Genomic DNA, 107,599 nt, shown 5'->3' on the forward strand with positions numbered 1-107,599 from the left:
TTTATCTAATGCAAGTGAAATTGAGCATTTCTTCACATATCTGTTGGCCATTTGTATGTCTTCTTGGGAGAAGTTCAGGTCCTCCACCCATTTTTTAATTGTTTGTTTTTTTTTGTTGTTGAGTTGTATGAGTTCATTATATATTTCGGATATTAGCCCCTTATCAGAGGCATTATTTGCAAATATCCTCTCCCATTTTGTTGGCTGCCTCTTTGTTTTGTTGATGGTTTCTTTTGCTGTGCAGAAGCTTTTTAGTTTGATATAGTCCCTTTCATTTATTTTAGCTTTTACTTCCCTTGCCTTTGAGGTCAAATTCATAAAATCCTCTTTGAACACAAGGTCCATAAGTTTAGTACCTATGATTTATTCTATGCGGTTTATTGTTTCAGGTCTTATGTTTATGTCTTTGAATATAAAATTGGTGAGAATGAGACAGGTTAAAGTGAGACTTGATTTTACTAATTTTTCTTAATATCTTCTGCCTTCTCCACACATCCCTAACTGTCCTCAATGCATTGGTTCTTTCTATAGTTAACAATATTCATGATGAGGTACCAACATATGCTTGCAGGGGAGACAAAGGGGTTAATATTTTTTCATGTCCACAATAAACACTGAAGTCTCTATCTTGAAGTTCCCTCAGTATTTTCTATGCCTGGACCACCTTACTTATAATGTGACTTTTCTTTAGAAACAGCATTTCTCCCACTAAATCAATCTCAATTTTTTTCTATTGCTTAATTTTTTTTTTCTTAAGATTTTTATTGGGGAATAGGGGGGATGGGAACAGTGCTGGGGAATTGGGGGAAGGGGAACAGACAAGTTGCTGTTGTTTTGTTCTTCAGTCTAGTTGTGGAGGATGNGTTCAAAGAGGGAGTTAATATGATCACCTGTTAAACTGATTCTGAGTTGATATCCAAATATTTATTGAGGGGATTAGGAAACGTAAATCAAGATAATTGAGAGGGTAGCCCAGGTGACAGGCTGATTCTGGAAATACAGCTTTAATATGATCCTTGCTGTTCCCTCTGCCTGAAATCCCTGTCCCAGATTTCCCCAATTTCCTTTTGGTGGTATTATGGTCTTACTGTCTTATCCCTCTCCCACTTAGTCTTCCTTAGTCCAATCTAAGTTTTCCATCCCTACCTTCCCCATCACTCTAGCATATCAATGTGTTTTATGTTCTTTATAGCACTTATTATTATCTGAATAACCTTAGTCATTATTTACTTACTTGTTTGTTTTCTCTTCCCACTAATAGATCATCTCCAGGTGACCAGGGACTTTTGCCTGTCTTGTTTACCAGTGTATCTTCAGAGCCTAGAAATATTATTTGCAGATAGTAGGCACACAATAAATTTTTTATAGAAAAAAAAGTAAAAGAAAGATGGAATGAATGTGGATTATTCAACTAAAATGTATGGGGGCCTCTGAGTTAAAGACTGAGGATTCATTATTTAATGAAGCATATCACTTGCCATTCAGGAGCGAAACCATGACAATAAAGAAGTTTTCAGAAGGAAGGTGTTTAGGCATAAGAACAAAATGAAGGACCAATGTCTGGAGAGCAGCCAAAGATATGATGCATGGGGACAAAACTGATGTAATGAAAAAGAAATATAAAAACATGTAGTAAAAATATAATATATCATGGAAACCAAGTGAGAAAGTGCTTTCTGGTGAACATTTGTGGTATAAGATAAAACAATTTAAATTGTAGTTTGTTGATTAATTTCAGAGATAATAAAAATATGTAAAGCCTATTTGGATGCTAACTTATTAAGTCTACTTTGTATTTTAGTCCTATTCAAAAATAAGTAATAAGTTAAAAACTTACAGTATTTTGCCTTTGTCCCCAAACATTCCTGAAATGTTTCTATGGTGATGTTTTCAATACAAATTTGCATGTGCTTTTTATATCCTATTTATATAGTATAATAAGTATATAATAACAATAGAAAAAAGTATAATAATATGTGCTACATATGAACAGTTAAGTGAAATTATCTTTCTCTAACATCAGAATACAATATTTGACCTGTTATATCTTATCATTTTCTTCTGAAATTGTGATCCTATTTCGAGGTAAGTGTAACATTAGTGGTAGTTCAATAGCTGGAAAAGATTAGCAAGAATGAAAACAATATTTCTCTTGGCAGAAAATTTAAATTACATTTTAATTATTACCATTTAAATTTTACTTTAGTGAAACTTATACTCAATCTGTAACTCATGGGGTAATTATGTCCTTAATAGTTAGTTTAGTCTCCAAATTTGTTTGAGTTTTGACTATGTTACCTTGAATGTCTTTGTTGTTATGATATAATCAATGGGAGGTAAAAAAGTTGGCTTCTCTTTGTTTTTATTTCAAGAATTGAAGTAAAATAAATAATTTATAAAACAATTCTATTTTTTTCAGAAGTCATTTTCCTTTCTATCATTAACAATAATCCATTTAAATTATAGATCCATTTGCAAGATTCATATCCTTTATTTACAGGACTAGATCCTATGTACATTTTCAACCACAGTAGCAAAGAATTAGGTCAATAATGGACACAGTTAATGTACCACATTAGTAAGCCCTTGGGTAATTTGTGTGTTATTGGAAAAGAAATATTTTTCATTCCTAAATCAAGTATATTGAGTAATTAAGTTTTAAAATGGATTTGTCTTTAAAAAAATGTTACAGTACCAGAAATCCTTAATGAATGCTTATCAAAATCTTTATAAATAAAAGCCAACACAGTTTGGGGGAGATGACCCTTTTAAGAATGACATGAAAGTATAAATTATTTTAAGGCATGTTTGTGAATTTTCTACTTGTAATTTCTCTGCACATACTTTGAATACGTGAATGTGTATATATATATATGTATATATATATATAAGTGCACATTAATATTCATTAATATTTTCTTATTTCTTAAGGGAACTGAAGAATGATGATTTAAATGCATTTTATTTCTGTAACTATCATAAGATTTTTTATCCATTGTTTCATTGTTTATTTTGAAATAGCCACAGTCTAATGTTCTATGCCTAAAGTCAGCTAAGCTCCAACACGATACAGGAGTGATGTACCAAGTACTATATAAATTCAAAATACAGGTGAAAACAAATTCAAGACATCAGTGTATACAACAGCATCATCAAGTGAATATGCTTATTTTTATCTTCCTCCCTCATTTTTATGACACAGATTTACCTCAATAAAATTTTGATTATATATTCCAGAATAAACAGAACTAGGGCTGCAGTAAATCTGTTTTAGAACTTTGTTTCCAAAAAAGAAAAAAACAAATGGTAAGTATATGATAGATAAATACTAAAGAAACTCATTATTTCACCAGTTAACGGCAACCTGCTTTGCTTGACTCTCAAGAGGGTATTTTTCTTACTCATTTTAAACTTTATCTGAAATATGATTTTTTTCCCCTGCAGGCATTCTGCCAAACCTTAATAAATTTAGAAAGGTCTGACAAGTCTGTTTATATTTTTGTGAACTATGAAGATCAGGGGTTTCTGGAGTAGATGTGAAAAGAGTGTTAGGTGTCATTTAGTTAATTTAAAACACATTATTGGACAGTTATTCTTGATACTAATGGCATGATAATTAAATTTTATTCCAGTTGAAAATCAGGTCTCTGTTTTTAAGTGTGGGTAAATATTTCAAAGGCTTTTCTTTGCGATTTATGGAAACTTTTTGTATAGTTGTTTTTATTTTTATGCTCCAAAAAGGTTTTTCTTAAGGATATGTATTTTTTTTTTCCTACTTATGGTGAAATTCAATTTTGAAAAAAAAAAGGATAAAAATTCTGTGACCAAATGTTTATCTGTAAATATTACATAATCAAATCACATGTTAATATATGAGCTGACATAACCTTAAAGAATGGATTACATGGGAAAATAACACTTTAAAATTGCTGCATTTATGAGGATTTATTATGTGGGAATAGTTTTACTACATCGTTTTAATACTGCTATAAAATACATTTATGTACATTTTATATTTTATTGTTTCTAAATATCTACAAAGTATGTAAGAGAAGTTTCACAAGGCTGCTTGAAGAAGTGATGCTGAGTGGGCACTGAGAGACCACAGGGAACAAAACGTGGAGAAAGAAAATTTGCATCTGGATAGAAATATTGTCGTATGTTTCGCTCCCCAGCATTACCCATCTCAGGGGGTTGTCATGAGGATTAAATAGTATGATATTATATACAATTATTTCCCAGTCTTGGGCTATAATAGCCTGTCAATAGATGGCAGATTCTGCCTTACAATAATTGAATCTAATTGACATCCCTTTAGTTTTTAGTTCATTAATAAAGAGTTCCACTATGTGTGGATTGTACTATGTTTATGGTGCCCCATTCTCCTCTGGACTTGGTGATTTAAGAGGGCATTTGCACATAACAGCTAAAAATGAGGTTAGAAGGGTTGAAATGAGATGCATCACTTGAAGAAGCAGAACATATCTTTGTGTTTTGGAAAGAGAGTCATCTTATTTTCTTTTTCTCTGAGAGGCAGAATCAGAACCAAATACATGACAGTTGTAAAGTGGCAGATTTGTGATCAATAGGAAGGAGGATTTCCTAATAGTACAATTGCTCAACGTTAGAAAGAATTACCTAAACTGATGGTAGATTCCTTATCTTTGAAGAAATGAGAGGACGGATGGCTACTAGTTGAAGGTGTCGTTTATAGCAATGAGCACTAAGATTTTAGAATCAATGTTTTGTTTCAATATCTAAGGAATCACTAATAGGAGTCAGAAAAAATGCAAAGTTATATAAGTGCATACAGTGGATGGGGTCATCCTGAGTAAGGATAAAGAGAAATTACTAATCCACACTGCTGAGATGGAGGAATCAGTTACATTATTAACAGACAGATTTCTCCCATTTTTCCATGTTTAATTTAAATTCCAATTAGAGGAAAACCTCTACCCCGTTTTTAGACTGCTGTGAAGTATTTCAGTGTTTTTTTCAGTTTTTTCTTTCTTTCTTTTTTTTTGCTAGAGGTTATAACATAGTCTCCAGAAGCAGAATGCTTGGGCTCCAATCTTAGATTTGCCATGCACTAGCTGTACATAGTAAAACTCAGTATCTGTGAAGTGGAGATAATAATAGGACTCATCCATATGTTTGTTGTGAGGGTTTAAGTATAAAATGTGGAAAGTGCTTAGAACAGTGCTCCAATAAATGTCCATTATTAGGTATGATCTGGAGTTAATCCATTTACATTATTCACAGCAAAATCAATAAGGGAGATGACCTGGTGATTCCCCATGCACGTTTCTTAAATTAATGAAAATGGTATTTCTATTTACTTTTAAATTAGAAGACATAGTGAAAATCATAAGGTTGTAGGGATTGAAAATAGATGACTATTACTGACTAGCCATCATAATGACCAAAATTAGGATAACTAAAGATGAAAGCTTTAGATAGAAGTTAGAAAATGTAGGAGCAGGAAAAGGGGTGGGTCCATGGTGCCTACAGAAAAAGCTCATAACTAGCTTTGATTAACTGTCTCCAGCCACATACAGGCTGGATGTTTACAACAGATGGCAAGAGGTGGTCTGGAACAAGGATCTGAGTCAACAGACCTCCACCCATCTTAGGAGGTCACACCCTCCCATGACAGAGCATACACCACCTTTCCCACCAAATCAATATGTAACTTCCTCACCCCATCCAGCAAACTACAAGTCCTCGGGACCAGGGGACCAGGGCCTATGCCTCTTGCCCCCACCTCGGCTAGGCTCATTCTCTTCCATGAGAACGTATCACTAATAAATCCTGCTTCCATGCTAATCAGCCTGCAGACCTTTGATTCTTCACTTTGTCAGCAAGAAGAACCGAGACTCCCGTAACAAAAGGAAGAGAATAAACCCAGTTCTGCTTACTTATCTAACAGTCTAAAAATCATGAGAAAAATAATACAAAGAATGGAAACACAAAATTAAATGTAAAAATACATGAAATAACTTTATATATCTCTAGTAGCTGTCTCCGGTTATCTTGTTAGGCATACTGGTAGAAAGTAATTTCTCCTTTGGATGGGGACCATGGCTCCTATTTCTTTGTATGACCTAATATTTATTAATACATCGGGCACTCAAAAATTATTAATGTCATTTTCCAGCAGGTGCAAGAATTGGAGTCGGTTTTACCATATGATTTATGTTTGTAATAAGATGTGCAAATACAACAGTCATCCAAGGAATAGTAAATGGGCCAATAAGGTGAAATGGGGGATAAAAATACTTTCAATTATCCACTTTACACCCACAGGTCCTAGAGGATGTGGCCAGAATTTTTAGCAAAACCCATCTGTGTTTGACAGACTTTGTGTAATTCCTATAACTATTTTTCTGCTTTTTAAATAAATTATTTGGCCATTTTTTTTTGCACTGCTACATCATTTTTTTCAGTTACATTTTGCACAAGAACTTTGGATTTACATCCCCGAGGAGGCTCTGGGAAGCGTTAGGGTATCAGATAAACTTGGACTGGAGGAATGCCAGACATAGAAAAGAGCCTCCAACAAGGATAATACTAGTTGTAAAATCCTCCTTCCTTAGAAATCTGAACAGATAAAGGAAAAGACAGTTTTGCAACTTCCCCTTTCAAAGATACAGATCTCTGTCTTTCAAAACAGCACTATTGTTTGCTAATCTTCCTGCAATGTCAAGTGTAATTTTTGCTTTCTCCTGATTACTTGAATAAACAACACATTGCAAAATGTTTCTTTCAGAGAGCAGTTAATGCATCATTGCTCAGAGCAAGGCAGAAACCACTATGAGGTTAAGATTGCCATCGCAACCTAATGAGTACAAATATTGTTTTAAACTTCCTTATTATATCATTCGATCAAGATTTCTTGACCACTTAATAAGTGAAAAGAATAAAAATAATTAATTTGAAAAGATATAAGGAAATGTAAGACTGAACTCTTAACTTTAAAAGAGTTTATAAACTACTCAGGGCGCTAAGACACGTACATATGTATTGGTTTTCACTGCTGTTGTAACCAATTCCTACAAGCTGGGTGGTGTAAAACAATGTGTATTACCTTTTTAGTGTAGGTCAGACATCTGACATTTGTCTCACTAGGATAAAATCAACATGGTGGCAAGACAGTATTCCTTCTGGAGGTTCTAGGAGAGAATCTGTTTGCTTGCCTTTTTCAGCTTCAAGACGCGGCCCCCAAATCCTAGCTTGTGGTCCCCTTCCTTCATCAGCAATTTGCATTTCTCTGACCATTCTTCAGTCATCATGGCACTCTCTCTGAACACAGCTCATAAAAGTTCTCTGATTTAAAAAACTCATGTGATGAGATAGGCTCCATCTTGATAATCCAGGATAATCTCCCATTTCAAGGTCCTTAACCTTAATCACATATGCAAAGTCCTTTTTGCCTTGTAAAGTTGGGTAGAGGGATTAAGATATGGACAGTTTGGGGAGCCATTCTTCTTCCTACCACAACATATAAAGTCACTGTGCTATCTTTAGCACTTAGCAGAGTGCTCCATAAATGTTTTGAATCAATGAATGAATAGAAAAATGTATAAAGCAATATATTAAAGATATAAGGAAAGTGTATTTAGGTTTTTGGAAATAGGCATTGCTTGTACAAAAATGCACAGGACTTGGCTAGGGCTGCAGAAATATCTAATTGTTTGAAATAAAAGATTTCGAGTCAAATGATTTAAATATATCAATTTAGAATTTATTATGAGTATATGCTTATAAACATAGTATTTAATGTTTTTATAATTATTGAAAATAAATTCTAATGTCAATGCATAATAATAGTGTTTAAGTCTTTCTTTACATATCACATACTATTAAGAAGGTATTTATTAGAGTTAAAATTAATGTCAATAATAGAGTGTCAATGCATGTGGTTCTTAGAGTTTGTCTTAAATCAATGTCTGAAGATAGGTATCTGAAAATAGGGGATCTTTGAAATTTCCAGAAAAGTAGGACTTAGCTTTCAATTTCAATTTCTTCTTTTGTAAATTGACGGATTTTGGGTCATTTAAAAATTTAAGTCTACTAAATGGCAACCTGGCTTTCCTTAGAGTAGTTTGTGATGGATTGACCAACAGATTTTATTTACGTATTCATATGTGTATATGTGTATATGTGTGTCTATGTGCACAAAATTAAATGAATTTATTTCTATCTTATCATGCTGTTTGAAGACAATATCAAACATCTTGGATATATTAGGCAAAAATTAATAAAGTCTATTCAGAGTCTAAGTAATTATTGAAGTTGCTAAGATATTCCAGATGCTGTTATCGACTCTAGTGGACAATATCTATTCAGTCATATATTCTATACACTTGAATGTAAAATGAGTGGCTAGGTTGAATTATTTGGAAATAGGAAAAAAAATTTAACATTTTAGCACTGTGAAATCAATTCAGTAAGAATCTTTTGGATAAAGAATGTTGGTGTTTAATCTCATTTTTACTGATTTAATGAAACAAAATGCAAATACTGTTAGTTTCTGGATGCTGTATTTCCCTTCAGTAAAATCAAGAAAATTATTTTAATGACATTTATCCAGGCAAGATGCCAATGCAAAGTTGAGCATGCCCAAAGCACTTTACATATTAAAATATCAATTTATTTTATTTACATATAATTTTTTACTAGTAATATTTTATAACACTGAATTTTGTAGCTTTTTCTGCTTCCCTAAATTAGTTGATAAGTTGATGTATATGGAAAACAAATTCATATATAGTGTCACTTAAAATTTATTGTAAAATATTAACAGACACTTCAGATTAAATACCTGTTAAACACTAGGGGGTTTCCTAATGTCATTATGTCAAGAGAATGTCTCCACTTTGCATTTGAATTCAGGTATTTTCTGTTTGAGATATTAAATGACCAAAAGAGAGTCTTAAATGTTTTGGTATCAACAAAAATAACTGAAATTGTATTATGTTCCTAATTTTTTCCCGTGTGCTTTAAATGACTATTCTCCATTGTTACTATAAATAATGATCAAATATATATAATTATAAACAACAGCTGCAACCCTTATTATATAACTCTTACTATCATTTTACAGATGAGTAAAGTGAGTTAATTTGTCCAGGTTTTCTCAGTTAGTAAGTGGTCCAATTTAGGACTTGAAGTAGTTGGTCTTGACTTTGCACTATCTCTTTGTATGCATTAAGAAAGAATTAAATACAGGCCAGCTGAGTGGCTCAGTTGGTTAAGAGCTCAAGCTCTGAGCAACAGGCCACCAGTTCGATTCCCACATGGGCCAGTGAGCTGCACCCAAGTTGAGCTGCTGCTGAGCTGCCAATAGGGGGCAGGATGGCTCTGCTGGTGAGAGCATGTGCTCCTCACAACAAGGTTGCTGGTTTGACTACCACAATGGGAGGGTGACTAAACTTGGAACTGAGCTAGCTGTGCCCTCCACTACTAAGATTGAAGGACAACAACTTGGCCGTTCCCCTTCCCCAATTCCCCAACACTGTTACCTTCCTCAATTCCCCAATAAAATCTTTTAAAAAAAATTAAGTCCATAATAAGAAATGTTAAATCATAGGGCATTAAAGTTATATATTGAACAGAAATCCTGAATTAAATATTAAGCAAGACATGATGTTTTCTTCTAAGTAACTCTTAGGATGATGCTCAACAACTATAATGTGTTATTAGCATTTTGGAGAATAGGGAAGTTGTTTTTAAAGAAAAAGACAGGAAAAAAACTGGAAAAAATATTAGCACATCTTTAAACATAAGAAATGCTACAATAAATATATTATTTTGGGGATAGTTAAAGAAAAGATTTTATAATTTTAAAAGAGAAGTCGGTAACCTCTTTTATTCATAAAAGTTAACAATAAAAAGTAACCCAACCATGGAAAGGAGATTCAGAAAACTCTGAACATTCTTCTTTTATCAGGGAAAAAAACAAGAGTTTAAGATAGCTATAGTCTGGTGTTCTCCATGTGGGTGTTCTGCTAAATGTCATCACCTATTCAATATATGAGGTATAATCCTGTTTTAGAGTTGCAGAGTGAGAACATTTGGTTCATTCTAGAGTTATTTTTCTTCATTCAGGATTAGATTAAAACATTGAGTAACATACTTCATCTGTCTTTTAAGATCAGCAATTTCCATAATTCTGAGATTTCCCCTCTAACATTAGTGTGAAATATAAAAACATATAAATATAGCACAATTAAATAATTAAGTAATATAGACAATTTCAGGAACCATGAATTTGCCTCCTCGTATTCAGTGCTACATGGCTTGAGAAAAGAGATGTTTTGGATTGATTTGTTAGTCCCATAGTTCTAAAAAGTTTCCAGGAGCCCAATGAGTGCAAAAATTCCCAAACATAAGAGAGTTAAGAAGTCTGCCAAGGACCCTACCATTTAGAAGCAGGAGTCTCAGGCTCATAGATTAGAAATTTAAGTATAAGCTTCTTTAAAAACCTAAACCATACTGCCTTATTATGAACAAACTAGATATAAATTCAATCATTAAAAAAAATTTCCACGGTTATGATGTTATATGGGACCATGGTATCATAAGGATTAGTTAAATAGCTGTTTAAGTAATTCATAAGTAGGGCAGATGAACCAGCTGAGCTGTGTGCAGCATGGTGTATTATAAAGAAACAACCCTACCTCTTCCCACCCCTCTGGCCTCCCCTCACCCCCCACACACATACACATTCACACAAAAGCTGTGCTCCACCAGGTGAAGCCTTTTCTCTCAAGTTTGAAATGTAATTCCTGGTATTGAGTGCCATCTGGTAAACGGAGTTGCCCTCAGATATCCCCAAGACCACAATAAACATGCAGCATGTACATATAATAAAAGGGAAACCTCAGTTTTATGATGTGGCTTTTAAGATACAAAATAAATGGGTTAAACAGTTGCTTTGAAAAGCACCTTGTTGTGATATTTCAGTTTTCTTACACTAATGATTTTATCATCATTGGATTCTAAACTCAGCAAAAAGAAATTGATTCCCCCAATTTATACATTTTACTAATACCCCCGCGTCTGACATACCAGGTGTGGAATGTTTAGGCTTTATAAGTTTGGGGGCACTCCAGATTTAACAAAGCAGCCAACACCTGGAAAGACATAAAAGCCAGCCTCCAAACGCAAGGTGATGAGTGTTACTTAACTAGGCCCCCTGGATTCAGAAAATGGCCCCTCGCGGCTCAGAAAAGAAAACTGAAAATTCAGCATCACAGAGTTTAGTTTTAGCTCAGATTTCCTGGTTTTCTCAACATCTATCTTCCCTTTACTCCCAAAAGGCAAGCACAGCTCCAGGCATGGCTGTCCTTTTGGTTTTGAAAGAAGTCCTTTTAATACTCCCCACGTGACTGCTGCATCAACATTAGTGAACCGCACGAAGGAAAATGATGATTTCCACTTAAGTATATATGACATGTTTCCAGAGGGGGAAAAAAAAAAACAACCTGCTTTTTTACACACTAGACAATTTCTACCTTGTGATGATGTACTTCAACTGTAACTGTCATTTTCCTGGATGTTGCCTGTGGTCTCACCACAAGTTCTGCAAGAGATTTCCTGGGAGTATGGCAAAAGTCACGGGCCAGTGGCTGAGTCTATGATCTGATTGCGTAAACACTGGAGTCTTTTTAGTGGTTAATTAATGTCAAATGAATTTTGAAAGCCTTTACATTACGTCTATAATGTGTCCTAAACTGCTGTCAGTCGTTTCCAATTAGGTCATCTTTTAATGTAATAGACAGATTTGCCACATTCCCAGAGAACCTATATGTACTTGAATGCATGGATTTCATCACATTCCTTAGTCGACAGGTGTTAAAAATACCTATCTTAAAAAATGTTTTGCTCATGACCAGTTTCTCTGTGCTCGTGTCTGTAATGTATGCCTGACATATCCTTCAAACAATGAGCTGTCTGCTGTCATTTTTACTTTATATTCAAAAGACAAAGCGATCGAAGTCCTATTATCCTTGTTTAAACTATGCAAAATGCTAACACAAGAAAATGGAGGGATTCAAAGTAAATGTCATCAACATACAGATTGTTTTTCAGTATCTCTTTTTATTACATCTTTTACAGTCATTGTCTTGCTCTGCCGTTCTGGTTGAGCCCATCATCACAGTTGGAACATTTATACCAACCATCTTAGACTAAATCAACCTTATCTAACAGAACATTTGGCAGTGATGGAAACATTCTATACTGCCCACTATGGGAGCCCTAGCCATTCACATTTGACTATTAAGTACTTGAAATATGGCTAGTGAAACTTTGAAAATTTAGTTTTAATTTTACTTAAGTTTGAATTTACATTGTCACACATGTCTTGTGGCTACCATACTGACAGCACAGAGACCTAGTTTTTTTGTGGCCATTGTACCCACACTTGAAAGACAAATTCAAATAAATATGCCATCATGCCTGCTTGTCTCACATTGTTTTCTCATTGTGCGTCACGTATTTAAACATGCAATCACTCTCATTCAAAGTTTAAGTTGCACCACACTTCTCAGAGTTAGACATTAGACACACTTTTAAATTCTGTTTTCTGAAAATCAATTACCCAGAATCATTTTCCCTCCCTAGAACATACATTCCTTCTTCTTAGGAGTTCCTGTTAAAGGATACTTGTGTCTTAGTCCACTTAGGCTACAAAAAAATCCCGTAGAGTAGATGGCTTAGAAACAACAGGAATTTATTCCTCATAATTTTGAAAACTGGAAGTTCAAGATCAGGACACCAGCAAATGTGATGTCTAGTGAGGGCCCGCTTTTTGGTTCATATATGGTGCCTCTTGCTGTGTCTTCATATGATGGAAAGGCCCAGGGAGCTTTCAAAGCACCTTTTATAAAGGCACTAATTCTATTCATGCGGGATCCACCCCCATAACTTAAGCACTTCCCAAAACCCCCACTTCCTAATACCACTATCTTTGGGAATTAGGATTTCAATATTTTAATTTTGCGGGGTCACAAACATTCAGATGATAGCACCTTTGACATAAGTCAAGGCAGATTAATGTGTTGGCCAGCATTCTGTGCACATGCTCTAAAATGAGCTGTATTACCTAAGGAAAATTAATCCAAAATGTAATGAATTTTTGCAATACTTCTTACATTAAAAGTAGTCAACAAAAATTATTCAGTGGTGAGGCCTATAGATGAAAAATTGCCATTTTGAGAGTGGAACCAATAAGAGGGAAAGAATAAAACATAGTTGCACGGGAAAGATAAGCAATATCAAAGATTACACAGATGTTTCTTTCTTAGATGTGGAATACAAGGATTATATAAAAATATGGCGGCCACTAAGAAATCAGACAAAATAGAATCATCGAATTTTAAAGCTGGGAAGAATGTTGAAAATCTCACAATCTGGATCTCTTTCAACGGGGCATAGTTGATAACAGCGACTTGATAACTGGACAGCTGTGGCTTAGAATGACACTTTATTAGCATTTTAACCTAAAAGGAGTTACTTATCATCTCTAAATCTCAGCTTCCTTGTCTATAAATCAGTGACAATATTAATGGATACCTCTTAGATAGACGTATCTCTTTTATTGGGGGTGGGTGAGTAAGCTAGATAATACATTTGAAATGTATAGCAAAGTACTTGGCACATTAGCATCCTATTTTTGTGGGAGGGGAACTGAGGTACAGGGGAATTAATGAATTTTCTCAATTAGTAACACATTTAGTAAGTGAGACAGCTGGGGATTGAGACCAGGTATAGTAGCAGCAAACAGAATGGCACCATACAAGCGCCAGTCATTTAATAAATGAAATGACTGGCCCAAGAGCACAGAACTCATTGGTGGTCTGCAGAGCACAAAGTCACATCAGCTTCTTCCTGATGTGTGTAGATGCAAACATTACTTGTGCTTGAGAAACATGGGGCTTTTGAACACAAATATTTTTTTTTTGAACCAGTGCAACCTTTTGAAAAAGTATGATAATGTACATTTTCCCACTCAGTCCATCTAGTTTACATGGGATAATAGAGACCTTGATTTTATAACAGATTTAAAACATTACCCTGTATTTAAGTAATTACACAAATTCTAACATTTAAAGTGTTCTTCTTACAAGATTTTCTGTTTTACCAAAAACTTTCAGACAGATTTTTTTTTTGAGATTTAGATACAGTTTAATACCTAAGGAGTATAAAGGAGATAGGAAAGCATCATTATTATAATTTAGAAAGAACAAATAGAATGTGTTACCAAGACAAAGTAAAATACTAACATAATTTATTTCATTGGTACATATTTCATTATAGCTTTGGGAGATTTTAAATTATTTATATATTGGTTTATTTTGCAAAATGGTTACTGAGCATCTCCTATATGTTCAGTCTTAGGCTCATTTTGATGATTATAATTTTGAACAAAAGACACGTGGTTCTTCTCATGGGGTTTACAGAAATTTATCCATCTTATGGGGTGTGATCAACTCTGTTCAAATCTAATACCTGGATTTTTATTCCTTTGGGATCTTGGACAAGTCATTTAAGAATAGAAATAATTTACTTAAGCTTCCTCAACTATACAATGGGAATTATAATATTTTCCTTAATATAAGTTAATTATAAGGATTAAATAACACAATCTTTTTAAAGAGTACTTGGCACAATGTTTAGCATGCCCTAAATGCCTCATATGAGCTATCATTTCAATATAGAGAAACAAAGTAACCTGTCTAAAGAGAAACATAAACACGTAATTCTAAATAGTATTAAGCATTTATTGTATTTAATGACAATAAAAACTGTGAAAATGTATGACCTCTTAAATAATCTCTTATCCAGGATAGACTTTGTCCCCAACCTACAATGATAATTGTAATTATGCTCACAGTGAATTTACTTACAGGAAAATCTAACTTCTTTAAAAGGAGTTTGAATCCCTAATAAAGCACAAGATATGCTGAGGGGAAATTCAGGATCATGGTCAGGGAATACACTGAAGCTGAGATTTTCCAAAAAGTATAATAGAAAGTAAAAAGGAAAGTAAAATGGATATTTGGGGCACCAGAAAGAGGCTGACAAATGATTTTTAAGTTTGCTTGGTTTTGTGTAAATAAGAAGAAAATCATCAAAGAGAAAGATTAACAATAAGAAAAGGTAATATAAAGTGGATTCATCGAAAGTAGTTCTCTTAATCTGCAGCTTCTCTAGCTATCCCACAACCTTAGGTTTCTTTTCTGGAGGTGAGGGTGGCTGGAGCTGGAGAGGAGGAATCAGAGCTGACAAGGGGGACGGCTGCCATGTGGATGGCTTTAATTTTGCCCTCTACTACTTCTGTACAGCTGTACACTGCTCCAGGGTCATTCCCACATCATGCCCACTTTTCCTTCCTCTGTCGACAAGGATGCTGGTTCCTGCTTGTACTCATCTCAGAGACACATGGGGCAACTATCCCCCAAAATCCATTAAAAATAAAGCCAGTGCTTGCCTAAAATAATCCAGGCATCACCTGTAGAGCTGCAAAGACAAATCCTCTCAATAAAATGGGAGGTCTGGGCAAGGATCTCACAAAGATTCTACAGATGTGAGTAATCACCCCCCGCCCCCCCACACACATCTATCCCTCCCACTCCCCAAGCTCTTCATCCCTCCACTTAGACTTTGAGGCTGGAGGGTGAATGCAGGGGGATGGAGTTGGAGAAGAGAGGTCCATTCATTACTCATGAATTGAAAAAGCTTGAGAGATTTCCAGTGAAAGTCTTAGAAGGTAGTCACATCACATAGACATAGATCATATAGACATATATGTGTGCATGTTTATGTGTGTGCAAATAATATAAGAAAGAGACATGAGGACTATTTTTACAAAAGAAGAAACTAGGAGGTTGGATTCCAAGCCTGCTACCTACATCCTGCCAGACACAGAACTTGGGCAGATAGTAATCAATCAAAGAGAACAGACCAACTGAAGCCTACTGAGCAAAGAGGTTCCATTGTAATGGCCATTCCTGTAATTAAACCTATTACAAACTAGCCACAGGTAAAAAAGTTACAAGTAAATCTTCCCCTATTCTTGTATTTTGCAGAAGTTCCCCATACCAAGAAATTTTCCATAGAAACAAGAAACACACGTAAACCCTAGCCCAAAGGGTGGAGGGGATCTCCCTTCCACTGGCAATTAGAGACAGCCACGCCGTCGGTGGGATGGCCTTTTTCTTACTTACTCTCTGCTACATAAACTTACTTCTACTTTAAACTCTACATTGGCTCACATTTGAATTCTTTTCTATGTGAAGCCAAGAACCTTCTTGGCCCAGGGCTTGAGTCTCCATCCTGGGGGATTCGCCACGCTGGCATCATCTTTGTTGGTTACAAAGAGACTCCTCATCTTCTCTGTAGAAGAAGGTTGATCGGGACCTCAGGACTGTCACCCAGATCCCAAAGTAAGACTGTGTGCAGCACCCTTCCGTCATAAGGACAGGTGACTGAGCCTCCGGGATCACTCAGTCCCCGCCCTCCCTCCCACCTTTATTTCTACTCCCCTGTCCTTTCCTATATTCTAGCGACCAGCAAAGGGGCTCAGGACTTCCTCTTCATCCCAATGAGACACTGCTCGTAGGATCCCTTTCTTCCTTTCATTTTCCCAATTGGTTCTGGAACACCAGAACAATCTATGAGGACAGCCATTTCCCTTGGACTTTGGCTTGGCCACCCCTGAGTGCTTTGGGTTTCTCGGCCTGATGTCCGCCACAGGGTGGGACAATTAAGATAGCTCTTCCCTTAACAGCTAGCCTTCTTTTCTGTCCCTTTCTCTCTCTCCCTCCCAGAGGAAAACTGCCACCTTCTGTAGGCATGGGTTGAGCATTTAAAAGCCAGTAGGGCACTCGCCACTGAAACACTCTTGTGAAACAATAAGCCTGTCACAGAAGAGAGTAGATTGGCAGTAGGTCCCCCTGCTGAATGCAAGCAAATGTCTGTGCAACAAGGAACGCTGTGAAAGCACACACCTGCCCCTCCCCACGGCACAGTACCTAATAGGTTATGGACCCTCTTGGGGAGCACTTTTCTTCTATCTAGCTTTCCTATTGTCTTCTTGATCCCCATGCAACCTGCACCCCATCAGGGCTTGCACCTTGGCTTTCTGGCTTGATTATCTTGCCACGTTCCTTCCTTTCTATCCTCCTGTCTGCTTTGCTTGCAGACTACTTATTGTTTTTGTATGGGGCCCTTCTACCCCTCTGTCCACTCTGATTTCCAAACCCTAGGGTCCCTCTTACAACACTGTTTAAGCGGCCGTTTCCCTCAGTTCTCAGTTGACCAACATCTCCTTTCCCTTTTTTACTACCACTCTGTTCATACCTGGTGCACCCAACTTCTTTCTATCCAAAACTCTTCCCTTAGTCCCAGACATAGGCGGCAGGCCCAGCATTCCTAAAGCCCACCCCACTGGGCCGCCTCTTGGCCCATTGGAACACCCTCAAGCTTGATAACTTAAAGAGAAAGAAATTAATCTTCTTTTGCAATACTGCCTGGCTTTAATATGAGCTTGGTGATCAAGAGGTCTGGCCAAAAAATGGCTCAATAAGCTACAATGCTATTTTGCAGTTAGGTCTCCTTTGCAAAAGATGGGGAAAATAGGAAGATATCCCCAATGTTCAGGCTTTCGTGCACCTTTACCAAGACCCTGATCTCCGGAATAGTTGTAAAATGTGTCTCGCTCATATTAAGACCACTAAAGGGCACACCCGGACCCAGATTTTTACTAGATGACCCAGTTACGGGAGGCCTCTCCCCAAAGATGCCAAAACAACCCAGGGCCATTAGGTGGGTTTCTCCCCCACCTATCCCTTCATATTCTGAGGGGGGACCTAGCAAGATGGTCACTCCACCTTCCTCCTCCCTACCTTCTGAGAGTCCTCCCCCTTACCCCACTAGCCTGAACTCTCCTCTGTACCCACAACTTCTTGAGGAAATTAGCCCCACTAGCACCACCCGAAGCGGGGCCTCACACCACCCTCTATACCATAATAAGATATGCCCTTAGTTACAAACACTGATGGGGAAACAATAAGAATACGTGTTCCATTTTCTATGTCAGACTTAGCCTTATGCAAAGAGTTATCCGGCAGATTCTCAGAGGACCCTAGCAAATTTACTGATGAATTTGAAAAGCTTACTATGACTTTTGGTTTAACTTGGCCAAGACTTGCAAATTCTACTATCTACGTGCTATACTGTAGAAGAAAAACAAAGAATTACGGGCACGACATTGCAGCCTGCAATGAAGACCACGACATTCCCTGAAGAGAGGAAATGCAATCCCAGGCCAGGACCCCAATGGAGCTCCAGAGGGGAGCTCAGGATCTAGAGCGTAAAAATCATATAACTATCCCTGTCCCCTGTGGAAACAGGAAGGACACTGGTGATGAGACCGCCCCACTCCTCCAAAGAGAGATGGGGACTCCCAAGCCAATCTTGGCCAAAAGGGAAAGAGGCTGACTGGGCCCGAGGCCCCCACCAGCTCCTTCGGAGAAACTCTCCATCACCACTAAAGAGCCTCAGGTAACTTTTGATGTGGCAGATAGGAATGTTGAGTTCTTCCTTGATACTGGAGCGGCTTACTCTGTTGTAACCCAGTTTACCAAGCCTATGTTCCCCTGAACTTGTCCTATTACTGGGGTTGATAGCAAGCCTGAGACAAAGTGGTTCAAGACCCCCATTAATTGCATTTTAGGAAATCATGTGTTCACCCGTCAATTTTTGCTCATGCCAGAATACCTAATCCCACTATTAGGATGAGATTTATTACAGTATTTACAAGCTGCTATCCACCTTGACACTCCAATCCTTGCCTGCATTTCTGGATCTCCATTACCCTTATAAAATCAATATCACCCAAAATCAGCTCATAGGTCAATCCTAAGGTTTGGGTCACAGAAGTCCTTGGAAAAGCTATTAATGCCATTGTTATTAAAATACAATTAAAACATGATAGTAATTATCCCCATAGAAAACAGCACTCACTTAAAATCAAGGCACAATAGGGTATGCAAGCATTATTAAAAAAAATTAAATATGGTCTACTAAAACCTTGCCAGTCACCTTGTAATATCTCTACTTTACCAGTAAAAATGCCAAACAGAAAGCACAGGTTTGTCCAAGGTTTGAGGGCAATAAATGAAACTGTAGCCCCAATTCATCCAATCATACCTAACCCTACACCCTTCTGACTCAAATTTCAGAAAATGCTCAATGGTTTACAGTCCTAGATCTCAAAGAAGTCTTTTTCTGCATCCCTCTAAAACCTGATAGCCAATTTTGTTGTATTAGAATGGATTGATCCCAGCTCTTCATAAGATCACCCAGTACACTTGGACAGTCTTAAGCCTTCCAGGACAGCCCTTGTTTATTTGGAAATGCCCTGGACAAAAGACAGAAATTTGAAGTTACCGTATTTCCCCATTTATAAGATGTATCCTTTTTCGAAAAATTTGGGGTCTAAAAACTAGGTGCGTCTTATACAGTGGTTGTAGTTTTTTTACTTGCATTTCCTGCTTTTTCATGCTTGTTGTCTTTGCGCTCATTGTTTCGCACTTGTTACCAGTATATTACAGTAGGTTACGTTTTGCCACGTTCTGCCCAGAAATGGCTCAGAAAAGATTTTCGTACAGTGCTGAATTTAGGTTAAAAGTGATCCAGCTTGCCAAAGTGAATGGAAATCGTGCTGCTGAATGTAAGTTTGGTCCTCTTCCAACTGAGAAAACAATCTGAGACTGGCTAGGGAAGAAGAAACCCTACTGAAAATGCCATGGCCATAAGCCATGAGAGGCAAGTCAGCGAAATGGCCAGATTTAGAGAGGGAATTGAAGATATAGATTGAAGAGCAAAGGGCAATTGGGTAATTCGTCATCAGATACAGATGAGGACAAGCTAATGGTTGGGAGTTTTGACAGTGATGAGGAGTTGTGTGAATTTTATGATGAATAAAACTTGAGTTCAATAACTTTATGTAATACATTTTTTTTTCAAATTTCAGGCCTCAAAATTAAGGTGCATCTTATACATGGGAGGGTCTTATACATGGGGAAATACGGTAATAAATGGTTCTCTTATCCAATGTGGAGATGACTTACTAATTAACTCAACAAAAGAGAGTTGTAGCTCTAATACTATCAAAGTTTTAAATGTTTTAGGAGGATGGGGAGATCAAGTGTCCTCACAAAAAGCACATTTTTTTCTCCAAAAGGTTAGATACTTGGGCTACATTCTAACACTGGGATCCCAGGCTTTAGATCCTGAATGAAAAGAAGCTGTATTAGCAATTGGATCCCCCAGACAAAGAAGGAATTAAGGCCTTTTTTTAGGTATAGCTCGGTTTTACAGAATACGGATACCCAATTTTGGAATAATAACTTAAGCCTTTATACAAAGCCATGAAAAGAGCTGAACCCCATCTTGGAACAGATCATGCGAAACTGCTTTCAATACCCTAAAGGAAAAGTTAGGAATGGCTCCTGCTTTAGGTCTTCTGAATCTAGAGAAGCCATTTACCTTTTATATAGCTGAAAAATTGAGAGTAGCTTTAAGACTATCAGGGGGCATTCCAAGGCCAATTGCCTATTCTCAAAATAATTAGATCACGTAACTTTGGTAAAAGAAGCTTCCAAATTTACTTTAGGAGAGCACCTTGAGATACTGATCACCCCCCACCCCCCCACCCCCCATCACCAGTACAAAATTTGTTAGAAACAAAGGGACATCAATGGTTAATGTGAGGATGCTTATTAAAGTATTAGGCCCTCTTGCTAGATGCTCCTAATATTAATCTCAAGGTCTGTTAATCCCTGCCACCTTAATGCCTATACCTGATCTAGAAACTCCCCTCCGCCATTTTGTGTTGAGATCATAGAACAAGTCTATTCAAATAGGCTTGATGTGAAGGATGAGCCCTTGCTCAGTCCTGATGCTGAATGGTTCACAGATGGCAGCCATTTTATGGGTAAGGGATTCAGGAAGGCTGGATATCTATTGTGAGCTTATCAGATACCATTGAGTCTAGTGCTTTACCAGCTAATACGTCTGCTCAAGAAGTAGAACTTATTGCCCTCATTAGGGCACTACAGCTGGGCAAAGGACTTAACTAGATATTTATGCTGATTCAAAATATGGGTTTATGGTGCTTCATGTACATGCTGCCATCTGGAAAGAAAGAGGTCTTCTTATTGCAAAGGACTCCTCAATCCAACATAAGGCTGGAATTTTACAGCTCTTAGAAGCTGTAAATGAACCTCAAGAGATAGCAGTCATTCATTGCCCGGGGACATCAAAGGGGAGACTCAGATATAGTCGAGGGAAACATTCTAACAGATAAAGCAGCCAAAATTGCAGCAAAAGCTATCCCCCTCATCCAGGCAACCCTCATACCTGATGTTCCACTTCCCAATTACACACCCAGCTACACCTAAGAAGAAACTACCCGGACAAAACTAAGAGACCTCACTCTTGACCCATCGGGATGGTTCACTGATAAAGAACGATTGTTCCTCTGAAGGGCTGAATAATGGAAAGTTATTAAACATTTACATGACCCTTCCATTTCGGTTGAGATTCATTATATAAGTTGATCTCCAGTATCTTCATAGGGATTATCTTAAACCACTAAGAAGTAACCAGAGCCTGTGAAGTTTGTGCTCTCAATGACCCAGAGAGCCACCCGATCCCCCCTCCATTGTTAAAGCCAGTACAACACAGGGGATCATTCCCTGGGGAAGACTGGCAAATAAATTTCACCCAAATGCCATCATGCAAAGGATTTATGTACTTATTAGTATTTATCGGTATTTCTACTGGGTGAATAGAAGCCTTCCCCACCAGGACTGAAAAGCCCTTAGAAGTTTCTAAGTTTTTACTTAAGGAAATTTTACCTAGATTTGAATTGACAAGGAACTTACTGAGTGACAACGAGCTAAAGTAAACCAACAAGTAGTCTCTGCTTTAGGAATTAAGTATCATCTTCACTCTTTCTGGAGGCCCCAATCCTAGGAGAAGGTAGAGAAAGCTAACCAAGTCCTCGCTAAACCCTGTCAAGAAAGTTCTGAGACATGGGTAACTCTTTTAAGTATCACACTGTTAAGAGTCCAGGTAGCCCCTAGGTATACCTTGAAGCTAAGCCCTTTTGAAATGACTTATGGAAGGCCCTTCATAACTTCAGATTTATATTTGAATAAAGATATTCAACAGATACTGTCTTATTTCATTACTCTAGGCCAAGTCCAAAAGGCACTCCAAGAGTACGGAAATAACATTCTATTTAGTCTTTCTAAAACTCAATTAGACCCTCCAATACAACCAGGAGACCATGTCTTATTAAAAAATTAGAAGGAAGGGTCCCCAGAGAATCAACTTCAACCCAAATGGAAGGGGCCCTACCAAGTTCTGTTAGGTATCCCAACTGCTGTCAAACTATAAGGAATCAAAATTGGGTCCATCTGTCTCAAATTACACCTGTTTCCTATGAGTCCCTGCAGGTCCCTCCAGAAAGCAGAAAAAAAGTATGACCTACTCTTGTGAACCCATAGAACACCTCAGTCTTCTGTTTGGAAGGAAAACAGACAAATTAGACACATCGAGAGGCCTTCCCAGGTAGTCTATCCACTGCCATCATAAAATTTTACTTAAGGGCTGGTCAAGTGGCTCAGTTGGTTAAGAGTTGACTTAAGAGCATGAGCTCTGAGCAACAGGCCTGCCAGTTCGATTCCCACATGGGCCAGTGATGCTGCACCCAAGCTGAGCTGTCACTGAGCTGCCAACAGGTGGCAGGATGGCTCAATTGGTGTAACAACAAGATTGCCTGTTAGATGGTGTCTACGCCCACCCACAACTAAGGCTGAACTCGGCACCTTGAGCTGAGCTGCTGCCCGGATGGCTCAGTGGATAGAACACACGCTCTTAACAACAAGGCTGCTGGTTCTATTCCCGCATGGGATGGTGGCTATGCCCACCCACAACTAAAATTGAACACGGCACCTTGAGCTTAGAGGCCACAAGCTGTCGATGGGCAGCCAGATGGCGACTGGCACCCTGCACAATGAAGATTGAAGAACAACAACTTGGCTGGTCCCCTTCCCCAATTCCCAAACACTGTTACTTTCCTCCAATTCCCCAATAAAATCTTTAAAAAAAAATTACTTAACATTATACCCTTCTATTCTATATTAACAGACTGCCTAAGTCTACAATGGAAAAAATCATTTCATTATCAATTCTTCTTGGGTTATTACTAAGGGAGAAAATGTCTGACTGCTGGGTCTGTTATTGGAGACCTGAAAGTCTGGGAAATGCACAAACTAACTCAAGAGTGTATCTTATAAGTAATGGCACAATAACCCAGGCTCTAAATACCGCTTTAAATATTATAAGGTCAAAAACCAGTCTTATAAGACAATGGGCTCCACCTCCCCCTCTTTGTTTTCACATAACCAACCTCACGACTCACAAGTTTATTTATACTACCACCTCTTTAAGTTGTAAAATGAATGTGGGATACATACCCTGTTACAATGATACCCATACCAGTGACATAGACCCCTATAAAATTTTAGCTAATTTAAGTCAGGGGTAACCCTCCCCCTAGAAGGATCTATATTTAAACCTTGTAACATAGCCCAATTTTAAGTGGATTGTGTCCCCAATAATACCCATTCATGTATTGATTTAGCTCATGCTTCCAGGTCTGATGGGGCTGTTTGTACTTCCTAGAAATTAGGCTACACTCTTCAGAGAATATTATCCTCTTTAACAGGCCTCCAGCAGCAAGAGATCCTTGAATCCTTCTTCTCTCAGGCCTTTAAGCAATTGCCTAAATCCACTCACAACATTCCTGTATGGATTTAATCAACTAAATCAAACGTCCATTGGGACTTGACCAGCTTAGCGATACTCCTTAACAATTTTTTTAAAGGAGCTGGAGAGCCCCTTGAGGCAGAGAGTCTACTCTCACTTAGACAATTCCCAACATGGAGGGGATTGCACTCTGGGAACCATCGCTCTGGAAAGCATTACCATTCTTAACATAACCAAGAGACACCCAAGAACCCAGTGAGCTTTGGGCCTAATCCTTGCAGGGGTGATTGGAGCCATCTTGGCCTTGGCCTCATGGGGAGGATTTACTTATCTTGAAATCACTCTTAGAGAAACAATTACAGAAGTAGAAGAAGCCATTAGAGACACTGCAGACTCATCCGGGGCATTACAAACCTCTCTAAATTCACTAGCAAATGTAGTTTATGACAACCGATGAGTAGCCTTAGACTATATTCTAGCTGAACAAGGGGCGTACGTGCTGTTCATAAAACCTGTTGCACTTATGTCAACAGTTCTGGAATCATAGAAACCAACATCAAAAAAATGTAAGACCAAGCTGAATGGTTACATCAGTATAACAAAGAAAACAAAGATTTACAGGACACATTTAAGGGATGATTTCCTGGCTTTACCTGTATTGCCGGGTTTTTTTTTAGGACCCCTAGTCACCTTAGTTTTACTGTTAATCTTTGGCTCTTGTCTTTTTAACCTTATCAAGCTTGTTTCTTTCAGGCTACAACAATTTCACGTGAAGATGATCTGACAGGACTTCCAACCTGTTTTGGTTCCAGTCTCAAACCAAAACCCACGTCCTCAGCCCCTGAGGCCCCTAGAACAAGATTCCAGAGATATGTACTCCCAACAAGCAGCGACTACTGCCCTTTCTCATCCTCAAAGAATTTACTGAGGACGGACCTTCATCCTTCAACAACCCCTTAAGATTACAGGAATAAAATCTCTGAGGGGGGCGAGGGGGAGGGATAACACAGGGAAGGGGCCTGAGGACTATTTTTACAAAAGAAGGAACTAGGATGTTGGATTCCAATCCTGCTACTTACGTGCTGCCAGACACAGAACTTGGGCAGATGTTAACCAATCACACAGAACAGAGAAACTGAAGCCAATAAGCAGAGATTCCACTGCCATGGCCATTCCCGTAATTAAACCTGTTACAAACTAGCCACAGGTAAAAAAGTTAAAGGCAAATCTGCCCCTTTTCCTGTATCCTACAGAAATTCCCCATACTAAGAAATTTTCCATAGAAACAAGAAACATAAACCCTAGCCCAAAGGGCCGAGGGGGTGTCCCTTCCACGGGGATTAGAGACCGCCACTCCATCTGCGAGATGGTCTTTTCTTACTCTCTGCTACATAAACTTACTTTCACTTTAAACTCTATATTGGCTCACATTTGAATTCTTTCCTGTGTGAAGCCAAGAACCTTCTTGGCCCAGGGTTTGAGTCCCCACTCAGGGATTCGCTACCCTGGCATCAGAAAGGCACGTAGTCCCTGCTGCATTTCTCTGTCGGGGACAGTGGATAATCCCAACCTCTTAGACATTTTAAGCGCATGATCACAAACCCCAGATCAGACGAGTTTCTTCTATGCACTTTGGGTACATGGGTGGTGACCGGGGGAGCTTAGCACATCTTCTGAAAAAAGCTGCCTGCTTGGGGCCCATTGGGCAGGGGCCGTCTTCCCACCTGACACTGTGGGTGCTTTTCTGCTTGTGTATTTTTACCGCACAATACCACACCCTTTTCTGACCTAACCTCTGTCTACCTGGGCCGGACCTGCCTGTGCGCTCTGCCCCGCGCCTGCCTCCCCCTCCCATCCTGTCTCCAACTCTCTAGGGAACCCGTGTCGGTGTTTTGAATCCCTAGGTTGCTCTGGCTGTGAAACTAGACAGATCAGGAGCTCAGGCGCATTTGACTGAAAGGCAGCTCTTTGCTTTCTTCTCATGCTGCTTCCCCTTCCTCTTTTCCCAAATAGATATGTAAACACATGTATTTTTCTGTTTAAATTTAGCGAATTGGTCCTCTGCCTGTGCCTGGATTTAGCTATTGGGTTGAGCCTTGCTCCTCCCTTCCCTACTCGGATAGGAGCCACTGCGATCTGGAGCTCGGACTTCCAAATTGAAGCTGGCCTCAGGCCAGGTGACCTTTTCTTTGTAAGTTTCTTTCCTAAGCAGAGTTGGGGGTTGGGGGGGGGCGGGGAGCTGAGATCTGTTTGGTGTAGTTGGAGGGGGGTAGTGAGGAAAAGAGGGGGGTGGAAGAGAGTCAAGGGCTGTTGTTAAACAGTTTCTTACCGTAAGAGGGAGTTCAGACCTAGATCTTTCCAGTTAATCACACAACAAACTTAGCTCATCGCAATAAAAAGCAGCTCAGAGCCGCCTGGCTCTTGGAGGCATTGAGTCGCAACAGGATTCTTTCACCCAGGCATCTTCTCCAGTGGGATCCGCAGCGCGTCCAGCACCATGTGGGTGACCAAACTTCTGCCAGTGCTGCTGCTGCAGCAGGTCCTCCTACACCTTCTTCTGCTTCCCATCGCCATCCCCTATGCAGGTTAGTTTTCCCTTCTTCATTCTCCTTCTCCTTCTTTTACCTCTCTCTTGCTAACCTTTGCTTTCCTCTTGACTCTCCCTTAACCCAATTCCCAGCACCCTTTCTCAGCTCAGTATGTGGTATGTTTTTTTTTTTAACCACTCATTGTCCTTTCTTTTGATATTCTAGTTCTATCAAAGCATTTACATGATAATTAACATCCCCTCGGTGTGTCTCCCCCACCCCTCCCCCTGCTGAGCCAGCCCCTTCTCAATGAGCTGAATATTGTAGTTGTGGACTGTGGGACAGGAGTGAAGTGCTAACACTGGCTGGAACTTGGCTGGTTTGGACAAGTTTAAAGCTGAACAGAGGTCTGGTCTGAACTGGAGGAGAGTGATGGTCAGGACAGCAGGGACTCCTTTTTGTCCAGAGGATAATTTTCCATGACAGTCCACTACCCCACATCCCTCAGTCACCATTCAGAGCCAAAATTATGGCTTTATACACAGGTTTTCATTTGGAGAAGGCAGATTGAACTCTGAGTAAATGCATCTTATAAAACTGAAAGAGAAAGCCTCTCTTCTAAGATCTCATTCTTTCTGGGTATGGATGCCTGCCTGCCTGCCCTTTCGAAACTGCACTGCAAGGAAGGCAAATATTGTGTGACTTTGATGAAAGCTGCAGAATTTCTCCTTTCCATGTCCCATGTTCTCCCCTGAATTTACAGGTTGGGAAGGAGTCGCTTGGGGGTTCATGCTGCCGGAAAGTTTAGAGATTTCATTTGCTGCTTTGGGAAGGTTTCTGTTGTTACAAGGGCAGGAGGAAACATCTGCATTTGGTTGTATTATCATTGGAGTGGCTGGGATGCCAACGGGACAAGGTGGTGAGCATCATGGGTGGGCACAGGGGAATAAAAGAATGAAACAAATGCCCAGATGGCAGACATGGCCATTTTATAATCTAAAACAGAGAGCTGGCTTTATCTTTTGAGATAAGTTAAATGTGAAATTCATCAGACCTCTGATCTAGTTTCTGATGTAATACAAGGGTTGAAAGCATCAAGAATTTGCTATATGTCAAGAAATTGTTCAATCCACCTGGCTTTCTTCTATTTTGCAAAGTGGCCCTTTTGGAAAATAACACTGTCTGGGATGGTCAGTTTGAAAACAGTTAGGTAAGATTTCTGAAGGTAAAAAAGAAATTAGTTTAATCAAGCAGGGTATCATGCATGAGATAAGTCATTTTAAAATAGACTTATAAGACATCGCTGGTTTAGGGGAGTTTGAGCATAAATTGAAATCATGGCTAATATTTTGAGGGCTTTCGTTGTTAAAGGTTAAAATGCTGTTAGTCTGAAGTAGAAGACGTTACCTGAAATCATTTGTGCTAATGCAAGGGGAACACTGTGGAAAACCCAAACAGTAGATCAACCATAGACAATGTCTATTTGTTTTTGGCATGCATTACGAAGTTTTGGCAGGAGATATACATTCGTAATTATATTTCATTTTGGCTAATGTTGAAATGACTGCGTTTCCTGAGTATAGGGAAAATGCAGCCCAAGAGCGTGCTGGCAGGCAAGGGAGGCCAATTGGGAATTACAGATATGCTGTGAATAATTCCTGAAGTGGATAAGGCTAAAATTGTCATCAAAAGAGGGTCTGCCTTTGTTTGGGTGGCAAGTTTATTTTGATAGTTTTTTTTTTTAATAACATTCTTCAGGATGGAAAACACAGATAGCCCTCTTAGAACATACAAAAAAAGTTTGTTCTTTTTTATGTCGTCTAACATTGAATATTTAGAAGTTTTTGGTTGTTACTTGCTTCGGTTATGCTTTTTGATTTGTCCTGTGAGTCTATATTTGTACATATTGTAAAATAGCACAATGTTAGAAAGAACTGGATACTATAATGAGTTGACAACCAGTTATGAGTAGAATATATTATGGAAATAATTTATAGAAAAAAGTTTCTTAAGGAATGTTCAATATAGTGAACCCAAGCCATTCTTGTAGAAGTTGGTCTATATATAATTAGCCTCTATCAGCTCCCACCTACAGTGGAAACAAACATCCAACTCTCTGTAACAAAGGAAGCATTAATTGAGCACCTAATGTTGAGGAGCCTGTAGATGGGGGGTGGGGGGTGTATAAGGAACAAATGAGGAAGAAACCTACATAACTGAGCAGCTGTTATGGACCAAGTTCTAAAAACAAAGCTTATTTAATTTTAATAAGATTGGCATTATTGGACTTCTCTAACATGAGTAGACCAAGGTTAATTTATCTTAATGCTCTTATTATCTTTGTTAAGGGATGGAGCTGATATTCCTATTCAAATCTATGTGAATAACATATGTGTTTTTTTAAAAAAAATATTTATACTGAAGCCAACAGCAGTGAAACCAGCTGAAACTGCCTTTTAAAAATCCATTTTACTAAGAAACATAAGAAAAACTCTGTTTTAGAAATCCTATTATACTGTGGTTGAGATTTCCTTTCTAGGTTAAAAGATCAAACCAGGTTTAGAAAGTATATGGTACCTAAGTTGAGTATGAAAAGATGGGTAGTCACACAGTTGGTAGTGCCTAAGCCAGGGGACGTGACCAAAGCTGGGGACGTGACCACAGCTGTAGACGTGAGAGAGCATAAGAAAGGACAGGTAACCATGCAGGCTGGTGTACCTGAGGGTAGAGTAGTTGACCTGTGATTAGAGAAGTAAGATAGGAGAACGTGCGTGTGCAAAAGCGATGAGTGTCATGCCAAACTACTCAATTCATGGGCAGCTGCTAAAAGTTTTTGAGTTGACAAGATACCTGACAGAATTTGTTCTTCAGGGTGGCTGTTTTGGTTGCTATGTGGATGGAGAGTGGTAGGCAGAAACAGATAGTGAAGGCAGAGAGCAGAGGGAGGCTTTCTATACCAATGACATACTGGACAAGGAAGTGGAATGAAAGAGAAGGGTGGAGATTTCTAGGGAGGCCCCTAATCTCACAGTGAATATCACTTCATTTTGTAAATCTCTTTGGAGGAGATTATTAAGCTGGTTCTCTAATACCAACATTTGATTTAAACCTGACACGATCCCTTTCTTCTTGACATCTTTATTTGTGATACTGTCGCCTTCTCTAAAAAAAGGAGAGAATTATGAAATCCAAATCCTAGATAATAGCAATGAAAATCTGGGTTAGGTTTTAGGATTCTTGTCTTTGAGAAGTTTAAAATCTCCAGTCACAACCATTCCCTTCCATTAATTATTTGTGCACTTTCATCTTAACATTTTGCCACTTCAAGCTGTTAATCACCAATCATGTGGGTAAGTTTCTCAGAGTATGAGGAGCCAGATTCCTGCTTCTTTCCACACCCTGCAAATCCTTTCCTTGCATGATTTTCCTTTGAAGTCAATGGTTAGTCCATACAGAGAAGAAAATATATGAGGTACTGAGAGAAATGAGTGTGAGGCCCAGGGACCAGAGGGAGAAATGTGTCTTTTTTCAAGCACCTTGATACATTTGACCCCACTCTCTGTTTATAGGTTTTCACTGAGATCCTTATGATTTCAGTTCTAAAATAGGGGCTTCAGGTTCTTCAGGAAATATAGCTTCCAGAATGTTTTCCCATACTGAGAGAAGAGGGAAAAGGAGTTGCAATTTAAAGTACAGGAAAACAAGACAAAGTTGGAGTGATCTCTCACCCTTTGATTTCATTTCAATATTTTGTTTATAAACTTCAACTAACAGTCATGCATAAAAAATAGTAGGGGAAAATCTGATCCAAAGATATTTTTGAGTTTCGTCCCAAATTAAGCTTGTTTTTTAACTGTTTTCAGTAAAACAAGCATTGATTGTTAATACTCATGAAAGAAAAAGTTGAAATTAGTTTCAGCAAAGGAATTTTATTTTCAGATGCTATTTTTGAAGGACTTCTGTTTTGAATTTTTCTTTTATTGAAGAAGAAATTAATTTTATCATTGTGTGGATTACATGATGTACAACTAGCTTGAACTTCACATTTTTCATTAATTAGTTACTGACCTAGTAGAAGTGACTGAATTATAAGGGAACGTTTCTAAGTCATGAGAAATACATGGTGAAAAGGGAATCTGGAATCTGGTTCCGTTTGCCTCTGATTATTGTAGCCCCAGACAACCTTTTCACTCCTATTTACTATCTACTAAAGGGAAATCACAGATTTATTTGCTTTTCAGAATGCTTTTTGATCTTTAGATGAAAGGTAGCGATGGAAAAATTTATCAACAAGCAAGAGTAGACTATGTTTATGAGGTACAGCTACACATTAACACATTTCAATAGGACAACTGAGGAGCTACAGAGCTACACACAACCAACCATCCCACAGAGGTCCTCTTTCCCTACAGTAGTCCTCAATGCTCTCTTTCATGTTGCATGGTGTTGAGAAAAGAAACCGGAAAATTGACGAGGGGTTCTACTTTACTTGATAATTAGTAAAATACATACCTGAGTTTAATGTTTGTCTTAGACTTTTTAAATTTAGCTTTTATATTCTTCTCTCTCACTTAGGTATGTATCATAAATACATTATAAATGAGGCCAATTTTAATTCTATAGTTAACAGAACTTGAGATATATATATATATATATATATATATATATATATATATATATATATATATGCTTCTTCCATTTTGGTGGACAGTTTTTTAAAAAATAGAGGATGTGCATCCATTAACTACTATTTGTTTCTAAGAATTATTACTATTTATACAGAAAATCAGATGATTATTATGCTGTGAAACATTTCAAAACACCTAAGAAATAGTTCACTAAGGTCAAAAGAAGGAGAATCTCTTAATGGAGAAACATAAACACCTCCCATTAACGTGCTTCTGTGGTAGAACCCAAAATTTGAAAAGAAATATACCACTTTTTTTGCCTGGGAGAATAAGTTTCACACATATGACAGAAATTAAAGAATGCAATTTCAAAACTAAAACTAAAACAACATTGCATATTAATAACATTATCCAAATTGATTTCCAAATATTTACTTCATGAGTGTAATTTAAATAGCTCATTTTAGTTCAAATATAATGTAACTTGCATGTTTTAGATTGAGTAATTGGGATATTAGCATTTCAGGTAATTAAACAAAGTCATTTGGAAAGTCAATAGGAATGCCAGAATTATCATCTGTCTGCCAACGTCATGCAAAGCATTTGGTCCACACTCAATAAATAACATGTTGATGGATTCTTTGGTTGATTGAATTTCTATGTTAAAATGCCTTTTAAATTATACCTGTGTACCATAGCTATCCCATGTTTTAGGGCAAAGAAAAGTTAAAAACGAAAGCATCATTACAGAAATTAATACCAGTCTTTTGGTGCTTGTGATCAGGAGTTTTGTAGAGAATCAGAAATTTGGAGGACTTCTCGTTCTCTCTTTCTTATTGTGGACTTCAGATTAGGATAGACATTAATGAGTAGCGTCTGTCTGTTTAATCAACCAACTGGAGACAGTGGTTGCTGGCACATTTAAGAATATAATGCCATTCTTGGTACCTCACTCCGCTAGCCCTATTTCCAAATTTTCTGAACAGAAATTTTCACCCTCTTTTCTTGACACATTTCACCACATATATAAGCTTAGGAGAGCATTTCCAGTTCTACTGTCTACACTCCTTCCTTACTGATATCTCTAAACCAAATCTTCAGAAAATGTTTGCAAGCCATATTTCCACGTACTTTCTTAGCAATTCTTAGAGAAAGAAGGCATCCTTTCTCTAGAAAGGCATAAGTGTTTAAGAATGCGGATTCTTAAGGTAGGCAGCTGGGTTTTGAATCAGATCTTCTGAGTGGTCAGTTTTTCCTGTGTCTTGGTTTCTGCATCTTAAAAATGAATAGATTACTACTGCCTTTGTTTAAAGGTGTTCAAAAGCATTGACAGGCAGAGGAGGGGCACAATCAGGTCTATCCTTATTATACAATAGCTGCAACCTCTTAGATGTTTTGATCTTTATGGTAAGATGATGATCAACATTAGAAAGCAGGTAACTTTAGGCAAATTGAGAGTAAAGAAATTCTTGTTACTCTAAAATTATTCATAAGAGTAAGTCTTCTAGGAGGTTTCAGTTTTGTTTGTAGGTTTTTAATAGGAGGCTTCATGCTAACTAGGAGCCTTGTGGAGTACTTCATGAAGAAAAATGATATTGCTACGTTACAGGATGAAGTTTTACGTACATCTGATTTTCAGCGTTTGGCTTGATTTCAAGACAAACAGTTCAGTGATACTAAGAAATAGTGCCTCAAAGCACAGAAAACACTTATGTAGAAAATGAGGACTAAAATATGAATAGTATGAAATACTTTAAAGAGCAAGTCAGAAGAATTTATCCACTGCACCATTTTTAGTGAGAAGTTTCTCACCTGCCATTAAATTGGCTTATCTAATTAATACCATAACTTACATAAAGACTAATTATAGAAGGAAATGATGAATTTAATGATATAGCCTGATACGATATGTCCTGGCACTTTCTTGCATACTGTTTGGAGAATATCATGTTATTTGTTTCTTGAGAGTGAACTGTGTCTTAATTTTTAAAAACATCCTTTATTTAAAAAAATGTAGATGAGTGACTCTACATGACAAGTTATTTATTCTTCACTGATTACAATATTTCTCCCGTGCTCTTAACTCTCTAAGAGTATCATTCCCTACCTCATTCCATTTCCAACCCCTGGAAGTCTCATATGTTGTCAGATAAAATCATTATCTTGTAGATGATCCTTAAGGACATTTTTTCTACATGAGCCTTAAAAGTTTTTCCTCATTTTTAAAAAAAAATTGTTATTGTTAATAGAAGGACAGAAGAAAAGAAGAAACACGCTTCATGAATTCAAAAAGTCAGCAAAGACTACTCTATTTAAAGAAGACCCATTACTGAAGATAAAAACCAAAAAAATGAACTCAGCAGACCAGTGTGCCAATAGATGTATTAGGAATAAAGGACTTCCATTCACTTGCAAGTAAGTTGCTTCATTTTGTTCTTAGGAAAAAATTTCCAAATATAACATATAACATGCACTTATTATCATCATGGGTTTTTTTGGTTTGGTTTTTTCTTGTTTGTTTGTTTGTTTTTGTAGTCAATGTAATTTGTCCTTAAAATTATAAGCTTGACTTTAGTTTTAAATCATCACAACAGAAGACTTAGCTCTCAGTTGATGAAAATATGAGTCAGGGAATGCATATAAACTGATATCTTTTAGAATTCACAATGGCTTTGGTTATGGAATTTATGTTTGCTCATCTTTTAAACAGTTGAACTTTAGGAACTAAAATTCAATTAGATTGACTTTTATCTCTCTAACATTGAAAATATGCTATTCAGAGTAGACATTGTCTTTATTTATTTATTTTTCTTGCAAAGGCAGTGAAGGAATTTTCAGAATATAAATTGGGCAACAGCCAAAATTTACTGCAACATATGTCATTGTCTTTAGGGATTTAAATAAAAGGTGTTGAGAGAATTAGATTAAAAACTGGAGGGATTGGTGTCAGCAGCAGAGGCTGTTTAAAAGAGGTTAGGGGTAGTGATGATGAAGTTTTAGGTGAAAACTGATGGAGGTAATTCACAGAGGCATGAACAGACTCAAAGGGTGAGTTTTCTTATCTTTTGAAAGTCCCTGTGTAACCTCACAGGGAAGAATTACTGACTACTTTACCAGTGATCCCAGAGGATAAAACTTGAAGTTTGGGGCCATGAAGGTGACAATTTCACCTGAATAGTCTTCTGAACTGCCAGGATAAAATGCGTTTGCTAGTTCTTCTTCATAAAGATTTCTTCTCCTCACTTTTCACCCTTTCATTTCCTATGTCATCCCATTTTTCATAGGATCGAACATGACATCCTGTGAATTTTAAATTCTACTTTTATATTTGGGTCACGACACATAATGTGAACACAGATTTAGTAACGTCATGGCAAGTGGTCCTCAATTGATCTTGTCTTTCTCAGAGAGATGAGTATCCCGGGCCTGAGGGTGAAGGACACTGTCCGAGAAGGGCTTCCTCAGAGTTAGGGAGAGGAGAGACTATCTCCTTTCTATTCACTTAACAGCGCCTCTGAAAATGTTTTCATATCCAAACTGCCACTTTCAGGGAGATATTTCATGGCAAGGGGAGTGGGGGGTTGACTTGGCAAGTGTGTCCTTATGATAGATAATTCTGTTTCTTTCCCTGTTTTTCCTAGAAAAGCCTTTTTCTAAATTTTAAAAAATAAATTAGAGACAGCTACTCTCAATCAACATTTCAGCTGTGTAGATTTATGGATATGTTATTCTGGCAGCTGAGGAAGTTGGATTTATTGTATTTTCCCCTTTTGGGGTTGAAAGGGCTGGGCAGAGGGAATGAGAGAACCACATCTCATTGTTGGCTTTTAACTTTGAATCTGAACGTATACTCTCCTGCCTGTATCCACACATAACAAAAATAAGGAAATTGCTAGTATCTTTCGATTTTCACATTAGTCAGCCTTATGCCTATTAAAATACAAAATAAAACAAACCAAAAAAGCTTTCCCTTTGTTTTATTTAGGAGGCACTAAAATGAGTTTGCTGCATTGGAGAACACATGTGACCCAATTAACAAATCTTTGCATATTGCATGTCTATGAGGTTTCATATTTTCCTACCCTATTCTTGTTGAGTTAAATTTAGCCTCCAAATTTATGGCAACTTATGCAGAAAACCATATGTAATAATACCTGTGGACAGCCAGAGTTCTTGTGCCCAGAAATTGTGTCATCTTTCTCACCCATTATCCTAATATGTGTATATTAACATATGTATTTGGAATCACTAAATAGTTATTCAGATTAAATGGACATACTATGATAGTCTGAAACTAGGATCTTAATGAATTAAAGGATCTCTTTGCCGACTTGCCATGGACTAGAATCACTGGAAAACAATAGCAAATATAGGACAATGTTTGGAAAATACCAACAAAGCTGTGTGAAAGTATTTGTGATTGAGTAGGCATGGGGTGGAAAATTTTCAAACTCTGTTTTCTCTTGAGAAAGAATGAACAATATTGATTTTATAGAGATTGAAATTCTTTGCTGGGTTGGAAAGATGAGCAGATGCCTGATTCTAAGCTCTTCAGAAAATTGCTATTCATTAATTGGCTCAAGAGAAGGAACTAGGAGACTCTCCTCTTCTAGCCATGACTGACTAGTCCTGGAGTTGCCCCCATGCCATGAACAACTAGAAAACTAGATAAAATAAATTCTTGACACGAAGATGGTAATTAAAATAAGCCTAAGATAAAGACTCTTAAAGTCTTTGCACCTTAAAAGAAGATGCAACTCATGGAATTTGACAGCTTGGATCCAGTCTGTATGGAGGTGTAAAATGATATATTAGGAAATGCTTTTCTGAGAGAATATGGCATTGTAATGGAAGGAGAGAAAAGGGTGAATGAAATCAGCAAACTGGAAACCCTGTCCCCCACTTTCCAGATGGAATCACATTTGTAGTCATAGAGGCAAATCTGGAATGCTCCTGATGGGGCTCATGAGTCACCTGCAAAGGTGACCTCAGGCCAAAGTAGTTTATATGTGTATATATGTGGTACATTTTTTGTTTTAGTGTGAAGTTAATGTGAGGCTATTGACTCTATAACTTTAAAACTTCTTTTTAGATATTTATTTTTATTTTTATAGGTGTTCTTTATCTAATTAGTATGTTTTCAAAGTCATTTACCACTCTCCTCCCCACACAACCTACAATAGGGGAATAGCGAACTTCACATGTATTGCATAGGCTTACAGTCTACCAGATCAAAATTCAAGTCTATTATTATCCAATTCTCTCTTATCAAGCCATTCTGCCACAGCTGCAAAAATATACTTTTATGATTTGCTCTTAACTACTATTTTAGCAGTAAAATGTTCTTGTAGGTTGGTTTTTCAAAATATCTATATGTAAATCAAAGCACAACATTTATGAGTATATTTTTTGAAGTTTTAGGTATACAATAAAATGTCAATAAAATATAAGATAGTAGGTAAAATATTTTAAAACATTGTCTGCCTTTTTATATTTGTTTTATAAAAGTTATTGCCCCTTATTTAAAGTTACTTAAAAGTTGTCAAAATTCTAAGATATAAATGACTAATTTGAAATATCTAAAGTTACAAGATTATTTGTTCTCAAAAATATATGGACTAGAAGTAAAAAAATCCTTATTCTTAGAAAATCTGTGTATGTCTTTTAATTAGACACATGTACATTGTGATATTGTAATTAGCATGAACACAGAAAGGAGTTTTAATACCACTTTTAACAGAAGGAAAACAGTTCAGAATTCCAGCATCATTTCCTGTATTGTAAGAAATGGTAACATTTAATACGTTGAAAAATTTATCAAGTACTTTACTATTCTCGGATCAGAGATTTTTGCATTTATCGTTTTGGTTTAAAACATGTCTATATTGCCCTCTTTGGTTAATCTATGTGCCCGTTCTTTAAAAACTGTATAAATAGTAGTATCCCTTCTTTCATTCAGATCTTTTTTCCCTCCAGGGCCTTTGTTTTTGATAAAGCAAGAAAACGATGCCTCTGGCTCCCTTTCAATAGCATGTCAAGTGGAGTGAAAAAAGAATTTGGCCATGAATTCGACCTCTATGAAAACAAAGGTAACTGGCTTCTCCCTAAATATTTGATAATGAAATAAAGTATAAAATATATGTAATTTCCTGCCACAGTGCTCTTTCCCACTACTTTTCCTACTATATACTGGATCTGTTATGTAGTCAATTCATCCATTAAGACAGATGACACAAGCACCTTGATCATATTCAGTATGGTAATTTTGATTAAAGAGCATTTCCCAAACTTCTTATAATTAAATGATCACTTCCCTCTGTTTATTTCTAGGAAACTCTCCTAGAACTGGTATTCTCCATGTCATTTTAGAAAGTAACATCTTAAGTTTTACTGTAAGACATGTTATAGTCAATTTTGAGCTTACTATAGAATTTTAAATTTTAACAATTTTGAATAATTAATCTAAATTATAGAGATGATTAATGATAATTAAAAAATGTAGAGATTGTGAAAAAATTAGTTGTATCCATTAGTTGGATCTATTTCTAAGTATATTCTTTAAAATCTATAAAAGAAAAATTGATACCATATTATTTGTTAATTTGTCTATTTTGGTAGCCTGATATATTCAGAAGGTATTTACTTTGTTCAAAAGCATAATGATATCAATAAAATAATTGAAGAATGATAAATAAATATGAATTTAACAAAATAAATCTCTCATCACAAAAATAATAATCGTGGACTATATTTATGATAATTTGCACAAATAGTATTTATTTCAATTTTAATGTTTTCTTCAATCATATTGTGTCATATTAAATTTAGGTATTTGGTAATATACACAGATATTTTCTTATTAATCATTAGGTTTTAAATTAAATGAAAATTAATTTATGGTAGAAAATAAGATGATCTATAACCCTCCAATAATTCTACAACTCTTAAACAAAATTCATAATCTAGTATAAGCCATCTTTAATCTTATAGGTTATAAACAACAATATTGTTCCTATCAAATACCATTTTTGGTAGGAATATACAGCTTGTTTCATTTTGATTGCTCTATAATTTAGCAGCTGAAATGTTAGAAAAAATATGGAAAAAAGAAACATAATGTAATTATCTCTCTCACACACGTACAAACATACACACACACACACACACACACACACACAAAACCCAACAATTTTTCTAAGATAAAGACAAATTAGTTATTTTTATATGGGTTTTACAAATCACTTAATTTTTTTTAATATTTTTAAAAAATGGGCTGAATATTTGAGCAAATCATTCTGCCAAATTAAATTTGTCTGGCTGAATGTAGAGACTAAGCAACCTTAAATATTAGATTACGCTCTGCAGTTATCCAGGTATATGCTCACAAAATGAAAACTTTTCAATAGTCTTTTTTTGTCTGTTTTGGATTATTCTGATATGTATTATTTTGAAACTAGTAGTGGAAGCTTTAGGCAAGACATTTTAATATGATTTGAGATAGTTTACAAGTGTTAATTATTTAAAGATTTGAATGGAGTTTTCTTTTTCATATATCCAGCATGTATTACACATAGTTATAACTTTTTTTTTTTTTTTGCTTCGTCCAATAGACTACATTAGAAACTGCATCATTGGTAAAGGAGGTAGCTACAAGGGAACGGTATCTATCACTAAGAGTGGCATCAAATGCCAGCCCTGGGATTCCATGATACCACATGAACACAGGTAAGAACAGCATAAAGAAGAGAGGATAGAGCCTCTCTTTTTCTATATGTGTGTTAGCAATCTCACGTCAGTCCTTCAGAATAATCCTACAAGTCCATAATAACTTAGCCAACTTTCCCGAATTGTATTAGGCCAAAGATTATGTGAATTCATGACTGATATTTAGTCAATGATTAATAAATTTATCATTAAGATGTGGCCTAACCTTATTCTACCTCAAAATTTCAATTTCTAGATTTTGGTGTTTGTGAAGCAGTAATGAAAATATAATTTTTTTTCTTTCTTACTGAGTCATCCTGCCACCTGTTGGCAGCTCAGTAGCAGCTCAGCGTGGGCCAGGACTTGAACTGCTGTTGCTCAGAGCTCAAACTCTTGAGCGAGCTCTTAACCAACTGAGCCACTCAGCCAGCCCTGAAAGTGTAATTTTTAAATGAGATATTCCCCCCCTCTTTGTCTTTGAGGAGGTACCTCTGCAGCTGTGGAGAGGTTGACTGAGAAATTAGAGATGGATCCCATTCTGATCTTACCCAGGGGCCGGATGTTTGCTCACCATGGTGGTTCTCAACCTTGGCCACACATTAAAATCACCTGCTATGACCCTTCAACGAATCCCACCACCAAGGTGCCAACACAGACCAATTAGATCAGAACTCTTGGGGGGGGAAACCCAGGCACCAGTATTTTGTTAAAGCTCCCCAGATGATTCAAAATTGAGAACTGCTAAAAACTCATACCTCAAGTTGACTAGCTTTCTCATTTCACCTATTGTCTAAAGAGTGGAGAAAACTTCTTATTCTGGGGGAATTAATGTCTACACTTACGAATTGTGTTCATTATAACAGATGCATGCTATTTAAAGATGAGTAAACAATATCCATGGGCTCATTAGTCTGAGAGCTTTGATCATCATGGAGGAGAAACATAGATATTGACTACCCACTAGAGAACTAAATATAGCCACAGTTCTCAAGACTTATTTCACAAATAATTTAAACAGGAACTAAACTAGTTGAAAATAGCTCTCCCTAGATATTAAATGCAGTAGAAGATTTAGTTTTACAATGTGCAGGGTACTTTGCTGAGCAGTATACCGAGTATATCTCATTGATCCTCCCAAGAACTGCATAGTGAGTGGTTTTATTAATTCTATTTTATATATGGTAAATCTGAAGCACAAAGAGCCATAGTAACTTTCCAAGGTCATGCACAAGTAGTCAGTGGTATGGCCAGAATCTGAGTCTGTTCGTGTCACTCTATAACCTTTGTTTTTAACAACCCTAAGGCATGAGTCACTTAGCTGATCAGTAGGACACATGCTGTGACTTGTTTTGGGAATAGTGGGGTTGACTTTGTGTGGATGAATTTACTTTTGATTCTATTTTGTGCATTTTTGGAGAACACAATTATGCAAGATAACTTTACATCATTAAACAGAGACCAGTTAATTGGCCCACATATAAAGAAAAAGAGTTAGTTTCTCCACATTAGGATCAAACCTGGGATCGGAGCCTAATTAACACCAGCTAGTCCGTGTCCAAACTGATCAGCTTTACAGAGTTTCAATAACAAAAAACAACTATTTTTTTTCCAAAATGTTTACTTCTAATTATACAGGAATACCTCTGAAACACAATATTGTCCTTATATTACAAAAACAAACACTATAATTGGTTTTGTCCTCTCACAAGTATTTGCGTAGTGTCACTCCCTGCATAGTGAAGAAAACACTTTATTTAAATAGATCTATGTTTTTCATGAACAAAGGAATAGCATTGGAAATCAATCCTACCCTAGTCCAGGAGACTGCACTGGACTGACCCAGTAGAGGTCTTATTTCAACCCAAATTCTCTATGATTGTGATTTTCTGCTAGAGGAGTGAATGTGAAATAGATCTCCCTGGGAACAGGCTTCCCAGTCCAATCAGCTCTTTTACCAGCAAACATGTCCTTGTGATATAGAGGTTTAGGTCTGAGAGGATCTTGTGCATTAATTAAAAAAAAACCCAAAAATTAATTCAAAGGGGATTAGCAGCTTATTGGAATATCTGCATGATAGCTTTAACACTTAGCTTTAACACTTTCAGTATTAACTAAAGATTCACTTTATGGGAAATGGAAAAAGAAATACATATATGTCTCTGTCTAGAGGAGTGATTTATTGTTGACTCCCTAAATTGAAATATTTTACAAGTGGCTTAATAGGAAGATGATGATAGATGATGAAATTAGTATAGAAGCTTAACCGGAAAATCAGGTGACCTGATATCTACATCTTTATCCTTCATTGGCCACCCAGCATTCATTAATGAAGCAGATGATGGACTAGATCAAGTTTCCTACAACACAGTTTATATTAAAAGAAAAGGAAAGGTGGCTAGCACCCAGATCTAATTTATATTCCAAGGTACATTTGGATATAACTCAGTTTTAAATATTTCTTCCCTTATCTCTTAAAGCCTTGCTAACAAGAACAAAGAACCAAAAATAGTATGTATGTGAATAAAAGTTGATTACAGAGCCTATTGCCTGGCACATGGCTTGGGTGTAACAGGTTCTCATAAACATTTGTTGAGTGAACACAAATAAGTGAAAAGAGTGGGTCTATACTGCATCCCTTGGTCAAATATGGGATGCTAAATTCTATCAGAAAAATTAGTACTTTATTTTAAATTTACTATGAAAAGTTGGAGAACTGACAAAAATGAAAAAAAAATTCAAACAATAGCATAAAAAAAAGGTGTCCTAAATTATTCTGGAAGAAGAGGTCTAAAACTCAGACAAAAGATGACTCGTTTTTCCTTTGAAAATGAAAACTGTTAGGAACTATGAAATCATAATGAGTTCTAAGTGCAGTATAATTTTTGCCAGTCACATGGCCTAATGTCTAATTTTTATTTTCCCATATTTAGATTACTAATGAAGTAAGGCTATAAATTTTTAATCTAAAGATATTTTGGAGTTTATTAATGTTTATAATACTTAATAGATGCCTTGTAAATGCATCTATTTACATTTACAACGTTTGTATTTATATTTACATAACGTTTGGTTAGTAATAAGTCTCTTAGAATAGTCTCTTTCTTGTGACCAATAATTTATGGTTTCTAAGGACTTAAGTCTGGTATATTTCGTGTCCAAATGAAATAATTTCATTGCAAAATGTTGCTTGGTACCCAATGGATGTCCATATTCATCTTGTTGCACGGCATAACAACAAAATATTAAGATTTATTAATTAGAAATTTCAATGGGTAGGGAACACTTTTGAGTAATATTTACTGGGAGACTAAAATCATTGGATTTTAATTTAAGTATTATTTAGAACTCAGAGATCAGCGAAAGTAGACATAAAGCTTTATAGCAAAAATTGACCTTAATATTGAAAATGTAATTAGATTTTCACGACAGTGTTTACTATCATTACCTGCAGATGTGTATTCTTTATTTAATTTTTGTGTGCCATCCACTACACAAATGCAGCATCACTGAGGCCAGCGCCACGAGCAGTACAAAAGAGTAAAAAAGACTTTGAATTTCTCTGACATTGTGTTGAAATACTCTATGCTGGTAACAAAAGTATAACTAGGGAATTAAAGGTTTTAACTAAAGGTGGTGTCTCTGCATCCAGTGGCCAACTATAATGAACTACACCTGGAGGCACCAAGTCCCAGTCCCAGTGAAAATTACTAAAAGTTTTTAACAGAATAGCAATTCTGTTTTTTACTATGACAAAGTAGACTACTAAGTAGAGTGTGCTTAATAATAGGTAGCGTTTATTGTCAATTACTCTGTCATCCATTAAAACTTCTCAAAACAACCGTATATGTTGTGAGATGTTATAAGTTATGGTTATACTCAGTGTACAGGTGAGCTAACAGGCTCAGAGGCTAAAGTACCTGCTCGGTCTCTAGTTAGTGAGCAAGAGAGCTGAAATTTGAGTCCAGGTTTGATTTGATTCTAGACCCTTTGTTCATGATACTTCATCAATCTCAATTGTGCAGAAAATAGGGGGGCTATCCTTCATAATAAAAGCAATAAACAAACAAGTAATTATGTTGGATAAGCAGTATAATAATGAGATTTCAAGGTTGATTGCAGGCCACTCTTAAGTGGCTTCACTCAGTCACTTGCTGTTTTTGCATGGAGCTTTGAAATTGTGGTTCAAACAGTGTCAATTATGGCCTTAAATGATTGGCTCTTCACAAATCCAGAGATGAATCACCACCACTCTTAACCGATGCTGAATATTGGGAATTCAGTTAGGTAAACGTTTATAAAATTTAAGTATTTTAAGAATGGATGGAAATGAAAATTCAGGTTACTATATATGGAGTCTGAGTTAGAATAAAGGATATCTCTACTTTTGGGGAAAACATACCCACTAATTAGTAAAATTAGTAGACCAAAACTAAAGCTGCATGTGCTTATACTGTAATGATTATCATTTTAAAACTAGCTTTTTGCCTTCGAGCTATCGGGGTAAAGACCTACAGGAAAACTACTGTCGAAATCCTCGAGGGGAAGAAGGGGGACCTTGGTGTTTCACAAGCAATCCAGAGGTACGCTACGAAGTCTGTGACATTCCTCAGTGTTCAGAAGGTAAATGAGCCTGAATGCCGTGGGGGGCACTCTGCTCCCCCTTTCTATAGAACTGCAACTTGCATTAAAGGTTAACAGAAACGAATCAAGTCACAATAAATATGTTGTTCATTCAAATGCAACTCTAGATAATTATTTGAGTATTTTCCTCAAAGTTTTAAAACCTGATGATTTCAAAATAATGGAGCAAGTTATCAGTTTGAGTTTCAACAGAGCCTAAGGCATCCTTCTGGGAAAAATAAAAGTTTGGGCTTCTTCATTTACTGCCTCGAGCTCACAATCTGTTCCCACACATCACCTGAAAGGAGCCGAATGAAACTTAGCCCTTGCTGAGTAAAGCTAATTCTCTATTCATCCAACTCCTGCTTCCACAGAAATTTTGTCAAACCTCCTCTGAAGTGCTGTGGCAAGGGTTTCTAGACCCAGAAGAGAATATGGGAGGAAGTCACTGGAATTTGATACCCTTGTGTGTCTTTGGGTGAAAATGTGACTAGAACCAAATCTCATACATAGACTGGAACTCCACTGAGAATAGGATCTGAAGAGCTCAAAGCAGGAGATCCCAAGCTGCCTTGAAGGCAGACACCCTAAATCCGTTCTCTGTTTTTACCTCCTCTGACAGCATAAGAGGGCACTGTCCTTACTTTTGCAGTGGAAAACCGAATGACCCACCAGAAGGAAGAGTAACCATTTCAGCCTTGTGTGTGGTTTCATGTTTCTTAGTTACCTGCCTACCTAGCTGTCTTTTTTAGTTTTGTCAGAAACTAAAATTCTAAAAATTCAAATGAAACATGGATTAAATTCTGACAGAAATTTAGTAAGATTTGAAGTCCTTGGGGGGTGGGGGTCTGCTGAAGTGCTGTCCAGTTTTTCTAGTAAAATATCTTACCTGTTTATTATGAACTGGTTTGGGGGGAAATATTCCTTCCATTAATGTCCTTTTAATATCAGGTCGCTATTTATCACATAAAAAGACGACTGTTAGTTAATTGTCACAGAGAAGGTGAATTTATTTTCTGTTGTTAGTTAATTTAAAATTCTTGACTTCATGTGCTAGATCCAGTTTCGTCTCTGTTTGTAAATTCTTACTTTCCATTCCATATCATATTCTGTTCACTATTTCTTCATTGTTTTCTTTTCTTTTAAAAATAATAAACTGATCTGTAATAACGTTATGAACAAGTCTGTTTTGTATGAATAAGTCTGTCATTCATGTTTGTCTTAAATTTACACATGGAAGAAAATAACCTACTTTTCGGGAACTGTCCATTATCACAGTGTTCTGAGGTTGAAAGTCATTGCAACTTCTGTTACTGGTTTTGTTTGACCTAGGAAAGTGTTTTCAAGGGACAGTAACATGGTGAAATTTTAAACAGCTTAGCATTTATGTGACCTGCCTATTCTGTGTGAGAATGTAATTTTTCAACCCCTGGTTTATAAGTACCTTCATCAAAATGCATTGGCATAGGTCTGGACTGATTGGCAATGTAGAATAAATGTGCTAGAAGTAATTGTAAAAGTCCTATTTCCAGTTATCCTCATCTCATTCAATTATACATCTCTAATATCTTTTAGTCATTCGAGGTCATTGCATCCCCCTTGGAAAAGTCCATTGCTCATTAGGTTACTGTTACATGATGCTATTGGTTACTGTGGCACTAAAGTTTGCAGTTATGCTTTTTCTGGAAACAATTAGACATCTGACATTAGTAGAATAACCCTCCTGTGAGAGAAGTGAACTAGCACCTGCCCTACAGGCTAAACATATTTCAGTGAGTGTGAATTGAACTGTGATATTTAAATTCACATTATAAAGAACAATGTTTTAGCAGGGTTTTAATAAAGAGGATAAAAAATAAGAAGCATTGTCAATGCATTAATAAAGAAAAACAGCTATTTATAAAATAAACAATACAAAAATATACAAAATACTGTACATATGGTGTAAATTTCTATTAAAATACAAATGTGAGTGAAAAACCTCAAAATCCAGAATGATTAAATAGTATAATGGGTGAACCATTTCTTTTTTAATCTATGGATATTAATTTATCAAATCACAAGTTCAAAGGTTACATCATTATGGATGCCAGGTAGTAATGATCAAATAATTTTGCATATTTAAAATTAAGCAAGAAAAATAATTGGAGTCAAATTTTGAACTGTTGTTTTGAAAAAGACATATAGAACAGTATATATTTTTTGAAATATTTGTAACTATTAAACTCGGCTAAATAATTATCTGAAATTTGTTTAAAAATTTGGTTCATAAAAGATATACACATATCTGATGTTCAATGAATAATATTATTTTCTTATAATTCAAAACTTTGAAACATATTAAGCATTCCAAAAGAAAATGAGTACTTTTATCTCCTTTCAAACCTTATATAATTATATAAAGAAAAGAGGACTATTAATGTTTGATTCAAAGATTATAGAAAACTGAGGTACATGAAATCCAATTTCTTGTTTTAACATTTGCTTAAGATTAAACATAAGGCCATCACTAGTCATTGGAACAGATGTCTTTTTAATGATTGTCAAATATTCATGCAAATACATTTTATTAAGCCATAATCATTATTTTATTTTATTTTATATTTTTTTTTTTAGCTGAGCCATCTTGCCACTTGTTGGCAGCTCAGCAGCAGCTCAGCTCAGGCCAGGAATCGAACCAGTGACCTTGTTGCTCAGAGCTCACACTCTTGAGTGAGCTCTTAACCAACTGAGCCACTCAGCTGGCCCAATACTGCCAACATTTTAAGTGTGTAATTCCATACTCTGTGTGGAGAAAGACTTTTTAAAACAAAGATAAATATAACTATTATTTATAAATGTGGATTTGTGGGACTTTCCATGTTTTAAACATTCATTTTTTCTTAAGTAATCACCAGCATGGATTTTTCTGAGAGATACTTTCAGAATATCTGTTTTAGCCTATAAACTCAGATCACTTGTGGTTTTATGACTGAGCAAATGGAACACAAGTTTTTGAGGTAGTTGGTTAGTATGATGAGAAAGATGTTAAGTAAATCCTACTTATGTTACAATTTATGTGTAGTTTTATAGTTTTCTACTGTTTAGGTCAGAACTATATTTAGAAAAAATACTGTACTTATGAATAGAAATATTTAGTTTCTGTATATGTAATCTGGGACAGCATTTTACTTTTTTATTTTGTTGTTTTAAAGGGAAGAACTTGCTAGAGGGGTTAAATAATACACTGGCTACAATACAGAGAGCTAAAAGGAAACAGAGCAGTGGGGGTAATCCTTACTTCTTACACTGTTGTATAGATCATGCTCTCACCTGGTTCCCTGAGTCAGGTGGACTTGTTTTCCACCTGTACTGCTTAGCTTGGAGCTGGGAAAACTTAGAAGGTTCTTAGAATTCTGGAAGTTCGAAAAGTGACCATGAGTTTAAAATTTCACTTTCTGGAGGTCATTTTTATAACAAACCTGGTGGTTTGATGCAATGGTGAAACAACAAACTTTTAAGCCTTGATTAAGACAGCCAATCCATCTGCTTTCCTACGGCTCCTTTTCCACACCCTTCAACAGGTGGAACGCCAATAGGAGGGCAACTTATTGTTGCAAACAAGAAAGCAAAGAGTCATTGGGACAATGTTGAAAAAGTCAGGTGATTGGCTCTCTAAAATTATTGCTATCAGTCTATATTTGAGGACGACCAGTTAGAATATATAGGCAACATGCTAAAGCATGTAAGACAAAAAGGCAATTAGAGAAAATGGAAAGATCACTGGACTGCAGGTCAGAAGACCTGTGTTCCAGACACGGGTTTGACATTTTCTGTTTTAGGTAAGTCCCTTAAAACTTGTGTGAGCATTTTTTCCCCTACCGTAAAGATCAAATCTCTTCTAATACGTTAAAAGTTCTGAATAATAAAAGAATATGCAACTAGAATATATTTAGCATCTTAGTTCTGTCACAAAATACATTTAATTCCCACCCCAACAGCAACTTTTATTGCCTACCAAAATCGAACATTATTCTCATTAGCTCTTATTATTTTAAAAAATCTCACTAGGTCTAGAAACTGTCTCCATAATTATCTCTTCACTTTACTATAAACATAATATAAAAATTTATGTTAGTGTACTATTGTATGTTATTTTGTCCTTTTACAGCGTATCCAAATCTCATCCATCCTTCAAGGACCACATACAATCCATTCTCTTCTAAAAAGCCATTACTGCCAAACAGTTACAACTTTTAGAATAGAACAAATTATCTACAAGCTTGCTATTCAACATGAGATCCAAGGACCAGAAGTGTCGGCATCCCAAGGGGGCTTGTTATTCATGCCCCAGCCCTGATCCCCTGAATCAGAACTTGCCCTTTAACAAGATTTCAAAGTAACTTTTTATGCACCTTAAAGTTTGGAGAATCGTTCGTCTACCACATTCAATTTGGAAAGTGATCATAAGAAAATTAAAAACCCTGAAGCCCAGGAAAATATTTTATAATCATCCCCATAGTACAGCTTCCTAGAAAATACGTTTTTTACTCCCATTAGAAAGGGATATACTCATAAACTGCATTTGCTGAAAGAGACAAAATAGGTGTATTCTGATTCCTGAGTATTATACAAGGTTAGAAATTGTGTATGTGGATACTTAGGTCTTATGTATGACCTTAGTATTTTTCCATTCAATACAAAGGAGCATGCAACAATGATAAATGTCACATCATTTTCTGTGAAGATATCAAACCTTACGTACTTTAAGAAAAAGGAACTAAATCTGTACCTTGTGGAAAGCTGAAATGTGATAACGCATAACCTATATCGACCATTTCCATGTGGAAATGACCTTGGCCAAACAAAGAACCTTTATCAATATACTCTTGGACCCCTCTCATTACAGTTCAAGAGCTTACTGACTATAGTCTGGGGAATCTCAGTATCAAATGAGAGGATCTGAATTGGTCCCTTGTTTTCGTTCACAGGTTAACCGACATGTAAAGAAGTAGATGGATCAAGCTAAATGGTCTCATGTTTCGGAAAGTTACTAGTTAATGTCCTATTAGATTATAAAAATCAAAGGTACAGAAGTGATTATTCTAATATTGTATCCCAAATTATTACAAATGCTCGTTAGGCTGGATCGCAGTAGCTAAAACTCAACATTAATATCTTTGCTCCCTTTCGGCTAAAGCTAGATGATCAATAATCACAAGATACAAATGATGTGTTTGGGGAGATTTGCCTGATTCGTAGGAAAGCCAAGCAATGATTTATTCCAGAGGATGCTTGCAGTGCTACAAATCAACCTGTCCATTTGAAATGTCTCTTTTCCAGCTAGTTGATGCGATTCAGAGTTTTCAGTGTGACATAAGAGGCCAGCTAGAAGAGAGCTATTAACCACACAAAATCATCAGTAAGATCCTGCATAATTAGATCAGCTTATACATTTTAAAAGGACTGAATACAAGAAGTTCAATAGCAGGTCAGATTCTATCCTAAGCTAGATAAGAATGTAAGCCTGCCCAGTTATGCAACATGGATATTCCGTAACAGAAAGGAGCTGTGGTAGCTTTGAAAATATCCATGTTCTTTGAATAGTACCAGGTTTCTATCCAAAGCTCATCTCTCTGCTCTATCTTGTCCTGATTTTGGCATTAGCTGTGGGAGTACACTGTGTACTCATTTTAAATTGTGTATTCCCTATGTATGTGACTGGAGGTTAAGTGGAGAGAGGAGTTTATTGTACTGACACTATAGATACTGAGATCCTGGCATTTTAGACTAACAAACGGAAAACCCTCAAGGTTCTACCCTGTATTTCCAGTTTCTGGGTACCTTTCGGACAGTTATTGAAACATTAGAAAGGTAGCATCCTGGCCCTAAGTACAAAAATCTGTATGACACTAAGTACAAAAATCCCATTTAAATTATAGGAACGGTTCTGTAAGGAGTATTTCATGTCACTCTTTATGGACGTTAGGCCCTAATTTAAAGTTAAAATGAGATGTAAGGTTTTTAAAAAAAAATCTCTGCTAACCAGGTGATTTACTGTTCTTTAAATGGAACAGTGATGTGCTTGATTTTTCTGTCAGAAGCAATTAACATGCCGTACTTTAATTTTATTAGTTGAATGCATGACCTGCAATGGGGAAAGTTATCGAGGTCCCATGGATCGTACAGAATCAGGCAAGATTTGTCAGCGCTGGGATCATCAGACGCCACATCGGCACAAATTCTTGCCAGAAAGGTAAAAGACCACCAAACCATGCTTCCAATGACTCTTTTTTACAAACTGTTATTTGCTCCATGAAAAACTGCCGTATAAATAATCTTTATATGATGTCTGGAAAGTCTTGGGCAAAGGGATTTATGATGAGAAATATGAAAATGATGGCTACACTTTCAACTTGTCTTGGCTGACTAGATTAAGATTCTAGAAATCGGGATGGTCTAGAACACAGGAGCATCAGTGGGGTGTGGAAGGGAAGCACTGACAGGAAAAGGAGAGGCCCGTTCAATCACGACCGCTTGGACAAGCTTGAGCTGTAGGAGAAGGTACTATTGCCAAATATAAGCCAATCTCCTTCGAGAGCCACATCTTCCAGTGACTTAGGTAAAATGGGCTCACAGGTGTGACACCATGACAGAGGTCATGCCCACAGAAAGGGAATGAGAGGTAGAGCGAACAGTTCTTTAGCTGCTTTATTCTGGTGCGTTTTGAAATTGCCAATTTGGAGAAGTCAGGGAATCAAGTCCACTTTTTCCTCAGAAGTAGGTGTTTAGTTTAAATGGTTAAAAAAAATAAAAAGTCGACTTTGGCCCATTCATTTCACATGAAACATTTTAGTTGAAAAACAAATTCTTTTATTTTTATTATAAAGAAGAAAAATACAAATAATTGCAGAGGAAACTCTATCCCTGCCATTGTTTGGAAATTGCTGAAAGGTGTTTTTATTCTTTCTTCTTTTTCCATCTTTTTGTTTATTGTTCTTCTAAATGAAATTAAAACTCTGCTTTATTTTTAAGTGCATCTCTCGTCTTTCAAGTGAGAGCAGAAGGGACATGGTAGCAATTAAAATCAAGTCACCAATTCAGGCCCCTGTTAATTTAAAGGGAGGAGGGGGTGCAGAGAAAGTGGTGTGATGGAGTTTGTCTCTTGTTCTTGTGGAGGGGAGGGCATGACCTATGAAGGCTCTAGTTCCAGAATTGAGATATCATTAGCAACAGAGCTATTGAAGCCTATCTTTCGGTTTAAACTTTAAGCCTGCCACAGAAGAGGATCTGTTTTCTTAATGAGCATTTTACATGAGGTCATGTTTATATAATCTGCCCTTAATTGGGCTTTGTGAAAAGGGGATTCAGTTTGGGACCTTGCTATACTTGGTAGAATATAAAAGTTATTAGATTCAATAGTCAATGATTAGCAGCCCTCATAAGGCAAAACATACAGGGCCTGTTTTTCCCCCCAACTCGTAGTATCTGAGCTAAGTCAGAAGTTATTTTGTGAGCTGAGGGCTGGGTGGTGTTTCCAGGCAGATTTACATGACACTTTTCTTCGTGTGGTTTGCAGATATCCCGACAAGGGCTTTGATGATAATTATTGCCGCAATCCTGATGGCAAGCCGAGGCCATGGTGCTACACTCTTGACCCTGACACCCCTTGGGAGTACTGTGCAATTAAAATGTGTGGTAAGTTAGGGTCAAATTTATTGCTTCCTTTTCCTCTCAGGCTGGATCTAAGCAGGTGGTTATTAGTGAGACAGGTTAACAACTATTGTACTTGATGTTTTAATGTGTGTAGGTTTTAATATTTTAAAAGTGTGTTACATAACCCTACCCAAACTTTTGAATTTCAGAGAGCCATTATTTTGTAAGAGAGAAATATGCAAGTGCACACATATCCACAAAACTTTGACACTTATTGCAAAGGCCTAAGCATTCTCATGTTATCAAGAAAAAGAAAAAAAAAATCCAGAGAGTGAGGAAAAGATCAGGGATTATATGCAGTATCATAATGTCATTAGGGCTGGGAAAGCTAGGACCTTAGATGCTTACCTTCAGTCTGTGTCATTTCCCTACCTTTCCCCTCAAGACATAACATGAGCTGTCAACTGACTGTGGACCTCTTCTGGTGAATGACAGAGGCTGCAGTGGACAAGTAGAGGTCTAGTAGAAGATTCTCACAGACATCCCTAACCTCTAGCAGCTGATCCCTGGCTCTATGGCTGTCCTGCACACAGCCTGCATTCTGTTCCAACCCATCTATTAGTAGTCCAACGATCCTTTTCTATACACTGGCCTTCACCCCAGTCTCCCGAATTTATGATAAAAAGCTGCTTTTCTCACTAGCTTTGTGTTATCCCTTTAAATCTGCATACTTGGTGTTCTCCATGGTTAACCCACACATTTTTACTCTTCTCTGAAATAATACTACTGAATTGAAATAATACTACTATAATTGGATATAGATGTGCTTTTATTTCTATAAGTACAGGTCTTGTTTTATTCAACTGAATCTTAAAATGCTTTAAGACCAGTAGAATTGCATAAATTTAGTAATATGTAATAATGTTATAAATTAACTTGATTATGTAAAGTTATATCTTTATATATGTATATGTATATATTAGATATACATATCTAATATCTATCTATCTATCTATCTATCTATCTATCTATCTATCTATCTATCTATCTATCTATCTAGAGAGACATAATTTACATGTAATCAGGTACCAGCACCCAGAATGATAACTCTACAATGATGAGGCTAAGGACATGTATTTGTGTATTTCCCTAGAACAGGATGGGGATATTCCTTTGAACAAACCTAATTCAGTGTTATCTACCATATGATACTGCCAAGGTAAATCTCTCCATTTAGACCTGATAATAAAAGGAAGTGTTTTGTACTACTCAAATAAAGCCCATAAAAAGGGGACATGTCTGGCATATGTGAAATAACTGCAGAATCTGGAAAGCACTCAATGTGAACACAGTGTTTCAAAGAAATTGAATCATCTGCGAGGTCCTTTAAAATAAGAGATGACTCCTGTGACAGTGTTTCTCTGTATAGATTCAATTAGTTCCACCAGTTGACTTTTTCAATCTTGTTATTCTTTCCATCATTCTAAACCATTTAGGTACAGTAACCCAACTATTTTCCTTTCATTTTATTTTTATATGTGTGTTAGATACTTTCGTAAATTATCTCTGGAATAATGCCAGTATAAACACACACACACACACACACACACACACACACATTCACAAGCACGTTCACCTTTCAACTGGCGCACAGACACCAAACACACACACACACATTCACAAGCACGTTCACCTTTCAACTGGCGCACAGACACCAAAAATGTCCAAGTGTTGCCCTCCTCTTCATTTTCCAACCATTGTTGGGTTATTTTTAAAAGACATTGGGAGAGGAAATAAATAGAATGAATATAACACTTCCCAACTATTAGATAGATTTGTTTTTTCTTTTCTGTCCAAGGAAGAGTTGGCTAATTATGCAAGTGACTTACAATAATTCTGATAGCTTTGTTAAACAGAGGGTGGTATTTATAGGATTTTAATTCTACAAAAGTGGTGATGGAAGCCAAACCTAAATAGTTAAAGATTAAAATAATCTTTTGAGCTTTGGCAATATTTTAGAAGTAATTTATTACAGGGAAACTTTAGTTTGTAAAATTATATAGCGACTACACTTTTATTCAAATAAATAAAAGTTGACATTTTGGAATTCTGGAAAGTATGAGATAATATTTATGAATATTCTTCCAAATATTTTGGCTTTTATATACAGTAAACTCTACCATAAAAAAATTGAGAAATTTGATGGTGGTTTCAAGTGTGTATTAGTTTTCTACTGCTGCATAACAAATTACCAAAAACTTAGTGGCTTTAAACAATACACACTTATTATCTCATCATTACTGTCAGTCAGTAGTCAATGAATGACTCAGGTGGGTTCTCTGCCTAGGATATCACAAGATCGGGACCCAGGTCCTTGCCAGGCTTACTGTCCCATCTAAGACTCACAGGCCCACTGGTTGTTGGCAGAATTCAATTTCTAGTGGTTCTACTGCTGAAGTCTTCAGGTCCTAGAGAATTCCCAATATTTCCTACCATATGACCCTCTCCAATTTGTCAGTTTACTTCTTCAAGGCTAACAGGATAGCTTTCCATTACTTTGAACCTGTGACCTCTACACCCTCTTTTAAAGAGCTTGCTTGATTAGGTCAGGTCTGCCTAGGGTAATTTCCCTTTAATTAACTTGAAGTCAACTGATTAGGGACTTTAATTACATCTGCAAAAACTCTTCTCTTTTGTGAAGCTAATATAAGCTAATAAATTAATCACCAGGGTGGCTCTCTCATGATATTCACAAGTACCACCCACACTCAAGGGGAAGGAATTATACAGAGTGTACATCAGTGGGTGGCAATCTTGGATGCCATGATTGCATTCTATACACTACACACATGTTTACTTGCACTGGTTTAACAGAATATTATCACTTCATATTTGTATCATTCAGTTCATGGGTGAGCTTTCTGGTTATTTATGAGTCCTGACTGTTTGAATTCATTCTGAGTTTCCAATATGTTTGAAAAAAAAAAAGAGTTGATTATGTCACTTATCATCTCTAAAGTTGAAAGGGGGTTTTAAAACTCTCGTTTCATGATATAATATCTGTATTAAAAATCATAATTGCCACTATTTATTTAACACCTACAGAGAGGTGCTTTCCATCTATTATCAATAATTCTGATTTCAGTTCTACAAAATGGCTGTGATTATGCCAGTGAGGGAAGGTGTGTATAGGCATGGATGGATGCAGCATCACTGCAGTGTTCAAGACATAGAAATTAGGTTGATATGGGTAGGGACTAATGGAAAACAGAGAAATGGGAGAAGGTGAAAAAAGATAAGATTGATGTGAGGCAGATCAAGTAGGATCCAAAAGTGGCACATCTAGTTCCCATGAGAAACACTGAAAAATTAAGCAGAGTGAGTGGTCTTACATGATTTGTGATCTACAATAGTAGTCTCCACATTGGTGTCCATGAAACCCGGGGAACACAATGACTCCCCTAAAGGTCTGTGGGCTAAAGGACTTAAATTCTGCCTCCTCTACTTCAATATGAATTCTTTCCTAAAGTCTTCTGCTTAAGATGCATGTTTTCCTAAGGCATCAGTCAAGGTCAACATCATACCTTCCCATTCACAACCACTATTTCCTTCTTTACTGAACAAAGGCAGACTGCAATCCTTCCTGAATTTTAATGTGGTGCATTGTCCTGGGGTGTAAAAACCTTGGGGGCACTAAACAAAACAATCTTTGAAAATTCTGTACATGTTGTTTATCATTTATGTACTACCAACAATTAATTATATAACTATCCAGAATATATAAATATGTATATATGTATATATACACATATATACATATGTATATACACACATACATATACACATTTCTGTTTGTGTTTATGTGTGCATATGTTTAGTGCATGTGTGTATTTATCTCTTAGTATTTTGTAATCCAAGAAATTTTTAAAAATTAATTTCAATATACAAAAATCTTTCAGAAAAGTGTGATGAGGCAAAGAATAAAAGACTCTCCAACATAAAATAAAATACATTAGCATAACATTCTTTCAGTGACAGAAGAAAACAAAAACAAAAACAAAAAGCCAACAACATTTGAAGACCACTGTCTAGAAAAATTTTTATACACTCAGTAATTAGCATGGCGAGAGCTAAGGACAGACACAGGTGGGTCTGATAAGATCTGATTTTAACAGACCAGTAAGAAATACAGAGAATGTGAACAAAGGCAGTAAGTTGTGCGAATAGCAGGGTGAGGAAGGATGTGAACTATATTAAAGATGTAGAATATCCAGGATATAATGACAAATTGGATGTAATGGGAAGTGAGATAGGAAAAGAGAAAAGTCTAAAATATTTCCTACATTATTGGGTAGATGATGCATATTTTAGAGAGTTATAAATTTGAGGAGAGTGATAATAAGTTTAGGTCTGCTTATATTAATGTGTGTGCTCATAACACATCTAAGTTCAGTCTTCTCTGAAGGTTATGCAAAGTCATAAGTAAATACTAGTGATAGTGAAAGCCTTGGGCTTTCCCAGAGAGCACAAGAGAACACAAAGAGCATTGTTTGCCCCTTTTCTATAGGATTTATTCAATAAATACGTTCTGAGTAGCTCTCATATCAAATGCTTTTCTCAATGCTGGGAATACAGAAGCAAACAAAACAGGACAAGTGTAATACAATTGGAATTTCAGAGCTTCAGCATGAACTAGTCAAGTGAAAGCTGACATTGCCTTGACATTAGGATATTCACACCTTTCTGAACAAAAGTTTTGAATGTTTTTCTCGGTTGCTTTTATTTGTTAAAAAGCAGAATGAACAACACATTTGTTCTTGTCAGTTTGGGTCCACCCTTTTAATATTACAATTAGTGTATCACGGAAAATGGAGGATGAATGTTGCTTATCATCTGACGATTGTGTGCCAGAGTGTTTCGGGATAGGCCTTCTCAGTCTTTTTTTTTTAGCTGAGCCATCCTGCCACCTGTTGGCAGCTAAGCGGCAGCTCAGCTCGGGCCGGGCATCGAACCGCTGTTGCTCAGAGCTCAAACTCTTGAGTGAGCTCTTAACCAACTGAGCCACTCGGCCGGCCCTCTCAGTCTTTTTTCATACCACATTCCTCAGGAGGTGTTGCCTACCCAGACGGCAGTAGCCCACATATATTCTGGCTATATAATTTTTCGCAGGCTTCCAGGTATATGGAATTTTAAGACATTGCAAACACATAACAAGATTGAATAGTGCCTAAATGAAGTATTGACTTTCTTATGGTTTTTCCCTGTAAAGACTTCATATTCTGAAAAAGTTTGTTCTATGGATTAATTCACAGCTTTTCAGGAAGAAATAATATTTGTTGGGGTTAATTGTATTTTTCTGAAGTGAACTTTAATAGCTCTCTGGCACTTTAAAAACTATTGTGGTTGATGTCCCTTAAGACATCTCGATTACCATATTTCCCCATGTATAAGACGCTCCCGTGTATAAGATGCACTTTAATTTTGGGGCCCAAAATTTGAAAAAAAAAAGTATTACATAAAGTTATTGAACTCAAGTTTTCTTCATCATAAAATTCATACAACTCCTTATCACTGTCAAAACTCCCAACCATTAGCTTGTCCTCATCTGTGTCTGATGATGAATCACTGTCTTCATATATTGCCTCGTCCTCAGTTCCATCTATGTCATTTGAAATCTACAACCACTGTATAAGGCACACCCAGTTTTTAGACCACAAATTTTTTGAAAAAAGGTATGTCTTATACATGGGGAAATACGGTATTTAAATCAGTTGTTCACAAACTTCTTGGGCAGAAGATATCTTTACAATCTTTAACATTATTGAGAGCCCCAAATTGCCAGGGTGGGTTAGATGAATCAATATTTACTGTATTGGAAACTAAGACAAATTAAAAAAATATTAATTCACTAAAAATAAGCTTCTCAGATGTTAATAAACATAACATTTTAAATGAAAAGTATATTTTTTTCAGAAAATCAGAGAAACAATGACAGTTTTAGATTTTTTTGGAAATTTAGATTTTTGCAAATTTCTTGAATATCACCTTAATTAGAAGATAACTGAATGTCTCATTTGCTTCTGTAGTCAGTCTTTTGGGATATCATACATCAAGTGCATCGGAAAGTGACACTATATAAAGAACAAACAATGTCTTAACATTGTTATAAGAATAGTTTTCATCTTCTAGATCCCTGAAAGGACCTCCAGAACCCAAAGTGTCCCTCTGAGAACAACAGTTTTGCTACATGTCAGACCATGGTATACCTGTTCGCTGCTCCACTTGTTCCCCACCCATCATCAACAATTCACCTGGTTGGAGATTTCTTCTATCATTTATTATCTTTCTCTCTGATTTTCTTCATTTATGGTGTAGGATGATCTAATCTGCTTTTGACGCTCTGTTTTGCATGATTGTTACCACCATTTACGTAGTTTAAATTCCAAAATCCTAAAATCATCCTAGACATGCCTTTCCTTCATTCCTCACATTTGATTCATCAAGATCTGCCAATTTTATCTTATACGTACCTCTTAAATGTGGCCATTACACTCCATCAGTGTCCTCTTTTTCCAAGCGAGTGTTATTTTTCATCTTGAATGACCTTCTGAGTGGAGTTGTATCCATATTCACTAGTTTTCCCCTCCAATCCCTTCTCAACACTGCAAAAATAATATTTTTAAAACTCTGAGTATATCATTCCCCATTCCTAGCATACACCACACACACACTCACACATGCTCACACATCACACACACTAGTTAAAAACCCCTCAATGATTTCCTTCAATCTTAGGACAAGGACGAAACAAAGCCATCTTTTACTTCCACGCCCATATCCCTAACCTCATATAAAACCGCATTTCTCTCCGTGCTCCCCGTCCCATCCAGAATAGTTTTCTTCTTCTTTTTTTTTTTTTTTTTTTTTTTTAGCTGAGCCATCCTGCTACCTATTGGCAGCTTAGCGGCTGCTCAGCTCGGGCTGGCCTGGAACCGCTGGTGCTCAGAGCTCAAACTCTTGAGCGAGCTCTTAACCAACTGAGCCATTCGGCCGGCCCTAATAGTTTTCTTCTTATACCTCATCATTTTCCATATTCTCATTATAGTTCCTTTAGCCCTGCCATCTCCTCTGCCTTGAAAATTGTCCTCTTCCTTTCTCACCTAGTTGACAGTTACTCATTGTTCACATTTCAACTCAGTTATCATTCCCTCAGTTATCATTTCTTCATTCAACTTCCCTAACTTGGTCAAATTCCTTATAATATTTATAGCACCATAAGCCTCTCCTTCCATTTACTTCTTAGAGTTCAGTTTTTACATTTAGTTTTGAAATTATTTGGGTAATGGCTCCATCAAAATTTGTAAGCTCCAACAGATCTAGAACCATGTCTCTTGTATCCCATAATGCTTAGCACACAGTCTTGCACATGATAGAAGGTCCACAAGTATTTGTTGAATGAATGAATGTTCCCTTCCTACACAGTGGTAGTTTTCATTTTCTTTTTGTGTCTCCTGCAATTTCTTCTATGCTTCTTGGTTTTCATATGAAAACTTGGCTTTTTATCAAGACATTGTCTACCAGGAAGATTTGCTTCATACCTTCTTCCCATCACTTCAACTCATCCTCAGGTTTCATGCTTCCCTGAACTAATTTTTGTTCCTTTGTTGCTCATTTACTTGATGACTTTTCCTTTACCAACAAAATAGACAAGGCTTTTTATATTTTACCTTATTTTTCTCCTCCTAGCTCTTTTTCTTATTATTTTTTAAACTTCTAGGTATGTAAGTGTCCAGATCCATTTCATACTTTAAAGTCTTAACCTCTATTGTGTCTGCATTTTGAGATAGGGCTTTTAGGAGGTAATTAAGGTTAAATGAGGTCATAAGGGTGAGACCCTAATCTGATAGGATTAGTTGCCTTGTAAATAGAGAAAGAGAGATCTCTCTTTCTCTACAATATGAGGAAACAGCCAGAAGGTGGCCATGTGCAAACCAGGAAGCAAGTTGGCTGGCACCTTGATCTTGGACTTCCTAGCTTCCAAAATTTTGAGAAAATGGACATTTGTTGTTTAAGCCACCCAGTCGGTGGCATTTTGTTATGGTAGCCTGAGCAGACTCATACAGGTATGTTGCCACTGGTAATAAATAAAAGAATCCTTCCTTTTCATAACCAATGTACACTGGTGTCATTTCAAGAGAATATCTAACCTTTTTAAATTCAGTGTATTTGTATGTTGGGAAAATAATTGTGTGAAATTATTTTCTTTCTTAAAGCTGATTATTTTTGTGAATTTTATTAATTCATCTATGCCAGAACAGAGATTTGTAGAAATAAAATCTTATTGTATTCTGAGTCAGGAAAAAATGATGTTATCAATACCCTTCCTTAAGGGAATGATCTTGTACTTGGAGGTCTTTTCCAAGTCATTTACTAAGGAATAAGAGTATAGAATTGAAGACCTTTCATGAAAGTCTTGTCTCCGGAGCATTTTGTACCAGAAAAGGCTTGGGTGAAATCCAGGGGAAAGTTTCAGATAGGAATGGTAGGTTCACATGGAAAGCAAACGTTCAAGCAATTTGAGGTTTGCACTTTGGAGGCCTTTATACTACTTTCCCACATCAATTTTAAGACAAGAAGCTCTTTAAATTTACATTGAGCCTGATCCTGTCCTGCGTGGCCCCAAAGAACACAAGTCTGTTGACAGGAGAGTAGCTTTACACACTGCTCTCAATCTCCAAGGACCATCAGAAAGTAAATCCTACATTTCAGTTGCTCTTTAATAGCTGGGAGTAAGAAGTGGGTTGGGTTGAACTATTCCAAAGAATAAGCATGTATTTGTCTAACAGCCTACGTATTTGTCTAACAGCCTACAAAGCAACTTGTTTTTATCTATAGGCAAAAGAACAGCAATAGCTGTATCACCACTGAGAAATCTAGATTTTTTTTTTGTGGGGCGAGGCAAATGTCAATGAAAGGATGTACCTTTCCTCCATGTTAAGCTTACAGAACTCTGGGTTTGGCTTTCTGTAACGTGTTTGCATTCTCCAGTTGCCATTTGTGGAATTCCATCAGGGCTGTGTGGTCTCTACAGGAATTTAGCTAGTTTTTCACAGAGATAATGGATCAGGTTTACTAGTAGTCACATTGTTCTACTGGTCTCTTTTCTTTTTTTTTTAATTAATTTATTTATTATATTATTATTAGTTTCAGGTGTACAAAACAATGCAATAGTTATCCTTTTCACCCCTCACAAAATGACAACCCCGCTTCCCCCATCCATGGCCCCCCCACCCCCGATATCATATATATCTATTACAATTCCATTGACTCCATTCCCACACTATACTCCACATCCTATGACTTTATATGTATTAAATTATAGTTGACATATAACATTATTCAACGGCACTTTCAGATATACAGTGCAGTGGTCAGGCCTCTACATACTGGTCTCTTTTTTGAGGGGCCAGATGTTTGTTTCAAGAATTGCATCACAGTTAATGTTCATTCTCTCAAAAAATCTACTCAAACCTTAAAGTTCCCTATTAGCAACCAGATCATAGCACATCCACACCAGCAAAGTGAAATTAATGTTCCAAGAGGCATCCATTGTACTTGATTGTGTTCTAACAGGAGAGTAAAAAAATTTCAATAGCAAATATTATTTTCCTTAAAACATTTTCAAGGGCTGGCCAAGTGGCTCATTTGGTTAAGAGCTTGCTCAAGAGTGCACGCTCTGAGCAACAGTGTCACCAGTTCAATTCCCACATGGGCCAGTGAGCTGCCAACAGGTGGCAGGATGGCTCAGCTAGTGAGAGCACGTGCTCCTAACAACAAGGTTGCCTGTTCGAGATGGTAGGCTATACCCACCCACAACTGAAGACTGAACTCGGCACCTTGAGCTGAGCTGCCATCCAGATAGCTCAGTGGATAGAGAGTGCGCTCTTAACAACGAGGCTGCTGGTTCGACACCCGCATGGGATGGTGGCTACACCCCCCGCAACTAATGGAACACAGCACCTTGAGCTGAGTGGCACAGCTAGACTTGGAGCTGAGCTTGCTGTGCCTTCCACAACTAAGATTGAGGGACAACAACTTGGCTGTTCCTTTTCCCCAATTCCCCAACACTGTTCCTCTCCCCCAATTCCCCAATAAAAAAAAAAGAAAGAAGAAAAAATATAATAAAACATTTTCAAACAGAAAACTTTGTGTCAATCAACAAAGAAAAACATTCCTCCACTCATAGGCCACTGAGGATCATATAAATATCTTCCTCACATGTGCCCCAAAGGGTGACCACTACTGACACCTCTGGCAAATGCTTTATTTGTGAGAAACTCTCAAAAGCTTTCCTGGTATTTTCAGTATAAGCTTGGTGGACATAATTTGCAAAAATATTTGTGTATGTAGGGATGCAGTATTTCAAAAACCTGTTGCTTTGGCTAGACTTGATTAGCTTCATCTGGTATTTGGGGATGTTTCTGTGCTTATTTAACACTTCTCTTGGCCACCAGAGACTTCAAATCCTTTCCTTAATTCAGGTTCCATGTTGAAGTATTAAATCCAAAGGAATAACTTTCCCAACATTTAATAGCCCTTTCCAAATTAATTGGCATAAAACACTTGTTTTGTTTTTGCACCAAGTTTTGACATTTATACAGTAGGACAGCTGAAGAAGTCTATTTTATTGCAGTTCTGGAATAATTCATTTTGTTTGAATAGTAAGTATGTACATGGGCTGCAAAGATCAAACATTTATTGATATTGCAGTTAAATGGTCTATGGGCAAATTTATTCATCATGGTCCTCAACGTATAATATTTATTAAGCAGCTGTGTGAGTCTTATAATAACTCTTATTTATTAATGAAAACTATTTGGCACCTGGTACAAATATATCATTTTGCTTATATTATTTATTCTTATACATTGCCCCAAGAATTATGTGGTTTTGTTTATGGAGTTACTTTTGGCAGCTGAAAGTCAAATGGGATAAATATAGAGATACTAACTTCAGATGCACTAACTTTCACTTTATAGTTAGAGAAAAATACTAGTTAAAAAATGTAGTTAAAAAAATATGATAAATACAATATAAATAAAAAATAAATATAAATAAATATAATAAATATATAGTTAAAAAACACTGAATACTGCTAGTTTATAGCTAAAACCATAAGTAATATTTCCACTGAATTATAACACAAAAATAAGTAAAACCATCAAGTTGTTTGAAGTTATGTATTTGAAAGTTATGGATATTTATAAAAGACAAAAAATATTATTATTTACATTCTGAATGTCTTGCTTGTTGAGGCTGTCATAGTTCAGACTGCTATAACTGAATGCCATAAGCTGTGGGGCTTATAAACAAGACATTTATTTCTCACAGTTCTGGAGTCTGGGAAGTCCAAGATCAAGGTGCCGGCAGATTCCTAATTGGTGAGGGCCTGATTCCTGGTTCACAGATGACTGTAACCTCACGTGGCGGGCATCTCTGTGATGTCTCTTTTATAGGGGTACTAATCCCACTCATGAGATTCTTGCCCTTATTACCTAATCACTTATCAAAGGCCCCACCTCCTAATTCCATCACATTAGGAATTAGAATTTTAATGTATAAATTTTTGGGAAACAGTTAATCTATAACAAGGCCTAGTAAAAAGTCTTATTTATTCTGTACCATATTAATTTTTATTAATGTGCAGTAATTCTTCATATTCTGTAATTTTCATATTTTTAAAAGGTTTTAGTTTCTACCTCCAAATTAGAATCTGTTTAATGATCCAAGTTATAATATTTAATCCAAATCGAAAATTTTAATTTTTATTTAACCACTTTAACTTGCGTTGTCTGTTAGTGAATATTCAGTGACTTCTTAAGATAAGATTTTATCAAAGGTTTTAAAATATACTAATGAAAGTTTAGAAAAAACTGATTAACATAATTGTTCAAATGGTGATTCTATGATTCCTACCTTTAAAAGTGAAAGATTGTTTAATTAAATCTTGCTGGGAACATTTGCAGTCAAGGTGCAAAGTTAGAACCAACAATAAAGTCCTCTGAACTTAACAATGAAATTTTAGTAGTTCAATCAGGAGTGAAATATTTTCCTCAATACTCTTATATAAGTGGCCTTCTCTTTGACTTAAGATTTTGTAATATAGGTATTTATTTTCATAGAGACTCCAAAATTGGAAAATTTTGCCCTCAAATCAGGAAATATTTATTTTCAACTAGCTTTTATATTTTAGCATTCCTCTTAATATTTTCTGATGATCATGTGGTTGCTTATTCATTGAATTTTCTCTGTATTGATTTCCTAATGAACTATGATAATATTTGTTTACTTTAGTTATCCTCCCTTTTATAAATAGCAGTGTATTTAAAATTATTTTTGAGGTTAAAGTTCTATGTATCTTTCACATTTTAACTGTTATGGGTCATTTCTACAAGAGTGTCACTTTAAAAAAGATATTTATGAAAAAAATTATTTTAAAAATGCAATTATGCTTGTCTAATAACACACTCTAGACATAACACCTGATGTTTAATCTCACATTGACACTATAGGCATAACGTTTTGCTCTCTCACCCCAACACAGGCATGGCTTTACAATGAGAAGCTACATTTACCTAATAGAGGACACAGTCCTCTCAACCTGCTTGCACATTTAGAAATTCCAACAAATCAGAGCCAAATCCCTAATCATCTCTGATTATCATATTCCTTTTTTTCATTGTTTAGGTTGGCAAATCACACTATTGTCCAAGGAGAAGGGCCTGTTAATCTCTGATGGGCTCAACTTTGAACTACAATAGATTCTTAGTGAGATGTGTTAGGTCCATATCTGCCAAAGGTGGTCCTGATTGACATCAGGACTTGTCAAGACAGGGTTTTTTGGTTATATGTTCACAGTGCCGAAGTCATACTTGAGCCTGGGAAATAAGCCCCCAAACTAGATTAAAAACTTTGTGCTCCCCAAGTTTCTTTTAAAACTGCTCTCTAAAGAATTCTGCACTATATTTCCCTTCTAAATATACAAATGCTTCAACCAGGCTCTTAGCAACAGATGGGTGTCCTTTAAGCCCAAGATTTTTTATTTTTTGTTTGTATGGGTTTTTTTTTTTCTTCTCCTTCTCCTTCTTTTACATTAAATGAAAGCTACTGATGATTTTCTTTGAACTGTCCATAGGAAAATAATGAGCTATAGTTCAACCTTGAAAAAATATGAGTCAGTGATAAACAAATAAAACAAAATACACACAAATAAGTAGGAAACTAAAAGAGCAGAAGTACCCAAGACAGGCAATGAGGTTGGTGAGAAAATTAATGGAAGTATTTTTGCTTTGGATGCCCTAACTCTGACCTTTGTTTATTGTCAGGATTCTGAGTCCTGACCAGGGTCACGAGTTTTTTGCCCAGGGGCTTGTGCCCAAGAGGTGGGGTAATCAAAACTTATCTTCTTAAAATGTTAAGCTAATGAATCGATAGATTCCTAGGGACATTTGTTTTTGTCTTCTTTCGCATTATAGTTTTATAACTAGATATGAAATATGTCAATACAAGCTTGACCTTTTACCTGTTTTAACATTATCACTCTTTAAAGACCTTCCACATCACAGCCTTCTCAAATTATTTAACAGTAAACTCAAATCATCAGAAACAGTAGCTTAGTGGCATTTGTTTTGATGAAATAGAGTTCCTCAGGACCTATGAAATCCATCTTATATCCTATTTCATCAAAGAGCTTTAGGTTTGGAATTGCTCCCCCCGCCCCCCAACTGGCCCCCTCCCCAACACACACACAAAGAGCTTTAGGTAAAATTAAAATCATAAAGGACTCTGTTAACCAGCAACAACTTTTTCTATACAAGTAATTTCTCCCAGTCCAATACTTTTTGTTCTTTCTGAACCAATGTGTAATTGTGTTATATAAATTCTCTAAGCTATCTACTCTCAATGACCACTTTATGGGCCAATCTTTGGACACTGTCTTAACTCTATTTGAATTTCTCTTTAATTTAGGATAATTCTGAGCCACATTTTTTTTTCTTTAAAGTAGGTAAATAAGAAAAAGCACATTGTAAAATAAGCCGAAGAAAAGTTATTATAAGGGCAATTTATGGAAATCTGCATACACAACATATTCGGTGGTTGGGGTGGTCATTAATTAATACTCCTTTTTTCACAAAGCTTCATAGTATAATTCCAAACTTAGGCTCTACATAGTTTGCATGGAATTTAATGAAATAAAGCATTCGGCCACATAGGTATTAATTATTTGTAAGAAAGATATAAATTAAATAAAATTGAAGAGCGATTTTAAAATAATTTACACTATTAAATATGGAACACTTTATAGACATCCCTAACATCTGAAGTCATGTCTAATTTTGACCTCTCCTTTGGAAAAATGACACATCTAATTCCAGAATGGATAAATCAAAGACATTTATTCAAACCTTAAACTGTCCTAGAGGATGTCAATTTCAGTTTTTTATCCAGGGAATCTTTAATGACCATACTGATTGCAAAGGTAACTGGGGAGTTTACACTGACTCTACATTGTCGAACCATAAACATTTTCATGTCTGCTTTGAGAATGTATATGAATTTTAGTTTGTCCAGAATGTTTTGAGTTATATTTTTCTTAAGTGATTAAACATTATACACAAAAAGAAAGAGTCCAAGTTGTGGTAAAAATTTAATTTGTACTTTTTTTCACTTGGCTACTGAGATTTTTATGATCTTCATAAAGTGTGGTAAGCATTGCAGCTGGACTAAGAAAAAAGCAAGAAATAAATCTGCTTAGGAGACCCTGATTTGTGGGGTTTTTTTGGTTTGTTTGTTTTTTTAATAGCAACAAGTTGATTTAAAAAAGAAAATTTTAATGTATCAGCTCAGAATATACTTATATATTGAGAGAAAACCACGGTTAATACCATTATCAACTTTATATGTATTTAAGCAAACTAATTTTAGGTATAATTGTATAATTATTTCAGAAATACTGTTTATTCAGCATATATAAGTTACAGAGACATATGGAAATAAATGTCTGAGGAATTTTTTAATAAACTAATTTAGTGTTTGAAAGGAAAATTGTAATGGAGATAGTAATAATGATAAATTGATTTTTTAAAAATAAATCTGCTCTTTAGGCCAACATTAATTTTCCTTTTCTTACATTTTTTAAATACCAAATTTAAAGCACAGTGCTTTTTAATTTCTCTACTTGGTCACAATATTACTCATAGATGTTTTTCAATTTCCAATGTAAGAAAAGTGATTTTTAAAAAATATATAGGTGGTACTTAAACATTAATAAATAGAGAGATTTTACATCTAATATTAAGAATTAGATGATGCTTTTTCAAATGGGTCTATATAAAGCCAACTTAAACCATTCTGTTTTATAAGCAGAGGAATTTCACAGTTGAGTCCACCATGTCAACTCACTCCTTTAGGTAGAGTGTGATAGTAATAATGATAAATTAAATTTTTCCCCACTCAATTATTATAAAAAAGTAGGTGACAGAAAACCTAGGTAATACAAATGCAAATGAACTCTCAGAAGTAATTGATAGGTTGAAATATTTTATTTAGTTTGTATTTCTTTTTACCAATAGCTCACAGTACTATGAATGACACAGATGTCCCTTTCGAAACAACTGAATGCATTAAAGCTCAAGGAGAAGGCTACCGGGGCACCATCAGTACCATTTGGAATGGAATTCCATGTCAGCGATGGGATTCCCAGTATCCTCACCAGCATGACATAACTCCTGAAAATTTCAAGTGCAAGTGAGTAAACTAGGAAAATATTACAAATTTCAGTATGCCCTGGGGGAAATGAAGCAGGGTGGTTATTTTTTAGTAATGTCTCTGATAGTGACCCTCAAACTTTATTGTGCCTAGGCAGATTGATTCATCTAGAGATTTTGATTTGTTAGGTCTGATATTTGGACCTCACATATGCATTTTAGCAAACATTCTAGGTGTCTCTGAATCAGATGGTTGATGTACCATGCTTTGGGAAACACATTCCTAGGTTTCAGATCACAGCTCTGCTCTTGCAGGTCTACTTAATAACCAAATAAATGGTAATAATAACCAGGCAGATTTCAAACTAGTGCCTTTTTAAATCTTCATATTAACTTTAGGGGAGATTACGTATTTTTTTCTCCTGTAAGTTGAGGCATACCTTGACTTCAGTTAACATTGTACACTGAGTTTTCAACCTTAAAACAAAATTATTTTACAAATTTAAATGAAAGTTTTCTATTGCTTAAGATTTGCTTTAAAAAAATGGAGAAGTAAAACAGTTGTTCAGATGAAACAAGCCAAAACTGCCCTTTAATATCAATAATGTAATCGTAGGTGCCTTCTCTGTGTCTGTGCTTTTTCACCACTTGACTTTGGTTGGACAGACACAGCCACAATGCCACGTGTTTTTAAATTGTCCACCTTGTTATGGGGAACATAAAATGATTGCTTTTGAAATTTATAACACACGTGTCATTCATAGTGGCTTTGCTGAAATAGCACCTATAAATAACATATATTGGCTTTATGTAATTGGCTTTTAATAAGAGAGCTTAACATTTCAAGATGGAGAACTATGAGCATTAGTTGGCCCATCCACTGGAGAGAGGAGATATATTATGCTTTGTTTTGTTCTTTAGTTAATTTAATTTATTTACTTAGTAAATATTCATCTGTTGCAGTTTTTTCATTATTTTGTAATAACAAATTTGTAGTTGTCATTATGGGTTTATTTCCCACCGTTCTCTTCATAGAAATTCAGTCTCTTTTCTTTACCCATGTGCTTTACACATGAGAAATAAATACCAAAGCAGAGAAAGCAAAGAAAATGAGAAAATATTATTTAAGAGCAACAAAGGAGACAGTGTCAATGCCATTCACACTTTTTCTTAACTTCTAATGACTGGCAATACATAAAAAGTCATGCATATGCAAATACCCAATGAGCTCAAATTGTAAGAAAAAGAGAGTAATTGTAGAAATTTAAATCACACATTTCCCAGTTAAAAATTATCAAAAGATTAGCTGTTATTTGTTGTCAGAATGCAGGCCATCCTTTCTAAATGTAGTCATTTGGTCAAGATAACCAAGCATAAATATCAAAAAGCAAAAAGTGAACTGTGTTATGAAACATAAAATCTGACTCAACATTTTGCTCAGAACATTGATGCATTTACTATTTGTGGTCCAGCAGAGAATAGTGTGCTGGTCAGGTGTCTCTGGTTGTGTTACATTAAACACTGCCTCGTACTAAGACTCCTTACAAATGACAATTTTTAAAACTATAACTCAACTCCACTGCCGGTGATGAATCTACATGAATCATTTAATCATTAATTTGTTTTAGTAATTGTAAACAATTATTTCTTCAAGTGAGAGGAAAGATCTAAGGAAAATTATCTGGGCAAACCTTGACTCTCATTCTTGCTTAATCTAGATTAATGAGGTGCTTTTAGATACAGATTTTTAAAGTGGGCCGAAACTAAGACTTTTGTTAGCCTTAGATTTCTGTTTAATTATCTTGCCTTAAATTAACAACTCAAAATAATTTAACTAAGCAATTATTCAACCAAAATTGCAAATTTATGTAAACTTTGTGTGTAATTAAATGCACATACTTTTGTACTGACATAAATTTTGAAACATAAACATAAATTGGTTAAAAGAAATAAAAGATTTTCTTTATCTTCCCAGTTAATAGTTTTATCATTTTATAAGAAGGCTTAATGGCTGGAGTATGGGTGGTAACTATGAAAACTTGCTATACTATGGCCTTAACTATTGGCAAACACTGTTTTGATAACCTTAAATAACAGTTTGTGTCAGGACCTATTTTGACTAGATAAACTATTATTTATTGATTTTATGACCAAACCCAACCTTCTTCCTTAAAAACATCTCGGTTTCTAATGGTCAATTTGGGTATTAATAAAATTATAGTACTTCTAATTGGACCACAGTCATATAAATAATATAGCTTCCAATACATTAAATATTAAATTTTTTAAGTTATTAGCCATGGATCCTAAGAAAAGAAAGCACATACTTGCTTAAAATTAGAGAGCGTTTTTCAGGAAAGCAAATCATAAATTCAACATTTCATTTAATGTGGACCTTCTAAGGTTCACATTAAAATCCCTTTACATACAGAGAATATTTATATACATGTTTTTCCTTACTGAGAACTCTAAATGTTTAATAAATCACTGGTAAACTAAAGGATATACAATTGACAACTTCTATAGTTAGGTTTTCTACATTATAATTAGACCTTCATTTTACAAAAATATTTATAAAGATTCAGGTAACTTCTACAAATCAAGACATTTTTACTTTATAATTAAATCTATGCAGCAAATTAAATAAATTAAGCAAATACCATATTCAAGAAAGAAATAGCTATCATCTTTTTTGTGGCAAATGTTTGAATAGGTGGAACTTTCATTTTAAATGAGAGTAATTAATAACTATTACTAATAGCCTTTCTTCTACAGATAGATACATGTTGTTTTCGTATTATGTATGGGCCATAAAACATAATAAATAACAGATCAGTTTTAAAAAATTGTAACAGTTGAGAGTCTAAGTCTTGAGAATGAGAAGAATGAAGGGGTATTATTTTTCTCTTTCATGAAACAGTAGTGTTTGTGTGGCACTCAGGGCATTGGAAAGAAAAGGATACTGACATCTGACAGCATTTAGTTCAGTAATGGGGGCAGTGTCAGTTGTATATATTGAATTCTAAATTATTATAACTACCCTAAATCAAAAACTTAGAATTCTATTTATAAGCGTGCATACATCCTGGGTCTTTAGAAATGCTAACTCCACCAATGTAAGAACTCGTGCAATTTACATTAACAAACTTTTTCTCAATAGGGACCTAAGAGAAAATTATTGCCGAAATCCAGATGGGGCTGAGTCACCCTGGTGTTTTACCACTGATCCAAACATCCGAGTTGGCTACTGCTCCCAAATTCCAAAATGTGACGTGTCAAGTGGACAAGGTAATAGTTGACATTTTACAGTGTGGGCATGATTAAATTCAGGAGAAATGCCTAAAGGGAGTTCACATTTTGCAGAAGACCTACTTCTCATTGTACTGGTTTCACTGGCTAGCAAAGTCATCAAGTCTAAAGTGGGATTTCTTTTTCATATTCATTTCTTCAACATTTATTTATTTATTTGAGTGTGTACCAGTGCCAGGCACAGTCCTAGGCACCGGAGATATAGCAGTAAAGAAAAAAAAATTCTCTGACCCCATGGAACTAATTTCTAGCAAACAGAAAACAAACAAAATAAAAAAGGAGGTGGGGATTGTAAGTTACAATAGTTTGTGGTAAGTGCTGGAAAGAAAAAATGTATCAGGAGAAAAGGGTGTTGCTATTTTATATTTTAATTGTTTGGGAAGGTCTCACATGTTAAGGTAACAATTAAGGAGGAACAGGGATAGTGAGGGAACAGCATGAGCCATGTGCAAATATTTATAAAGGGCATTCTCGGTAGAGAAAATCTGCAAATGCAAATGACATGAAATGGGAAAGTGCTTGAAAAGTTGAAAGGAAAGAAACAGCACATCTGTGTCTAGTACAGAATAAGCAAGATAGACAGTAGCAGGAAATGAGGTTACAGGGCAGTTGGGCTAAAATTGCATAGGTCTTGTAGAAATAGGAAGGATTTACACTTTTATTCTGAAAGAGAAGGAACTGTGTTGTACAATTCTAAGAAGAGAAATTAAATGATCTGTCTGACTTAAATTCTAAGTAGATGTTTCTGGCTGCATTATGGAAAACAGCCAGAACTTCTGACAAGGACCAAAATGGAAATCAATTGAGTGATTGCTTCAGTAGTTCAGGCAAGAGAGGAGAGTGATGTGGACTTGAGTGTCGGCAGTGGAGATGCTGTGAAGCAGTGTGGTTTAGAAACATAGATGCCACTGAAGGTAATTGTTTCAGGGAGCAGTGGTAGAGAAAAGTCAGATTGAAATAGGTTTAAAAAAGAAATCATTTGTCAAAGATTAATAATAATGTTGGCGGTCAGGCCTCTACACCATCTATGAAGGGGTCTCCCTAACAAAACATGAGTCCACCTGGACCCCTGAAACTAATAATAATAATAATAATAATAATAATTATTATTATTATTATTATGGTGATGATGTTGAGCTCTGGGCATTCATTGGTACACATGAATTGAGAGTTATGATTTTTAAATAATCATATTCTTTCACATGAATTTAATTATGATGGTCATGGTCTTGGTCAGTCCTGAATTATCCTAAAAAGTCTAAGCCAAATTTAAAGCTTCATTTCATAGATTTTTTTGCCCTATACATACTCTTCCATCCTTTAACTTTTTTCTCAGTGACATTTTGCATGAAAAACACTGAAAAAAATTGTAGAGAGAAGAAGGAATGAGTTGTTTTTTCAGTCAATTTCACTGTTCTCTGACAGATTTTAAAACTCAGTTGGAAATAAAGTTAAAACCAATGACTAGGGGAGGTTTGGCACCAACTGGATCTTCTTTGTCCCTCTGTTGTTTGCTTAAACAATTATTGATAATTTGTGAGTGATAGAGGCAAATGAGAACAATAGTTTATAAACTATTAAGATACTTTTATGGTAAGATTTCATTTTTTTTTATGGCAGAGTAATGTTCCATTGTATAAATGTACCACAATTTCTTTATCCAATTTTCTATTGATGGACATTTCAGTTGTTACAATATCTTGGCTATTGTGAATAGCGCTGCAATAAACATAGGGGTGCATATATTTTTTTGAGTTAGTGTTTTGGGTTTCTTTGAAATTGCTTGGTCATAAGGTAGTTCTATTTTTAATTTTGCAAGGAACCTCCATACTATTTTCCATAGTGGCTGTGCCAATTTGCAACCCCACCAACAGTGCATGAGGGTTCCCTTTCCTCCACATCCTCACCAACACTTGTTGTTTGTTGACTTATTGATGATAACAATTCTGACATGATTGAGGTGGTATCTCATGGTGGTTTTTATTTGCATTTCTCTGATGATCAGTGATGTTGAGCATCTTCATGTGTTTATTGGCCATCTCTATGTCCTTTTTAGAGAAATGTCTCTTCATGTCCTCTGCCCATTTTTTAGTTGGATTTTTGTTTTGTTTGTTTGTTTGTTTGTTTGTTGTTCAGTTGTATGAGTTTTTTTAATGAATTTTGGATAGTAACCCCTTACCAGAGGTATCATTGGCAAATATCTTCTCCCATTCAGTAGGATGTCTAGAGAATATTATGCTAGTGAAATAAGTCAGACTAAGAAAGACAATTTTCCATATGATCTTACTTATATGTAGAATCTGAAGAAAACAATAAACATGGAGATACAGGGGGTAAAAACTGGTGGTTGTTAGATGGGAGGAGGGTTGGGGGGTGGGGGAGAAGTTGAACAGACTAGAAAATACCAATTAGTAGTCACAAAATAGTCATGGGGATGTGAAATACAGTGTGGGGAATGTAATCAATAATGTCATGTGGATTATGTAGGGTGCCAGACGGGTACTGGACTTTTTGAAGGGATCACTTCATAAACTGTGTAGATGCCTGACCACTGTGCTGCTCACCTGAAGCTGATGTAGAATAATATTGACTATAATATTGAATGTCAACTATAAATAAATAAATAAATAAATAAATAAATAAATAAATGTATATATATATATATATATATATATATATATCATAGGATATAAAGTACAGCATAGGGAATATAGTCAATGGTATTTGTAAGAGCTTTAAACAATGTCAGAAGAATAGTCTGGGAGAGGGCTTATAACTTGTGAGGACTATAAATGTCTAAGCATTATGTTGTTTTGTAAACTTGAAACTAATGTAAAAAATTAAATTAATGCCTTTAAAACATATATCTTGAATTCTCAAAGCAATACGTTTGGAATCTTTAAATTGAATAAAGGTCCATTTGTAAAGCTTGAAGAAAAAAAGACACTTTATGTAATATATATAGATCACATATATAGATTATATGTAATATATCTAGATCTCCAAAGGATCAGGTAATAGAATATGAAAAACTTTGATTTTGGAAATTAAGCAGATGTTATTGTTTATCTAATAAGTACACACATTAATAGATGAAGACAGTTTCATGGAATTTAAATAGCTGGCCTAAATTCTCAAATTAACACAGCTGGGATTGAATCTAACTTTCCTTAAAATGACCTTCCCATTACTCCACATTTCCTCCCTTTCATTAATACTTTAACAATGTATTATTTTTCTTTAATAATATATTGTATCTTATACATGCAACAATGTGTAGGCGCTGTGGGGCAATTTAAAAATGAAGAAGTCCTATTGAAGAGACACTGTTAGCCAATTCAACATTCAGCTGTGAAATTTTAACATACAGTTATGCTATTGTATGATATTACCAAGCTAATGGTATGCATTGTTACATATGTGATATGTATGCACACAAACACACACACACACATGAAAATATGTTGCTCTTATCCTTCTCCATATAGTAGAAAATAAGTTTCACGTATAGACTGATGAGTTAGAAATATTTTCTCAAACCTTGAAGCATCTGAATTAGTATATATAAATGCTATTCTATTTAAATATTAAATAACTCTTAAAAAAACTAAAACTGCAGAATTTCTTTGAAAACACAGATAAAACACAATTAGATTATATAAGACACTTAAGACAGTAAACAGAAGACAATTCACAGCTTTAAATATTTACATCAATATCATAAATAATGAAGACAAGTCAATGAAATTTATAACTCCAAGAGTTGGTGAGAAATGTAAACCAAAAGCAACATAAGAAAGAAAAAAGAAACAATGATAAAAGCTAACATTAATAAGGCAAACAAAGAAAAAGAGAAGCACTAATGAATAAAGCAAAATAATGGTTCTTTGAAAAAATTAATAAAATAGACAGCACTTGCTGTCTCAAGAAAGGAACATGTATATAAAATATATTTAATTATTTTTTAAATTATAAAATATAATTATTTTAAATATGTAATATGTGTTACATATAATATGTAATTATGAAATATAATTATCAAGAGAGATAACCATTGAAACAAGAAAATTAGTAAAGAGTCTATTTTATTCAACCTCATGGAAAAAGCTTTGAAAATAAAAATGAAATGGCTTGAATTGCCCCTAGTAGAGAAAGAAGGTTTAGACTAATTTTTATAGACAAAATGTAGAAATTTATTAATTAATTATTCTTGCAAAAATATCATGCCTAGCTAAATTCACAGACTAGAAAATCTCAATGCTGAATAAATTGTCCTGTCGCTTAACAAATACAGTAACGCTTCCAAATTATTTTTATGATAGAATTATAATATTGATAACTAAACTTGATAAAGATAGCACAGAAGAAAACTATAGTCTTATCTCATTTGTGAATATTAATATACATATCCTAAATGAAATTTGGGTGAACAGTCCAATAAAGAAACCACCATTTACTTGATCGGGAAACAGAGGCATTTGTAATAAGGTATAAGAAAATAAAACAAAAATGTCTGATATCTCTTTTACTGTTTAACATTGTAAATATAAGTTATTGTGTTTCTCTTTAACATTCTATTGGAGATATTATTGTATACAATTAGATAAGAAAGCATATTTATTTGGGTAAAAAAGCAAAGACCTCTATTTATGCAAAGTATAATCTAGTAATGTACTTGAAAAACTGAATTCAAGTAATAAAAAATTTCACTAAGGTAGCAGGATATACAATTAATATACAAATATCAATGACATTATACATGAGTTTAAAGATCTAATTAAATAGAAATCTACATTTATAATAATAACGAAACTGATAGAAACTTAGGAATACACTTTTAAAGATATATGGAATAAAAACGTTAAATCATTCCCAAAAGCTGTACTTTCACATGTAGAAAAACATTCCTTGTCCTTAATATGAGCACCCAACATCATAAATACATAATTATGCCTAAGCTAATTATTTTAGTGTGATACTAATAAATAGATCAACAAGTCTTTTTCTGATACCAAACATTGATTCTAAAGTTCTCCTAGAAGAATAAATATGTAAGTATACTAAGAAAAGCATTCGGGAAAAAAAGAGTGATTAGAGGTAATTAACCATATCAGATACTAAAATATTTTGTAAGCAGTTTATAATTAAAAGTGTGATTCTATCACATGAATAAATGGACAATTGGAACAAAATACAGAGTCCAGAAACAGATTGCTTACTAAGATTTATTATATTAAGAATGTGGCACTACCTATCGCTGAATGAAACATGAACTTTTAAACTATAATAATGGATCAACAAGGTAGCCATTTGGAAACATGATAACATTAAATCCATGCCTTATACTGTAACTGAAAATAAACTCCAAATGGATAAGAGATGTGATTGTCAAAGAGGAAACTAAATAAATACTCGAACTACACTTGGAAGAATGCCTTTATAGTTTAGATGTGGTGAAATGTTTTCTAGTTAACACTCAAAATTTAGAGGCAAAAAAGAAAAAAATTATATAAACTACATCAAAAACCTACCATGGCAAAACAACAACAACAACAAAATGACCACATTTAAATTCGAAAGACAATGGTGATTTTTTAAATGTTTTTATTTTTCTAGCTGAGCCACCCTGCTACCTGTTGGCAGCCCAGCAGCAGCTCAGCTCGGGCTGGGAATCAAACCGCTGTTGCTCAGAGCTCAAACTCTTGAGCGAGCTCTTAACCAACTGAGCCACTTAGACAGCAGGACAATGGTGATTTTGAATAAAGTTTTAAATATCACAAATAAAGAAAAATATTTTAATATATAAAAACTGAAAAATAAAGGGCCCAAAAATTTAAATAATGGAAAATTACATGAACAAAAAGATTTCTTAGAAAATGGATATCAAAAGTCCCTTAAACACATGAAATTATGCTTAAATTCACATATAACAAGTGAAAAGTAAAATATAAGTATTGAGATTTCTCACAGTCTAAAACTTCCATTTCTCACATATACATCCCCAAAAATTCAAAAGCTAAACAACACCATCTTTTGGCAGAGCTGTATGGGAAAAGGAGCTCTCACACATTGCTCTTAGGAGTGCAAAATGGTAAACCATTACGGAACAAAGTTTTACAATAATAAAATAACATATGCATTCACCTTTTAGCTCAGTGATGCACTATTGACACCTGAAAATACAGCTCCAGTGTATGCAAAAACATATATATGTGGGGGTTTTTTTGCAGCATTTTCTCTAATAGCAACATAACCCAAACATACTCAGTCAATGAAATACTATGAGACTGCAAAAAAAATGTATGATAAAACTCTCCATGAACTCACATGGAGTGATTTTCAAGTATATTGTTAAGTTAAAAAAAAAAAAAGCAAGACACTAAAGTATATATTTGATATTTTATTAGTAATAAAGGGACTTACTAATAGTAATAAAGAATGGAATATAATAATGTATGAAAAATATATATACAAATATTGTATATTCATAGCATATATGTGTATATGTATACTTTTTCAGTACATATATATACACATATACACACATATGTAAGTATATATGTACTTTTTCACTATGTTAACTGGTTCCTGAACATATTATTAAATTATTTCTTTAAAAAAATTTTATTAGGATTTATACCTATTATAATCACAGAACATTTTTAAAACCAATGATAATATACTATGGTTTACAAAGTTTAATACAGAGACTGATCTCAATGTTGATGTACACTTGTAGATAACATTTTATAGTCAAATCCACAGGTTTTATTCATAAAATTAACATTAGGAATGTTTCACAGTCACTTTTTTACATATGTGGTATGATTTCAAAATATGAAATAGTGTTTCTTTTTAAATGTAGAACTGCAACTTATTTGGAAGAGCTTGACTTCTTTTTATGATTTTTAAAATTAAGAATATGGACACTTAGATCAATGTTAAATAGAATATAAATTGTTCAAATGGAAAAAAGTAAAAAATAAAGCCACATGGGACATGATGAAAGACACAGGAGCCAATTTAAAGTGGCTTCTATTGGCTAAATTTGGAACAATTTGAGCATCAAAATGAATAACAGGAATAGAATATTTGTCACATTTAATAAAAAATAATCCATGAGTCCATATTTATATTACTCCTTCTACTACTAATACTAGTAGTAGTAATACTACTACTACCGCTGCTACTTCTACTGATAGTGTTAATACCTAAATGGAAGGAGTAGGGGAGAAGGAAATGCTCTAATTAACAAGAATAACAACTAATAAGTATAGAGAATCAAAAAATAACTACTTTTAAACCAGCATAGTACTACTTCATGTAAAATTAATCAAAGTATGCCTAAGTCATTTTGTGAAAATTGTTTAGCAATAAGATGTTTTCTTTGTCTCAAAGGCCCCGCCTACTTCTTTTGTTGTTGTTACATACAAAGAGATGTGTTTCCTTTATACCATTTACCCAAGTTATCAAACTCATCACCAATAATGAAACAAACTGATAGCATATGTACCATGATGTATTGCTCTGAATAGGACAAAATATCACCTATGCAATATCCCGTATTTAACCTGATTTTTATTCCTGAGAAAATAAAAAGACAAAATGAAATTAAGGAGCATTTGCAAAACAGTTGGCTTTGGGTGACTAAGAATGTCTATATCGTGAAAGATAAAAATCAAAACAGAGCAAATGTGATGAGTACATGAGTGAGTATTCATTACATCATTCTTTCCTGTGGAGTAAAATTTTTCAGAAGAAAATGTTGGGAAGTATATGTCATTCTAAAAATTCTCATATCTTTGGTGTCTCTAAGAAATACTCATTTAATTTTTTCTTTTATTTTTAAAAAAATGTGTATTTGCTGCATAAATGTATGTTTTAATGAAAAAAATTGCTAAAAATAAAGATACTTTAATTTGAAATATTTAAATCTCTGATTTGTACAAATTTCAGAGTGCTTTAATTTTTATGTTGATTTTCATGAACGTATATGCTTATAAAAATGTTTTTGTTCTATACTCCCTAGTATTCACTAGTTTTATTTCCCATCTATTTATCTTTAGATTGTTATCGTGGGAATGGCAAAAATTATATGGGCAATTTATCCAAAACACGATCTGGACTCACATGTTCAATGTGGGACAAGAACATGGAAGACTTACACAGGTGTGTAAATATCTTTCTTTGAATATTTAGTGTGTAGTGATAACAGCAAATAGGTATATTCATGTACATTGCTATTTCTTTTCATTATTTATATATTATCATAAGCTATTGAAAACATTAGTTTGATGATTCGTGGAACCCAATATTTTCTGAGTAGTAAACTTTTAAATAAGTGAGTCAATCAGCACACATTTTTTGAGCACTTATTGTATGTTCTGCTTGGTAATAGGTGCCACGGGCAACAGTAACAAAAAGTGGGCATACATTTTGGTTTCATCTTTGAGGAAGATATGGTCATATTGAGAAAACAATTACATAACTTGATAAGACAGTATATAATTAAGTGGCACATCTCATGTTTCATATAGTGCATTATATTATTTCGTCTCATAATTAATTATTAATTCTTACTCATGGAAAATCAGTAAGTTACCATTTTCATATACATACACACCTTAATATCCAATTAAATACTAAAAACTTAGAGAGAGGTTTCCTTGTATAGCCTGATTTTGACATATAAAATTTTTCTATAATTAAAGGAATGTATATGTAATTGGAAAAAACAATCTACATATTTCAGAGAAGTAGAGATTTTGAAATTGAACATATTCACAGAAAAATAAGTTATCTTCCACTGAACCCTAGCAATAATGCTAATATGTTTGAAATTACAAAAGTATGAGACATAGTTGTGACATAAAACTGATATTTAATAAATATCCAAGAATATATGCACTAGAATAAAAGATTAAAAGGTTAACGTCTTTTGATCAAGTACATAATTGATTTACATGAGTTGTTATCTCATATGACCATCACAATGCTATATCGAAGATATTTCTATATGTGTGAATAAGAATTTTGGGACTCAGAGAAATTGAGTCATTTTACATCGAGTCCCACTTTAACTTAAAGCCTTTACTTTCTTCCACAATGTACTCAGTAGTGGATAATATTATTTCAATTAATATACTTTATAAACAGACAGTGATAGTTCTAAAGCAAAGCTCGCTGATGTAAATATGCAATTCACATATGTAAGCTGCACGTGTACTTTCAAGTTTTCTAATAGCCACATTTAAAAAAGTAAAAATCAACAGGCAAAATTATTTTTAATAATATGTTTTTAGTAATCCCACATATTTAAAGCTTTTTTAGTTTAATAGGTATTCAATATAAAAATTATTAATGAGATCTTTTACATTTTTTTCATATTAAAGCTTGAAAATCTGGTGTATATGAACAATTATAGCACCTCTCAATATAGCCACATACCAATTTCTCAGTAATCACATGTAGCTAGTAGCAATTGTGTTAGACACCATAGCTCTAAGACTTCAAAGATGAGCAGAATTCTGCACTCATTGATCTCACACTCTAGTATGGGATGCCAGAAAACCAGACATGCCAATATCATATTATAAATGCCAGGGAGAAATCACGTATTTTATGCTGTGGAAAAACCCAAGCCTTAGATGGCCAGGAAGACTTCCTGGAGGAAGAAGAGTTTGGCGCACATAATAAGCAGGGCTTGGTAAAACAAAAAGTAGGAGGAAGAGTGCGTCAGGCAGAATAGCTTGTGCAAAAGCCCAAAGATTAAAGTGTTTAAAAATCAGAAATGATATCGGTAAGGTGGAAACATAGTGTAATTTGGTCAATGTCCACAGAGGAGGAATTCTCCAAAGGCGATACTATATAAAGCCCTGTAAGCTGCAGTAAGAAGTTTCAATTTTAACCTAAGCAGTAAAGGGATTCATTAAAGAATTTTAAGCAAGAATTGGCATAATTAAAATTCAAGGATTTAAACACTGATATTTTTGAAATTATTTTTAGAAATATAGGGGGAAGGTCTAGCTTTTATGGACTTATACGAGACAATTGCACCAATGCTGCCTTCCGTGATGCCACATCGGAAGGTCGTCATTTTTATGGTGGAATTATTTACACAACGGAAATCAGCAAAGACAACAAATAAAGACTCCCCTCAAACGCACCTCAGAGTGCCAGTTAAACGTGTAGCAGCATACTACTATATGTGACATATTTGTTCAGGTGTTATAGTGGTTATAACAATTAATGCATTGAGTTTGATTTGGCTTTTGGAAATAATTTAAAGTCATCTGGAGAGAATTAGTCCAAAATTGATGACTTATTAAGTTGCATGGTACCATTTTGGTTCAAGAACAAACTACCCCTGAGTGAGGAGGTCGTACAGCATGGTGGTTTTGAACTCTGGAAAGAGCTGTGTTCAAACCCCTGAGCCACTGCTTATAAGCCATGTGACCTTAGACTAATCAGTTGTCCTCAAATATAAAATAGCATCATCTTAGAGCCTAAGTTTCCATATGCAAATCACATTTAATAGAATCTGGCACATGCTAAATACTATGTGTGCTTGTTGTTGTTATGTCTCCAGAAAATGAATCTGAGTTTGGAAAGTTAATCCCAGTTCCTATATCCAAACTCTTCTCAATTTTCTTTTTTTTAAAAAGATTTTATTGGGGAATCGGGAAAGGGGAAAAGACAAGTTTCTGTCCTTTTTTGTTCTTCAGTCTAGTTGTGGAGGACATCGCTTCACTGGCCCATGTTGGTATTATCATTGTGCTCTTCCCGGGTGAGGCAGATCAGTTGCCGGTCTGGCCACTCACGGTGGCTCTGGCAGTTCATGCTGGCTGCCAGCCATTCACGGTAGCTTATGGCAGCCCACTGCAGCTTCACTGCAGCCTATGCTGTTGCTGGCAACTCACGGCAGCCCAGCTCTAGGTCAAGCTGTTGTCCACCATCTTGGCTTTAGAGGGCACAGTGTCACTGGCCCTCATGTGGGATCCGAACCGAGGCATTGCTGCTCAGAGCTGACGTTCCAATCCAACTCTTAACCAATGTGCCACTTGGCCGGCCCTCTTCTTGATTTTTAAAATGACATATTAATTACATTCAAATATTGTAGTAATTAATACTCCTAAACAAATCCAGTTAGATGTAGTTTTCATGACTTAGGATGGCCATATGGAATTTGATTTCATTAATGTTATTGAGGTAAATATAAGTATTGATTTTATATGAGTAGCCATGGTCTTATAAAGTAACAAAATATTTTTGCTTTTCTTTGTAATAAATTTTGTTAAGGTGTAAAATAAGAAAGGCTAAAGCAGTATTACTCAGTTATCTATTAAAAAAATCACATTTTGTAATTCTATGACCAGTGGCATTTTAAAATTGAACTGTTTTGTTAGCACATTATTATTAATTTTTCAATGTATCTTGTACGTCATCATAGTGATTTGGCTAGTGAGGCTTCAAATGTTTCTGAACTCTAAAATAATACTTCTGCAATGGCTTATATTTTCTATGTATTTTATAGACTTGATCTTCTTTATCCTCTGCACTTTTTTTTTGGTAATGTTTCTCCATTTCTATGCACAAGGGTATTGTTACATTGCCACTACAATTATTAAATAGAAGTAAAGTCACAAAATCTTTCATTTTATCTATGCTAATTACGCAGACCTGTTCCAAATTCTTGAGTTAGAAAACATGCTTCCAAACTGTTAGAACAACAAACTGAATCTCAAACAAAATAACCAAAATTTATACTAGTCGATGCATGTGTTGTATCTGTAATGAAAGTTATGTGCTAAGATTATATCTTCTTGGTGACATTTTGTTTTTGTTGGACAAAATAAGCATCTTGTGATATTCAGAGTTTGTTGTTTATTCAGGCACATCTTCTGGGAACCAGATGCTAGTAAGCTGACTAAGAATTACTGTCGGAATCCTGATGATGACGCCCATGGTCCCTGGTGTTACACGGGGAATCCTCTCATTCCTTGGGATTACTGCCCTATTTCTCGTTGTAAGTACACTTAGTGATCTTTTTCAGGTGACATAGTTGCAGTATACTGCATCTCCTCTAAACTGATACCTTAATCAGAGGTGGCAATAATATAGAAGGGCTACAGCGGACCCCCAAATGAGGATGCACTCCAGAGAGCAACACACACACACACACACACACACACACACACACACACATACACACACACCCTTTTTCATTTTTCCTCTAGACAAGGAGACATTCCACTCACCATTTAAAGAAGATTTTCCTCCCTTAGATTCCCATCTGGAATCCAGAAACAATAAATGGCCATAGTTCTAATATGACTGCTCTAGCAAGACTTCTCCATGCCTCATCACCAAGCCTAGCTGCTCAGTCTCTGGATGTAGCAGAGCTCTCAGCAAAGGTCCCAGCCCATCAACTGACTGATGAACAGACCTGCAAGAGAGGTGCTTCCATCATCTTCCCTGTTGTTTAGCCAACTAGGAAGCCTAGAACATTCCATCCACTTCTCTGGCCCAAGGTTATTTTGTTAAAAGAGTATTAGTGCATAAATTAAAAGATATATAAAATATACATGTCTGATATTCTTCATATAAAAGAGCTCCTATATATCAATAAGAAAAATATGAGATAATTCAGGAGAAAAATGAAGAAAATGAGTCTTCAAGAATAAATATAATAATAAACAAATGAAAAGACATTAAAACTTAATCGTGACAAAAATGAAACTATAAAAGCATAAGAAATAATTTTCACCTATCAGGTTGGCAAATAAGAAAATGATTGTTAATGCCCAATATTAGTGAGAGCCTGGGTAATCAATACTGTGTTACTGTGTAAAATGGTAACCCTGTCTGGAAGTAGATTGGGGAAATGTATCAGTATTTTTCTACTTCAGCATTACCAACGTTTTGTGCTAGATAAATCTTGTGGAAGGCTGTCCTGTGCATTATAAGACTTTCAGTAGTGTCCCTGGCTTCTTCCTACTAGATGTCAATAGCACCACCGTTACTCCAGTCATGACAATCAAAAACAGAAGTTGCCAAATGTCCCCTTGGAGTGGGCAAAATAACCCCCATTGAGATCCACTGATGTAGAGCAATAGATATTCAGATGGGAATATATCCTCAATACGTTATTGAGTGAAAAAGCCTTATTATACAGCTGTGTCAGTAGCATGGATTAATTGTATTATGCTATATATCTCATAGCTCTAAGTTATAGCAAGCGTCTTTAAATACTATGTGAAACTACCTTCTTGTTTAAAAAGGACACACTTTTATAAGTTCAGTAAGAGTGTATTTTAAGAATGTTTTTCTTGTGAGACAAAGCCAGGAGCAAGTACCTTGAAAACAGCAGCAAAAATACCCACTCTAAATATTAGAGATTAGATTGAAGAAATGGTGTTTGCTTTAAAACATGAAATACAAATACAGGTCTATAGTTTTCCCATGCATGTCAAATTAATGAGATAATTTCTCACCTTAAATGAAAACACTAGTCATGTTTCATGATATTTAACATAAAAAGGAAAACTTCTTAAATATAATGTTAATCAAGTATATTTATAATTAAGACTTGAAACTTCCCAAACTGTTTTTAATAAAGAAATTACCTGTAATAATAAATAAACATTTTATGTTTGCAAAGAAATACTATTTCATATTATTATATTTTATTTCATCAACTATAATCCTAGTATTTCAAATTAATGTTCTAATGAAGATGTCTTTCAAGTTTTAACACTGAAACAAATAAGCAAACAAATCTACATCTCTGGTACACAAACTTTTTTAAAAAAATGGTTACAGGATTATTTTTTTCAGAATATTAGCTTTACCTCAAGTACATTTTCATGAAGTTCCTATGGTTAAAAATAATAGAGGCTAATAGGATATCCATTGATCTAAGAAGAAGGAAAAAAAAATCAATGATCTGGCTTTTATAACAGGTTCTAATGCTTTCCCTACAGAATTCCAGATTTATAAAAATCACAGTAGCTTAATTTTAGCCATAGAGTAAAATGTTCCTGTAGAATCTCGAAACTGTGCTTTAGATTATAAACCTAACTGATACAGGACTGTAATAATTTTAAAGTTTTCAAGTATTTTCAACTAGCATTTTAAAACTAAAAGTTGCAATGTGCAGTTGAAAGACGTCAAGGTGTTCCTAGTGTTTGATTAAGTGCTATTGCAGATAACTCATTTTTATTTCAATGTATTCTGAACATTAATTTCAATAAATATTTTTACACTGTCATTTTTCTAACTAACATTTATAACTAGGCTTTATTTACATTTTCCCACTGGTGAAAGCTTAATAACATTTATCTTTGGAAGATCTGAGTTCTTATTTATTTAACTGCAGAGACTGTGTAAGTCATTTTTGCACTATACATGAGTAATACAAAACATGTAAGGGTTTTTATTCCTTTTTAATAATGCATATAAAATAATATTTAACATATATTTTAAGATTACCAAATACATAAAAATAAAACTGTAGAAATACCTATACATTCGTCTGTGCCCATACACACTCAATATATCTTGGAAAAATCTTAAGTTCTAACTACTGAGATTATAGCAGTGAAGAGCTTCGACTCTGTTTTCCTGGTTATGAATTAGCTCTATCACTATAAGTACTTTGGGCAAGTAATATCCATCTATTTGTATTTATTTACTTATTTATTTATTCATTCATTCATTTATTAACAATTTGAAATTAAGCTACTATTGTATGCAAAACCCTATATAACATGTTAGTTATAAAACAATATAAACAATATTTCTTACCTTCAAATTATTTTCAGTGTAGAAAGAAGACATTTATGTAAATAATTACAAATATAATCATTCAAGAAATACATATTAACGTTAAAATATATAATGAGGATTGGAACATAGATATCTGCCTGGAAAAATATGTGATGTTCGTAAAGCTTTAAACCCAAATCAGAAATTTGAAAATATATTAAAATATTTCATTTGTGTTCAGCAAGAGTTCATATTTGATTCTGAGGACATAAACACACACACACACACACACACAGACACACACACACACACAAACCCTTCCATAGGTATAAATTTTATCATTGACCTATTTTCCTTCTTTAAATTAAAGTTCAATCAATTCAAAATAAGATTTGCATTATACATAGTTTTTCAGATTGAGTGCTGTGGTAGAGTTAGTGGTGGAAAAATAAAAGAGGAAAAGTAAGAATAGTATTTGATGGTAAAATGGAAAATGCCTAGAGAGCAGTTTTTTAAGGTTTTGCTCAAAGTGTGCAGCAGGAGTACCTGGAATGCGTTTGAAAAATTCATAATTTAGCCTTCAACCCAGAATCTCCAGAAATCTGATTATAGTAGTATTTCAGTTTATTCTAAAGTGTGAGAAATATTGGCTCAGAGAAAACTATATATAGTCTCAAATATTAATAATAATATAATATTAATTATTAAAGCCCACAATTTACAATACCTACACTTTTTTTTTTTTTTTGCTGAGCCATCCTGCCACCTGTTGGCAGTTCAGCGGCAGCTCAGCTCGGGCCAGGACTCGAACCGCTGTTGCTCAGAGCTCGCACTCTTGAGCAAGCTCTTAACCAACTGAGCCACTCGGCTGGCCCTAATCCCTACACATTTTTAAAAGTTAAATATTTTAGTAATATACAATGGTGAACTAAATACTTTGTTACAGAAAGCTTGATATGCAATTAAGGATATAATAGTCTACAGTCTTTCTCATAAGGATGATATAAGGAATAAAGGTTTTTTATTTTAGAATTTTCAAGTACTTAACTTGAGTGAGAAAACCAATATCCTTGATGTTTTAATGACCCATATTCGGCCTCGATCCATATTTGTACTATAAACTAAAACACTGACCTAAGCTGACTCTAAGAAAAAACCCTCCTCCAGGATAAACCAAAGGGAAAGAGAAATTATGAAATTTATGTTTGCCTTTACCCTTATTTATTTAAAATGCCTAGATCTGGTAAATGAACTCAAGTGAAAACTCTTTAGCATGTATTAATTCTTTGGAGATTCCCCATAAAGAGCAATTAAATTTGCATCTATTACAAAGGAATCCATATGCCATTATTGTTTTGTTGCCGGTTTATCTGAGCTCAGGGCATTTCCAGGGATTAACAACCAGCTGGGTCTAAACAGTGCCTGACTAAATCCGTGCCATCAATTCTGAACAGTTAGATATTAAACTCCAGGAAATGTCTTGTGCCTCATTTGTTACTGTGTAAGTATTTTCAAATCCTAGAATCTTCCAAGTGTCTCCTTGTAGCAATTAAGCCCCAGTAGGGAGGTTATGAAAAAGGAGTAAGTTATGTGGTTTTAGTCAGAATTAATTTCCAGTTTCTATTGTTCTCTTTTTTCCATACTCCTTTTTTTTTTTTTTTTACTGCCATCTGGAAAAACCAATCTTTGAAATATTCTAACAAAACAAAATTATATTCTGTTATCCCTCTTTTTCCAATGATGATGTTGATTTCTAGCTTCTGGAATCTTTGAAGTTTTCTGAAGCCTATGAAGTTTCAATTATACTCAACCATATATTTAAAAAAGTAGTTTTCAGAAAAAATATAAATGGGCCAAATTACGGTAAAAAAACCATAGTCTATCTATATGAATGGCACAAAGCAAGCAGTAAAAAACATTAGTGCTATTCAGTGAAATGTTTCTGGTGTACACTGTTGGGCATCTTGGTAGAATGAGGCAGCTGCTCGATGCCACTGGAGTCTCCACAGTCATAAAACAGGACTTTCCTCACAGAACAACCCAATACCAGTAAGCACATGTTTCAATATTGTCCAGTAAAAGTGATACGTAATTACTCAAAAGAGTACTACTACATTTTATCTTTGAATAAAATGTCAAGAATTGTAGTAAATTATCCTATTCATGGATATTTGGATTTTAATATGTAACTTTGGTTCTATATAACAGAAATATGTATCTATGGATTATGACTATATGTATCTACTTATTTTTACAGGTGAAGGTGATACCACACCTACAATAGTCAATTTAGACCGTAAGTAATATTTCAAAATAAAGAGCATATTTGAGTCCTCTACTGTCAAAAATGATGTCATTATTTTCTTCATAGAAAAATATATCACTATATTAACTTCCATCATAAAAATAAGTTTATTTTTATTTACTTTTTTTCTATGTGCATATGTAATGGGGTTACACAAGCAACAGTATAATAAATATCAAAATTCAATTCTCTATGTTATATTTAACTTTGAGAAAGCATTTATATTGCTTTTAATTTGAGGCAAAATGTATACCTGGACCTTCATTATCCTTTAAATTAAACAAAGATGCAAAAGTCAGAATGAAACCTGAAGGTTGGAAAGTTATGCAGTGTCTCTATCCTCCTCTGTCTTTAAAGCTCTTTGTATGCTCTACTAGGCACAAGCTGACACAATCTGAGAGGCTCAGTTAATCCTGCATGTAAGAAAATCTGTTGAGAGTTGCATGTTTTTAACTTTTACATATTTCTTGGGCTAAAGGAAGTTATTCAAACGTTTTCATTTAAAAGACCATCTGCTTTGTCCCAAGCTGAAGAAATTATTGGAAATCTATTTTAGACCATGGACAGGTAGAAAGGATAAGGCAAGAGACACAGCGGAGGGTCAGGAAAAGTTTACTTGAAATTACTTGTGTCACTTGGATATAATGATTTGGACATAATAATGTCATTTGGATATAGTTCCAATAAGTATATTGCTGGTAACCTGTTTCAAAATGGCTCTGCAGTTTTACTTTACAATTTCAGAAGTAATAAGCCAAATATAGTTTTTTTTTCACTCAAGCTATTCATTTCCATTGACATTTAGAAATAACCACTATAGATAGCAGTGTTTTATTCTACGTTGAGGTTGGTGAGGGAAATACAATTAGCATTAGACCTGAAGAACTTGTACCTAGTGCTGGGTGATCAAAGCCACTGTCAGTTTCATGGACACTGTTGACCTTGAGCTGATCAATTTTTCTGTGTTACTCGTCTACCTAGATAAGAATAGCAAACATTTTGGGCATGATTTGGCTCCATAGTCATAACACTTACTTCCCCCCACCCCCCACAAATGTTCTACTGACACAATTACAGTAGTTACATTTGTCTAGTTACCATTGCATTTAAGAAAGCCAAGATGCAGAGTATTTCAAAATGTTTTGTCAAAATGTTATGTTTGGTCCTCTTTTTAGATCCTGTAATATCTTGTGCCAAAACAAAACAATTGCGAGTTGTAAATGGAATTCCAACACGAACAAATGTAGGATGGATGGTTAGTTTGAAATACAGGTAATTATTCATATACACAAATCATATGTATTTGGCTTATTTGCAAAAGGCGTATTCCCAGCAATATGGCCATACGTGGTCAGGGTAAGTTGTGCCCTCCCCATGGGCACCCATATGAGACAGGCACAGGAGGGGGCTGATGACATTCTGCTTGCTAACTAGTCCTACGTTTCGCAATGTGTGCCTCCAGAGATAGTGACTTTTGAAATATTCACAAAGATCCCATGTGTGTTGGCTTTGTTTCACGAGTGACACCAGTTCTGATTAAGCAAAAGACAACTACTCAGACAATTTACTTATATTCTGATATTACCATACTAGTTATAATGCATATGTTGTAAATTTCTCAAACTAGGATATTTTTACTTTATTTTCTATCATGCCTATGCATGATCTTATCACAAATTTTGTATTTGTTTATAGTTTTCAACTTTTTTCATTGTCATACTAATTAAACAGAAATAATTTAAATTCTAGAATATGTTATCATTAAGAAAAATATTCACAAACAATACTTATGGTTGCATAGACTTTCTATTATAATATTCAGTATGGATAAAAAAAATCTTGACACTCTATTTCTCAGTGCTCTTAAGATTCAATGACATGTCCTGTGTAAAATCATGGCCAAACATACTGTTATACAAAAATTAAGCTTAGTCATTTTGTTATAAGAATGAAATATTTAAAATGGGAGTTAACGTAAAATCTGATCTTAAAATTTTCTATATACTACATATATTACACCATATGGTAATCAGAATGTTAAAATATCGTTTTCAATATTTAACTCTAGCGGAACCTCATCATGCGACAGCCCCATAATGCACCTGAATTCTAGCCACATTTTCCCTTGTTTTCAAGACACCCTATTTTGCTTCCTACGAGGCTTTGTGCTATTGTTCCCACTGCATGTTGTAGCTTTCTCCATATTTTTTACCTGGAAAATCCTTCTCATTCTTTAACTACCAAGCTCAAATAGCTCCTGTTTAGGGAAACTCTCCCTGTTCCTTTACCTCTAGCCTCCTAGAGTAAAGGAAGAAAATCTGTATTTTACTCCAATTAAATCACAGTGATATTAAAGTAGAATAGAGACAACTTGAGCCTGAATTTCTTTTATGAATAAGCCAATTCTTAGCAAACGTAGAATTATATTCATTGTATACCCCAAATAGAAGATGGCCTAAAGTTCTCCTTTAGTATGTCTTTTGAAGAGTAGATCATCAAATTTTATAAATATGTATGTTGATAAGTGTAGTGTAGCTCTCCTAGGTGTGTAGTACTGAAATAGAATTTTGAAACTCGCCAGAATATTAAAGCTCGTGGTACAATATGAAGATTTAATGAAGACTGTAAAATTTGGGAGGAGTGTCTCATTTTCTTTATTACAGAAAATGGTTTAAGAATCCACATCTCTGAACTAATTAGTGATTCTTTGCAAATCTCATAACTAGGAAAACAAGAGGCATGCATGTCTAAATTTATTATTAACAATAGGAGATTATACAAGGATACCCCTTTGAAAGTCTCCATGAAGAAGCAGGTGAAACTATTTTTCATTAGCTCAGACTACTAAAAACTTTGAGAAAAAAATAGTTTCCTTTTAAATCCAAGTTCTTAGTAACAACAGCTGTTTGGTTATCCTTCCAAAACACATACTGAGAGGAATAGAAATTAAAACTCCATATATACTCTTATCCTCCTGTGTGGTACAGGCCATAAAAAGTGGTCCTAGTCTGGGAATCTTCTTTTATTACTCTCCCAAGCAGTGAACATCTGTACTCATTGGAAATGTAAATTGTGAAAAGTTGTATTTTTTTCATATCTCTGCCAAAAATAATGGGTTTACAGATTTGGGATATCATCAAATAAATGTACTAGTGTTATTCTCTGCAAATATTTTATAATTTTCTAGATGATATGTCTTGCAAAATTGTTTTAATTTTATGAATGAAATAATATATTGCTGGTCTTAATCTGAACAAATTTACTCAAATTCAGTAATATTCTAAATTAACATATCAAAACTAAATAATGGTAATGAAAGAAAGAGGTAGTGTGCAAATTTTATGTATTGCTACCACATGTTTTTTAGGGTTTAAATAAAAACTCAAATTTGCATTTTTCATAATCAAACACTGAATTCAAAATAAGTCTACATTGTTTTTGTTTGTGTTCATTCTAATTATCGTATATTTGTGGCACATACTTTCTCTCACAATGAATGGATTGTGGAGTGTAATGACAGTTCCTTTCACAAAAACAGAGTTGATTTCATAAAATTGTTTAATCACATTATGAAGAAAAGTGCTAATAACTATAATTACCAAATAGCTTTCTGATATAAAGATTACTCCTTTTTATTCTAGTTGGGTTAATTTCTACATTTTTCTCTCAGTTGCATTTATTTTTAACAAATGTTGCCATAGGTTTTGCATTAATTGGCAGGCAACCTTCCTGCACAGATGTTACTCGTTTCTCTTTCCTCTTTCTCATAGAAATAAACATATCTGTGGAGGATCATTGATAAAGGAGAGTTGGATTCTAACCGCAAGACAGTGTTTCCCTTCTCGGTAAAGTGTTTCTGAAATCAATTATTTGTTTTGAGCATTTAAAAATATGTATGGCTTTCACTTAGCTTTTAGACTTAGCATGTGTATTCATTTAACAGACTTTCACAAGCATGGGGTGAACTAATTATTATTTGTTTTTTAGATTTAGCTAATAAAACGTTCTTTGATTTCATTAATATTTACCTACTGGGTAATCCTTTCCACAATTGGCATTACTCTCAATTTGGGGAAAAATTTGCTAGAATCATGTACATAATTTTTACCCCAGCTGCCTCCTACTGGCACTCTACATTTACAGATGAAAATTATTTTTCTAAATTATCAGAAAATGTCTCTCAATCCTCACTTCTACTTTCTTATGTCAGGCCAGCCTCTGAATCATCCTGGGAATAATTTTCAAAGAAAATTAGCCTAAGGAAAAGATATGGAGGCAACGTTTGTAAGCTTATTTGCTGCTTCTCATCAAGGTTACACTGGTTTTGTTAGTATAGATCTGCAACAACCATTAAGACACCAAACATACACAGCTGAGATAAAAAGGATAATTTGCAGTAATATTATAATTCGTGTGATGTGGTTTACCTGAAAAATGTTCACAAATAACTTACTCTCTAGCCACCATCTCTAGCACAAAAAATCAAAAATTTTTTGAAATAGCCATTTACATTTTCAGCAATTCCAACCTAGGTTCTTCCTACCTATACGTGCTTGTAGCAGTCAGAATTTCGCCTAACAAACATGTTGCTCTTTATTATACTTTGAATCAAATCCTAAATTTAGGTAATTTATCTGTCCGCATAAGCTAAAATAACAATATATGGGAATAATATTATACAATCTAAAATTACATATTACACTTTGATTTTTTACTTAGAAACAAAGACTTGAAAGATTACGAAGCTTGGCTTGGGGTTCATGATGTCCATGGAAGAGGAGATGAGAAACGCAAACAGGTTCTGAATGTTTCCCAGCTGGTATATGGGCCTGAAGGATCAGATCTGGTGCTGCTGAAGCTTGCTAGGTTAGTTCCTTTAAAGGTTTTGTGTTTTAACCCGAGACTGAAACTGTTGAAGCTTTTTTTTCAGCTATGTGGCTATTCTTTCTCCCTCATGCGGATTTATTATAAGAGCATATGTCACATGTCATATATAAATATATATATATATATATATATATATATATATATATATTTCAAAATTTTTAAAAAATGAAAAAACGAAGTTGGATCAACAGTCTAATCAGCCTGCTCTAAAACCAAAGCTTACTGAGCAGTAATTATATGTTAACTTGAACAGGTAAAATAATGATTAAAAAAATACCAGTGACCATTTATTCTTAAATATCAGCAAATAACTCATTTCTCTACAACCTACTGTAGATTTCTACATTATATATTAGGCATTTTCTTTTTCTTCTTTCTCTTTTAAGACACATAATCGTTTTCTCTAAATGCCATTAAATATTTGCACTGCATTTTAATATATTAATTTTGTGTTGAATCCAGTCAGAGTACTACCACCATATTTTCTCTTTTCAGACCTGCTGTCCTGGATGATTTTGTTAGTACAATTGATTTACCTAATTATGGATGCACAATTCCTGAAAAAACTACCTGCAGTATTTATGGATGGGGCTACACTGGATGTAAGCTATTTTTTAAAAGATAAGGCAATATCATATTTATTTTACTTTATAAAAAATATTTGTTTCTTATTTTTGTCATCTTATCCTGTGCTCATTAACTGTACATTTTTTGCACTAATCTAGTGATCAACTCTAATGGTCTATTACGAGTAGCACACCTCTCCATTATGGGGAATGAGAAATGCAGCCAATATCATCAAGGGAAGGTGACGCTGAATGAGTCTGAAATATGCGCTGGATCTGAAAATATTGTAACAGGACCATGCGAGGTAAAAAGGGAGTTTTTTAAAAATGAGTATGTGATGAATAGTACAGTTTCTCATGTTCATTTTGTCTATTTTTCTCAAAAATCATTGTACACCAACATGTTCTAAGAGGAACTGGGAAAAAATAACCCTGTATTATTCTTGTATATTCCTTTTAACTGAACAGTGAGACAATCTATGTTTCATTAGCAGCAAACTGTGATGACATTCGTCTCTCAATGAAATAAAGGAAACTAATACAGTCAGAACTCTAAAGGAAAGCTGCTCTAGTGAGAATTATCCAATATAAATGTGATACAATAGCTTGCATTGTTCTAATGCTTTTTTAAATTTACATGATCTTCCCAAATTCTCCTTAAATAAACTATATTAATCATTTTATTAGAAAATACATACCTGGTTTTTTACTTTTAATTGTATATTTGGTGAAGCTAGTGTGTATGTGTGTGTTAACAAATTCTATTTAAAAAAAACCCGAAAGGTCAAAGTCTGTGACTATAAGAGCTTGGACACTGTCATTTGGAAGGCAACTGTTCTCTCGATTTGGCAGTGTTCCTATCCCTGTTTTACATAGACAAGCTGTTCAACTGTTATTTTAGATGTATTTTGAACATAAGAGACATGCTTTCTAAGCCAGGGAGTTGTGGAATTGTAGAATATTATATGTAGCAAAGCATAGAATGAGCTCAATAATAGTGAAATGTCTTTTCACATACAGGAAATGCCCTAAGAATGGAGCATAAATATGCACTGAAATACTTGTGTTATATGTAGATAGTATGCATACACAGACATAGATATGTATATCTGAGACTTATTCCTGAAAAGAAAAAAAAAGTTTACTGAGTTAAATATTTTTCTTAGGACTGCTTTAAAATGATATGGTTAGAAACAGATTATGTGTTTATAACAACCACTTTTAATTTGTTTTCCCCAGTAAGTCAGCATTACTGTATTCATTACAAGTGAAAATCTGCTAGGAGAAAGAATTTTTCCTTCCTTCCTTCCCTCCTTTTTTTCTTCCTTCCTTCCTTCCTTCCTTCCTTCCTCCTTCCCTCCCTCCCTTCCTTCTTCCCTCCTTCCTTACCCTAAGAGCCCTGTAAGCATGAAGTTCTGAGCTATTTGCTCTTAGAATAAACTGTTTTTTCTTACTGTTTTCATCTTCTACTTTACCCTTGCTTTGATTTTTTCCTTTCATAGAATATTGATAGCTCTCTTCTTTCCAATTGTATTACAGAACCAAATTTTTCAGTAGTTTAGTTTTATCTCAAGTCACGGTTGTGGGAAAATTAAGATAGTCCCAAACACCCTTCTTCATACAAGGATGGCAAAAGCCAGTCATCACAATTTTAGGATGCTACATGGTGCATGAAAGTGATGCAGCACATTTGTAATGATCATATACAATATGTATAAATATATATGTATATAAAATACACACACAAGTCAATCTATTCATCTTTCATCTATCACCTGTCTATCTCATGATACAACAGGGTTATTATACAAAAATTGCCATGAAATCATAGGCTGTCTTCCACAATGGGTGGTATAATTATAAATAAAACTATATTAACTACTAGTACAGTAAGTGTAGAAATATTCCATCTTTATGCCTGGAAAAGCAATTTCTAAACAATAAGTAGGATCATTTTATCAACTACAAGTTTTTATTTCACTTATTAAGATCATTTAAGGGGCAGGACTGGAGGAAGGAAAAAAAACATTTTAGAAATAAGAGACTGTTTAAGGCCATTTAGTCATTAAAACTGTATGATTATCTGTGAGGTTGTTATACTTTCAGTTTTCTACATTTTCCATATTTTCTATGTTGAACATATTTTGAACATCAGAAGAAAATCAAAATAAATATAAAATCTACCTTATTAAATAGCTATTAGTGGTTATGGGTTAGTATGCATTCAACAAAGGCAAAAACCACTTTGAAAGATGAGTGAATATTTTGGGAAATATGTCATTCATAAATAAATACTACACATAATAGAACAGTGAACTTTTGTACTTAACTCAGTCTTACTTAGCTAATTCAATAGAAAGGTAACCAATGGTCTAGTACATCAGTTTTATGTTGATGTATTTCAGCTGCAGTTATTCTCTTTTTCTGTATATCTGTACCTTGGAGATACAAATCTATATAGAAAATGTTGATGAATTATTAACTTTTTTTTTCTAACATAATACTCTTTTGCTATCGTTACATGTCTTTTCCCTAGGGTGATTATGGCGGCCCACTTGTTTGTGAACAACATAAAATGAGAATGGTTCTTGGTGTCATTGTTCCTGGTCGTGGATGTGCCATTCCAAATCGTCCTGGCATTTTTGTCCGAGTAGCATATTATGCAAAATGGATACACAAAATTATATTAACTTATAAGGTACCACAGTTATAGCTGATGTAACTGTGGCTGAAGCTTCCATCAAAACAACTCTTTTACCTGAAGATTCAGAGAACATGGAATTCAAACATCACATCAAACAATTCTAAGACAACTACTTGAGTGTCAAGTTTGTTAAGATACTCATTAATATTTATGGGTGTTTTATTTTGTTTTGTTTGTCAGTGTTACTTTGTAAATGTTGAAGTGACTTAAGGTACATGCAAGTGTAGTAACATATCTCCTGAAGATACTTGAATGGATTAAAAAATACAAAGGAATAATTGCTGGGTGATAAAAGATTTAATGGAAAAGATCAATTAATCTCTCTACGCTGCTTTCCAAAGTTAGTTTCTTAATAATGAATAAACCATAACTTAAACATTATTTTAGTCTCACAAAAACAATTTATACCTTGTTTCCTTAAAGTGTAACTCAATATTAAATTATATTACCATTTCATATGCCACACATTATATTTCATTTGTTTCTCCTTACTGTGTATCCTGTAATACTGGTACACCTACATTTTACAAGAACATGTACCCATATACACATGCCTGGGTACACATGTGCATGCACTGAAGTTCAAATTGTGGTGTATCTAACATAACCCTTAAATATTCCGAAAGTGTGTACTTATAGATTTTCCTTAAGAAAAAAAAATAGAAATTTCTAAAGACCAGTAGAAATATTAAGGAAAGGTGCAAGATATATATCCTCCATATATAATCTGCAGATTACCTCTACTGGTTGGCATTTAAGGTGTGTTCACGACCCACAAAGTTAAATAACGTCTAATCTAGGTGGTTACATATATTTCTCACCCTAGTTTTTGTAGTTTTTAATTCTTAAAAGCAAGAGGGTAATATGTATATTAGTATTATTTCTCTCCTCCAAATTTAGGGCTACTTTTTAATGCAAGATAGTTTTTGATCTATTTTTCTAATTTTTAAAAAAAATTCTTAGATAAATGTGTAATGGAAGTTTAAAATTGTTTTGGTCTTTAAAATGTACTTAAGAAAGTTAACTTTAAGACTTGCAGCTGTGACTGACTTCTAGCTTACCCTCCTTAATTTTAAAAAATTATTTCAGAGGAAATTTCCACATCCCCAAAGATTTGCAAACAGACCTTTATCAAATTATACATTAAAGTGTATATTGAAGACAAACATCACAATATTGTTTCAACCTAAAAGTCTTTTAGTCTAATAAAACTTTAATCAAGCAAAGAAAAAATGTAAAAGGAAAGGAAAGAAAATGACTTGTCTAAACTCTGTATTCAAATATTTTTTTTAAAAGTAGAGTTGAATCTGCTGAATGAGATACTTTAGCAAGATATTTCATCTTATCTTACTTCATTTTACATAGATCTTTCCTAGTGCCATGGGAAATATTCAAATTTTGTACTCTGTATGATCATTGCCAAATTATCATATTTATTATATTTTTGTATTTGTCATGATTAGCTAAAAATCATGTATTTGGCATGAAATAAGATCACAAAGAGTAATAGCATAGATTTCAAAATTTTAAAACATCTTCCTGTACAAAAAAATCTTCAAAAATAATTATTTGAATGATTCAAATCCAGTATTCCCATTTCTCTCTTGTTTCTCTTGAATGATCTCTATTAAAGCCAGGGATTTTATTAAAGGGTAAAAACACCACCACCAATAAACCATCAGACATGGTATATAAAGCAGTTCTCTCTTTGGAAAGTTTGTAATAGACAGAGATGGGTGGAATTGACAATGAACACAAGATGAACAAAATCCATAGGATTTTACATGGTAGGACAGGGTATAAATCATGTCTTTTTCTCTGGTGAAAGATACTATTTCCTGGGCATTCTTTTCTTAATAAACTACAAAACAATGAAAAATCCAAATTATCCAAAAATCATTTCATTTTGAGTCATGGACAAAAGGATCTTTTAAATTAGAAGTTTTCAATGCTACTTTTGTTTCGGCTGTTTGAATAATGGTTATATGCCGTTATAATTGTGGACATTTTCTTATGTCTACCAGGAATAGTAATGTAAATTTAAAGTATTTGTCATAATGCCTCTGCTGTGCAGAAGGAATAATAATCCTTTTGTATACTTCTTTAATTTTATTGTAAAATATGTAATGTCTTTTACCTATTTGCTGTGGGCAGGTCCTCGGTAAAATGGTTTATATTGAATCAATCTCTAGTATTAACAGGCTCTGGCTTGCTATCTAAGTGTTTCAAACTATGGGAAATGAGAGACACTGGAAGGCAAGAAAAATAACAATAATGGTATATGATAGCAAAGTTGTATTTCACTTATTCCTGTGAATATTTCTTGTTGGTACCAATGGTACTATACAAAGTGAATGTTATAGCCACAACATTCTCTTGAAAAAAAAACCCAAAACACTGTCAAGAAGTGAAAAATTGCTGTCAACCATGTTTCTTATTGTGTCAAATATTTCTTTTTTTTAAAGAAATACTGGTTTTGCAATAGAGAGATCATGAGGTAAATAATTTTAATAAGATCTCATACTAAAAAATTTAAATGGATATACTGAGGTTAAAAATTGATTATTTTCAAACAATTATATTCCATATATGTAGATAAACTCATTTGAAATATAAAATTAATTTGAATAAAAAGACAATCTTTGTGTGAATAAATTACTTTTCACAATAAAGTTCAAAAATGAGTGACCTTTCAACATTCAACTGAGTTTTGAACTAAGAATTTACTAATTAAAAAAATGTTAAAATTTTTTGGACCTTATAAATCTCGACAGTGTAATTTTAAGTAAGTTCATTTCCATTTGCACAGAAAGTTTCTGTCTTTAGGAAACTGAAAATGGAATACTGTGGATGTTATGACTATTTGTGTTGTGTGTAAATAGGAAATTGATAAGCTGCCTATTGAGTGGTATAGCAGGATGCTTACCCAAAAAGGGAACACTGTGGTTATGACTTGTATATAAAGATTCTGTAGTTAATAAAGTTGTTATTTTTATAACCATGATTATATTATTATTATTCTTAATAAAACATTTTTATCAAAATGCTCCCCTTCTCTTATTATAATTATATATGTGGACATGTTTGAATCTTCTCTAGGGTTTAATTCAGAAAACAATAGTGAGAATAATCTTATAACAGAAATAGCATATGCTTTGTTGCAAGATATGTCTTATAACCTGTGCATACACCTAAGACAAAAAATATTTTATTCCATCATCCATCCATGGCAATATCAGTTGTCTTCAGTAAACCATTAATCTCTATGTGCTATAATTTCTCTCACTGTGAAATATAATTATTTAGTCATTCTTCATGTTTGCTAGAATGGTGTTTTGATGTATCGAGTTGTAGGAAAAGTCATGACGCATTTTTGCAACGAAAAGCAGAAATGGGGCAGGCCGAGTGGCTCGTTGGTTGAGTTGGCTTGGGAGCACGAGTTCTGAGCAGCAGGGCTGCAGGTTCGGTTCCCACATGGGCCAATAACCCTGCGACCTCTACAGCTAAGATAGTGAACAACAGCTCGACCTGGAGCTGGGCTGCTGTGAGGCCGGCAACAGTGTAGGTTGCAGTGGAGTTGAAGGGGGCTGCCATAAGCTACCCAGAATGGCCGATAGCCTGCTAGAGCTGCCAAGAGCCTCCATGAGTGGCCGTCCAATGGCCGGCGACCAACCTGCCTCAGTTGGGAAGAGCACAATGATTATAATACCAACATGGGCCAGTGAAGCAACATCCTCCACAACTAGACTGAAGAACAAAAGGACAGCAACTTGTCTGTTCCCCTTCCCCAATTCTCCAACTCTGTTGCCTCCTCCAATTCCCCAATAAAAATCTTAAAAAAAAAAAAGAAAAACAGAAAAAAAGTCATGACTTTTCCAATAACCCAATAATTTGCTGATATATACAAAATATTGTCATGAATGATCACCTAAATGTCTTTACCATATCATTATATATTACAAAGGTAATTATAAATGGTTCAGTTAATCAATTTGGATTATATCTTCAAAATGTGCATTAAACTCAGGATAAATATAAATGAAATAGACTCATTTAATCAAATCAGAAGCAAGATTGGATAAATTAATTATCAATTGAACAAATAAACAGAGCTCTGTAACACCACTGATTATTTCAAGTTATGTTATGCTTCCTCTTCCCCAGGAGGTTGCTCTACTGATTTTTCTGGCATAGATACTTACCTCAAGTGATGATTAATTTATCTAATTATAGAGTCCATGATAAAATATCTGATCTTAATTATTATGATCCAAGCAGAATATATGCATTTATTAATTTCTGGTGTCAGAGTATATCAACAGTCAAAAATATTGTTCGTTTCTCAAACATTTGATTTTTTCCCTCTCTTTTCTAGAACCTCATTCCATTCTAAACTTATATTGTGCTATTTTAAGTAGAATAGCCCAGGAAAGCTTCTTTAACAGGTGGCATTTGAGTAGGGTTCTCAATGAAATGAGAGAGCAAGCAGTGTATACATCTGGGGTCTGACATATAAAACTCGGACAATATTTTAGTTATTTTCTTAATGCATTTTATTTATTTACTCTTACAAATCGTAATGCTTTAATTAGTCCCCATTTGTCAGTGTCCTGAATAAAATCACCTCAGTTTGCATTTCCCTAGTGTTTTAGTACAGCATTTTTATCATCATTCCATTTCATTATTTTTCTACACAAGCACCATCCTTAATTCATACAGTCCTAAAAGTACTTTCTGTCATTTCACCAAATTACAACCCTGTCATGTAAAATTCAGATTAAATATATTATTCTAGGCAGTCTCTATTTTTCCTTTGCCCCTTACATTTACAAATATCCCCATTGCTTGTGTTATTTAGGAAAGGTGAAATTTAAGAGTAACTTCAAGATAAAAATAATATTGGTAGTAATTTGGACAACGTTTACAGTACTATGAAGCATATGTTATTGCCTAAACACATCTGCGTGAGACAGCAAATACTGGGCAAAAGAGAGACGCTTTTACTTTATATAATTCAAAAGACTTGTGATATGACACATTATTTATATGTATATTTATACGTTAGAAAAGTAAACCTCAAACAAAACCAATCAATCTGACATTATCTTACTCCAGACTGACTTTGGACCCTTATCTCTCCCAAATAATCTTGAACACTCACCACTTTCTTTTCATCACTTTGACCATGACTTCACATTGAAATCCATGCCTGCATTCAAACAGTCCCTGACAACATGAGGCTTTTCTCTAACTCCTGAAAACCTTCAAATGTCATGTACTGTCCCTTGTGAATCTTTCCTTAGTTTCCTTATCTAGAAATCATCACTTCCTCAGCTTACTGCTGGGTTTGCTGGAGCTTCCTTTTCACTTGTTATAATAGTCCACCTATGACTGCATGAGATTTGTTTTATTTTGTTTTGCTTGGTATTTAATGTGCAGTCCACCTCCACCCAGTTTGAGCTTCTGGAGACGTCATCAATGTCTTGCTATTAATATTTATATAGTCTTTATTTTGCTCAGTGCTTTTCATATAATGATACCCTATATATTTTATAATTATTAACATTTTAAAATTCATCTTTTTGAAGGTTTATCAGTATAAACCAGAGACTTGTAATTTTCGTAAAAATTGTGCAACTCTCATTGAGTGTTACGAATTTTAGGATTTTGTATTTGAATCTATTTTTCAAATACAAATCCAATAGTATTTTGCATTTCAAATACAAATAGTGAGACTATTTTTAAGTGGTTTCTTGTCACTAAAGCACACAGTTGGAAAAGAGAGAAATTATTAACTTTAAAGGATTTATACATTTATATTTGGAAATGTGGTTATTAAAAATAAAAACGGAAAACTAGATTTTAGTTTGTTAATGGATACAAATGTTGTTTACTTCATATAAACTAATACAGTTTAGATTATGTTGGTGAACATTTCCCATCTGAGTTTCTTGCATGAAGTGCTTATGTCATAACACTAAAGGGAAAAGCATCCTATCAATTATTGCAAAAATATTATGAGTCAACAATAGTCCACTCATTGCTTATGTGCAAATATGCCATCTTCTGTGAATTGAGAAGTTTCACAATATTGTTACTCAATTAGCAAGATGTTTTCATTTGATGAGTTTTCTTAACTGGGAGAAACCAACTTGGGTAACATGTTGCAATGAAATGAAGTGAAGAAAAGGCAGATGGATTTTTATATTATTTTCTTCATATATTTTTAAAGCTTTACAAAGATACTGTCCAGTTTTCAGACCTCTGATATTTAGGTGGCTAAAATCCAAGTGCACTAATAGTTTACAATATAGTACTATCCCCTAAAACAAAGACTTTAAATCCTATAAAATGAAAATAATGAATAATTTAATAAATGAGAAATTGACACTGTGGAATGATAAAAGTGATTAAAGATCTTTAGAGACGAGAAGGTGCATGTATGATTTAATATCTTTCTTGGGCTATTGCAAGAGTCATTATAAGAGGAAATCCTCAGATTCTTCTGGTTAAAAAGTAAAAATTTGGGAAAAATAAGATTGATATTTGAGTTAGATCATTCAGATACCAGGTAGAACTTCATAATTTTGAAGGCTCCAGAATGCATAAATTAATAAGGAAACTCATGGACTGTCTTACTATGGACATTTCGTAAAATAGGAAATATTTCTTCAATGACTTAGGTAAGCTTTATCTGAAGTGGTCTCTTATGGTACACCATTTTGCAGGATACTTTAAAGCTGTGCTGAGAAGGACAAAATATTCAGGTCTTGAATAAGTTTTAAATATGTTGAGGTGCTTTGCATAGGTCACTTTGCTACATAATTGTCAAGGACCTTGGATGTTCATGAGTATTTTGATGTTCCTTGAGGGAGCATAGTATGACATATTCTAACAATTTACTGTACAGAACCCCCTTAAAATTATGGAGACAATATTTACACCTGGAGCATTAGAGTTCTGCTAAATGCAGTCACGGAAATTCTGATTTATGCATTTATTTTCTGAATCAGAGGCAGTAGTAACTACATAGTTGGACATTTCCATTGTCTTTTATGAGCTACAATATTTTTTATTCTCTACAAAAATATATTCCAGCAATCTTTTATTTGAAAAAATTTCCCATATCAATTTTTTGTTGTTGTTTTTACATGATTTATTTCTTCATACTCAATTTGAGTAAAACTTAGACACTTAAGAGGAGTTGAAGCATATTTTTCTTGATATATGTGTACCATCTGCTTGACCTCTCATAGCGCATCATTAATATAAAAGCAAAATTGTAACACAGAAATATAAAAGTGTACTATTTACCACCTAAAGATGGAGAAAAAAAAGACAGACTAAGTTGGGGTTTTTTATCCCCCATCTTACTAGCCTTCACAATATCCTTTCAATTACTGAAACTTCCAGCTTTGGAATGTTCATGGGGCAACTAAAGAAAAAAAGACAAGTAACGATTATTAAAAAAGAAAAGAAAAAGAAAGAAAGGAAGGAAGGAAGAAAAGAAGGAAGGAAGGAAGGAAGGAAGGAAGGAAGGAAGGAAGGAAGGAAGGAAGGAAAGAAGGAAGGAAGGAAGGAAGGAAGGAAAAGAAAAGAGGAAAAAGAAATAAAAACCTGAAGGAAAGCTGGAAAAAGTTTTCTGAAGGTGTTTACATGACCCCATTTCTAAAGTCAACAAAAAGATCTAAAGCAATATTCTTTATTAGCCTCTTTGCTTCTTAGTCACAACCATTTGTATTTCCCTAATCCATTTGTAAACACTAAACATAATGAATCATCCTAAAATCACCAAATAACAGAGTATGAGTATAGATTGCCTACATTCACAGTCAACGTCCCATTTTTATTTTTTCAACTTCTCCATTCTTTTTCTACTGGCTTCCTCCAACAATTACATCTTACCTGTGATGCAAAGTAAGAGGAAACAAATAGAGCTTTATATTTATGTTGCTTTCTAAATATTACAATGCTCTTCTCACATTCAAGGGCTTCATCATCTTTCTACTGCCAAGACTTACAGGTGAACTTGGCTGGAACTTCAAGGAAACTCAATGGGAAAAAAAATGAAGTACCAGGTGGAGACACAGAGGCAAAAGGTCAGCTGTCCACTTGACATTGTTTGCTGCTTGCATGTACTCTCAGCATCTAAACTGAATGTATTCAAAACTAAACGCCAATCCCTCCTTACCCTTCAGTCTTGTTTGCTCAAACCGCAATTCAAAAAACAACTTTTCACCTATTTTGTGCCTCCCTTTCCACAAACACCAACACATCAATTTTATCTCCTGAATATACATTGTATCACTCACATGTCTCCATCTCCAGAGGCTCCACAATAAATAGGTCATGACACAATTTTCTTTCACTTTCATTACTACAATAATATCAAAATAATTTCTCTCTATATATTCCAAACCATTGTCTGTTCAATTTCTAGAGACTCATTTAAAAATACTACTGTCATTCTCCTGTTTAAAATCCTTCAGGGATTTCCCACTGGCCTACCTATACCTATATGAACTGGCTTCAATTGTTCCCTCCTTTCATTTTGCCTACTATATTCCAGCTACATCAGACTCTTTCTATTCTGTGTGTAGGCTAAGTTCTTCCTTTCCTCAAATCCTTTGTATCTGCTATTCTTTCTGCCTGAAATTATCCCCCACCCACCAGTTTTTGCCTGACTAATGCCTACTTCATCATTCAGCTTAAATGTGGCCAATTATGCTCCCACCCACTCTCCTAACTTAGTTACACAACTCGAAGTATGATGCACCAGTTCACTAAATTATTTGCATATGTACATACATATAGGTAGAGATATGTATATGGTTTCTCCTACTAGATTGTAGGCTCCATGAGAACATGGGTGAGGTCTAAATTCTTCACAAATTTATCTTTGTTATTGGCTAAGTACTACATAATAAATACTTGTTAAATGAACGTATTAGTAGTTACCTTCTTGCAGGCAAGTTTTTGTTTTATGTTTTTTTTTCTCATTCAATTCCAAATTACATTACAATCTTTAAATTTATTTATTATTAAAATAGTAATTATCTCCAAATTTCTTTGGTGGTAGTGTTTGGGAGGCCGTTTCTACTGCCTTCTGTCATACACTTTTGTTTTATGTCAGCAGATATTGATTGATCAGTTACTAAAATAGTGCTAGGTCCTGGGAATATAAGAGTGAATAAATAAAATGTGGCCCCTACCCTCATTATAAATGCAGACAAACTAGGAAACAAGTATGAATCAGAATCTGAAAGTGTTAACTGAGAAGTCCAAATAGTTTCTGGAACATATAGCAAGATTTTACTGAGTTTTTTGGCTCATTTTCTCTTAATTTTTCAATATTGTTATAGTCTTAAATCCTGCCGATTTGAATATCATTTTTTCCATTTTATGAACACTTCCACCATTGCATTACTAATTATTTAACCAAGTTTCATGTTACTTTTCTTTAATCTTCCCCTTCCTTTTTTCAGTTTTCCAAGTTCCTAATCTTTTAAATCCTGCTCCTTCTTCCTTATGTTCCCAAGAATCTTATGACACTTGTAATAGATTCAGAGAGGTTTATGCATTTATTATCAAGGGAATGATGTAACTTCTCAAATGGTGAGAAGACTAGCAATTTTTAGAGATTAAATTATAAAGGTTTCTTTTGCTATTGCAAAACTAATAAATGTCTTAATATTATAAGTTTCTAATTATATTCGAAGATGATCTAACAAAAATAGATAATGCTTATGTAGTTCTTTTTATTTACCAGGCTCTGTTTTATTTTATTTAATCATCATTACAATGTTACATAGGCAGGTTCTATAACTACATTTATTTTAGAGAAAAAAAAATGCTCAACTACCTTGTAGTAAGAATACACTTAGGGGCAGATTTTCAATATTAATTTTGTTTGACCCTTTAGTTCTATCCTGTTTAATGAGCACTTAATTTAATTATTTCCAGAAAAATAGGAAAAGGGGGGAAATTCTTATTTAAACAAGAAAACGCTGCCATCATCTGGGAAGGATATGAGCAAGAAGCCATTCAGAGGTCAAATGGCCTTTCAAGTAGGCCTTGCCCAAAGCTCTGTGAGGCTTCAGTTAAAGGAGCTCAGCCTCCTCACCTTCAAATAGGAATGGCTAGAATATGAGTTGCTTGTAATGCTAATTACTTAGGAGTCGAAGGTTAGTGGGGTAAGGGGTTGTTTAGCAGTGAGGTTTATCTTTGATGGGGGAGGGATATATAGCTATTAGCAAAGAAAAACGACAAGCTCGTGAGATAGAAATAGTAAGAACTGTAGAGAAACACAGAATGGTAAGAATTCAAAGGGGCCCCAATGGGAAGATAAAAGCTCAGAATTTATTCTAAAAAGGAAAAGCAGAAATGGTGCCTGCCCCTTATTGCAGATACCAGAGGGTGTTTTGTGAAAGAGGAAAACACCTTCAAAGGGGATTATAATCTCTTACATAGGGTCATTGCAGTCTTTTTTTTTTTTCATTATATTGCATGGAATCATAGAATTTGACATGTGCAAAGGTATGTTAAAAACTACCTCTTCGATTTACAGTAAAAAAAAAAGAGAAAAGTGTAATGACTTGCCCAGGGTCACACAGCTAGAGACAAAACCTGTCCTAGGAACTAAACCTACTTTTTAAATTGAAAACCTTGCTTTTATTATTTACTTATCTTTAATCTGAGATCACAAACATAAAACACATAATTCTGAAATTTAGTCAAAACCTCAAACGAACTGCAGTCCTTGAAAATATTTTTAAAAGAATGATGAACAAAAACGTTAAAATGCTGCCAGAGCGACAGTGACGCCAGATCTACTTCACCGCCTAAAGAGACTTGGACAGAGGCCTGGCAGAGACGGCCCAGAGCAGGTAGGGACCTAGCAAACTCCTCAGCGAGGAGTGAGCCCGGGCAGCTGTCACTTGGCTTCCTTCCCTAGTTCAGTTTGTGATCGGTGCCCATCCTGGACTCGGCCAGTCCGAAGGACAAGCTGGAGATTCATTTTTTGGCAGAAATGGAACTGACATGCAGAAAAAGCACGAGCTACCAAGCAGTAGCATACCATGGAATGAGGAATGCAGGGTTGTCTTTTTCAGCTGGAGGGAAATAAACCTGGCTCGGGCTAACCAATTCAGAAATCTGCACGAGGTCTTGACCTAGAGAGGTCATTTTATTTTTTTAAAGCAGTTTGAGAAGACTGGCTTTGTTGGCAGATGAGAATTGCTTTCAGTTCCTCAGCTAGGGCCGGGGATGTTCTGTGGTTGTGTAACCTGTGAACACATGGAGTTTGACACTCTGGCTCTCTGTTTCCCAAATTCAAGGTTACACTTTCGGAATTGAAGGCTTATTACATTGTACTTAACAGCTCCCAATGTTATGCATATGCTTTATATATGTCTCAGCCACCTTCATTAATCCACGCTGACTCTTCATACTCTTGTCTGTATGTACCCTAGAGTATTATGTGCATTCCCAGGACGTTCACATATCTAAAAACATAACCAAAGCCCACCTTAGTCCAACAACTCTGTCTGGAAACTTCTATCTCTTTCCTTCATGTGATACTCTAGATGGAGGAAGGGGTGGAGTTGGCAAATGGGGTCTCCTGACCATTTGAAGTTTTATCACTTCAGCTTGTGGTTAATGATGTACAGTTGCATAAAACTGACTTCTTTGTGTGTGTGGGTGTGATAGTAAAGATAACCTGGAAAATATTGTTTTTAGTAACCTCACAAAAATGTGGCATGCATTTTACTCATTTAAATTTTGTGGGCCCTTCTTAACGTTGTTACGCTTCCAGTTCAATGTATGTGGAGTCCGAAATGCTCTCTTTTGAGGGTTCCTGAGAAGCAAATTCCTGTGCCTCTCTCGGCTTCGATGTCCACTAGGTACTTCAGATAATATCTTCCAAACCCAGAACATCTTGTTTCCCCCTAAACCTGCTTTTCCTCTAATATTTTGTATCCCAGTTGTGGCAGCACCATCTATAAAACCAAAACTAGAGTCCTGGTTCATCCCATTCTGGTTTTGCCACCTAAGTATGCCTTGAGAATGACCACCCCTCTACTTTTTTACCTCTTTTTCCTTGGTTGATTTCCTCATTATTTCCCTTCACTGATTCGGTATTCTAAAAAGCTTAAATCCAAATTGGTTCTCTCTTTTTTTGTTTCTTTTTAAAAATTTTTATTGGGGAATTGGGGGTATGGGAACAGTGCTGGAGAATTGGGGGAAGGGGAACAGACAAGTTGCTGTCGTTTTGTTCTTCAGTCTAGTTGTGGAGGACATTGCTTCACTGGCCCAAGTTGGCACCAT

At 34.9% G+C, this 107,599-nt stretch overlaps 1 protein-coding gene across 3 annotated transcripts; it reads left to right on the plus strand.

Moving 5' to 3' along the window:
- Positions 1-25,955: 25,955 nt before the first annotated feature.
- HGF (hepatocyte growth factor) lies at positions 25,956-98,300 on the plus strand. Of its 3 annotated transcripts, XM_019660705.1 has the most exons (19): positions 25,956-26,044; positions 26,313-26,438; positions 33,259-33,424; positions 36,986-37,098; positions 38,620-38,734; positions 43,191-43,333; positions 49,448-49,568; positions 50,892-51,010; positions 66,601-66,775; positions 69,896-70,023; positions 78,111-78,213; positions 81,936-82,069; positions 87,068-87,106; positions 88,291-88,387; positions 90,886-90,960; positions 91,835-91,981; positions 92,498-92,604; positions 92,728-92,873; positions 95,105-98,300. In XM_019660705.1, exons 2-19 carry the CDS (start codon positions 26,351-26,353, stop codon positions 95,279-95,281), a joined length of 2,193 nt encoding a protein of 730 aa, XP_019516250.1. In that variant the 5' UTR covers positions 25,956-26,044; positions 26,313-26,350; the 3' UTR covers positions 95,282-98,300. The 3 variants fall into 3 exon arrangements, with proteins under 3 accessions (XP_019516250.1, XP_019516249.1, XP_019516251.1); XM_019660704.1 differs by lacking the exon at positions 25,956-26,044 and having other exon boundaries at positions 26,200-26,438; XM_019660706.1 differs by lacking the exon at positions 25,956-26,044 and having other exon boundaries at positions 26,200-26,438; positions 43,206-43,333.
- Positions 98,301-107,599: the final 9,299 nt, after the last annotated feature.

The sequence above is a fragment of the Hipposideros armiger genome, unplaced genomic scaffold, assembly GCF_001890085.2.
Source record: "Hipposideros armiger isolate ML-2016 unplaced genomic scaffold, ASM189008v1 scaffold_326, whole genome shotgun sequence".
In the NCBI taxonomy this organism is placed as follows: Eukaryota; Metazoa; Chordata; class Mammalia; order Chiroptera; family Hipposideridae; genus Hipposideros; species Hipposideros armiger.

Excerpts from the sequence above, each read along its gene's own strand:
- HGF (XM_019660705.1), top strand. The coding sequence starts at position 26,351 with ATGTGGGTGACCAAACTTCTGCCAGTGCTGCTGCTGCAGCAGGTCCTC. Across the intron at positions 37,099-38,619 it reads CGACCTCTATGAAAACAAAG|ACTACATTAGAAACTGCATC; the intron begins GTAACTGGCTTC and ends TTCGTCCAATAG. Across the intron at positions 92,874-95,104 it reads TTGTAACAGGACCATGCGAG|GGTGATTATGGCGGCCCACT; the intron begins GTAAAAAGGGAG and ends TCTTTTCCCTAG.